Consider the following 124,123-nt stretch of genomic DNA (forward strand, 5'->3'; position numbering starts at 1 on the left):
TTTCTCTCAGACAACAACAATGTGTGACAAGAGGTCATACATATTGAAACATTTTTAGTACATGACAGGCAGCCATAGTTATAAACATGTTATATATTTGTTGATTTTCCGAAAACATACATTGTAAGCAGCTCAAACATTTTAATATCTAGGACAATCAATGCTAACAATTAACGCAGTCGCATTATAAAATGTATGACAATCGTTGGATAAACATGCTTACATTCATCAATAACTTTTTATTAAAGACTGTGAACATCCCTTTCATTTTGTATCGGTTAGGATATTTACAGTAGTATCCCGGGATATACTTCAGTCTTAGCTGTTTTACTTCATCATTATTACACAAAAATAAAAAAATGAAACTTATCTCCTATACCATTATTACACATGGGACATATTCGATCTAGATGTTGTATCCCTCTCCATCTACCTAATTCTACCGGTAATTTAACATTTGCTGTTCTGAATTTACAGATAAATTCTGCATCTTTTTTATTCAACCGTAATAAATAGTCTTCAATACCAAATTCATTTTTGAAAATACTATATACTTGTCCTCTGGACGATTTTTCCATTTCGTCAAACCAAGATTGGACAAACTGGTCCTTCAGTCTCTGAGCAACTTCAGATTTAAAAAAATTGATATGTGGTAAACAAGTTTTCTGAAACATCCATACATGACCTAATCCAACACTGTTTAAAATATTTTTGATGCAGTTTATCCATTTGAATTCTATTTGGCCTGTTTCGTTGAGTGAATACTTCAATTTATACATGCAACTTGATAATCTTTTCTCATTCAGGATTAGTGAGTACCAATATTTAACCATTCTTAATTTAATATCTATAGTAATAGGGTATCTTCCGATTTCTCCGTAGACCATAAAATTGGTTGTACTTTTCTTCAACCCCAAAATTCTCTTACAAAATAGAAAATCGTAAGCATAATTAATGTTGTGTCTTTGTAATCTAAGATACAGTATATAATAATTGCTGTCTTTTAATGTCAATAAGTATAAATGTAAACATTCGTGTTACGTAATAAAAACACAACATGCTTTGTATGTTATCAACATTTTATTGTTTCTTTGTTTACATCAATTAACGGGTTGAGCATGGGAAATGTGATCAGATGTACATGGAGTGTCCATTTATTGCACTTATAATTGCGAACTAATTACCATTTAATCAACTTACAATGGATAGCTGTAGCACAGCACTAAATCAACATGATATAATAAAACGTCACTGCACATATAAAATACATACTATCACCTCTTATTGTAAAAAAGAACATTTATCTGCTATATAGCACTATAACCTCTCATTGTAAAAAAAATTATCTTCTATATAACCCCTTATCGAAAAAAGAACATTTATCAGCTATGTAGTACTATAACTTCTAATAGTTCAAAGACAAACATATCTATCTGCTATATAGTGCTAATGTGCGAAATAATATCATAACCTTTGATATATATATATATATTTAAATTTGTTTTCGTTAAATATACGATTCCACCATCAATATAAACAATGTATCTCGACTTTTAACACATTACAAGATGTATATTTCAACACAATGGGCCAAAATGGACTTCTTTGGAACTTGTATGATATTTGTACAGTTCTGTTACGAGTGATGAATGGGTTGGCCTCTAAAAGTATTATTTTCACCTTTGGCGCATTGCTTGAAGACTGAGTCAGATCAATGTTAATTTTTAGTCTGTACCTTGGTATGTGATATTTGATAGTGTTTTGACTTGTTAACACCGAGATCTAATTTGTCATTTGATCAGGAGAATGCTCGGGGCTAAAGTCAGAACATTCAATTTACAGCTGATATCTCTTCATAGAAGCCAATGTAAAACATGACAAAGACGGATCGTGCCCAAAAAAGTTTGTTAAAGTTTGTAATAGTAGTCAGGTGTTATAAACCCATGAAGGAAAAACGCAGCTTGTGAACACGAACGCGTGTTTAGACAACGTTTTGTCATATTGTCATTAATGTGGAAATATTGGTCTAAACATTTCAATTCGTCACATCATATTTACATGTTTAAGAGATAAAGATGGTTTGTTCTTATGTCGCCATTGGGTTATTTTTACCCATATATCAATTAATAGTTAACATAAAAGTAACTTATTTTAAATGATGACTTGCTGATTTTACAACATTACAATCCCATCTTCCCTTCTTGGCGTTTTGCGAGACATTAAGTCGCTTTGCATCTATATTGAAATATTGTTTGATATTGCAATGACATGACGAAGAAACCTTTTCAATGACATTGAGCATTTTTGAAAGAATAACGCATACCTAATGACAAGAATCAAGCATGAATGAGGTTCTTTTCAGATAAATGGAATGATAATTGCTTTGACTAGGGACTTTATGAACGATTTCTTTTCTTGTAAATCATTATCAGTTTTAGAAATACAGATGTACAATTATATATCTTTGTAAACAAACAATGAGCACTAATGGTAAATACGGACAGTGATGATAAAATGATGTGTTTAAAAATCTGAGGATTTGAACATGTCGATCAGTAGACGTTCAATAGGGATGGTTCCAATTGTCTTTCTAAAGAAAAGGTCTGCAATAGTGCTTCCGGATATGGCTTTCAGGGTCGGGAGAAGCAACAACAGCTTGCCAAATCGGAATGGTTGCGTTGGGTAGGTAACCTGTATGTATTTGCTCAGAGTCAATTGAGCCTGATCCTGAAGGGCGGCTACAGTGTGAAAGTCTCTTAATGTCTTCACGTCCGCTGATGACGTAGATGGAAACGCTGCAATAGATAAATTGATAGATAAATAATTGAATAAATAAATTATGTAATTCTAATCTTTAACTTCGCTTAATGTTGATGTTTTAAAAAGAATTAGTAACAATGAGCAAATGTAATAAAAGTAGAGAATATTATACATTCTTATTTTACATAGAGGTTATATCATGTGAACTACATATGTATTTGTGATAAATATATTCATAATATTTTATGAATGCCGTTAGATAATTTTCATGTTTGGGGACTGTTTTAATTCTTTATGTACTTAAATATGGAGCAATTCTTATTTTGAACACCCACTTTATATTGAACACATTTTTTACCTGTTTTGAACAAAACGATTCCCTTCAGACAGGCAAACTCCGTTGGATCGACTTGTAAGGATTTGAATTTTGAAAGGATTTCCTGAAATGCTCTTAACTCTGTCATTATGTTGACAACTTGCTCTGCTGGAGATTCATCTGTGTTAATTCCTGCATTAAAGAAAAGAATTTTTAGTATCTTTTGTTGTTTGACAGTTACCCGTTATTCAATGAATATATTTAGGTCTAGAAAAAAAATCATATAGGCTATGACTGCTGTTTCATTCTTTGAAATTAGGAAATGAAAGTTTAATTCTGTTTAAATATCAGACACTGTTGTTGATTTTTAACGAAATATTGATGTTTCAAATTTTGCTTATGATGTATAATGCAAATATTTCTTTTTGAATATGAGGAAAAAAGTGAATCCTCTACCTGCAGCATTAAGCAATGGTCCCGCTTCGAACGGCATCTGGAACTGTGAAGCCCCGAGGACAAACAACTCTCGCCATCCCTCCTCCAAAAGTAAGATCTGGTCTCTATACGGCAGACCCAAAAATGCGGGAACATTCTTTGTCCATTTTACACTCATAAATAAAAGTCTTGCTGCGACTTCACAAACAGCCTCAGGGTTACTGGAATAGGCCTGCATGATTTCATGTGGGTACTGAAATAAAGCCAAATTTCATGTCAGAAATTGTAACAGCAAAAAAGAGAAGCTCTTTATTCACTTAATTTGCAAAGTACTTGCACACTTCATCCATTATTGAATGAAGTAAAAGTGGTAGTGTTGCATCCATGAAAGGTGAGTTATAATTTCATGACACTATCCATATTAGTGAATTGCAATGTAAAACAATATATCGACCATATGATTAGATATGAGATATATACAGTGAGCTTATTGTACATACTATCTACGTATACATCCATAGCTTAACGAATATACCTTGGCTGTGGGATGACATAGAATTCCGGATGAAGTTGGAGACACAGGAGAGGGTGGACCTGTGGCACTGATGGTCGTGATACCGTCCGCTACTGGCTCTACGTTAAGACAACCCGGTAGATATGAGGGTCGGAAGGTCGAATGGGGAAGATAACCGCCGTATTCGCTTGTCTCTTTTAAGTACATAGCTACCTGGCGGCGTATTGTGGAATTGCGAGGCCCTCTCTCATGCTGTACAGCTGTAAAAATACAAGTATCTATGTTGTCATAGTCTGTTATCTATAATGTTAATGAATCTGATGGAAGACTTTTTAACAATGTTATTTTTAAAAATGATACAAGGATAAAGGATATCTTTGGTTCCTCGGTTATATTTCACATGCTCGACAAATATTTCGGTATTTTTCTGATGTACATTCTAAAAGCAAAATAGCGAAAATATAACATACTGACCATCTTTATTCATTCCAGCATCCATACATTTCCCAAGTCTGCATGCACGACACTGGTTTCTGTGAGTCTTATCGACCGGACAGCGACCTTGACCTCTAGATTTACAGATGTACTGTCTATTGCGTCTAATTGATCTCTGTAACATACCAAAAATAAGAAATGAAAAAAACAAGCAAAACGAAAACGTTTTATGACAATCTATGTTTGTTAAGAAACTACCAACATGTATCATAAATGTTCTTTTATTACACAGAGTAATTTGACAGTAAGATGGATTGGTTCAAAAATATTTACAGTTGCCCAGCTGTACTTGGTACAAAGCTTCGAGAAAGATTTCAACGATCACATGATCACCACTACCATGTCCGAATATTTCCTAACCACTGATCGTACTCAAAGGTCACCGATATGAATGTATTACGAATGTGCACATGAATAGTGTCATACTGAGATGAAGATTATCAGATATATCCGTTGTCAAACACGAATATAACACTTTAAAAAGACGTGACTTTATATAAAGGAACAAAAGTAGAAATGTTGATCTAAGTTAGGAACTTATGTTTACCGGACATCACAAGAACATTTGACATATATTGTCAGAAAAGGTCATACTTGTAAGAAATGAACAGCTAATTAAACAAACAGTTGACAGTTTGTTTAAGAATATTGTTATCCGCTACGCCGGTCAAAAATGAATATTTGTGTGGTCTTTTCCGTTAGTCAAGTGCGGGTCCTTTTTGATGTGACTAGTTTAAACTGTATTAGAGGGTTTCGAAAATCGTAGGGTAAACTGAACGAAGATATGCGGCTTTATGTTCAAAACACACGGCTTAGTCTCTGACACGTGTCGTCCGAATCGATCGGAAGATTTTGAGATGTGTTAAGCGACCTTAGAAATATGTGGTTAGCGAGTCTTTGTAGTCAGTGTGTCGTAAGTCGGAGATTACAGGAGATCAGGATGTAATTGACGACACTTTACAGTTAGAGGTATCTCGGCAAGTTTCATATTGATCGCATAATCATTTATGTAATAATTGCACAATTTCAAAATTCAAATTGATTTTAGACATTGATAGGATTGAGTACCAAATGTCACGGAATCACGTCATCGTTGGAAACAGAACGATCTACTACATCGCTGTTATGTATTAAAAAAAACATCCGCGACCTGCCTGCGAGTACGTTAAGTTGACAAAGAGCATAACCGTTTTTATTTTTTGACTCATATCGCGGTAGTCGAGTGCGTTAGTTACGAGGGAAGGATATGTATGATCTGTCATTGGCTTTAACAGGCATTAGTTATCGTTGATGTTTCATCCGTGTTAAAACTCGGGTATCATTATAATAGTTTAAAGTTAATCGCCATTCCAGGATGTCTGGATATTAAACTATTGGATCATGTTGCATTGATCTCTTATGGCAGATAGCCGTGTTCCGACCATTGGGGAATACAAAACGAATATAATCATATAATTGACGAGTTTTAATCGTACATTGAACAAGCTAACAAATAATATGTATATATTTATACTATTACATTCTAAACATAAAAAGAGCATTATTACTACATCTGTATATATATCAAAGATACATGTATTTGTTGGAATTTCTGAATTGTGCCCAAAATAAAATGGACGCCATAAGAAAGGTAATTAATTTGATGAGTGTGCTGTGTGCGTTTTGTACGCCGAAAAGAAAAAAAAGATTAAATTGTGTCGTCTCTTCCTGCGATGACTGCGGGACTCACCAGGTGGCCACATCCGGGCTAACTGGATGTTACGAGAAAATGTCGTGACGATACCATTTGGGCACTACATGCATACACTAACCTCAATCCGATTTAAAATTTATAGAAACAGTAAAACGAGAAAAGAACAACGGAAAGTAAGATTGGATTTCGAATCCAATGAGTCGTATAATATAACAAAGTCAATTATTACAGATAAATATTTAAGACTTTTCGACCGCTGTAAAGTATCTGGACGGAACAAATAACGACAGTGTTAGTCAGTAAAGCCTGTGTTCATTAGAAGATAGCACACGATCATTTGAAGTATTGTTTTTCCAATAATTAACTGTAGATCATTAGGAAAATCAACACCGGACTGTTTTAGATTGAAATTGTCACGCCTTCAGGCGTCCAATCTGATATTCAATGTTACAATGTGTATATAAGATCTAATGCACTGTTATGTTGTTGAAGATTCAGTCATTATTGTCACGAGTTCTTTCTTTGTTATGGAAAAAAACATACCTTAAAGAATCCGGCACATCTGAAATGACAAAATAGTAGGAGTTAAATGAAGGTAACCAACGCCTTTATGTATACACTACATCTACAACGATCAAAATCATTTATTTATATGTTAACTGATATTACGATTATCGTCAAAGGCAAACAATTTCAAAATTTTAATTTGTTTGAACCATTAACTATTTCAAAAGATTTATGCAATATAGACAAACAAGAGCGCAATACCTACCCATCGCAGGCGTAAATTCCGTAGTGTTTTCCGGAGGAATGGTCCTGACATACTACACATGGGATATCTGTTAATATCCTACCTGGAATTACAAAAAGTATTTATCATTAGTGATAAAATTCTTAAATACATACAATAAGAAATTAAAACATAACACAAGACAGAAATATTATTCTGAAAAATTTCCATTGCAAAGTAAGGGGCTATCCTATCTGTGATATAATTTATAAAATTAATATAATAAACGATTTGTATGTCCAAACTGCTTCAGCCCATCTGGTTGACAATGTTTGCTTCCTTTGAGTCTTTGATGTAACTGCCCCTGTGACACACACACACTAAGGTAAGTACCTGTACGGCAGGTATCCTGGCTTCCCTGGCGCGTAAATCCAGCTCATATACAATCAATACCACAAGATTAACTCCGTCACCTTATTATTGTCTGATGACGACGAATGTAACCTTTTCCTTGTTTTTAGAATTTTGTTTTGATGGGTTTATTTTTCCCTAACCTAATTCATCAAATATGATATCAATTTCTGCTGTTTTAGTTTTTAATCAATATATGTTCTTTTGATAAACATACAAATAAATATTTTATTTATTTAGCTACGAATCATTTTAAAAGTTTGGGTAGTGTTTTCATCAGAATATTTTTAACAATCAAAACCTTCTTTTTTGCAAAGTTCTTTTATCTGTCTGTTTTTCTCACCTATCCCTCTTCATACCTTTGACATACCTGTCATCTACCTGCTCCTAAGTAATTAAGGATAACTTGTTTTCTCAATTAACAGTCTTATTTCCTCCCCTTTCCGGCTTGGATCTTTATAGCAGACCTGACTTACCGGAATGAGGCGACCGCCTAAGAAGTATAGCCGGTTAAATGTCCCCCAGACCTAATCAAGCTAAGCCAGAGCTTTGTAGTGTCCGATCCTGTTTGCATGCAAATCGTGCATTTGCCTATCATGACAAAAGTTACACGAAGCTTACGCAAATAAATCAAGGCAACAACAGGAAGACTGTTAGGAAACACACTGTCCCTAAGGTATTGGTAAGCTGTTCATGGCATTTTAAACGTTTTAGATTCTTAACCTTTCGTTTTAAAATATAACTTCATGTATGTGTCATCGCTGTCATTAGCGGGTCAGATCCAAATGTTTACATTATAACATTCCGTGGTTCTAAATAAATAAAATATTTCAAATAATATTTTAGAAATAGTGAGTAATGCAGATTGATAGAACGGCCTTAAAATCACAGAATATCTAAAATCATATATAAGAAATTAGTTGTGTTTGGTATATTGTATCTTAATTTTGATAAAATTATGATGCTGTGCTAACTGATAAACGCGGTATCATTTTAACAAAATGTCTATTAATTGATATGTTACATATATAATGTGGAGTAAATTACGCCATAAAGGAATATATATTGTAGAATTTTAATGGAACGTTATTCGAACAATGATTACATGAATATCAGTTGGTATGAGATAAACATCGAAATCAACGACAGCAAGTAGAAAAATACGCTTCTACATAAAGTAAACAGAAACAAATATAGAGATTTTCATTACATAGGCATAACCAATAGACAACAGAAATTATATAATGGTAGCACACAATGATAGCATGCTAATTATGATTAATTGTTTAACATAAATTATTTAGTTTTATGATTTATCGAATTAAAGGCACAATAAATCCTAACTTCCCAGTTAAAGAATGAACAAACAATTTACAGTAGTTTGCATTTAAACATATCTCCTAACAGTCACGTATTTGTGATATAACATTTATGAATGAGAATTTAAAAGTTGAATCACAGACCGTATATATCTAAATCACTAAGAACGTCTATCCTCTAAAGTCATTAAGCTTATTATCACTGAATGGTTTTTATAAAACTTAAGAGTTGGATATTTAATTCCTTTAAAGTGAAATAGAAAATTTATAACTGGGATTTCTCTAAATTTTAGACAGATACAAATAGGAAAAGGGGAAAAATGTTGGGTTTTCTTTTCAAATAGCAATATGCTGTCAATTCTAAAATAAAATTAAAGAAATACATTTGAAAATATCAGTATAAGAATAGTTAAACTATGACATGATGTTTATATATTGTGAAATTGTGTCAGAGTAAAGCATTTATACTTACTTGATATTCCAGAGACTTTGCCACTCATCTTAAATCAGTTGATGTATAGTCTTTTAAGTACTAGTATACAATTATACTTCACAAGACAGATTGTCACTATCTAAATATCACAAACTGTATTATGAATTTATGTCCATTTTCACAAGAGCTCTATGATAACATTGTTGATAGGTCACTGGTACAGGTATTTCTTCAAGAACCCAAGTCAAAATTCCCTAACTTTTGACAATTATTACATATAAATAACAATGTATAAAGTTTTCAGCCGTAGAGCACTGTCGAGTGATGTGTCTATGTGACGTTCGCAGTGTTTACACTTTTCACACTGGGTACTCGTATACGACTCCGCCTGTTATACAACCTAATGGAACAGCCAGGGAACCACCCGATTGGCTAATGCGGAACAATGACTTAAACCACGACGTCGATCCAAGGACAGGGTTTCACCTGAGCAGGCGTCATGCAGGTAATATTCGTTTGATGGACTGGCCGATCAATGGGACGGTCAATAATTCTGACTAGCCTGGTCAGAGATGTTCCCACCCCTTTTGCTTTTCTACTCATACTCATTCCTGTTTTGTTAGCTTACTAACAATTTATAAATCACATATGATATTTACAAATATTATCATCGTTTATAATAATTATCAAATAATTTTCAGGTATGTTCTTTCCTTTTTCATTCCTAGTAATTTGCAGCTCGATAGGTAGTAACCAAATGTGTTTTTGGCATAACTGCACTTTAGTGAAATCATCTAACAATGGCATAAATTACAAAATCATGAACGAAATTAAGTTGCCTCTCCCTCGTTCGCTCATTTCAATTCATGCAAAAAAGGTCCTTTAAGTACTGACCATTGGTCGCTGGACTGGAGATTGCCTATATGCCATATCCATCACTCTTGGTCAGCCCTAAATGGACAAACAATCAGTGTTAATACAACAATACGGACGGAAAAACAAATTGAAAAATGTGGAGTTGATGTCACGAAGAAACTGTTAAATGTATAAAAACTGATGCTAAGTGAATATCTATCTCTAAAAGATATCATTCGACGTGATACAGAATGACACAACGGTATATAATGAAGACAAGTAACTGTCTAATTTCATGTTCCAAATTTTCCCCGTTTCACTATACGAATTATAAAATAAAAAACAGCATTCTTCGTGTCCGTTACTCCGAGCACATTAGTTGAGATATATATTCACTCTGCTATATATAACATTCATAATCATAAAATAATCAAGAATACTTTATGCAGTTCAAGTATTTGACACGAGATTGCGAAACATATTTCGTTTTTATTGAAACATAAATGTACGTATGTCTCTTCTTAATACCTTTCCTTTTTAAATACATTTTTTGGAAAGAAAAAAGTTAAGAACCGTTTCCATTCCAAATTGGATTTTTTTATCCTAACAAAATGTGTAAGAATACGTTGATAACCAGATGATTAGATGGTTGGGTAAGTTGACGGGCTAATAAGGAGTAAGTTTACTTCTAGATCACATAACATTTGATTTGGTTTGTATATGTTTTCTTATTTTAAATATATATTTTTGATATGACAAAAACGTTTCAATAATTATGTAAATACGATGCTATTGGTCAAGTAGATATAACTTATGTAACGTTATTACAATTAGTATATAACAACATTAAACGGCCAGGTGTATAACTGTAAACACAAGAAACAGTACGAGAACACATCCAGAAAACTAATACCGAAAGCAACACCTACAAGAGGTTAAAAAAGGGACTGATTTAATCCGGACAATGTGTGTCGTACTTTTGTCTCGGGCCTCCTACAAAACGGTCAAAAATATAAAACACTCCCTATGTCTACTTTTTTATGGAAAACAGCTTTGACCTACTAAACTTTGAATTTTTGGTTATTCACAGACTGCTGCTATTAACTGGAGGAAGTTGGACTGTAATCCCTCTTGTAGCCAGATCCTACCCGATAATACAGTACAAGTGGAAAGTGTTGTCCCTGTTCAGTGAAGCCTGATGATTCCGGCCATCAACACAGCTAAGCTATTTACCGGTAACTAGCCCAAACTCTTCTCCCTTCTCAAACAATACCTTGTTATAATACATTGGTTGATGTCACAGGGACGACACCCTTTTTAAGTTTAAAGGCTTGAAATGAGATCGTAAGCTTTTACATTATGAAATGTAAAACTTAAAGAAATACTGGAATTTATTTTATGGATTGTAATATTGTAAAAGCTTGCTTATAATCATATATTAACAGATATATTAAGCAGATATATATTCTGTGTGAATGTTCCGGTAATTTCTCCTCTGATACGTAATCAGAAAAGCTGGACTTACTTATTCCGTCAGTTGCATTTAGAACATTCAAGCGTGCAAATAACAGAGTATATTCCTACTTCGACGGGGGTCAGCATGGAAAAAAAATTGAAGAGGCATCTGGAGACAAATCGCACCACAAATTGAGCCCTTCCTATTGATATTGTCCAGTCCTTAGGTAATTAGACGTCACTGGGTACCATGGGGATGTGAATGTGACAGCACCAATCAAGTTTAAGAGGCGTGTAAAGGTTGACATGCGTGCGAAGTTCAACGCTATCTTCAATTTGATCTTTTTACCTTATGGGAATGATCATTTGGAAGCGAAGGCTACTAATATCACTGATATTCTGTGTTTGCACATTTCATCTCGGTTCTTCGTCAACAATTCTATCATTTCTATCCTCGTTACATGTAATAATGTTCCTATTTACAATATTATGTATTGGTACTCACTTGTGAAAAGACAAATTCCAGAAATTTTGCAATAGAACATATTCTGAACGTGTACAACATAAAACTATTTCTGTTAAGGAATAAATAAGCGAGTTTCTCACATCAGACTATTAGCTGTGCCAACCAGAGACCAATTATAATATTATATTATGGAGAACGATGTTACAACGTGAATTGAAAATGACACAACAACCGTTTGGTTTTATCCTTCACAATCTGTCAAAATGTAATTCATCTGAGTTATGTGATATAGCTTTGTTGCCTTTGGTTATATGGTTTATTATAACTCTTCTTGAAATTTAGATTTGTTCGCGCCAAGGCTCGTAAAAGATGAAACTTCTAAGACTCGTTCCATAAAAGTTCATATGAAATGAAAACATATTGAAAATATTTATGTATCAACTTCTTTAGGAGTGCTATTGTTTGCTACTTTCGAAGACGAAATACAACAGCGAAACAAGCTACTTTGAATTGTAAATCAATAAAGGCAACAAAAGTCCGTTATCTGACTTCAGTGAAAAATAAATTGTATTTGCTTCAAAGTTTTGACAAACCTCTGTACTTTGAACAGTATAAAAAGCAATCGTTCCTGTAAGTGAGAAGGTTAACATGAAAACAAGCACAGCGAATTGTGTGTATATGACAGTTTAAATGGTAGTCGTATAAATCATATGTTCGTGTCATTTTGTGCTACATGAGATGCAATATTTACAAATGGCTTGGTCAGCCAGTGTTCCATCATGTCACATTAGGGTCTATTGATAAGGTACAGAGTACGGAAAAGGAGATGGACGATGGAGCCTGAAGACGTGGACAGATGATTGATAATACATATTCAAAAATCCAGGGCACAGTTCATATCAGGGGTTTGTGACTATCAGGTTACATAAAGGGTCAAGAAGACCCTTTACGCAGTCAATAATTAGCACACGTGGACGTTATTCCTTGGGGTCCAGCAACAACAGTTGGATGACCTCATATTAAGTTGACGTATTGCACAAACTGCCTAAAGGCAGAGGTGTTCGTTACTTTAGATGGTTCGGGTCATGATTATACTAAACTTACAAAGACTGACAACTGTGTTGGATCAGCCTCTCAACGGGAGAACGTGGACGACGATTCACAGCCCTGTAAAACAAAGCCACGAAGCGGACGTCCAGGTGAAACCTTTAGGCAACTGGCTTTGTCCCTCTATTATTTTGGACTTTCCGCGATAATAACACAGAAAAGTGTCGTCCATTATTATGTTTACTTAAGAAAATTACTTTCTCCACCCTTCGTTGTGACATCTCGTCCGAGAGTAACAATGAATATGTGGAAGACCGCATATTCCCTTCGAGGCTTGGCCAAACCTTATGTCAAGTGGCCGTCTGATTGTTTTATGCAAATTCCCAGACTGGCTGACCGAGTCATCATCATAACAACATGATAAATTCACTCGTCATGTTTATAATCAAAATAGTCGCATATTTGAATAATGAAATAAGAAAATATATGTGGGCTAAAAACTCCAAAATTAGAATTATTCTTCAAAAACTTTGTGCGTTTCAATATAATGTATAACTGCTGTCCCACTTATTGGTTACCAAAAGCTGCTGACAGAATAATTTACCACAAATAAAATGTCGATATGTTATGTTATGGTGTCTAACAGATAATGCATTTTGTCCGTATCTCATTCATGTGATTGATGTCTGTGAAAGGTAAGAGAGTCTTCATCTATAACTTTATCCATCAACATTAATGAACTACATCACCTACTAAGGCATAGTTTAGATTGAAAAAAATTCAAAATGAAAATATTATAAAAATGGAAGGTGCATCAAGCAATGAGCTTGCTTGATTTGTATTCTGATGGCGCGTTGATGTGTCAATGCATACATATGATATATATATATACTATTTATGAATATACAATGATAACGTTACATTTCCTTTGATCATTTACTATAATACAAATAATTTAGTGAACTGTTATTGTCTTAGGTGATTGTCTTTCATATTTTAATCACAAGTGAGTGTCCGTTATTTTGATTCTAATAGTTCCTTGACAAAACATTATACAAGAATATGCAATAACACTTTCTGACATACTAATTCCATTAAAGGGATATAGCGCTCAGTAATCGCTTGACTCATTACAATATACTTGAAGGCGATAGTAAGGTTCCTTTCTGTAGATTCATGACTTGCGACTATATTCTAGCAGTAGTATCTGCATACAATACTGACACTGACCTTGAGACGTTTACAAGTGAAAAGAGCTGGTAACACGTCTTGGATCTTTTATGTCAAATGTTGACCCATAATTCCAACATTAGATTACACCTTTTATGCATATGTAACAAATGTACATCGGCCGTCCTTAAAACAAATAGTCCTCATGTCTCTTTCAATAATACATGAAGTGTTATCTATATTGATTCGATAATGCCTTATATGGTATTGGAATTAAGAAGTGATGATATGAGGCAGGGGCCCCGAACATGGAATCTGATCATTAGCTGTGAATAGACTAGATAAAATACCACAACGTTTAATTCCGTTGATGTAATCAGGTGGGCGATCATGGCCGATAAGAGTCGACGATGGCTACGAGTAATAATTGGCGTTATAACGTTATCAGAGAGTTTCAGATTGGATACATCAAATGTCCAGTACGACATAGGTCAATCAATGTAGAAGTGACAGTGCAGAAGTATTATCTTCTATATGTAGACAGAAAATATAAGCAATCGATTCGCTTTAAAAACTGTTTTGTAACTAGAATATCAAAAATGATACTTTTTCTTTTCTCTCAAGCTGACAAAGACTTGGAATTAAGTTATCAACCTTGATCAAGTGTATTTTTGTGTACTTAAAATCAAATACAGAGAGCTCTTTTACTTTTACATACAGCACGGCTTTAAGAAATGGATTGCTGGGTTACCTTGTGGGCTTGTTAAATTCAATTTCCATTTCATGATGGTAGCTTTCCAGTTCCCTAGTTTTATTTTATAAAGCCATCATCACTTTTTGTAGTGTATTAATTTGGAGTTCGATGCCTGTTAACATGATCGTTGTCCCCGTGCTTCTACGCCAGGATTTGCTTTGATAACAATATTTGTCGCCGATCAAGTAGATAACTCTTAACATTTCAATGTACACATGTCTATTGTCTCTTAATTCTTCGCCATTCTATTAGCAAAAATCCTTAAAGAGGTTGAAAATCAAATGAAAAAAATGAGATAAATAACAGTTCTCATCGTGATACCTATTTAACAGTTGGTCCTATCTATTTTGCTATTAATTTACATGAAGTATCAAATATTGCGCAAGCATCAAAATACAGTGACTGTTTCAATTGCAGTTAATTGAAGCTGTCACATCCATTGCCACTTAAGTTTCGGTAAAAATACAACTTCTTGTCATGTAATTATGTATGGTTTTATATTGAAATATATTAAATATAAAAAAATTCCAGTTGAAAGAATGTTTTAAAACCATTTAATTGGTTACTTTCTCATTTAGAGAAAAACAGCGAAATCTTGTGCGATATAACAAATAATAAACTTCAAGATTTTAGTGGTTAGCACATTATCTGTTTTCTGAAAATGGATCTCTTATAAACCGATAAGGTAAAAAGCAATCAAATTTGGTAGTTGCCATCAACACATTCTGCGATATTATGGGAGAAAAACAGAAGCCATAACTCAACGAAATGATCACCTATCGTGGAGAATTGTGTTTGTGATCGTTAGTGCTATGTTGCGATTTTCCTAACAAATTCGTAAATTAATAGTTGATAGCATCACAGCTATAAACATGTACGTGGAAATCAGGGGATCCTGAAAACGACATCGATAACTGACAGGTAAGATACAGCTAGGTAAGCTTATCGTCCTTAATAACTTAACTACTAAGGCCCTTTTCCATTTTAATATATCAAATTTTATATTGAAAAAAGTTGGTTTTAATGTAAATTAATGTCATATTCCGATCCCGATTAATATTAATAATGTTATTGTCAAAATATTAAGCTATTAAAGATGTGAATCTAACCAGTTGGTGGATGGTGCCACGAAAAATTACTCAAACAGGAATGTATTATTTAATTAGCAATAAAAATAAAAGTTCCACACAAACGGTGGTCTTGTACTTTCCAGCAATTTATAGGACAAATTGTTAATCTGTTACGATTGAGGCGATTATTAATGCAGACGGTCACGACATTAAGGGACGCTTTTGACACTTGTAAATGTCCTGTATTTGATACTCATCTTAGCTCACGTGCATTTGTGCTTGTGCGGTATGTCATCTGTACTATTGTAGAGTCTGGATCACAGATCACACTATCGGTGTCGTCCCTCTCCACATTTTGTTACCAAACCTTTCACCGATAGATAAATCTCACTTTTTAAACTATATTCTGAGATAAAAAGTAAAAATACATTGTACAATTATTTTAACTACGATGTCTCAGTTGGGCCTCAAGATTTTCATATGCGCAAACAAAATTTAGAACAAATATTTTGTTTAGTAAACTTGCTTACGCATTAAATTAGAAATCTTATTTTTTATATTGTATATCTAAACTAGTAACTAAGATATCTAATTCTATTTAATGGTAAATGAAATATCTTATTTAATAAATGATTTATCTCATATACTTTGAATTTTAACTTATAACTATATAACATATCTTATTGAATAGTTGTTTATCTTTGAATTGCTTATCTTATTTAACTGGATTAAGTACAGGGTCAATATTGCTCTATGACAACTTTAATAATGTTATTTCCGTGTCCATCCTTGTTTCTGGAAAATGTTTATTTTCGGACTTTACTGCTTGTAAATGAGAATTACGGGTCTGTTAATATTTCGGGTTTCTCTCGATGACAAGCTGAATGAGTTTTTTTTAAGATATATGCTGACAGATAGTTAGAGGCCATTATGATCTTAAAGACATCTGGATACGCTGAACTGGGGACAAAGTTCAATATCCCCAAAACAATAGCCACGATCTACAAACACTATACCATGAATGTTTAGTTATTTGTTTTTGATTCTATCTAAGCACTGGTCATCACGTATGGATTGTCAATAAACAGGATTATAATTTATCAATCAGATACTAACATTAAATAAACATGCAATATCGTGAACTATCCAATAATCAAAATACTCTTTGCTTTTAGAAAAATATCCAAAGTAGAATTCGGGAGTGTTTAAGATAAGAAGCGGAATTTGTACTTTACTACTACTATAGTAGACAAAAGAGAAATTCTAAATAAAAACATGCGCCCGTCAAAATAACAAACATAATTTATTTTAATCCAAGGCATACTTCTGTATCTTAAGGCAATAAATGCCACAGACAGTTTCTCTTAATAAGTGTCAGAAATTACAATTTGAATTAGAATTGAAAATGGTTTTATGAATGTCAGTCAAAATAACACTTGTTATGTCTTGGATCTAATCCAGTTATTGCGTTTGATGAGACTTGTAAGATAGTGTGAATAACCTGGAGTAAAATGATGTTATCGTTGGATACCGAATGTTTTGGTTGTCATTTTCATTGTTGCCTTTATCTCTAAGGCAACACTTATACCAACATGATGTAAGGTATGATCGGTCACCGGTGAAAACACGGATATTCTAGCTATTCATGTTAAATCATCCGTGTACGTAAGTTCTAATCTGGCACTTCATTAGCTAGATATCGCCTACCTTTTGCTTTTCTATGTCACATTCTTTTATTTTGATTTCATTTATACGAACAGAAAATATTTTGCATTTTATAGAATTAACAATGTAGAACTACGGATTATTCGCTTTGACTCTTAGTTCCTTTTCTTATTATTAATTGTAGCATTTTATCATATTCCTAATTAATGGTGATGTTAAATATATATATATATATATATATGTCATGTAAGTAAGATGGAAGCGTGAATCTACTTGATGACGTTGGCTACAAGTACAAACGAGCATCATCAGTACCTTGATGACTTGAGCGGAGAAAGTTGTTCTTTACTCTGGTTCACCAATTTAGTCCTATAATGGGACAATTCCAGTGCTTGTACTTGTATTTATAACCTCTACACACAAGTATGCCAGAAAAAGTACTACAAATTATCTAAAATCGGTTGAAGAGCTGTCTTAAATACCTTAAAATTGAATGTTATTGTTAATACATATTTTTCAATTAATTAAAATGTAAAAATTAAATTGAAATTTGATGTGTCTTTTTAATCAAATGATTTGTCGAAATATCAAAAGTATTGTAAAAAAGAAATTATTGATATATCAGAACTGTGGACGGGTGTTGACATTTATCGTCTTTGCAATGTAAAAAGAAAATATTGGCGTTAGATTCTACACTTGTGGTGGGTCTGTATCCATTTGCGGTGTTATTATATATGTCAATAACACGATGGGTTGTCTCCTGCTTGGCATATCATTATCTTCTCTAGTAAATATGTTTGTACAAGGGTATGACATTTCACGATTTCTATTACCAGCACAGATTGATTATCATTCATAAGAAAGAAGTTGTTTGTTCTGCCATTGTGAATAAGAGTCTCTAACATGTACTTTCTTTGAAATTCTTTTTAACTATAACTAGAAGTCATGGTATTTAACCAAACTCTGACTCATAGAAAAGCATGTAAAGGTGTATATGGGGTGAGTTTCTTTTCTTTTTGATGAAGTGACCTTCCCTTTGTCTTTTCAATCTACCCATGTTCGAAACGTCACAGCTCCCCTGCAAGGGGGTGGATTATCGATTACAAAAATATTGAAGTAGCAGGTGTCATTGAGTGCAAATGCAAACATCAAAGTAAAAGAGTTTTATCACATTAAAAGAATTGTGCTTATGGTTGAGAATCACTAAGGAAACTATATAGTAAATACAAAGGCATTGTGGATAAATGTAAACTTTCGATGTCAAACAAAAGCGGATTACTTAAATATACATTGTATAACTTTAAAGATCGTTTATTCAGGTAAAGTCTGATAGGCCTAAATTTAAAAGTAAACTAATTGATTTTCTGTCGAAAAGTTGGAGATTTTAATAAAGGAAAATGTGTGATAGCGCAATATCATCTGTTTGTTTAATATTACCTCTGCAAGGAATGAAAATTTCAACAACATAATGCTTTAACTCATGTAAAAAATTAATTAGTTATACAAATATGCAGTCTATAAGTAATACTGATGAAGTATTTTGAATATACAATATACGTAGGCTAATTTTGAAAATGGAAACATACTTTCGGAATCTCAATACTTAATGAATAAATTTGAAACATAAATTCCAAATTTCAAAGTTTAAGCCGTTATGTTAGAAATTTGAACAATAAAATCATTGTATAGTATTTATAGTGTGTACATACATATTATAACTTAAAGTATAGTTATGGTCAATTGTCGATTGTTGTTCTTACAATCCATGACAATAACACCAAATACTGATTTTGTATCAAAAAACGAAGTAGTATGAATAAATATTTTGTTCATTCAGCTGTCAGGTGACTTTTTCGAATTATCAGAGCAATGAGAGACACACCGTGCGTCATTCTATTAATCTTTGGTAAGGTTAAATCGTTTGTGGGCAGTATATCCCACTACGTCGTAAAACTAACCAGATGCCGGTAATGATGAGGTATTTTAATTAAAAGCAACACCTTATATTGCTTTATCGAACGCGATATCGCTACAATTGATATTTCCTCCCAGGAGATGAACGTCAATACGGTAAGGATGTGACGGAACTCTCGGCAGTTCAGATAGGATTGTCCCAGACTTCCTGTCGGCTGCAGATCAGGAATATCTTTTGTTTTAACACCTCGACAGGTGTGAGGTTAATAGCTTGTTCCTTAGCCACGCGTTTTCAATTCTTATCTGTTGTGCCTTCTTTTGTTTTATTCATGATACTTTCATTTCTGTGTTTGCTGTCAAAGGATTGTTTCATTTTCAGATTTATTTATAGGTAGAAACAGTATGTTGTCACCAACAGTTTTCAACCTTTGTACACATAGCCCTGAATTATGTTTAAAGATAAAATGTGCTTGGCGCTTGTCAATCACATTCAAAATGTTCAAAATTTAATAGTAGTACTAATTAATTAGCCATATAATGAATGGAATTATTTTTTTAAAATTATATCAAATACTTTAATGCGTATTCGCCGAACAAAATACTTCACCAATATTAGACCATAATTTAACCCAATAACTAATATCTAATTATTGAAGATTAGGTGCATGCGCTATTTGTCCATCAAGACATAATATGTACCCCATAAGGTGAAGTTTTTCCTGTAACAACTATACAAAATCCGTTCGAAGCAAACGAAATATTCGTTTCATAGCGGTGATTATGTAAACTATTTAAGGTTTTCATCACATATGTAGCTTATGAAAAAGTAGCTGTCACAATAAGATGTGACACACTTACAATTAACACTGAGTAAAGATCGCAATAATAATGCCTGAGGTTTAATAGTACCTGTGGTAGGAATAGAATCTGCTATTACTGACCAACCTGGGTGCCAAATAGTCCATTGTTTTCTAAGGATGATAGTTGATTGCGCTCGCATCATCAACATTATATTCTTCTGGTTGTGTTATAAGAATTTTTATTTTATCGACATCAAAGGTCTTTATTAAATATGATTTGTTCCCAGTATCATTTTCGAAAAGTAGAAACTTGGTATTGGATAAGATATTCAATTCTGATTTTCGTTTTAAGGTTAACAATTGCTTGATTTACTTTCAGTTTAAACATTCTCTAATGATATTTTAAATATCCAAGGGATTTGTAAGTAAGTTGACGTTTTGCCAGTTTACAAGCGACTTCTCCCAAAACACAATGAAAACAATATATATGCAGCAACAGACACATGGTGACATTGACATGTGATCATAAAAACAGTGGGTTGGATGTTCAATCGAGTAGATGATTACTTCTGATATCTTCTGGGCTTATATACCTACAATATAGAAAGTCTCCGTTAAAGATATCTGACTAGCAAAGAGTATAAATTTCTAGCGTTCAGTCAACTAAATACAAAACGTTAATATCTAACTGGCACTCGCTAAAACGAAATGAACATTTAAACAATGATAATGTTGACATACTACCGATTGGTAGTATCCTTTTATTGATAAACGCATCTGCAGCCTCAGTGTTGCTGAAATGAGTCCATAAATATTGATTATCAGTTAATAGCGTTTTAGTCTCAATTGTTCTAATCGTCGCCAGTGAAGAATAAATAAGCGATTTAGCATGCTTTTTGATGGACAAGATCAGGTGTTAGCTCTGATAAGTGCGATGCTTTGATGTGATTTTAAATCTAATACAGATACAAAATGTCCAATTCAGAAGTGTTTAAAAATTAAACGTGGGTCTTTTCATTATGAAACAATCAGCTCTGTGGCTGCTAAGTGTTCAAAGGCAGTGTTAAGGAAATCCGCGGGAAATGAAATCTCCTCTTACGTCACGTAAATCACAATGGCGACCAGAAGCCGATCAAAATTTTTACATTTAGGGCCCAACTTCCGGAAGCATAAAGAAATATCTAACACAGCGATTGAACTAAATAGAGTTTTATCGTTTGGTTGAAATGTGAATGGGTTGGATGTTTAATCGAACTCATGCGACTTGCCTACCTCAAATTGCCCTAGTATTGCATATAATGGCTTATTGCCTGTTCATGAAACGGATCAAAAAGTCAATTCATCTCATACATTGTACTTCACGCTTTACTCAAAAGGTTTAATAGGTTTTAATGTTTATTTTCGTATCTGCTCAATTTCAGTTATACAAATGTAAGTCACATATGTAGGAATCTTACCTATTGTTGTATGTGATCTGCACTAGGTGATACTCGGGCACTATCGTGCAGCTTGTAAAGCCAGTCCGCCACTGAACCTGTCAGATGAATAATCATTTTGTAATTGAGTGAAAATGTAAAACTCCAAGCAGATTCAGTTGAGTAAATATCAGAATAGATTTTGTGAGTTAATTGATTTGTTTCAAGGTCGGTATTTAAACCAGGTATCATAAGGGGTTGCTCATCTGTGTTAAAATTCAAAAGATTTCATTCTTATAAACACTTTCATAATAAAAGTGTTTGATATCGAACAGTATTTTTTCGGACGAATGAAGTTGATTTCCCATCATTTATGAGTTCTTGTGCACTGAAAAAATTCATATGTATCTAAAGTAAATGTTTTGACGACTCTGGGTAGCTTTGTGAGTCATTTAAAAAAAAAGAAAAAGATTTTATCGGTATGAATGAGTGTGAGTTATCGAGCACCTGTTGTATATTAAAGAATCAGTGTGAATTTGAAATAAAAGTATGGTTGCGAAACTTTATCCATAATAACAACTGCTTAAAGAAGACAATGGAATGTATGACAAGAAATGTTTTTCTACATTTCAGAAATATTTCAAAACCGTTTTCGAATGATCCATGAAGTACCAAATAGATAAACAAAAACATTTTTACAGGCGCAATTGCGTAATACAGACCTTCATCAAAGAACATTAAAACAGTCGACACTAAAAATAGATTTTGCCCTCAACAGCTTCATCTTTATAACGATTATTACTTTTAGTAAATCATGGGTACAAACTCTAAGTCGCAGGTTTTATCATGGTACAAACTCAAAGTCGCAGGTTTTATCATGGTACAAACTCAAAGTCGCAGGTTTTATCATGGGTACAAACTCTAAGACGCAATTTTTATCATGGGTATCAACTCTTTGTCGCATGTTTCATCATGGATGCAAACTCATTCAAAATGTGAAGGTTCGTTTTCGCGTTGGAGGAAAGATTTCTTTTAAGGAAATTTGTATCTGACAAGTTTCTATGTTAATGTATGCCGGCATACACAATATCAATAAGAAACAACATGATGACCGTCATCTTTTTAATAGCATCTGTAATAATTATACCATATGTACCTGTCCAAAACAGGTAAAAATATTTCTTATAGTGTACCAAGGTTCGCCTTCATTGCAGCCAAAATTATTGTAAGCCTCTAAAGTCACCTGTGTGTTCTTTATTTCTGTATAATATCATTTGATCGATGCCCGGAGCAGTTACACCTTGCAGTAAATTCCAATGGTTGTAAAAGCTGCTTCATAAACTAAAAAGTCTTGGCGTGAGCAAGAATCGGATTTGAAATTCAAATACATTTCAAAACTTTATAATTCTATTTCAATAAACAGTCTGGCATAATAACTTATGCCTAAATTAAATCGATTAGGTATGGTAATTTTAAATGGCATATATATATTTTAAAGATTTAAAGTTTAATTCCTTAATCTTAATTGTTCGCTTGAAAGAAATGCATGGATTAGGGATCTTAAAGTTGGCAAGAGTCAAAGGCTGGTCGACGCCTCTACTGTTAATTTCTGCCTGACACTAGAATCGTTTATTTACAACGCTCGCGACAGAATTATCAATTATATAGGAACCTGTAAACTCAAAATGACAGCATTTGATAGATGCAATGACAAGAATTCACTGCAATTGAAATCTTCCTGACTTCAAAAATGTTCATCTTTTTATTGAAATGTTTATGTTGCACTCAAGACTTGTATTTGACCACTAACGACATTGGGAATTTGTAATAATTTATCTGCATGAGTTTTTTATTTTGATATCTAAATTATGCTTATAAAAATCTTATTCGTTTTCGGTTTGCTTTCAAATAAAGATAAAATGGTAAAATGAGGTTATTAGTAACTATCCTGGTACAATTCCATAACTATCTCAAAATACGTTATTCATACTCAGAGTAAAAAAAAAGATGCAATCGGGGGATATTAAAAGAATCTTTTCGAAACACTTAACGGAGGTAATTGTTGGAACATGAAAAGGGGTCAATCATCCAGTATAGAAATACAATTTTGAAAGTTCTAAGTTACAATCGCGAATCCTAAACCTAAAGTTGCATAGTTATGATGTTAACTGGAAATAAATAGTATCTCTGAATTCATAATAAAGTACGTTTCATCGTAGCTTATAAAGATCTAATTTGACTGTTTGTATTTTGTCCGCTGTAACAAGGCTGATTTGTTTGTTTTGTAATGGTATTAGGGCCTGGTTCTTTTTAGGTCAGCTCTCAGCACCTGTGGGTAAACTAAATTTAAGGCATTGTAGGTCCAGCGTTACATAAGCTGGGGTCACTTGTACACCGTAAGCATAGGCAGCTTCAATTGAGGTCATAATAAAGTTAAAAATCATTTTGATATTTATTTTTATTTTTCTATAACTAAATACATGTAAAATATTGCACATTTTGAAATAAACATCCTAATCTAAATTGAGTATTTTCTAACAATTTGCATTTCAAACAAATGTAATTTCTTTTTATCTGTTCCGCGACCATTCATAGTAAATACTCTTCCATTTGAATGAAACACGCTAAGATCTTCTTGGGTTCCAACCATAACTTGACCTTATGTAATGACGTTTCGGCTTATGTACTACTGTTCAGTCTTGAAGGTCAAACTGACCAGTGCCTGAAAGTCAAACAATTAACACTGTTTACTTCGTATTCATCTCCAAAGGTCATCCTAGCGCGCGGTCTTCTCAAGGGAGGTTGGTGACTATTTAACGATTACGGTCCGAGGAAATAATAGTCGTTACCGAGTTAGCGGCAGGTATTCAAAAGTCAGACACCTCAACTACTGATGTAATACACTACAAAGCGATGGCAGATAATGACATTGGTAAAGGTAATAGTCAAAGCAAAAGGGACTTAGTTACGGATTCTTTGACGGAATCCCCTCAACTCATAGAAAATGGAGCATTAAATGACCCGAGTTAAATTGGTGTTGACTCCACAATGCAATGTACATTCACACCTGTAGTGAGATACACTCGGAGCGTGATGATTAGGGGATAAACAAGGACAATAATCCAAGGGCACAAAACTATCCAGTAAACTCAGGTCGGGATTCACAAATGCGTAGGACGGGATATTGAGTTTTCACAATATTTCTTATTCTTTATAGCTATAGATGAATGCCGAACCTAAAATGTTCAACATTCCAATCAGGCTGACTCTATTAACCTTCTTTGAATCATAGATTTGGAATTATGTTTCATTTTGTGCTCAGATACATTTTGTAGCTGACCATGTGTTATATTGTAATAAAAATATAATCAATTATCACACAAACTTTCGAGAAACGTTTCACTTGATAAACTAACTTTCAATTCTGTTGTGACAGTTCTTTCAACACATAATCTATAAAAAGTATCACTAAAGCATTCCTACCATATTAACTGTACCTTCCCATCTCATAGATAAATAAAGAATATATATATGAATATACAAAGGTGTGCTTCCTTGAACTAGATACGAGAGTAGTGACTTAAAAACAGCATATTCAAACTTCAACATACATCTGCATAACAAGAAACTATTTAGTTTCAATGTACATCACAATCACGAGGACGCATTAAAACACTTCCATTAATTCGATTCCGTGCACCAATTATAATTGCATTGTTTTAAGAATCAAATAGTGATACATTATTTTACATAACACTAAGAGCGAAATGTATACCCAGAATGTACCATTATTTGATCATATAGATATATAGATCACTCAGAAAAAAGTAAATCTCCCTAAATATGCTTAAGGACTTTGTATTTGGATAGTTTTATCTGTGATAACCAACTGACAGGACACACACCAAATCACACAATTTTGATAAGACCGAGGTAGTTTTCTCGTCGAAATTTGGCCAAGATGTCTACCTTCAGACTCTATGGTCGCGCTACATTAGTTGTAATGAATTGCGGCCGAAGTTTATGATAAACAGGGATATGTTTGCCTTCAATTGAATTGAAAAATTCTACCACATACTAATAAAAACGTATAATCTGATGTTAAATATATTATTGTTTTCAAAATCGAGTTTGGCGCTATTTATTCTAAATTTCCCAAAGTTCTCCATATCAGATAAATGCTTACATAAAAAGAGAACGCGCATAGCGTTTGTCAGAAGGGGGTTTTAGACACAAATTCATTAATGTTCTTTAATTTTGTTTCCTTGAATAAAGAATATTTGGTGAAAGGATGATCGTGAGAATTAAAATATTCTGGAAGTGAAAATACCTTGTACTTTTCCGTTTAATTAGAGTTATAGTTTGCGGTTAATAAAATTATTTCTATTAACCTTCTGAAATATCTCTTCTTTATAAAAATGGGTTCAGAAACGAGATACATCATAATAACGATAATGTCTGAAAAAGGGAAGAAAATAACAGCTTCTCAGAATGAAAAACAGAATCATCAACTTGATATACGTAAAGAGTATGACATTATACATCGCATTATTATATTAAAAAGATTTTCTGTTGATGATTAAAAACTGTCATGTTCTGACAGATGTAACAGTTGAAGTGTATATTAAGATCTAAGATTTAAATGTTCTTTGTCTTTTGGTTTTATTTTTTTTTTTTCAATTTTCCTTTTCCGTGGTCATTTGATGTTGATTACCTCTGGCACCAGCAAACCCTCTCAACCATTCTCCTCACACCCCTTTTCCTTCTCTCTGGCGTCATCGATTACAATACAGTTTAATCCATCTGCACCTTTCGCTACCCTAGCACTTCACAAGTACGAGCAAATACTATATATGCCCTCTACACTTGATATTAACAGCTCGTACAAAACAATATTATGATACACTTTTTAATAATCGCTGACCCTCCAGCAATGGAGAGGGTATCTAAACAAATTTCTCGTTTAAGTATTTTGCACTTGCTACTTAGCCACTTGAAATAGAGAAGTGTTTCTACGTATGCTATTTGCATCGTTTTCACTTTAACAAAGGTTATCGTTTGTATCCATCACAAAATCAATTAAACAATTCAACTGTCATTACAAGACAACCATCTGCTTTTAAAGAAAAACAGGAGAGTACAATGCGGCCATCTTCGATTGTACAGGCCAGCTACAGGTCTGTCAATATCGAGAGTATTCTAAAGGAACATCACACAACATTGGGTAATATCCAATTAAACAATTAATCGAATATAACGGAGGACTGTTTGTAAAAGCACAACTACAATTGGTAGTCGTGACCTCACGGCTTTTGTAGTAGAGACGCTAACTTAGATACTACAATTATATTAAGAGGTAATTTATCCGGAAACATCCGATGTGGCAACGCAAGGCAGGTGCGAAAAAGGTAGTTAAGGCTTTGTTGTATCGGGTAGCCGGTGAAAGGTGTTTGGGACATGGGTGTGTCAGTCAATATCTAATCCCAGTCAGATCCTCCTTTTTGATGCCCCTCAAACCTGGTATAACCGAGCACCATTTACACGACGAAACGATACCATAGGCAAGGCATTGATGATAAGTGTGGTAAGGAGGAAAGGAGGGGCAGAAGAAGAGGGGCGGAGATGGGATGCAACATATGCCATATAAATATTTTATAGAAGACCAAACATCTTGAAAGATGAAATATATTATTGTTATTCACAATAGGATAACAAACGTGAAAAGATGTACGTATGTTTCCAAAGTTTGTTTTGATAAACAGAGGGAATTAGATACAAAATTAACCGTTTAGATAAATTTCCTCAAATTACCAATGTCGTCTTAATACAATTCGTCAATCGTCGTATTTACAGATATTTTAGTTACGATTATTTCTAAAATCATGACTTAAAATTAAAAGTTAAATGTCATTAATTGTGATTTTTTAAAGACTTGACACACGACTTAAGCGAATAAAGAATATAATGAAATGTAGAGACATGGTCTTACCAATTACAGGTATAAACTTTCAAATGTTTTAATCACCTTAAAAGGTGAACGATTTTTCATATTTATATTCAGGTGTTCCGTCTGTTAAACCCATATTTATTGATATAAATGAATGGAATGAAAAGCCTCAAATATTCCCCTCGGGTAAAAATGCAGTTGATCTTTTGAACTTAAATAACAGCTTTAAATTTTAAACGATTTAAAAACCTTCAAAATCTTTTCATGACTTACTGTGGAACCAATCCATTTTTTTTTGTCTACAGTCATTCCCTGTGGCTGTCAGCTCGGACGTAACAGAAGACACCTGGTGAAGTGGCATTACAGGATTTTCTAAGATCGCGCACTAAGCAGATTAGACCGCCTGTTCATTGTTCGTTTGACAATTTGGTTTCGGGGTAAAACGTTGGACCAAATCTTCTTAAGAGGTCGACCAACAGCCGTCTGCCTTGGTATGAAATGTTTTTATATGAATTGTAATAAAGTGGTGTCAAAACGATTATTTTTTGTTTATGAAACTACTTTTACTTAAAGTGAACGTTTTCTATAGTGTCAGTATGTAAAGTCAAGTCCTTATTTCAAGTTAATGTCAGAAAAGTACTTAAGACGGTGTTTTGTACACTAACTCTCTACATCCCAGTCTGGTATAAATATTTAACACTTGTTGATTTCTGATCTGTTACATCAAAGCTGAAATATCCTTTCAGTCAAACCTAGGCGGAGGTATATTGCACTAAGGTGTAATGGTCAGTAGAACGATACATAGAGTGCTGCACCTAGAACCTGACACATTTATACTGTGTTTGGAAAATATTAGTTACATGAATTATCATTACACAAATCACATGTGTTGTGTTGGCAACTTACAACATTAACAATTCTAAAGTTACCAGTAATATACCGAAGACTGATACACAGGCATATGTATATATACACAATGTTCATATACCAACTTATTGATTATCCTTCAATCTTTGTCCTTTTATGTGTTTCATATCAAACTTTGGCATCATTTGACTTTGTATTCCTCCTTCACGTTCATATTTGTTATTTTGTTATATGCTTCATCATTTTGTCTTTCCGTTTTGACATACAGACAAACAATTATTGAAATCAAAATACCATTGCCTCGTTAATAATATCGACAAGTGCATGTCAGAAGGCATGAAAAGGAAATGACGTCGGGTTGATGCTCGTGATACTCAGCATACCTCATTAATATCCATATAAACTGATAAATCAAATATTTTCAGCTTTATCATTCCAATTTTTTAAGGCGAGTTATCACCGTCTTTCGAACGATCTGGCAAAGAACCTTAAACAGAAATAGCATTCTAATTGACAAAGCTGGTTCGGTCAAGTAAGTCCGGGTTTTACTCTTGACCGAGGACTTGTATTTGTGACTACCTACTTGTGGTTCAAGTGTCGCGATCAAGTTTCTCCTATTAAAGGAAGTTCAAATGTCCAGATATTTTTCAGAGTAAATTAAAGGTATGTCCAGTAGGTAGCCAATCCTCTGTCGGACACCTGTGTAAAATGTGTTGTTTAATGAGTTAGACATGTAAGCACTATACAATATGTATTAAATTGGGAGGGTTGTGTCCAGACGGAAATTCTAGAAAATGTTTATATGTTTATTCTGTGTTGAATTGAAAGATTTTTTTTATATGTGTTTGCTATTTGAAAACTTCAAAAAACATAATATTATGATTGTCAAATTAGATAATATACAGAGTTTTTCTCTTGTAAAATCTAAGGTTACCATTTTCCTCACTGGTACCCCTGTAACCTGTCCATCCTCTTCTGCCTCCAGTCTATACAAGTTTCTCCCACTCTAATCGGTGAATCAGTTCTGAACTGATTATATATATACCGGGTCATACAGTGCCAGTCTGACTCTTCTATAAAGGTACAATTATCCCAATTGAAAAGTAAATAAAGATAGATTTATAAACAAATAAATACAGAAAACACGGAGACGAACAACAAGTCATGTATTCAATTAACGTGACGTCGGTGCGAGTTATTCACGGGAATGGTTCCATTTTTCTTCTTTCATTTCTATTCCATTTGAAGATTTTCATTAAACTAATCTTACACTATTGGATAGCTGGAATGACAATGGTAATGCAGCTTCAGAAGCCGGCCGGTTCAGTTCTGTAAAATGTGAAATATGTACAGTGCTTCGTACAGTTAGTGGGCGTGACAACTAAATAGGTTTGTAAAATATTCTAAAAAGGGTAGGGCTACTGGTCAGTGTGTTTTGGGGTGTATCGAGTTATGGAGGTAGGTCAGTTAGAGTGGATGTAAAGGGGTGAGTGGTCAGTAAATGTATTGATGTAAACAGGGTAGGGGCGAGTAGGCAGTATACTTTTATGTATTGGTGTAGATAGAATGGGGGCGAGTGGTCACTGATGTAAGGTTTGCATCGGGTACGGACGACTGGTCGGGGAAATATGAATGAATGCATATAGAATAGCGACGAGGGGTTGGTTTGAGTTTGGGTGTGTTATCGGTGGTAGGGCGCGGGGTGTCAGTTGAAAGTTAGATCACAGACCTTTATTTACATCTCAAGGTCAAAACCATCAAACATAGTTGTGGTTTTGCCGGAATGTACTCTAACAACCCAAGTAAGTCCGATTCACAGGTGTTCTGGACATATATTATGACATGATCCGCGTGTCACTGGAAAGTACAAAAGTGAAACCGCAACATTTTCTCTCCAGATTACACCTGCATGGGTCTAAAAACCAATACTGACCAATTTCTTATGTATCGGTCAGTATTCTCCTAGGCCATTAAAGCTTCCCAGGGGTTGGAAACTAGTATTGAACACCCTTTGATAACCTTTGTCATCCACGTATTCATTTCATTTAATTAAGATTTATCTTTGTGTTTTAAATTTTTTGTAATCCCCCCACTCCCCTTCCATCACCACCACCAGTGGACCAGAAATAAGCAACATGGCTCACAACATTTTTGAAAACTGCATTAACAGTGACAATTATTTTTTATCCTCCTAAGCGCGCGAATAATACTGAAATTTCGTATCCGATCAAATTCAAACAGATTCTTTTTTAAAAGACATCATCAGATTTCTGATAGTTAATAGGTAGTATATTATAGATAGTATATTTTATCACTTCAGAGTAATAGTATACGTTCAGTTATAGTCCGGATTCTGACTCTAGAACTGAATTAATAAAAAAGACTGAAAAATGCAGACTCGAAGAAAACTTAGATGCCGACAGCCAGCCATTTACAATTACATCATACTTACCTGTGAGTATTGTGTCACGCCTTTCATAGGCTTTACTAATTCTCGTAATTCACTTCAATTTAATCGACTTGCCAACAAGTTTTATAAAAGATTAAATTTGTCGCCGTATATTGGGTTATAGAGTTGTTTTTTCTTTGCACCGTGAAGAAAACTTTTTACCACAAATAATAAATTGTTGCACGTGGATGAGATCATGTACCGATAGATAAAGCTTAAGAAATCAAACATTCTGAACGAATAAGATTAAAATGATGTGTTCTCTGGGATTTTATAGCAACACAAACTTATTTCCTATATAACAAAGTATAGTCAGTAAGCTCCGCGAAAGCCTATTACATCTTAAAACGTTCAGTCGGTAAGACGCATTTTTCTGCATTTAAAATTTTCGAAATTCTTCACTTGCATACCGATCGTTTTATCCTAATTACATATATTTGTAATGCTACTGTCCGGGGCTGGAGACGGGGATTCTGTCTGTGCTTTAATCTGTCTGGCAACGGGAGGGGCCATACCGCGATAAACCTCGCGCTGATCACTATCATCCCAATGTTTGTAGACAAATGTCACCTGATCACAATACCTGAGTACAGGTGGTTGGTACCTATCTAAATTAATTAAAGGTAAGCTTATGCTTAAGCTGTAGGAAAAGAATTGATACAGTATAACGGTAAAAAAGCGAAATTTCGTATTTATTTTAATGCAATTATTCTGAAATATGTCCGGTTTTTGTCGACTACTGTTGTCGGGGATTAGCTATATGTATGAATACATACCATATTATCATAAATACACTCAAGAGGGGAACCACGGTTTACGTGAATGGTCATCTAGTCATGCATGATGTCCAGAAGAATTAAATCATTCTTGTAATACAGATAGATATAACAAATATAGGGCACCCTGCTGACAACCCAAGACGTTTCGTTAATGCTTTCTTGTGATTACAGCAATACAGTATCTGAACAGGTGTCCCGTGATTCATAAACAACGATAAGCTCGTGTACGTGTTGGGCAGAACATGAGTGGTCAGTTCATGCCAAATCTATTAGATGAGCTTAATATTTATATATAATCAATGAAGTAATAGCGACAGTATGGACAAGCGAATTGTCAAATTTTCGAGGCAACCTGCCCTTTATCAAGACACAAATATTACACAAATTACATCATATACATAGATCATAAAACACATATAAACATATAAACTAAAAACGAGAACGATTGTGCAAATATACATGTCTCGATAATCCCTTCGGACAGTAGACACCGAAGGCCATTTATAAGGGACAAAAAACATCTTACGGTATTTTAATGGATATTCTTTAAAATTTAAATAAGTCTTTTAGGCACTTGCTATATCAAAATTAATCAGCGAGTTTGATAATTTCACTGTAATATGACATGAAAGTAATTAGCTTCAATTCATAAACAAATAGATAAGTAATTAATTAAATAAATAGATAAATAATTAAATCGTATTTGCCTTTTTGTTTCATTGTCGAGATGTGTGTCTGGTATCATTACAGTATTGCACGTGTTTCATAAGCCAATACATGGTTATTAGATATCAGACTCACTAGTTATATAATTACTGTGTCAGGATGTACTGTGTAATTCTACAGTACTTATCTACATATTAAGAAACTTCGCAGTGCTACTATCATAAAGATTTTTCACCAATTTGCAAAGTAAAGTTGTCATATTTCGAATACGCCCAGCTAAATTTGCCGTAAATATCAATCTCCACCCGTCTGTCGACATCACGAGTCTGTACATTTTTGTTGTATCCCAAGAGGAAATATGACGCCCACAGAAAAAGTCATTACAGGTCAAATGGCCAGGTTTTCTTTTGTATTGACCATTGTCCAAAATGTCATCTTTCTAGCTGCCAAATATAAGACCCTCCAAGTAGAAGAAGGGCTGTTTATTTTACTCTATCTGTCAACAAAGTCACTTATATATTTCTCATATTCTAAGGATAGTCAAATTGTTAGAATAGTAATCACATTCACGGGAAACGATCGCGAGACTTATATAAATACCCCTCGGTCAGTCTCAGTGATGTCTCATTGGTTTATTTCTTCATCACATTTAGCTGACGGCGTTATCAGTATCAGTGCCAACAGATATGATCATGCGCACAAAGGGTGCTGACTATTCTGAAAGACAGCAATACTTTCTCAATTAACTTCATTGCCTGTGACATTTGTGATATGAATCTCAGAATTTTAATCGGACATACCCGTATTGAATGAGCAGTTTGTCTGGTGATTTTGTCTATTTGATATTTCAAGACTGTGCCTTCGTGAAGACAAGCAAGTTATCCCAGAATCATGATGACTGCCTATCTGCATATCAGCTTTAAACGTCTAATATGGATGGGTTATAGCTGACTTTTGTGCCTGCAGACACTGTTACGTATTGTAACAGAAATAGAATGCTAAAGATTATTGAAAACTGTTAAAATTCAAATAAACATAAGCAATTCTTTCCTAAATTTAATTGAACTTTGCTGTGATGAAATGAGTGTCCTATATTTGTACTAAAAGAATATTGAGTTAACAATCACACACACTCTCTCTCTATATATATATATAAGCTAATGGTTCACCCGAACTAAGTCAATGTTCTCCATAAATAAAATAGAATAAATAAATAACATTTAAGCTTTTAAAATCAAAATTCCATATGGTGAAAAATTAAAGTCACGCAACAATAAAAAAAGGTAAAAAAAACATAATGTTCATTTATAGACTGTCCGTAAGCAAACACTAAATACTGAATATGTAATAAAACAAATACACATGACCAGAGATAAAAGCCTTTGGTAACATGTTAAAAGTTTATTACAACAAATGTATCGAGATTTTAAAAGTCTTATGTACACAAAGTCCTTAAAAATCAACCAGATTTACCATAGAATTACGAAGCGATGTAAAAGAGTCAATTTTAAACGTTGTATACATTTTGAGAGGGGTTGTCTAGTGCAACTTAACGTTACTGTTTAAGCACTCCATAACTTTTCAAAGGATTGTAATTACAAAAAAATCCTATTTTTGATACCATTCTCCACTTTGATGAATATAAAATCCGGAAATGCTAAATGTGAGTTTGTTTGGTAACTGATAATTTTTTTCTCACTGTTTAGCTTTCTAAAAGCGAAGGGAATGAGATCAATACATAGCGACATGGACAGGAGTTGAATGATATTAGAAAGGAAAGCCTCTACCCTAGTCACTATATGTTACTTGTATATGATGGGTATCGGCGTGGTACAAGTAATTCTCCCCATTGTTTTGAATGACATTTGACGGGCGTCCCGCATGTTGTTCGGTGAGGTAGTCACCACTTATTACAAGGACACCATGTCTCAAAATGACTTTAACTGTCGACAGGGCGATTAACCTAACATACAAACAATGTGGGTATATTTACATGTTAATGAAAATACCTGCTGTGGGAGGAAACAGGAGTACCCGCGGAAAGCCCTCGTGATCGGGTAGGTGACCTCCGACCTTTTTATGTCTGTTTCATGAATCGAACCCTGAATGTTAGGTGATAGGCGAGTACATTGATACTACGCCCCTCGACCTCTCAATTTTGGTAAAACAACTGAAGACCCTTCCATCGAAGAGGGGCAATTAATGCTACCATTTTTGGATGTTTTGAAGTTTTTTGAAATTTGAGTGAATATTACCGCTTTTGTGTCCGCCCATCAGCCCCTGGGGATCAGCCAGGATCAATTTGTGCTACCAAAAAGGTTCTCTGATTTTGAAATGTTTCCAATAGAAAATATACAAATTACACGTAAGCTGAAAAATGTAATTTTCAAGTATAAACTATAGTAAACTTTGTTCTGTTTCCAAGGGAACATGTTGATCTCTAGGGGTTTGGGGTTCATATATCCACTGTTTTTATTCATGTTTGGCCATGGAGATTTGGTTTTAAAAACATGATAATCGGTTATTACATTTTTTATAGAAAAATTCGAAAATGGAAAAGGTTTAAGGATGCACGACGTACGACAACGGACAAAATGCGATATGTCACCAGCTGACCTACAAACAACATTACCTAAAATTAACTTGTTTCCTTTCAACATTGCTTTAATATATGGAATCAACATCTGGAATGCCAGAAGCTTATTACTCTATGTGCGTAACTTAAAAAGCATAAGACGATAAACAGGTATGATGCCTTCACATTCATCCCTTCATTCACAAACATATCGAGAGTTGCTGTCAATTCAAGGTTTTTAAAATTTATTTTTTCAACATTTCAACATGTATAAAATCGTTTTTGCAACATGTCAGTATCATCAAGGATCATTCATCATCTCATCAATGGCATGATTGACAATCATATTAAATATACAACCATTTCTTATGTTGATACCTTGTTTTGGTATCAGTTACATACACTATATTTAACACTTTATATATCTAATATATCTAACTTCTTATGTGTACAGGAAAATAAGACCTTCAGACTGGTGGATTTCGGTAACGTAGAATCGCTTTAATCCACATGACATACAGGAATAACATCTACATGATACATGTATGGAGAACTTGACCTTGAAATAGACAATTAAATAAGTTAATTCAGACAAGTGTCCCCTTTATACACGGTCGATCCGAGTACATCTGACTGATCGTATCCGAGACGCCAATTGTTAAACAGGTCTGAGGGAAATGTCAATTATGATAACATTAAATGCCATAAAGCTAGACATTTTAACACTTACATTATTTCTTTAAAAATAAATTTGAGCTCTGTCAATGAGTAACTGTATATTAAACCAATTTTTCCAACTCTCCCACCCAGCCTCTCCGCAATTGCTGTAAGGTATTGGCAACTTCATAACGATTCATGGCAATTAATCTTTCATGTGTTTTTTTATTTTCAATTGTGGCAAGACTGGTTAAATATTTTTTACACATTTCCTATAACAAGTCCTAAGTAAGCGAAAAAATTAACATTTGATATTTTATGTGGAGAGCTTTTGATTTTATGTAGTTAAAATCGTACATCAAGTTTACCATGCTTAACAAATCAAAGTCCAGTTGGCCAAGACAAGCAATGGGTCTGAGGTGTTGGCAGGATGTGACAAGGTAATTACATGGTCATTAGCGCGTCAAATTGACCACGTTTGCGGTGTCCAGTCAGTGTCGCGGTCAATTGACCTCCGAAGTAGCCAATGACATTGACAGACAGGAGACAGCTTCATACCATCCCTCATATGTCAACACAAATAATGCTTTTCTTATGAAAGTACATTCCATTACCACCTCCGCCACATTCTGATATGGGAATGACTTCTATTCCCGAAAGTTGTTTTGACGAGAGGCTCAACCGGATCTAGACTTATCATATTTTTTGTAACAAAATTAATTCAAGATTGAACCTCTTCAAAATTCATTTCCGTGGATTACAACTAATCTAGCCATACTTACAATCGTTCACAGAAACAATACTACATCCTACACCAGATTTCATTTCCGTAAATAACACTAGCTGAAACCAAGCTCACAGAACCAACCAAACACAACAAAACCATTCCTGGAAACCGTCCTAGATGATATAACAAATGGCTGTACTCATTTGGTTCTCAGGTCAGTTGGTTGTTCATATGTTTAGTGTTGTGTTTCATTGTTTCTTCGGTATATTTTGTATTCATATGTGTAGAGGTGTGTTTTAACTTAAGGATCTGTTAGGGTTGGTATATATAGAGGTGTGATCGTCTAGATTAGGGATATGTTAGGGTTGGTATATATAGAGGTGTGTTTTATCTTAGGGATCTGTTAGAGTTGGTATGTATAGAGGTGTGATCGTCTAGATTAGGGATCTGTTAGGGTTGGTATATAAAGAGGTATGATCGTCTAGATTAGGGATCTGTTAGGGTTGGTGTGTATAAAGGTGTGGTCGTCTAGATTAGGGATATGTTAGGGTTGGTGTGTATAAAGGTGTGGTCGTCTAGATTAGGGATCTGTTAGGGTTGGTATATAAAGAGGTATGGTCGTCTAGATTAGGGATCTGTTAAGGTTGGTATGTATAGAGGTGTGATCATCTAGATTAGGGATCTGTTAGGGTTGGTATATAAAGAGGTATGATCGTCTAGATTAGGGATCTGTTAGGGTTGGTGTGTATAAAGGTGTGGTCGTCTAGATTAGGGATATGTTAGGGTTGGTGTGTATAAAGGTGTGGTCGTCTAGATTAGGGATGTGTTAGGGTTGGTATGTATAGAGGTGTGGTCGTCTAGATTAGGGATCTGTTAGGGTTGGTATATAAAGAGGTATGATCGTCTAGATTAGGGATCTGTTAGGGTTGGTGTGTATAAAGGTGTGGTCGTCTAGATTAGGGATATGTTAGGGATGGTGTGTATAAAGGTGTGGGTCTAGATTAGGGATCTGTTAGGGTTGGTATATAAAGAGGTATGGTCGTCTAGATTAGGGATCTGTTAAGGTTGGTATGTATAGAGGTGTGATCGTCTAGATTAGGGATCTGTTAGGGTTGGTATATAAAGAGATATGATCGTCTAGATTAGGGATCTGTTAGGGTTGGTGTGTATAGAGGTGTGGTCGTCTAGATTAGGGATATGTTAGGGTTGGTGTGTATAAATCTGTAGGGATATGTTAGGGTTGGTATGTATAGAGGTGTGGTCGTCTAGATTAGGGATCTGTTAAGGTTGGTATGTATAGAGGTGTGATCGTCTAGATTAGGGATCTGTTAGGGTTGGTATGTATAGAGGTGTGGTCGTCTAGATTAGGGATCTGTTAAGGTTGGTATGTATAGAGGTGTGATCGTCTAGATTAGGGATCTGTTAGGGTTGGTATATAAAGAGGTATGATCGTCTAGATTAGGGATCTGTTAGGGTTGGTGTGTATAGAGGTGTGGTCGTCTAGATTAGGGATATGTTAGGGTTGGTATGTATAGAGGTGTGGTCGTCTAGATTAGGGATCTGTTAGGGTTGGTATGTATAGAGGTGTGATCGTCTAGATTAGGGATATGTTAGGATTGGCATATATATAGAGGTGTGGTCCTCTAGCTTAGGGATCTGTTAGGGTTGGTATATATAGAGGTGTGGTCCTCTAGCTTTGGGATCTGTTAGGGATGGTATGTATAGAGGTGTGATCGTCTAGATTAGGGATCTGTTAGGGTTGGTATATATAGAGGTGTGGTCCTCTAGCTTTGGGATCTGTTAGGAATGGTATTTATAGAGGTGTGGTCGTCTAGATTAGGGATATGTTAGAGTTGGTATGTATGGAGGTGTGAACGTCTAGATTAGGGATATGTTAGGGTTGGTGTGTATAAAGGTGTGGTCGTCTAGATTAGGGATCTGTTAGGGTTGGTATATAAAGAGGTATGATCGTCTAGATTAGGGATCTGTTAGGGTTGGTGTGTATAAAGGTGTGGTCGTCTAGATTAGGGATATGTTAGGGTTGGTGTGTATAAAGGTGTGGTCGTCTAGATTAGGGATGTGTTAGGGTTGGTATGTATAGAGGTGTGGTCGTCTAGATTAGGGATCTGTTAAGGTTGGTATGTAAAGAGGTGTGATCGTCTAGATTAGGGATCTGTTAGGGTTGGTGTGTATAAAGGTGTGGTCGTCTAGATTAGGGATATGTTAGGGTTGGTATGTATAGAGGTGTGGTCGTCTAGATTAGGGATCTGTTAAGGTTGGTATGTATAGAGGTGTGATCGTCTAGATTAGGGATCTGTTAGGGTTGGTATATAAAGAGGTATGATCGTCTAGATTAGGGATCTGTTAGGGTTGGTGTGTATAGAGGTGTGGTCGTCTAGATTAGGGATATGTTAGGGTTGGTGTGTATAAAGGTGTGGTCGTCTAGATTAGGGATATGTTAGGGTTGGTATGTATAGAGGTGTGGTCGTCTAGATTAGGGATCTGTTAGGGTTGGTATGTATAGAAGTGTGGTCGTCTAGATTAGGGATCTGTTAAGGTTAGTATGTATAGAGGTGTGGTCGTCTAGATTAGGGATCTGTTAGGGTTGGTATATAAAGAGGTATGGTCGTCTAGATTAGGGATCTGTTAAGGTTGGTATGTATAGAGGTGTGATCATCTAGATTAGGGATCTGTTAGGGTTGGTATATAAAGAGGTATGATCGTCTAGATTAGGGATCTGTTAGGGTTGGTGTGTATAAAGGTGTGGTCGTCTAGATTAGGGATATGTTAGGGTTGGTGTGTATAAAGGTGTGGTCGTCTAGATTAGGGATGTGTTAGGGTTGGTATGTATAGAGGTGTGGTCGTCTAGATTAGGGATCTGTTAGGGTTGGTATATAAAGAGGTATGATCGTCTAGATTAGGGATCTGTTAGGGTTGGTGTGTATAAAGGTGTGGTCGTCTAGATTAGGGATATGTTAGGGTTGGTGTGTATAAAGGTGTGGTCGTCTAGATTCGGGATCTGTTAGGGTTGGTGTGTATAGAGGTGTGATTGTATGTCTCCAGGATCGGTAGGATGTTTGTATGTAAAGAGTTGTACTTGTATGTTTTTGGGGTCGGTAGGATGTCTGTATGTATAGAGATGTGCATGTATGTTTCTGGGGTCTTACTGATGTTTGTATGTATAGAGATGTACTTGTATGTTATGGGGTCGGTAGGATGTTTGTATGTATAGAGTTGTGCATGTATGTTTCTGGGGTCGGTATGATGTTTGTATGTATAGAGGCGTGCATGTATGTTTCTGGGGTCTGCTGGATCTCTCTCTCTCTCTCTCTCTCTCTCTCTCTCTCTCTCTCTCTCTCTCTCTCTCTCTCTCTCTCTCTCTCTCTCTCTCTCTCTCTCTCTCAACACAGATTTTCATAAATAAATCTTTCTCGCTGTCCACCTGTGCTGGGGTGATATCGAGACCCCTACACCTGTGGGAGTATCATGGGCCCTCACACCTTAAATATAAACAAATATTGGCAAAATGGAATATCACCGAAGAGTTTTTCTGAATAAATACAACATGCTTCGGGGACAACTCTTCAATACAGAAAAGGGGGATAATGACTGTTGACAGAGTCGTGAGGCCATGAATGGCGACGCACACAGACAGTAACGTCGTGCAGATGTTCTCGTTTCCGTAGCCGTATTTTCGCATGTTCATGATGATCCGATGGATCACAATAAAGAAGTTTAAACTTTTATGAATACATTAATTGACATAACAATTCAATCTCACACGAAGCTTCAGCCTTGTGAAGACGAAATATTGACTTATTTTAAAATGTAAACCATTCTGAACAAAGCGTTTCGTCAAACGTCAATACATTAAATATTTTCATTTCTTGACTTTTTCTTGCGTTAAAACGTTGAAGTGGTTCCTCTATTCAGTGTAATTTCCACTTTTAGATTCATTAGCAGTTTAATTTAGTATGGGTATGAGTATATTGCTATTCAATTCTCATCGATGTGGTGGTATTGGTACGGAAATCTAAAACTAACCCCGGTATCACGACAAGTAAGTTTGGTTATCTTAACATCGATGTAGATCTACCAACCTACACAGCTCATTTCTCTATTTCCAGTTAGGTGCTTAGTTCTAAAACGACGATTGTTGTGAGCGATAAAGTAAATAAGTTTTATAACAAGTTTTTTTGGCTTCTTAAATGAATTCTGCTGTCTACAAAATGTGTTTTACATTAACAATACAAATTTTACTTTTCTCGTAGTCTCTTCATATCATGCACTTTCACTTGCGTCTTAAGGGTAATGAAAAGCAAACATCGCCGTTAGTCTGTTGAAAAAGGTTAAATATTAACTTAAAATCTGTGCCAAATATTTGCTAGTCGCTAGCTTTTGATGAAATCTCTTAAAAAGGCAATACGATTGTAGGGGTTTCACGGCTCCTGTGTTTGTCCAAACTCCTCGATACTACTTGATTTTCAGAATATGTTGCATTTCAATGCCGTGTGTCCCTCGGACGTGACCCACTAAATAAACACTCCAGGGATTACTTGGTGTTTGCGTAAAGATAAATCAGTGACATTATCAATAGGTATATCTTTTTAGAAACTATTTACCTACTACTTATATCAATGCATTTTCTGTTTTCTCTTTCCTCGCTGTTTCAAGACCACCAAGATATGATTTAAACAAATGTATTGAGAATCCTAAAATGTACAATTTTGTCAAACTCTCAAGTGATGACATGTATGTTGGAGTTGGTGCATAATAGCCATCGAAATTTGTGAAAACCACTTGTGAATGTCCCTTCTCATATTACCAGATGTCAGAACACTAACTGTAACGAGTGCAACATACAGTGACATCCTTGTCGAGGAATATATTAATTCTCACGTAAATGATACGTCAAGGTCACGACTCTGTATCTTTTCGATAGATTCACAGTAAAATAGCCAGCAGTCAGAGGCACACAATCGGAAGGGATCAGGAATATTTACTAACGTGTTAGTCAAGTTAAGGTTCATTCAAACGACACATATATGATATTGTATATGGATAGAAAACTGTCTTTCTTTTTTTTTATTGAACAACAGAAGCAAGAGTTAATATCAATAATGAGCTATGTCTGTATCAAGGATTATAAAAATGATTTAATCGTTATCAAAGACAGGCATTTCCGTTGGATGAAACTTACATTTCTTGATATCATCAATAACACTAATAATGTATGTTATGTAACATCTGACTGGCTAGTAGATCTATCGTAGATTTTCTCAAAGGAGAGTCTTTCAAAGAAGATACAATAACGTTGGCCTGAATGTTCTAATCTAAAATATATTTTCATTTCATCATAAGTTGAGTAATTTAAATGTTTTATCTAGATATAAGAATCAGACATGATTCTCTTCCTATCCCGTTTTGTGACTTACGTAGAGTTCATTTTATTATTTTCCTACAACGTCTTAAACCAACTTCTGGAATCCAACCAACAATCAGACATGATATCATTCCATTGTTTTGTATAATGTATATACTACAGGACCAGGTAGGTAAGAAAGTAGATGTATGTGTAAAGGTCTATACATATTTACTATATTGTAATATGTTATTATACTGTGCTTTTATATTTTGTTCGAACTTTTTCGATTAGTAAATCGTGAAGATGTCAGTTACCATATTCATACATCTGTAAGTAAGTTAAAGAAATTCCACTGTCGACTTATAACTTTTCGTGAATTTTCGTCAAAGATGGCATCATAATAACATTTCAATCTCAAATTCCATCAGCCTAAGGCAAAATATGAACAAATTAAAGATTTACACGGAAACTCCCGAAAAAGTACAAGGAGAGAAAAAGACCAGGTGTTCCGGAAGAGTTAACATGTTCTGCTTCACCGACGACACCCGCCATGTAAACATTGGGCAGTCCAAATAAGTACTGTCACGTTGTCAAATGAAAGCACAGTTTACAATAACGGAACCAAAAGGCCAACTAACGAGCCTCAAATACGTCAAGCTTCATGTCATACAAAGAAACAGAATATCTTTTTTTCAATGAGACCACTATTGCAAGCACACTTATTGTGATCCTTGACATTTCTGGAAATGTCGCATACACTGAATGCCAATCACTGTTCTACATTGGATAGATAATGATCCAGCAGATAGTTGGCCAATTTACAATTATACTGGTGACTTCCAAATTGTAAGACAAAGTTGCATTAGAAGTTTAATTTAAAATGCTTCTGTATTTACGCAGTTTGATTTTCCTACAAAAAGTAGATATGACTAACTGTGTTTCCTTCTGTATCAAGGACGTATGGTACATACTGGTCTTCAGCAAGAGCATGGTACATACTGGTCTTCAGCAAGAAACATTTTCACTGCGAACGACGTAATAAAATCACATCTAGTCTTAATTGTAAATTAAATTCCTTTCGTATTTATCTTGTTGTAATAGGTAAAGACACAAGGAAAGATAGGATTCGGGACTCAAGACGTCATTAGCCCCTATAAGTATAGTGATGATAAAAGTAGGTCTGTAAAGTGACTGAAGAAAGCACACGTTGACACATATAGAATTAATTATTTACATGAACTAGTTTAGACTTGCTATAAACTCTCTAGCAGGTTAAGTAGTATCGATCATAGAAGTTTTCAAACACTTTCATGTGGTTTCATTTATCTTCAGACGACAAACGTAGGAAGACAGCAGTTATCAATGACGCCAGGCTAAAACGACTATAACTGAACTGGACTTCTAGTCGAGGACTCTAAAATACCCTAATATAATATCTAAGAAATCTAATGTAAAGGCGTGACACGCTACAAAACAAACGACTAGTATAAAGCATTTATTGGGTGCAATCTCGTAAACGATAGGCGTCTTTGACAGACTCTTTACTGCTTGGCATGAGGTCAATAAGTGTAGATCGGCATTTGGTTCTTTTCAACAGAAGTAATCAATTAGCTTCAATACTGTACATATAACAAACTGACTGATTGAAAAAATGCTTTCGCATATTTTTGTCATTGCGTGCTAACACCATCGTTGTGCCCCTCCTTATAACCGGGATCCGACTGCACACATATTCATTGGCTTTTTATTTAAGCAATGCCCTTTTTTGTTTTTGTTTGTTTGTTTGTTTGTTTTTTTTTTTTTTGCTTTTTTGTTTACTGGTGTACCCGGAGAACACTACGCAGTTGGTCAGATGATCCGATTTGTCGTTCCGTGAATGGAGGTTCGGACGCCGTTCTTCACCACTACGCAACCTGACCACCCTTAGCGTTCTTGGCAAATCTTAAATAAAAGGAAACAAATCTGTATTCATCGATCATGATCCAAAATTCACGAATTACATAATACAGATAGATATGTTACTGTGCCTGCATATAAGACATCCAACTTGATCCTTGGATGCATTGTTACATTCCCAGCACACAAAAGGAACTAGGTTTGCTCGATAAAGAAGGAAATCCTACCTACAATGTTCCTAAAGAAAAAAAACTACTGGCTAATCATGCCTCATTATTATAATAATTTAGATTGCTTACTAATGATAAGGATATGGACCTCCCCCGTTTATATTGGATGTCATTACTACCATTCTTAGTACTTCCAAATCACTTTTACAGTCTTATCATGATACCGTTACTCAAACAGTGGATTAGTAGTATATAGATTTTAAATACCACCAGTTGTCAACATACTTTTTTTTCAAAATATTTCTTCTATGTTTAATACGATAACATTCCCTATTCTCAACTGAACTAAAACTCTTCATATGAGGTGAACGGTTGTACAAGTACATAATGTTGCATTATAATAAAGCGTATTTCGTATATACGTTCAAATCAAAGAATATGTTCACTTATGACAAAATCATTGAAAACTGTGGAAGTTCTGGTAGCGAGTATCTTTGTCCGTTGAGTTTGGTGGTAATGAGTTCCGACAGACTATTGACTAAGCGATGAAAACTGTGTCCCGCTCATGGCTGATTTCTTTTTCGTTATCAAATGAGACTTAATTTATCGAAGATAAAGACTCGGAGAAGTTCTTCAAATTTCACTTTAATATATATTGATGATGTATTCAAAAAGCATGAGATTCACTGAACACATATCACAGCTCATTAAAAACCACAGAAGTTTAAAGTGTTTGATGCTCATAAGTATGTCGGGTTAATTTGTCGTTGTTTATCTTAATCTCATTTGGAACACGGCATTATTTACTTGCCCAATTAAATATTTAGTGTGCTAATGTCTTTACGAACAACCTTTCACATGTTGAATAACATGAATGCTAGTACTCTCTTTCGAGGTTCGCACCTTATCATAATATTTCAAATGTAAGAGCGCGATTCTTCAATCCAAATTTCTATTAGTAGCATTTCAGTTTCGTGGTTTGTCTATAGCCACAAAAACCAAAGAACGTTTCTACACAAAACAACTTACATGCTTACATTTGATCTGAATTCATGTACCTTGTACATACACAATAATTTGAACAGATTTATGTAAATGAAGATAACTCGGAATCTTAAGATTATTGTTATTATTATATTGCATGCTTACTAATGACAGATGGATTTTCAGACATCTAACCCTTTGGTTTATTGAACCTATCGTTGTTTATGTTGTTAAACTGTTAATATTCAATCTTACGGACGTTTTCGTAAAACATAAGTTTTAGAAACAAAATATGAATTCTTTAACAAGCAATACGACAATTATTTTACCGGCGACAGTTGAATGTCCTGTCTGTACATGTAAACATTGTAATCGTCTTCAAATTTTGACATCATTTGTCTGTATGTTTGGGAAGATCTCTGGGTGTTCATGGCTTTAAACCCTAGTAATGCCTCTTGACCCTTGCTATATCATATGAAAGAAAGTTTTTGTATTTTGTTTAGATTTTATTTCAAGATACACATAAGTGTTGAGAAGTGAGTAAATACTGTTTTAATTAGCTACCTATACTGACTTAGTCCAAATATTTCCACTTCAACTTATATAACGTAGAAAACGACATGAACTTTGACATAACATGCCACAATGGAAATAAATACAAAACTGACAGTGACATGATATAAGCGACGTTCAATCCCATTAATGATATAAGCGACAATATTCAAAAACCATCACCCGGAACCACTCAAACACCTGTGCTCTGATGGCACCGTAGAAATAAGAGGATAACCGGTGGTCTACATAGAATAAATAGATCATTGAAAAACAAATACACAATAGATCAGAGTTTAGCTGCCCTTTTGAATATAAAGCGTTGTCAGCCTGAAAGTGATTATTTGAACGCAAGTTCATGCGGCGAATTATACACTTTGACTGCAGCGAATTCAATGCACGATATCCTTTATTTTCATTGTGAACGTTTTTCCATGATTGGTTCAATTTTAACAAAAAAAATTCCTTATTGAACAGGAATACTTTTTCTGTAAAAGTTGATGATTTAAGAAGAGAAGCCCTCGAATCGTTGATGATTTCAAGCTGTCATCTTGATTTAAGTAAGTTCAGATACGATGTCTTTCAACCACATATTTTATACGTTAAGTAGGAAGTAACAATAGATATTTGTATACAGGACAGAGGATCCGGAACGGTCAATCTGGGAATAAACGGATTATTCCGATGGCGATTTCTTCGTCTAGACTTTTCGGTACCATTTTGGCGTGCGGTATAGAGAAAATGACAAAATATGTTATCAAAAACAGAAACTACCACCGAGTGTTTTTTAAACTAAACAATATTAAGGTATAAGGTAAACAGATATCATGTGCGTAAAAAACAGAACAAAAACCCCACAATAATTTAAAAAACGAAACAGCAGTATCCGGTATGGGTAATGTGTTGATGATGGCATTGTCTTAATATACTCGGGTGTCTACACTGTTTTCAGTACAGAAGTTATTTGTCACCCTTTTCCTTTGACCATTTTATGAAGAAGAAGGACATGGGAAAATACTGTAACGTGCTAGTTTCGGCCTAATTTGTAGCTTTTTACCCATTTGATACACTGAACAGTTTGTAATCATTGAAAATAATAATACTCAAAATTTAATCAGTATTGACAGATGACATATATATTAATTTTTGCTGTTTAAATGAAACACTACAATAATTTGAAATAGTAACAATTATGCTATTTTAAACGATAAGCTATTTAAAAGTCTGGAATCTACGGTTAGTGTTCAGCCTTTCCGTGCGTTAGATAAGACATAAAGATAAGTGTAAACGTCTGACAAAATATACGGAGCTTAAATTTGACGTCGGACTGACAGTCCGCGGAATCTGCCTGTTACATCAGAGAGTCATGCTCTTTCATGTGGAAAAGATAAAAGATCGTGTCACCGTTTTGATCATCTGCATGGGAGATCAGCTATTGATTGGTTTATAATTTTCATAAAGCTAAAAATTCCACATGGCCTTTTGTAAACTTTTGTCGTGGAGTTATAACTTTGATGTCGCGGCGTTCTGTTTGTTACTGATTCACAGTAACTGTCATTTTCTACCAAAACAGTAATTCTTCATGTCTTTGATTTAACATAGATATTCTGATCATATTAGTCATACAGTGTCTTTATTTCTTAAATACTCGTGTTGTGTTTGTGTAACGATAGAGGGGAAGTGTAGCCTCGTTTTGACTACATCGCGTTTCTATTCAGTACAATGAATGTTAGACAATAGGGTGCTATTTTACGATATAACTGTTCAATGAAATCGCGGTTTATGATCGTTTACGGTCGTATTTTAAGGTATGTGGTGAAAGTGATAGAGATATTTGCCGATTCCGATGTCTCTTTTTAGGGTTAAAATAAAAACACATATTTAACTAAATGAAAATCGCTAACTGTTTTATTGGATTCCACACTTTTAATGATAGAGACAGTTGGAAAGAAACCCAGCTCAGCAGTTTCCATAGTGACATCATCATTGTAGGCATACGATAAAAACAGTATGCACACAAGTAGTTCCAAGAAAAAATAACATCGAAATCACGGACTAACGCCAAACCTATATTGGGCCTATCTGAGTCATATAAACGCACTAAAATTTGTGATTATTAGTTCCGTTCAGCTATATAGTTTGTAGCATGTCTAGTTCATCTTTATGAAACAAAGACTGAAATGTTCTCTCAATTTATAAATGTGACAAGTGTTTAATTTAAACATAAATGATATTTTGACGTTTGGATCATTGTGTAGCATGTAGATTATAATACATCTTTTAAAACTGAAAACTGGAATTTAAATCCCACATCAGACATTGTTACTGTTGTTCATTATTTTATGAAAATATTCACATCTCTGCAATAAAGATCAGTAGAACGAGAGCAAAATGTAAACAAAATACTGTAAATCGTACACACGGAGACCACTGAAGAAGTACAAGAACTAGACCAGGTGTTCCGATAGGATAAACGTTTGTTTTACTTGGATCGACGACCTGCCAAAATATTTCTATTAGAAATCGTGATGATGACCATACACTTTCTAATACTCTTCAGCGTTCTGCATCTCCCGATACACTCCGAAAGTCTTCGGTGAGAACCTGTGAAATATTTCGCTTCATTTTTCACACAAGTAAATGAAATAAATTCAAATTAAAGAGAAAAATGATATTGATATTTCTGTTGGCCTATTATGTTAAACCCATTAACCTATAGTTTTATTTACTCATGCATACTTCCTATTAATAAAAAAATAACAGTTGTCTCCCTTGATAATGGTGGTTATATCGTTATACGGGACATTTCCCCTGTAGTACTGTATCACTTTCTTTGTCGATGCTTAATAATACATTATTATGTTACCGCACGCTGTAGTAGACACTGTCTTGACGACCCTGTCATTCTACATACAATAATTTGTATACAATAGTTTGTTTAACTACAAGGGAATATATTTCTTTAGTACATAAACCATTACTCCATCACACACTGCCTATGTATTTCAAACAGAAAACTGTTAAATTTAGTAGTTTTAAAAAGTCATTATGTCGCACGATTGTTTACCACACTGATTTCATATGTGATCTGGTGTATACACAATCGACATAAAAAGAGTTGACAATGTTTATTTATAACGATGTCTTGTGCATGGGCACTAATGGTTTGATACTTCTTGGTTAACAGTTTAACGTACACTACAAACCCGGTCCGATGTTAACTGGTACATATAGCGTAAATCGGGTCTTTATCAATACAACGAGGCGAATTGTTCAGTCGAGTCGTCTGAATCTATAGATTAGTCTCATACATTTTTGTTCCCGTATAAAACAGTTTTTAATTAATCTTTTATTTATTAAAGTTAAATGATTGATTAGACTGAACGTGCTAAAGAACAGCATAAATAAAGCAGAAAAAGTCGAACCATTTGGGACATTGTTGTCACATCTGATTAGGATTATACTGACATTTGAAACCACATGCATCGTGGTTGTCTATTATGAAATATACTTCTATTTATAATTTAACTTTGCGGGTGTTTTTTTTTTATCAAGGATGAAATCAACATTTCGTAGTCTACATTGAATATCCGATTTCCTAATGGCACTTTAAAATCAGTAAGTTGTGTGCATTGGCGTCGGAAAGAAAGGGATTGAACTTGAGATGGCGGATGTTTTGATTCCTGTTATTGTTCTGTAACAGGGGATCTGGCTTTTGTCATTTCATCACTAGGAACATTGTCAGTTACACGCTGTTGCTTAGATTAAAAAGTCAAACACGTTCAAACACGTTTTTTTTTTAAAATCAATGTTCTAAATAGAATTCATTAGAAGCTATCATGCGCGTATAATTGCATTTTCCCGACTCCGTAGTCAGTAATTCTATATAATATCTATATAAATAATTAAGGATAATTGATATTTCATCTCCTATTTGATTTCATTATTATGGTTAATTGGCTATAATTGATTAAATATAAAAAAATATTACACGAATGCTTGTTACAAATTTCAATATTTCAATTGTTTAATTCTTAAATATCATTTAACAGTAACTTATAGGTTGTTTTACGAAAGAATTAATGATAATTTATAGATAAGATTAAAAGTTTTGAGACAGTAAAGTAATGTAAACACATTGGATAAAAATTATAATAAATTATTAGGATGTCGACCTACAGCACAGCATGCCATCGACATAGAGGCTCCTTCTATTGACAGCATTTGACTCTTATTGTGAAAGGTCTTTCAGAGTTGAGGTAGCCGCAAAGGGCAACTATTGTGAGCGTTACGTGGACCCTTTTGGTATGCCTGGTTTCCTACTGGGTTAATAAGGTGTATTAGAAACGAAATTCGCGATTGTAACGTCTTTCGGACAGACCCACCCCTTTAAACATCTTACAAATTGCCATAGTCTGCCGAGGTCCACCACGATGTACATTTGAACAATATGAATAGGGTTTTTCATACACTCTGCTCCGTTTTCGATGGCAGTTTATATGCTTGCAATGTAGAACTGTATACATCATTTTGTTGATGACATGATATTGTTTTATCACTAAATGGATAGAAAAAATGCAACCCGGATGTTTTCTTTCAAACGCTGCTTTTCTGTCTCACTGTACAGACATATTAGATGACTACAAAGCAGAAATATCAAAACGTGTCATGAAAATAGCATTTAAACACATTTGTGTAAACATACTACGTGATCTGTATATAATGAAAACCCCATAAATATTTTTTTTAAATGAAAAAAAAAAAAAAATCTCATACATGGAACACGATGCAATTATTTTTATATTTAACACTTATGTTATATTCTGGGTTGTTTCATCTATTAGCAAACGGTCTAGATATAAAAATACACATACAGATTATACTATTAGCCCTAAATATGACAACATTTCCAATTTATTATCACCTAACGTGTGAAGAGGCTGATATCAAAATGATATGATATGTAACGTAACAGATGAGCACTGCCCATTTATATCATAATCTGTTGTTTGGGTACTCATCTTCAACACGCAAACGACATATTATACATAGATAATTATTTGAATTACATTGTAATCATTTCTTTATACGTTTGTCTGAAACGTCTGAAAAGAAGCTGATGTCTGGATGTAAACAAAACAGGGTTTTATAATTTGAAATAAATCTATAATATGATGTTTGTATTCATTTGTCTAAATTTCACTGATGTATTTTTTTTTTAAATATACCTATATGCGAAATCGCATTCTGAAGCTTACGAGGAATTGTCTTTAGTTGGTGTCATCTCACTAGCGCCGCCCAACTTCACTATGTATACGGCAGCTGTAGTTGAACTGTTACGTTGTGTGTGGTTGATAACCAGGACTTTCAAAGATAATTGAAAACGCCAAGTCAATTGTACATGTCTCATGGACGCTTACGTTTGTTCAGGGACACTTTTTATTCAACGAAGATCGGAATATATATCTATTAACAAGGCAAATACCCCGGGACGTTCTGCACACCTGTACAATGACACACCTGTTTAAGTTAACAACAAATACTGCGGTTAACACTTTTTCGCAAACTCATCCGAATCCACAGGATTGGAGGAACCGGACATCTGAAAAGTTAATGATCTCTGTGATGGGCTTGTTTAGATAGGTGTTGAGGTAAATTGGATCAGATATACTGAACAAAACACGCGACTCCCAGTGCCAACTTCAATTTGCAAAGAAAAATGAAACAATAAAAAGACCACCCGAAAATCGTGTATACCAGCCTTCTTATTAAACTAACACACGAGCCATTTAGCAGGTAGATAGCTTTATAGCATATGCTCCGCACTCTAGAAATACTGTAGCTTTCATGTGGTCAATTTCAAAACAGGAAAATAAGAAAAATTATCTGAAACGTTGTAAGACGATTTTGAGCATTTAAAAGTTTAATCTTACTAGATGAAGTAGATTTCAAGCTAATATTTGGTGTCCAACTTGACAGGGGACAGATAACTCAAGGTTGTCTTTTATTGCAACTGACAATCCTGTTGCGATTGTTTTTGTGCTCAACCAAATATAGGTACAGCACATTAGACAACACAATTTTCATTGTAGATGGTCATCTGTCTAACAATCTAGCTAGTTTCTCCCATCGGTCAAGTTCGAAGCAAGTACGAAAAAAAAAGCAAAAAAAAAAAAAAAAAAAACTACATGTTAGTACGAATTTTAGAAAAAATATAAGACTAGATTACTGAATAGAGTATCTCGAGGATTTTCAGTAAAGCTATTTTAAAAATCAGTTCTAGTGTAAATAACACAAGCGAGGGCCTTGATAGAAATGCAGCACGTGATTCCACTTAAGGAACAGTAAAACCCTACGTTCAGATGCTGCAATGTCTGTTTTGTTAAAATTATCTCCAGCACGCCTACCTGTCAAAGAAACGATAGCGTAATCCTTGTTATTTACATCAGTACCATGAAACACTAGAAATCTTGGGAACAAAATTCTGGTCTTGGATGAATAAGGTTATCAAGTAAACCCAAGTATGGTAATAGGCTAGTAAAATAATTAGTAGTCCCAGACTCAATGTCAACACTCACCCAGTTAAAACATGTATTATCTGGAAATGTTTCCGTGACAATTTGCCCGATACAACACATAATGCTTTTGAATATTGTGATAGAGCCAACGATACAAGAAGAGCAGGGGCGGTTATGTGTTCTAGTCCAACTATTTACATAGTATTTGAATATGGCGATAAATGGCAATTTTCCTTTAATCACTTTTTTCGCTGACATTGACGTGTGTGTTTTGTGTGTAAGCGCACGTGTCTGTAATCACACTATTTTATAAACTTTGTTGCTGGTACTCAGGTTTGGTTATATTTTTCCGCTTCGGTTCTGGGTTTGAATCTGTAAACAATTTGTAGCAATATATTATCTCAACACATGGCCTTATGACATTCTATTGATCTATTGTAACGCATACACTGTATCATTATTTGGTTTCCAGACTGGCTTAATATTGAGGAAATGAAGTATCTACCATGAAACTTTTAATTTCACATCAGTAAATAGTATGAATATATGAACAACGTGGTAATTGTGAATAGTTTTCAAATATGATTGGCGTTAATAGAATATGTTGTGACATTTATGACGGTAACTAAACATATATAGTTCATTATAGATTGTGTTAAATCTATTGATTTCTATGAAGCTGTTGTGTTATTACTGCATGTTTCACGGTTGTTTCAATCTAAAGAGCTCTCAACTACTCTATAAACTCATACATATCGTGGGACTCCAATTTCGTTGTTTTACAAATATACACAGTTTAGTTGGCACTTGCTTTTATGGCTAAGTATTGCTGATCCGTAAAAAAACTTTAATGGTATATTCCCTTTCATCCGTTTATTATTTCGTGGACATATAAAGTCGTGGATTAAGAATGCCAGTTAATTCAAAGAAAATTAGCCCTCCACGAAAAATTAAAAATTACAGTAATTTTGACCCAAAAAATTTGATTACATCTTTGGTGTAACTACTGAGATTTTTTTTCTAAATTCAATTTCACTCGACAAACAATTATGTGAATGAATGTTATAGAGCTATATTCTGTCAATCAAATCCTGAAAAGATCACTGAAACTCAATCTCGGATAATTATAGATGTATAAAGTGATAAGACAAAATTCATAACCAAGAACGTTTGAAAGCCAAATAATCCTTTAGAAGAATAGCGGCCATCAGTGCTACTATTCACCGCTGTTATCCTGCTGGTTTCAAATGGTATCATATAACTGTGCTCACAACACAACCTGAGGAGAACATCCCGCGGAGATCCTTTGAAACCCTGACTCTAGTGATTGAGAGAGTCCAGGTAGATGTTATGTAACACCCCAGGTGTCCTGTTTAAAGCTCGGGGTTGGATTCCAGTCAATAGATAAAATAAAGTAATTTGTAAAAGTGTTAGATTTCTTACCTCTAGGCCAAAATCTCGTATTTTTGTAAGTCAGTAAGTTATTGGAAGGTAAGTTGAACAGCGGGTAGATCTTAGCCACCCGGAGTTTGACAGATGTGTTGGTATATCACACGGAATACCGGCACTTAAGGTAGGATATAGACACAATTGTAACCTATTTGGAATTTCAGTGTCAACATCTTTGTATTTAAAATATAAAGCACAGACAAAGACCTTCACTTATCAATAAGATAATAAAACCATTTGAACAGTGGGTAATGCTATAGGAACATGTAAGACGGATCTGTTTCTTCTCCTGCGTTGGTATTGTAAAGGTAAACCAATAGACAATCTAGTTTAATACATGTGTAAATAAGCGAATTCTGATAAGAATAAAAGGACAAGAGATAATATAATGCTTACCTATGGATAATATATATCATACAAATAGTAAAATTGATAATTAAACATGCAAACATATATGTCATACATTTTATGAGAGGTACATGTGCGACATTGTAAGATACTGCTATTTTATACATTTTATCAATCTGATTCTCGAACACTCTGAACTAAAAGCACACCTTACTCTGATGCGCAAACCATGAAAATATAGACAAGTTGATGTATCAGGTAAATCGTTTGATAGCCTTTTGACATGCTTAATGAGGCTCTACTTGGAGAAAACTAAAACATTCCAACGTTAGACTCCGAAATTGAAAAGAGAAAGTTACCCTTTTGAACTCCATAGATATGAAAAATATTGTCACAAGATATAAAGCTAATAATTCATATCGATGCGTGAACTTTATAATGATCGTCTGTCCATTGACATTTCATGATGCAGGACTGCTTGTAAAAACTTATAAAAAACTTGTCCGTAAAACTCCTGTAGACCTGAATGAGTACAAGGAACAGGTCTTCCTGTATAACAGCTTCCTCTATTTCATCGATTGACAATACTCGTCATTTAAGTTCACTCCATGATTTAAAAATATCAACTTAGAGATTATTATACCTGGTAAAAGCCAGAAACATAGACCATGTAGAAAGATGTTGTTAAAAGAAGAAAAGACAAAAGTCTCCTGCATAACTTTTTATTGGTAATCATAAATAATGATACATAATTACGTATTAAATGTACATTCAGTATAAATGTGATTTAACATGCTTGATTTACACACACTATATTCCATCATACAGAGGTGGCACGGCACCAGTACAGTTCACTAGCACTTTATGTAATAACAATAGATAAAATAACACTACGACTGTTTTCACTTACAACGACAAACAATATTTACATGACATATTTGGCACTTAATTCAAATATTCATATCCATTTGCAATATGGACATCACAGTTGTTTTACTTATGTCCATATCTTGTAATATAATTGACTGAAATGTGTAAAGAGATATTATCTCATGTTTCTTGCTATAAGTGATTTTGAATTAAGACTCATATAATCTATATGAACATTTGGGTGAAGAACTAAATGGGAATTTAGTTCATGCATGATCCATGAAGAATGTAACATTGACAATACACAAAAGTTTGAATGAACACATTGTAATTGTTATTTAATTCAAAATATAAGAAGTTGCAGTCAGATGAATAATTACTTAATGAATAAGCAAGTGTTCTTGGAATCTAACTTATGATTTCTCTAAATTAAAGACATTAACAACGAAAACGATTACAATTAAGGTATTATGTAAGCTTTTCGGTGTCAATATATTATATATAGTAACGAACTACAGAACTCAACTCTGTAAAAGATATTAATTTATTACAATAACAATAGAAATAGTGATAAATGGTTAAGCACTTACTGTGTAACTCGACCCATTTTATTGCACGTAGACTCACAATACGTACTACTTTGAAGGGATTAATCAACAGAGTAAAACAATAACTAATAGATGTAGAAACGATTGCGTAAAAATGCGTAATGAAAAGGAAAAAGGAATCATGAAGACTCAATGTTCTTGAATAATGAACATGTTTCACATGTAGTAAATAAATGCCATTATCGTTTATAGTCAAAGTGATAATAAAAACATGACTGTAAGTGAAACAATAACATTCCCACATAAAGTATTGTGGGTAAGGCTTTTAACTGTCTTTTTATTGTGATCTATAATCTTTTTTCATGATGGTGTCATGTTCTCATCGCTTGTTAAATATATTCATCACGAATGAAACAGATGGACCACATTCATCACTCACTTAAATGTATATATAGAGATAACACTGCACCACAACTTAGAGTTGTTCTTCAAAACGGAACACTCTTGCACGCATGCGCATATACGACACGCTTGTAAACAGTCTTAATCGAACTCCTAAACCAGACTATACATAATAGTTGCTATATATTAATGAAGGATACATCTAAATTTCTCCTGATTTGAACATGTCAATAATAAGTTTTTCAATCGGGATGTGACCTATGGTTTTCTTGAAAAACATGTCCTCAATTGTTTTCCCGGATATGGCGTTAAGAGACGGAAGTAGTAAAAGTAGCTTTCCAAACCGAAATGGCTGTGATGGATATGCAGTTTCTATGTACTTGTTCAAAGTTAATTGAGCCTGGTCTTGTAGAGTGGCAACAGCGTGGAAATCTCGAAGAGTCTTGACGTCATTTGGAGACCTGTGTATTCCTACCAATATAAGAACATTAAAGTTTTAAAAAGCAATCGGTTACGAATTATACAATTCATTTGGTGTTGTAGAATGTAGATTTGGATTTTTCGTTACCATTGCACACAAATAACTCACCTGTTTTGAAAAGAACTATGGCTTTAAGACAAGTGTATTCCGTGGGATCTACATTAAGACATTTAAATTTGGTCATCGTTTCCTGGAGGGATCGAATTTCTGTCATAATGGAGGCGACCTGTTCCGAACTCCCGGCAGCTTCTGGATGCCTCCCTGAAGAAATAAAAACCAATGTTAAAGTGTTATATCTCATTTTCGACAACATGAAAACAATGTCGGTTTCATTTTTTATTGTTTGGTTATTATATTTATTTGTTTGTTTGTTTTTCTGCTTTTTGTAAAATTTAAAACGCTATTGATTACGACAAAATCATCACTCATTATTCATTATTTGACTCGACTGTATCTAATTATTACTTTGTGTTGATATTAATTTGTGTGTCTTCAGTACAATCCTTGCCTTCAAATAGTTGATAACTGTAGTTAAACCCTTGTATATCAAATTGAGTCACACCGTGGTATATCTACGCTCATACATTGTCTGAGATGAATTACGGGAAGACTTTCACTTACTACTGTAACATTTACATTGATTTTCGATTGGCACCATAATATCAAATCCGCAAAACAGGGCCTTGCGGAAAAAACTCTATATAGTAACTTTATTATCAAGACATTTTAAACCAGAAACACTCACCTGCTGCACCAAGTATAGCCTCTGCAGGGAGTTGAAACTGACAAATGTTGAGGACGAGTAATTCTTTCCAGCTTTCCTCCAGAAGGATTGTCTGGTCCCGTTGAGGGAGACTTATGAAGGCAGGTACATTCTTGGTCCATTTTATACTCATGAACAACAGCCGGGCAGCCACCTCACATATTGTTTCGGGATTGTTAATATAAGTCGGCAGCAGTTCCTGTGGGTACTGTCAAACCAGAACAATAACATACAGTATTTGTACATCTAATAGCTTGTCTAGATTATTAAGTATGTCAAAATACGTACTTATGCCATAAAGTATACTTTTATACCGTTGCATCACTTTTATCATATTCTATTTCATTTTACAACTCGTATAAATTGCTCTCTCTTGGATACCTACCCTTGGGGTTGGTTGTAGAATCAGGCCAGGAGGAGACATTACGGGATGATCATGGGAGCTGACCGGGACAGCTATGCTGTCACAAACTGGCTTCATATAGTAACCACCTGGGAAGTACGGAGGTGGAAGAGAATTGCTGGCCATTATGGAACTTATTTCAGACGATTCCCTCAGATACATTGCCACCTGGCGTCGAAGTGTGGAACTACGAGGACCTCTTTCGTGTTGAACAGCTGTTCACAGATATTGAAACTATATTTTATACGGCTGCGAATTATTGCATCAAAATTTAAAGTACTACAAAATCAAGTCATTTAACATATTGTTAGGTATTCTATACATCGTTTATAATTTTGCTCGAATGAATTTAACGAATGGTTTATGAATATAAATATGTACCAAATGTATTGATCTAAAGTAAATAGATAAATCAATAATATAAGATAAAAGTATATTTTCAAGATACTGAAGTCGCGTGATTATACTTTGAATAATAATACTGGGAAAATATGATATAAATTAAGACATGTATAATTTGGTTTGCTAAAAATAGATACAAAGTATTATGTTAAGGACTTAGCTATGTCAGGGATGATTGATATAGTATTTATATAAACTCACCATCTTTGTTCATTCCTACTTTGATACACTTGTTAAGTCGGCACGCCCTACACTGGTTCCTGTGTGTTTTGTCAACCGGGCAGTTATTTTGAGATCTAGATTTACACACATATTGCCTGTTTCGTCGTATGGATCTCTAAAACAGAGTATATACAAATACAATTAGGACGTGAAAAGTTGCATTGAGAATTGCGAAATTTATTTATTTATAAAGTTAAACCATGTCCTCGTCTACATTTTGACATTTATTTCAAGAGTTTCCTACGTTTGAAATTATAATTCCTTAGTATCACTGATGAGTCCTCGAATAACAAAATAGTTGCATGATGCAGGTTGACTCCTTGTTTGGCGCTACTGTATTTAATACTAAATTTGTACTTGTACAAGCTTTGTTCAGGCTTCAGAACAGCTGTATATATCGTTAAGTTCATATACACTATAACCTTAGTCGTTCATCCTTTTTGTCGTAATAACTTTTGAAAACAATGAATGTCATCCATATTTTCAAGTTTTAAATATGAATATCCGCGTTTGGAATTCGGGGAGAGAATACTAGCGTCAATAATAAGAATTTTCAAGAATATAGAAGTTTTGATGATTTTGAATGTGTTGTCTTGTCATGAAAAACTTCAGTAACAAAAATGTGTTATATAAATACTAACCTTAAAAAAGCCAGCACATCTGCAATGAGAAAAATTATCAGTGTTAACTTGTGAAAAATGATACTGCAAAACCATCTGTAATTCGACATGAGACTGGCAACAATTTTAAGCATGAATCAAGGGTAATGATAAAAATTATTACATGAACATTTTTCGATCAGGATAAACTTTTATGAATATATATACGTTTTAACCTGGGACTGATGGACTACTTCGTGTTTGCCAACTATTTCCTTATCAGCAATTATTAACGATGTGCAAAGAGTGGTTTACATTAATAATTCTTAAAGTAAGAGATATAACATAAACCATTAAAAAGGTTGTAGATCACAAGTATCTGATTTTGCTGTTCAGATGCAAATGAGGTTAATATAAAAAAATGCGCGCTTTGTTTTAATACAAACACTGCTATTTTACAAATGAATGTATATTTGAAGCCATTTTGAAAAAAAATGTTATCCGAAATTAACAGAAAATGGTAAACTTATTCTTCAGTAAATCATTTGGATATTTTCGTTTACATTCTGTATACTCGTTCTTAATTGTGCTTCTCAAACTCTTATGAAAACAGAAAAAAATCTTATGCGTTACGTTCGTTTTTAATATTGGCAACCAATTAGGAAGCCTTTTCGTGCCGGGATTAATGTTTTATAAATGACTCAAAAGACTCACCCGTCACAGGCGAATATTCCGTAGTGTTTTCCTGATGAATGATCTTGACAGACTCGACATGGGACATCTGTGAGTATTCGACCTATGAAATAAATAGTTTGATATAATGATACACCCATTACAAAAACAAATAAAATTGGTTTAAAATAATTTACTTGCCAAGCCTAAAATAGCGATCTATGATACGCATTCATCATCTTTTGTGAATATTTTTCTGGTCTTGAACTTTGAGGATCTTTAATAACACTTCCGTGCATTCAAATACCATACCAACGTATGAACAAATATACGCACTTACAGTTGATATATATGTTTATGGCCGAATTATCACATGTTCACATTTCACTGCCAATATATCAAAGAGATGGCAATATATGGTATCATCAGTAGTTGTAGAAATGTGAGGGAACATCAAACGACAAAGTATGGCGGTCATGCAAACATCCAAGTTATGTAAAACCAAAACGCATTGTAATTGATACCTATCTACACGTTCTAGCATAAAGGGAAATTATAACCTTTGATATCTTATAAGATAAAATTATATTATCGGCATCTATATGTGTGCATTGAAAAATAAAATAAACGAAAAATGAAGATTTATGACACATGTTGGTAACATAACGCTGCAGAAACATTCCAAAATTATTTGTTATGATGCAAACGTATTTATAGTTCAGAAATCTAAACAGAAATGAAATGTCAAGAAATGTCATTAAGATGGCAGCTATATACTTTCATATAATTAATATTTCACATTATTAACTAGTATTTGTAGGTAATCTTTCTCATGCAGATGATCAGCTGAAAGAGAAAGATAACAAACATTAAATAATATTACTTATTTGGTTCGGAATGTCTAATTCTTCTCGACGGATTATCATTCTTGGTTTAACCGTTTTCTAAACACATCGCAATTCAAAGGTCTTGTCTAAACCTCAAATTCATGTTTCGTTTTTAAAAATTATATCACTAAGATTAGATAGAAAATTAATCTATATGTAATCAATCAAAAAAATATATATAAATATTAATTATTTTTCGCACTTTCTTGTTTGGAAGTATATTATCTTCCAAAGTAATGAATGGTGTTGACTATGTTAATCCTTACGCTCATTTGAAACCGCAATAAGTCTAGAGCGGATAGCAAGAAGTCGGCAAAAAGCCATACGTCTGTCAAAGATCATTTGTGTAAAGTTGGTGTTAACTGATTAAATATTTAAGTAATTGTATACAACTCAGCAACACGTCTGATAAAGTTGAAGGTGGTATTAAAAATATAAATTTTTGGCATAAAAAGACGAGAGAAATCACTTAAGTAAAGTTCAGTTTTAGCTACTCGAGAAATCTGGTAATAACTGTCAGCAAGTGTGACCAGGTCACAAATACTTAAGTGGTCAATGCTAGTTCCTGCCTGACGAGTTTTGACAAAGTGTCCCACTAACCCCGAATGAACTGTTCGACGCTTTTGTTCGGCTGACAAACGACGTCTGATATATTGTTTATATTTTCTTATAATGCATAAGAGGTTACTTATTATCCGTTAAAGTTGTTTTTATAACTTAATAGTAACGAGTCCATTTAAGAGCTAAATATACCAATACACTTAAGTATGTTTGTTAAGCGAAGAGTTAAACTTTCTTTACACTGATATGCTAAATATAGAAAGTTGACAAACCCTTGGCAACTTAAATTAATTTACAGATTTTTATTTGGTCATTTAACATCTCGCTCACACAATCAGGAGTTTTCATTGCCTTTTGTAGAAGTATAAACACAAATGAACTCGTGGGAAGAAAAAACGAAGGAGGGCTCAAGGCCATACGAAGTCGACTATTGGCTTTATCAAAGGTGACATGAGTGTTGTGTTGTTTCAATTTGTCATGAAATTGAAACATTCAAAGTCTACGATTGTGATTGTTTTGACAGCTTATTATGCGTATTGTATTTGGGAAGAAGTTGAGTTCTATTCATATGTCATGTTGAACGATATTTTGATTGTGTTAATAAAAATTATTACTGTGGATTAACTTACATATGAATATCGTTACAAGGTCATTAGGACCTGTGAAAAGGGTTTAATTCTGAGGTAAAAATCTAGGATTCAATGTAAAAAATAATCTGATTTCATAATAAAAAAAAGTTTACAGCCTATAGTTAATTTACAGATAACAAGATTGATATAAAAAGAATGCCTTTTATTAAAGCCTACAAACTATAGTAATTATTTAAAATATATGAATGCTGTAAACGTCCTTAATTGGGCCAATCAACCTTAAGTGTATTAATAGCTCGATCTGTAAATAAACTCAATAGAGAATTTGCGCATCAACAATTATTGCTGTATAAACGACAAAGAGAAACTGTGTTAAACGTAGTAATATACTAGCGCAATAATTACAGCCCGGAATAATATTGAAGATAAAATAATCAAAAACTCGTTTTATGACTGAAGAAATAACTATAAAAATAGCATAAGTTAGTCAGTTTCAAGTCTGCCTTGTTGATACCTCAACACAGTTTGGAGTAGAAGGAAAACATATTATCATCGTTATCATTATACTTGATAACATGTCTTATCTATTAATTATATACCGCATTTACACACACAAAATAAAATAAATAAAAAAACATTCGAGGTTTATTTATGTAAAAAAATAACTGCTGTTTTTTTAAATTCAATTACATCTTGGGTAAAACTGAAATTAAACGCCTTTTGAAGATGCAAGTACTGTAAAATTTAAAAGATATTTCAGAAATACACGTTGATAATCATATGTATTATTCAGAAATAAAGATCGATATATATTCTAGATTTTTGTTTCATTCAACAATTATTACGATTCTCTCTAAATATTTTATCATGAATAGAAAGAATAATTTTTATAGGAGCCGTTTTCCTACCGAAAGAAAAACGCGTAATGATAACTCTTTTGAGTTGACTTTAGGTGACAGTGGCATTCCTCCTAGATACTCTTATATCAATAATTTATAGCACGATTCCACTTTAATTATTTTGATTAATGATAAAATAACTCCTACGTATGCAATGACTATGGTCACAAGCGTCAGGATAAGTAGGATTTATCATCAAAATGTGCATGTGGTAAGTTTGTATTTCAAAATTTATTAAGACACCAAATACGTTTTTCCACAGTTCACGGTGTGTTATTAAAGAAACGCTACAGTTTACGAGTCGTCTGTCATAGTGAAGTGTGACTTACTATCGTTGATAATACCCATAGTCGGTTTTACATTGACAGCACATCACATTGCCCGCCCATTTGGTGGCAAAACTTAACATTTATCAACTTTAAAACAAACATTGTGAATACCATATTACAACATCAACTGTTCTAGCCAAGTGGTGATTCAATATCATCGTCCCAAACACATTTAGTCTACCTGAAGTCTGTTACATTTAGCACAATATTAAAGAGAGTTTTCAGCCTTCCATACATTACAGTGTAACTGACGTCAAAACAAAGGGACGATAAGATCCCTTACTAAAATTAATGTTATGTTAAACAAAATGCATTTGCATATTTTGTTCCGTTTGAAAAAAAATGTTTTCTTCTTGCACGTTTATGAGCTGTTAAAAGTCATTCTAGTGGATTGAGTGGGATTGAGATTCCAGTCGCGATCAAATAATTATGAAACTATACTTGAGATATCTGAGAATTAAGTACATACTTAATTAAACAAACGATTTATAAATAGTTACCTGAATATTGACAAGATATCAAATAATATTTAAATATTCAAAAAGCAAAAATGAACCTTCGACATAAAAAGCCATTTGGAAATAATTTGGAGTAATTGCACACGAATGCGCCAGCGTGATATCATATACAAAATTCTATATTTTGTATTTTTTTTTATCAATTTGTTGTAAATTGCGAAAAAAACGAAAATGAAACGCAAGTCAGCAAGATATGTAATTTAGGAAAAGCAGAATATTTTCATTAAATATATAAGTTTTAAAAGCATTTGACAGTTTCTAACTTCAACAGATAAAAGTGCTCTTACACACGAGGAAATTAGCACGATATGCAGATAGACAAACAGATTAAGCAAGATTCAGCATACAAACACATGGAATAAAAAAACAAAATTTCCATCATTTTCCTGTACTTTTTATAATTATTCATCAAGCGCAGCACGGACTACTAACGTTTATAGTTATATGTAATTAAAAATATGAATAATAAATGTAATATTTATTTTCTCTGAACAGTGAAAACATGTTGATTTAATTTCCTGTTTGAACTTAGAATTAGCATCATTGAATGAAACATCATGTGTACATTATATTATTATCTCGTTGAGATGAAGTATTGTAATGTTACAATTAACAAATAAATGTTTTTTCACATGTTTTTACTAATATTCACAAATATAAACCAACTTAAAGAAATTCATTAACGCCAAATAAACTTATGGATAAAATTATTACAGGGCAAGTAGTGTTAACTAATGGTTAGACAAACTACAGCAATTAATAATGTAACTTATTGATAAAATATTATAAAATAATATCATTTGAAACGTTTCAAAAATTATAAAAATATCGTTAAAAAAATAAACAAAAAAAGCAAAAAACAAAATAAAAAACCCCAAAACAACAACACCAACAAAAAATAAAAAAAAACAACACACAAAACGCACAAACCGTCCTTCTTAATATTTCAAATCAATTTTTCAACCTTTGAATAAATATAGACAGTATGAAAGTTTATAATGAAGCAAAATTAATTGTAGCTTATAAATTATTATGCAGTAAACTAGCAAGAACATGGAATAGCCATGAACACGAGAAACTGCTTAACTTAAACTCACTTGATACGGGAGGTGTTTTGTTGTTCATGGTCATTTGGTGGTCAGTCCTTCAACCTGAAGTTCACCTCACAATGTCTCGTGATGAGTTGAAGCCTAGGTAAATTACAGGTAAGTATGATATCAAGGTAATGTCGTAATAGACTCATCAACAATGAACACCTGTATATAGTGTACCTGGTGCTATCTTTTACCCCCACACACCTGGGACACCTTTCCCTTACTTAACACGACGCATTATAGTGACAGAGGGTATACACAACTGATGAATATAGACGGTGGCCAATCGCGCCGCAATTCATTCTCACAACTACAATACCCGATTAATTTAAATAAAATTTTGAATGCTATACAGAATTGTACAGGTATTGATTACTTGCCGTGTGTTGTGGACTTATGGTAGCTTTAAAGGATTTAAATAATGACACAATTTCACCGTTGTGTAAAGCATTCAACAGACAAGGTATCAGTCTATCAAATAATATAATCAAAGTGAACTCTCAAACGGCTGTCGTAAAAAGACGTTCATGGACTAAATCTTCGCTAAGGCTATTTGATTAATTCTAGTAACGAACATCATCGAGATCTTTCATATATATGCTTTGCTTTGACTGTGTTGATTGCCCGTTATCCTATCCATACCTTCAATTGTGGGTTTTAAGCATCTTCTTAAAAACCCATCGAAAACCAGTTTTGAAATATTCCCTTTTTCACTATTTCTTTTATTTATAGAGAAATTGATACAATTGATAGAAAATAAATAGTAGTAACGGAGTTGAAATATACTTATTGACATGATGTATATACATTTCAGGTTTGAAATGAGGAATCTGAACGGAATCACAAATTGCATAGTCTTAAAAACTGATAATTTCGTACCTGATTATATCAATGCACTTTAGTATAACAAATAAGGAACTATCATAAGCAGACAATTGTCATGGTTTAGAAAAGGAACAAGTTGCTCGTCCAGCCTACTAGCATGGTGACCCATTGACCGATGTACATTGACCAGCGTGTTCCAATTGCTCCACTAAAGCTTTCCTTGAGGTGGTATTAAAACTGAAACATAGTTTTTTTTTTTTTTTTTTTTTAGCATAATCTTTTCGGGTGAGAGATCTTCTCAATGCAAATCACACTATTCACAAGCAGCAAGTTACAATCCGTCGGTGACATTTCACTTAAGGTGTGTTTACTGCGAGGTCTGTTTAACATTGAGGTTACCACATATCTGTGTCTATGGGACAAAACATCATTAGAAAACAAGTGCATTGTTATCTAATGAAGATATCAGTAGGCCCGAGAAGGGCAGGTGATCGTTAGGTAATCATTCTAATTGACCAATACTCTGACCACTAAACATAGTCTGTTAGAACTGGCATCTCACATTCACGTGATATCCGACATCATCCCTGTTACAAAACATATAATATACTTACCAACATAATATTAACATCACAACATAAGGCTAAACATAAATCCCAACGGGCCCAAAGTGTTACACGCCACTTGAGAATTTCAAAACATAATCATAAACAAATATAATTTAAGCAGCTAATCACAAATACCGTATACGTATGAAAATCCATGTCCTAAAAACATCTTATATTCAGTACAGCTAAATTATTTGTGTACAACTGTAACCTCTCTTATTTTCATTTTTTTATTTTGTTTTTTGTTTTTTTTTTGTTCTGTTTTTCGTATTTTTTCATCTCTATCATTGGTCTACCAATGATAATGGTTGTACATACGGAATCGCAGGAAATGTTAAGCTAATCTTACCTTCCCACTCCTACTGAACGTGATCATTCGAAAACAGAGCAGATGGTGCCTAGCAGAAAAAATCAATTAAACTTTAAATTACATCTTCAACTACGTAAAATACACAACAACGAGTTTGATTTAGTTCGTTACGAAGCACAACACATAACCATCTCCAGCTATTTTATCTGTCGGAATTCGAAATGTCAGATTTAGATAAGAGTAATTTTTCCTGAATAAGTAGGAGCGAGAACGAATTAAAGACATCAAAATTCAAGAGAATAAAGACAACAGATAGGAGAATTATAGTCTGGTGCCGCGCATTATCTTTCTTAACGTTTAATATAACTTGGACACAAGACCTGTAGCTATTACAGCAGAATTAATTATGGATAGAGCATTTCCGATGTGTTGAGAAAGGATTGTCTGATTGGAACACGCACAAGGTACAAATGAATCAATGTTTCCTTCATATATAACCCACTGGACAGGTGTCCACTCCCGTAGAGAGCAGTTCTGTCAATTTGAATTATTTAGAGCTAGTGTATTTAAACGTTTTTTTTTGTGGTTTTTTTGTTTTTGTTTTTTTTTTTCAAGAATACAAGATATGTAATTGTTGAATATATATGGTTAAAGTTAACGGACTTCTTTCATGCTGTACATGTAACGGACTTAACAAGAAGGTGGTCATTTCAGATAGAAAATGACGGCTGAACAGATAAAAGACAAACATCAATGAAGCAGTAACAAAGTTATTCGTCCTTCAAAAAGGAAAGCAGGACTAAAGTGATGAGATAAAGACAAAACAACAATTTTCTTCTGTCTTTAACATAAGATAAAGATAGAAGTCAGTATAAATTAAAGACCATTCCAGAAAGCCCAGGTTCCTTAACATTAACATTCTGTCATTTATTAAAGGTGTGAGAAGAATAAGACCATAGTTACATACAAGTATGGCGTAATCTGTGTTGCCTCAGAAAAAAATTCTCTGTCGTCGACAATATGCAAGTATGATTTTTTTGGTGTTCAAGTCTTGTTTAATTCGAACGACCGCACGTTTCAAGAGTTTATTATTGTGGTAACTGAGAAGAATCATTATCAAAATAATGTTGATACATGTCCGTTTCATATATAAGAATATATATATATATATTAATATATGTTCATGTATACACATAACTTCTTTAATTCTTATTTCTAATTATATTTGGAAAACATTGTATCACTTAATAAAAGTGAAGGTATAGTAGTATTAGTAGTACTATGATATAACTTTCATAAAAGATGATTTCCTATAAAAACACAGGTGGATACAGTAATTTAGAAAGAAAAAAAACAATCATACATTTAAGATGTAAAGAATATTCTCCTATTCCGTCCACCGACAATAATGATTTTAAGTCAATACAGCTTATATTTATTCTGAATAGACAATAAAATATTATTGTTGTGATGAAAAAATCTAGAACTATTGTCTATTCATTTCAAGATAAGAATACTTTTTCAACTAAATAGTAATCTCACTTCTATAGCCATTGCCCAGAATCAACCAACAGACATTGAATATATATAATTGAATTAGTTTCAGATCATCATTCCTGATGATTTCAAGACTCGCAGTAATTAGCAAAATTGTTATGATTGTTTTATAACGGTCTGAATAGTCAAAATACATAGTTTCCTGAGTGTATGATTTTTGTTTATTTTGGTTGGTGATGCGGTTTAGCAGCCGTCCTTTTATATAATGATATCAGCATTTGGAAGACAGGTAGAGTCGATTGGTCAAAACAGAATAATGAATACTATCATATAAATACCTCTATTATCTTATGTATTTTATCTTATCAAAATAAGTGTATAATAAGAACATCTGTTAATTCAGTCATCGAAGGTTAGGCTAGTATATATATTAAGAGTATATTGTGACGTGTTTGCTCGTGAAGTTATAAGATAGTAACTACAGTATATTGGAGAAAAGACATCATGAAAATACCGACATATCCACATAATCGTTCCCAAACTAAATTCCATAAAACATGCAAAACACGAACAAATGAAAGATTTACACGGAGACCACTCAAAAAGACAATAGGAATAAGACCTCGTGTTCTGGAAGAGTAAGCGACTTCTGCACCTTCGAAAATGAGGCATCAGGCAAACTAACGGGCATCAAAGACGTCAAGCTTCATATCCCACATAGAAAAATAGAAAAACAGAAATAGAAAATTACAACAGGGAAATTGAAGTCATCATGCTTGGCGTAAAGATGTCCAAGTTGGGTTCGTTGTAGGAAAAGATTTATTTCCTGGTAAGTTATTAATTTTTTTAAACTCATGATCTTGTTCATATAACAAACGAAACGAATTTGATGGCCATCTTCATTCATTACTCAATAACAACTAGTGTTTTAATAAATTATCATGACGTCGTGGTACAATTATAATTATTAATTATAATATCAACCCGAAAAAATAAAGACAATAAATCTAAAACCTGTTGTGAATCGTTGTCACGCATCATCTATATCTATGTCATTTCTACTCATAGGGTTACGTCTTTGAATTTAATTCTTAGAACCTTATTTTGTTTTCTGTTAGTAGTTCTAAAGTAGCATTATACATATAGGTGATGTGTTATGTTTCTCATGTTCTTAAGGAGTTAATGGCGAATCGCACGTGTAATTAAGTTGTAGTGCACGTATTTTCCATGTCCATTTCCTACGAAATCCCTATCTACAAGATCCATGCTTTCTGTGAACGCTTATATGAAGAATAAAATTGTCGAACAGGTTAAAATGAAACCTATCTGGAGATATTACAATTACTTGATCAATTATAGCTCAACAGGCAAGCACGCTCAATTAAAGGATGTTATTTAATCCGGTGACGACTTGATTCACATTTCACCTCTAACCAACGTTTCATTACACCAGCTTTACAATAGAAGTTGCATTTACCAGGGGCGCATGTCTCAGCGATAAGGATATGTTGATTCACCTGCTGTGACGAAAGTTTAAACTTACCAATAACCTCTGAAATAATCACTTTTGGGTGTTGAATATTACTATACATAGATGGACGAGGGGCGTTTCCTGCAGTCATCGAAAGTTTAAAAGTTCGTGGGTTTCGCTAGTGCCCCGAGTTCCGATTAGCCTTTGAAGAGTTTGTTGACACCATGACCTAAACTACATGTATGATGCGGCGTCACCTTGGATGAGAACAAACGTACCTTACATGCCTTCAGCGAACATCCCTGTTCTGTAATTCTTAACGTAACGCCAACACGTAAATCAGGGTGGTAGTTACATCAATCATATAGCTTTTCGAATGAAAATAAATTGTTTGCTTTTCAAACAGATACCTGAAAATTGTTCAGTTCCTGCTGCAACACCTTCATCCCTGTTTTCACCACCCTTCTGCCAATTTGCAATAATAAGGACATGAAATGACGAAGGTATCCGTGCCTGTTTTTGAATCTTCTTTGTTTATTTTTGCAATTATTTTCTCATTTCTTATTACTGAATAAAGCCAATTTAAACATTTACCGTTATGAATAAAGTTACTGTCGAAAATCACCTCTATACATGACTGTCAGTGTTTTTATCATGTGAAAAACCTATAGGAAAATTTCGGAGCGTTATCTGTGATGACATCCCAAGTGAACAAAACGGAAGGGGCATTACTCCGCAGAATGGATATTTCGTACAACATGAAAGAGCCTTTCCAGATTCGTGAATGTATAGCATAAACCTATTGAAGGAAATGGAGCGACACACAAATAGGCATAACCCTACTAAAAATGGCTTGTTGCAGTAAAGATCCATTTTGCTGTACGCTATGCTTAAATAACGATCTTACTATTACCCTACATGTGAATTATGAAGTTATTTCATCTTATGGAGTGTTTGTGTTTAAATAATGAAATATAAACACGTAGGAATTAGACAAATGAAGAAAGGACTGTTTAAAATTAAAAACACAAACAAACAGATATACTGCCCAATGTAACCACTGTAAGTTTTCTAACTTCCATCTCCCGTTTCCATAAAACACTTAAACCAAAAATAAAAAGTTGTAAAAATGATAAACGTGTTTCTAGTGATTTAGTCGAATGATAAAGTTTAGTTTTGATTTCTTATTGACTAAACTTCAGCCTACGATAAAACCACCAAAAATACACTTTAATCCTTAGATATAATCGTAATGAGTACATCATTAATATTCCAACACACAGTTGCTATGCCCATCCTCTTTCAACACTACATCAATGCGTCCCCATCAAAATGACCTATATTGTTACGGTGTCTGCTGACAGACTCTAGTATTGTTCAGAAAAGGCTTTAATCCAAGGAGTATATAACCTGAAGATTTGTCTGGAAGTTAATTGCAGGTTTAAGTAGTAGTTTTGTTTACTATCGGCATATCAACTTGTATTATGCGTCTACTGAGAAGACAGACTCCCTGCGGAAATCAGTATCACACACAGCAGGAAACGACTAATTATTGTCTGGAGGGAAAACATGTGGAATCGGACACTTATCCGTCCTAATCTACAGGAATGTAGGCAGATAGTTACAGCGCTTCAGTTAATATAATATCCTAAAGTCTAAACTTAGTCAGTTTCCTTCGTATCTTCACAGCCATTTTTACTGTCTTTAGGATCAGTGATATATCTTCTTGACATAAGAGAGTATTGTTTTTCGATGGATTCATTTCTTTTCGCTATATGTACTAAGAAATAAATAAGAAAATCTTTGAATACAAGTCCCTGTTGTAAACTGACTAAGCCTCAGACATGATTCAAGAGACAGACACAAATATATCTCTCTTGATCCCAGGGCTATAGATTGGTTTTACAACGAGTTGTACACGGCACTATCAATGTCAACATCCTTCATGGTAATAAGGTTGACTATGAAATGTAATTAGTGAAAAAGTGAAATTTTCATCTCACCTGGGGCAGACATCGTTATTTCAGGTCTAATCGCTACTACCTGTAGTTTCTACCCACAATTCACTCGACATGTTTCTCGTCAGGGTTACTCTGCCATCAGCAGAATCATAGTTCACGGATTTAGGGCAATTACGCTTACTTATAATACTGCAGTTATATTATCTAGAATTGAAGTGTCTTTTCTATGACAATTGGGTTTTCTGAAGTCAACTAGTTGCATACGTCGTGTCAATTATATAAAGATGTTTATATAATGAAAATGGTACAATCAAAATTCTATTTTGCTGCTCATGGCTGCATGACTTTGTTTGTTTCTTCATTAAAACTAATGATTCGATAATCAAATAAATCAAAGGAAGATTACCCACGTGGCCCTTCTATTTACCATAATAATACAAAAGAGCATTTATAGAAACATAATAATGAACGGAAACAATAAACAAATTCATCTTAACTAAACATTCACGCGGGAAGTATGTGCTGATGCTTAGAATAATAACGAACGTTTTGATTTAAGCAAATAGTGCAAACCATGATATCACTTGTATGAGCAGCTGACCGCATATATTTGATCGTATCAAAGCCTCAGTGTTCTACCTTCCGGTGTACACTGTATTTATATTACTCTGCACTCCAAACGACTTTGTCTCTTTCCAACATATCTGATCGGATTAATTAGTTGTCGCAGGTCGACAAATATTTGAACTCCAAACCGAAGAAAAAAATCTATGTAGATTGCTACAAAATCAGATATGCTCTTTTCACCATGAAGCCAGCTGAAACGGTCACTTTTAACAAGACTAATGACGGACAAATACATGTTTGTCGTTTATAACCCAAGAGTTGTTTGGCTAAATAGAAGACAATGTAATTTGAAAAGCAAGGACTGTTTGGTTAAAGGCAAGACAAAGACTGACACAGTTTAAACAGGGAGTTCAGAAACATTTATTTCCGAAGTGAGGGTTTAACTGGTAGGGCTGTCGCCTAAAGTATTGACTTCCAAGGTAACAGTTGTTCTCTTCCGTTACTGAAGGTAAACATGGCGGATGAAATGCTTGAAGTCAGATTCTATTGTACATGTATGGCACGTTCTGATGTTTCGATCACCTATCTGTTTGCTTGGTCAACATCACAGTTTGGTTTAAATTGGAGTCTCGATGACTGGTTGACCATCGGGAATAGGGTTAAACGTTCCGACAAACTTCTAACAAATCATGTATGGATTTTAACACGAACAAATTGTAGTCGTCTCATTAAATTTGGTTTTAATTGGCTACCCTATTTTCATATTGGAAAATACTTCAGATGTTTTAACTTTTCGTACTCATTTTTAGATATTAACGTTGTTGTTATTAGTACGCATGAACTTATGTATGCATGTTTGAAGTTCAGCAATGGTTATGCTGGAGGTAAACGTCGTTTCATATCCATTCAAGATTAATAAAATTGTTAAAGAGAATAATAGCTAATCGATTTAAAATGGCTGAACATTTAAAACCAAAGGAACATTCCAGTGTATGATGAAAACGACCGATTATAAGCGTGTTCCTGAATATCAGAATATTTACACGTTATTCATTCAGTTTTTTGATATACAGATATCTACTTAAAAAAATGCAATTAATATTTGAGACGTTAAAGCTTAACAGATTGTGTTGAAAATAGAAAGATGGGAAGTTACAAAGAGCTCTAAAATTCATGTCAGCTTCGTTAGTGTCCGTTTAGCTGAATAGTTACATTGGTCTTCAGGTGACTTTATATATCTGTATTTATGGTTGCAAGAAATATTAATGTTCTGTCGACTTCTTATGGTAAATAATGAACAATGATAATAATAAAGAATGTTGAGTTTTGAATTCTAGTTGATAAACGTATAGCATCTTATGTCAAAACCATGTTTACTTACTTCACATGACCGCTTGAATTTGACCCATTGCTCGCACGGACAAGGATATACACTGTTTATGTAAAGGTCATATTTAAACTCATCTGGAATGGGTTTGAATGGTAATGCCTTAATTATGTTTATTTGGAAGATTAAAAGATGATCTAGAAAAAAACATTCAACTCTGTGTGAGTTGTCTGATATATCGACTCAAATCAAGTTGTTCCCAATCAAAACAAACCGACATTTACTTTTCTTAACGACTTTTTATGGTTCTCAGAGATATGAAAGATAAAGGGTTAAAACTGAAATAACAGCTACAGCCACTTTTCGAAAATAAAGTCTAACTGATATCAATAGAACATACAAAATTAAAAGAAAACATTCAACATTTTCATTAAATTGTCCCAAATTAAAATCACGGCCTCACGCATTACTTTTTACATTTCCATTTATACATAAATGAAAAATATATTTACCTGTCTGAATGGATTCACACACACATGCAAATGTATAACTTCCGGTGCACAGCATTTATTTGAGTAATGAAAAATAAATAAAGTCAATGAAAAATAAAGGTTTATGATAAGTTAGCTTTATGACTCGAATTAAATCAACTTACATTACACGGATCTCACCGATCCAAATAACAGACAGGTATTCAGTAAAAAGTTTTATATATATTTAAAAGGTGTAATATACAAATTTACTTATCAAAATTTTAAAAGATTAACCAAACATCAGAAGTAGCGATAAAATGTTGGCATATATCACGATAAACGGTATTATTGACATTGTTTGAATCCCTTTACAGTGTGGTCACCACTTTTAGGAAATAACACGGTGTAAAGTTAACTTTAACGTATAATAAACATTGACATTATGTTGTGGTACCTTTTAAAGTCTTTCAGTGGGTAAACGTGCATCTATTTATAGCATAGATTTGTCTGGAACAATAATGAAGCCCTATGATCGAAAGCATTGCATTAGAATGACTCAGGAGGACATGCTAATTGTAAAAACATGATGCAGATTACAACATTCACTAAAGTTGCTTCAGCAAACCAGACAACTTTTATTCATATTTTCTGAAACTCAGATATGACAATCATTATGTCATGAGCAAAATGTCGCATTAAATGCCATGTAGCGCATTTCATAACTGACTAAGTAACCGCATTTGCCACATACTTCATTTTAAATGACCCAAAAGTTCAAAAGCCATTGAATCTATATTCAATATTGACATGGTAGCTCAAGGAAAGTATGTCATGTTCTGTCTGTTCTTTAAGACTCTTTTAACTTTGAAGAAATTGAGATTTATTAAGTCAATATATGTATTAGAATAGCTTGTAAGTCAGAAGTCTAAATATTATCTATAACATACTGGTGTTGTAAAGAAGTTCAAAGAGTCACAGACTAATACCATATTATTCTGACCTGTAAACTTGTCATTTGATAATTATACCATTTCAAACAGTTATATTGGTATGTTACCAATTTAAGAATATATGGAGTAATCATTTATAAAGTTGGATTGAAATCTCCGAATTAAAAACAATTAAAGCTCGTTTTGAATTCATCAAATGTGTATGTTGATTCTGTTCCCGTCATCGAAGTTGCTTCATTTGATTTGCGATCCTTTAGTGGAATTATTGTCACATATCGAACGTATGTAAACTAAAAAAGTGTAGTGAAATCACTTTTCTTTAATCAATCTTTATTTATGTTTACTTGGCATTATATAAAATTGATTATTAAGGACAATGATGACAATATTGCTGATGATGAACTATACCTAGGCTATACCATTTATTGTGTTGTTTGATGTAACGGCTCAGCCGTTTCAGTGAACAGCGAGCCCGTCGGTGACCTGAACTTATCCCCATATGTTTATGTTTTAGCTTTGGCTTTACGCTCGGATAAAACAGCCACAGGCCTCAACAATCCATACGGAACTCTCTACTCTCAGCGTAATACTTGTATGATTTCGAACTTCTTTATTTTCAGACCGGAAATGATCATCAAGAACGATTGTTGAAGAAAGACTTACATATTGCTCAACGTTAACCTAATCATAACGTAAGAACAAGCCGAATAAGTACGTATGTAAATGGTTCTATAATGAATCTGTGAAAATGTATTTATTTTTTCGTATCTGTACGGTTATAACTACCACCGTCAGTATAGAAATGGTTCATAGGCAAGATGGCAAATTGATCAGTGTAGATAAAGACATCCGCCGAAGGTGGAGAAATACCAAAATTCATAAACTCCCACAGAAAACCATGCGTTCTGAGTAAGCATTTCATGTAATAAATATCCAATTACTCCTATTGCGCATGCCGAACAGGACAACAAAAATAGCACCGCTATCTCATAAAAATTATTATTGAAACTGAACATTGACGGATGTAAGACAAAATATGAAAGACGGAAAGATGGAGTGTTCCCCCTTGCTTTACCTACCAAGAATTGTTACTTAAAATATAGCGATCTAAGAGACAATGATAATATTATAATTTAAAATTAAGATATTATCTTTCAAGCACAATATGAAACTTTAACCATGGTATGTAATCAAGGCAAGGTATCCGTAATGAAAGTCTTGAAAATTTAGTTCTGCAGTCATAGAAATATATAGATCAAAGTTCATAAATCTTCAGCCGACATACAAAATGTGCGAAAAAAAACACTCTTTCACGAATCGAAAACTAAACATCACAAACTGAATTAGCATAAACATTCCCTTAAATGTTGGTCATATCAAGCAATTACAACTTGCATATAGTAGATAATTCCTCCAGTAATGGTCAAGAAATGGTTATTCAATTTTCTCGAGTTCACTTGTAGGTGTCCTCTGATACCTTTTACACAAAAAAAGTAAACCCTCATATTTACTTTTTAAAATCATTGACAAACAGTTTTCGTTTTTATCTATTCCAAAATCTACCGACGCAAAATTAACGAAAACATTCAGTTTGTAGGCCAATCTAACATCATGGAACAGCCTATTGTTTCAGTCTTTCTGAAACCACAGCAAAAAACGAACAATATTTTTTTCTGTGTCTCACATTTATTCATATCATTTTCTAAATACAAAATTTCAACGTTTATTCTATTGACAAAGATCGGCATAATGACTACATTCCCAACGACATTTATTTCATGAGGCATTTACAACTCGCACAAATCCAGCTCAGAGTGAAACACTATGACATTATGAGGTAGCCGTTCGTTTATAACGTCATATCACTGCTGTAGAGACTATCGTTATCAACGTATAATGATAAGGAGAACAAAATATGTGATAGAGTCAATCACAACGGCCACTGTAAATATATTGAAATGAAAGATGAATGTATGGTTACATTTTAAATCAATATTTTATTGGCTTTGTTGACATCGAGTTAAACGATTGATGTAGAAGAGTTAGTCGTGCCCTTTATTCTGATTCTAGAGGGCATATACGATGAATAATGGTCTATTAATTTCATGTGGTAACTAAAGACAAAACAGCATTTTACCCAAGAGTGAAATTGAATGAATTGGCGAGGTCTTTGCAGCCTTAACATATGTTTGATATTTCAATTGTATAGATTACCACCATACGTCAGTGCTACCATTAAAGATTCTATGTGAAGAAATCATTGGGATAGTACATCTCCTCATTTAAATTTCAATATGTCACCAATGTATGCACTCAGCATCACTGACAAGTTCTAGAAGGACAAAACAACTGAATGATGCAGTTTAATTAATTATTTGACTCTACTATATCTACTTCTAAATTTGTATTGAAAGATGCTATTAACTTAGGCGTTTTTTTAAAACAATCTCATCACTAATGAATAAAGGCGTTTTTAATTTAATTTTGTAAACAAAAGGGATCTTAGGGAAGTGATTGATCAAACATAAAACAACACCATGCATTGTTTAAGGAAGCTTCTTTCCAGCTACAACAGAATGGTATTTTAGTTCCTAAGGCTAATATCAGGCCCATCCCATGCTATTTAACACCTTTGCATATTCTCCGAATGATGTTTGTGGCCAATTTTGACTTATTAATTTCAGTTATTTAATTGGCATCAACGATAATCCCAAAATTGCAGTGTAAATCCCAAACGTTGAAATAGGACCAAAGGTCTAAAATTACTTAAATCATTAAAACGTTCACCTTTTCAATTTAAACTGCAAATGCAGTGACGCTGAAAAGTACTATATAAAAACGTCGGACATCATTAAAGTAGCCCGCTACATTTCACACTAGTTAAATGCCATTTGACGCCAGTGAGAATAATTTTAGGCCGGATTCTTTTTTCAAAGCTAGTCATTTGTGTAATCAGACTAATGCCGTCGGACGCCTTCTCACTTACAGACGCAACCAAGCAGAAGTCAATCGACTGCCCAGAAAGCATTGTTAAATATGGGTGGCTCTCATAACAACTGCATATACATGTGCAAATGGTCAACACATTAAACGTTGATTGTAGTTGCGGATTATGGACAATACATCGAGAACTTTGCTATCGGATTTCGTCAGTTTGATATTTCGTCGATTCTAAATCTACATTTAAATACAGATTATTGTAAAAAGAAACTGTCACAGGCAAATGAGCATTTATTTGTGATACAATAGAAAAATAATACATAGCGTATATTTAACCATCCCCAGCCCCAAACCCTTCAAAAAGATAACTTTTACACACTTTGAATTTAAACTTTCGGCAATGATATTGGTAAAAATACCCGCAATATCTGAGAGGGGTTCAATCAAAGGACATCTGGTATAATGAGTCTTAAGCTGGCAAGTTGGCCATATTAGAAATACGGAGGTTGTTCACTATAGAGTCAGCATTCATCTGGCAGTGGGTTATCCCCGTGTCATTGTCCAAACGTCTTATCATTCCTTGCTGGGGTTTTGTTGCCCAAAGTGATCTAGATGATATACTTGTTAGTAGAAGAAAACACAAATAGATTGATTTTAGTATGGTTATGTCTTCATACAAACAATTTCGTACGGTTTTCGTGGATCTTTTGACATGTCAGAGGTTGCATCACTTAGGTTTAGTATGACTCTACAATTCATGTATACTAGTTAAACTCATTAAAAACAATTATGGTAGAAACAATACAACATAGATTGCTCATAATTCCCTTAGTCTACATCGCTTAAATACGCATTAAGTATTGATTGTTATTTTTAAAGAAAATATTTATACTATATTTATGAAAATTCATTTAAATTTACTGATATTATCGTCAATAAGTACATAAAAACATATGTATTGTATAATAATATAAAAATTCCCAATGATCGGAACAGCAACAAGTAACCATAGTTTATGTCTTTTGAAATTTATTATAATCACAATGAAATTTTCATATTCTAATCAAATTCAACATACCTAAGCAAAAAAATCCTAGAAGCTGGAACGAAAAGGAAATACATATTTAGTTCTAATTCAAAGAGAACCAGTACAATGAATGATCACACATAAAAAGCGTCATCGTATCTGAGGGAAAATAAAACATACATAAAAAAAACTGTATTCTGAAACAGGAACAGGTTCCATGTAATACTTTGATTCATCATTGTTATTGCAAGATACATTAAAAAGGTGGGAGAAGACGAAATTCATTTAAGTTTCAAGGTTTTATCTATAACATCAGCCTAACCAGGTGCGACCGTTAAGAGAATTCTAATCCGGATTGGGCTTCATTCATTAGTTTAGACTCTAACTTCAAGAGGCTTAGGCCAACAAATCCCTATCATTTGGGCTGGGCAGACTGGTGACTTCAGTGTATTAGTGGTTTGAAGTGTACATAGTATTCCCAAATCTTATATACAGACACCGTCCGGGGGCTACAGACCAAGAAACAGGTAAATAAGGAAACAATTACAGGACCAAGCTAGCCTAATTTCACAGTTCGGCAGAAAAGAAAGAAAGATAATAACATACAATTGTATGTGTGTATAGTAGTTTAAAAGATTGTTGTAGATATTTGAGGACTTGTGTTTTTGAATAGTGACTTCTAATCTGTTATCTTTCTAGAACTGATCAGAACTTCCACAATTGACACAACAGGTACCGGGACATCGTAAAGGATCGTTTGACAATGTTTTGTATTAATCATCTCTTTGTATAACATATCCATGCTCATGAACATGTCAATTCAATAAAAAGAATATTTGACTTGCATGTTGCGCTCAGTATATAAGTGTTAGTAGCAGTGTTCCTCGAAACAATAGACGAACAATCGTGTAGTCAACCGTTTATCACAGAACGTAAAACCATGTCCCCATTATCATTTCTCCTCTATTAAATCATTATATGAGATAACTATAAGATTGAAGATTTTAGAAAATTGCGTCAGATGTTAGATTTCTGTTTCAATAGATTTTGTTTCACGGTACTATTTCGTTTTTCAAGTGTAATTGAAAATATCTTGATATGCTTATAATTTCTCAAAGGAAAATAAGAAATTGATTAAACTATGCTATCACGTGTACTCAATAAATTATGACATTGGCCTATTTTAAAACCATCACCTTAGAAATACAATACTAGAACAAATTGTACATAGATAGTTATTATGCAGCCATCCAATTGACTTTTTATTTATCATAATGCATTTGAGGTACTATAACATCGTAAAATAATGAGCATGTGTCATGTTGTTTACATGAAAATTGAAGAGCGAGAGAGTTACATAACTTAAACTGCTAAATTCTAAGGCGGTTTGTATGTTTATATGGCATTCTCATGCCCTCCTGAATGTTTGCGGTACTATATTAGTGCTTTCTATTCAAAAGACATTATGATCGCAAAATCCTCAAGATATCAACGATGGCGACCAATTTAGCCTCAATAACATTAACAGACATATGTAATTCAGAGGTGAAAGTTACGAATCCGTGCGATTTCACCGTTATGGTGGCCTTGGATAACTGAGGACTTTGCTCCACTCTTAGTTCCAGTCTACAGAGAAAACATGGTCAGTGTCTTCAAATGTAAGCTGTTCTTTGGCGAGGGTGAAGAAGGAAAAAAGTGGCGTACCTCTGGCGAGCCACTTTTGTCTTTCTGTCCCGAGTCAAAATACAGCTTATGTTTTAAGACACTGACAATGCATTCTATTTATCCTGCAACAGTGATTGATAATCAGAGTATTTAAAATTAAACAGTTTCGTCGCTCAATCTGTGTTTATCTGACGCTGACGTTACGCTGAATTTTTTGCCTGAGTGACGCCAAAGTAATAACACCGCACGGAAAAATAGTTCTAAACTACTTCGGATATAACAGCGATTTTATGAAATTTCACATACTACATATTCCTTACAACATGTAAAATCACTTATTTAAACATCTATTTATATGGCTAAACGTAATTTCAAAGTAAATTCAGAGAAATGTTCTGTAAAATTGCGACACGTGCCAAAATACAGCTGTTTTCCGTCACTGCCGAATACTGCAAAACTATATGTGGCAGGTGTAATCCGACAATGGCAGTGCCAGTTGCAGGATAAATAGAGAATACGTTGTCAGTGTCATAAAGTATAAGTTGTATTTTGACGAGGGTGAAGAAAGTCAAAATAGGCGAGTCACTTTTGCCTTTCTGTCCCGAGCAAAATACGGTTTATATTTTAAAACACTGACCATGTATTTAATTTCAATATTATTTTATAGAAAATCAGACAATCCTAAATTCAGTAGTTTTTTTGTTCAAGCTTTGTTTACCTGTCGTTGACATTGAGCTGAAGTTAGTCTGATAACGTACGCCAAAATAAGAAATGTAATTCCTCAAAGGAAAGGACAGCGATTTTATCATTTTTTTGTAAATAAACTTATTCATTACAACATATTAAATAACTTATTTCAATAGTTATTTTTATTAATAAACGTAAATTTAAAGTAAATTCAGAAATACTGTCGAATTACCGACGTGCTAAAATGCAGCTGTTTACCGTCACTTCCGAATGTGGCATGTGTATTCCGACCAGAGGCACTTCTACCGATAACAGGATTTTCAAGATGACTGCCATTGTAGGAATTTCAATTTGGATATGAGTGTTTAAATATCATTTTCAAAAGTATACATTTATCACACCGCTACAATACAACATTAACATATTCCATTTAACTTTAACTAGAAAATGCAGTTAATATCACAATATCTGTCGACCTTATTAAACATATAGAAATTAAATCATCGTCCATATCCGTATAGTCTGTAGTTTTCACGATTCAACATTTTCGCGATTTCCTATTAAAATGATAAAATGATATTTTGACGAGTTAAAAGTTTGCGATGTGATGCATCGGGATATTCAACATGCTCATGTTTCTTTATTTCACCGATTAAATTCGCGCTACCAATTCAATGAACCTCGAAATAGCGAAAATATCATCTGGCGAAAATCACAGGCTGTACTCTAGTTGCCTTACATGGAAAGTGTTTGGATTAAACATAATACGCGTAGAACAATCTAACAGAGTTCTTTTTCTACATATTAAAACGTTAAAAAGAAACTTTCGCTTGATTTCCAGTTTCAGCTACACATTGACTCGGTAGCTGTATATAAAAATCATTTTAAGCTCCTTCGTTACAGATAATTTTATCATGTATAGCCAAATACAAAATATGTAATATTCAAATATACAATTTCCCTCTAACCTTGGCTATGAATTCCTTTTGTTGTTAGCCTTTAAATGCACAAAACATTATCGAAGCATTCCTGGTCCATTAAGGAATTAACTTGATCAGTTAATTGCATTGCTACGAACTATTAAACTGTAAGGTCACGAGCGTGGTGGGTGTTTGTCTATACATGGAGATTTGATATAGTCAGAATTAAACCTAATACCACACTAAAGGTATTGAAGAAACTGTCTTCATAAAATTGGAGTACTTCACATAAAATGAAAATAAATTGAAAATAAAAGACAAGTCTTATTCTTCGCTCAGACTTTCTCTTTCTGAAAGGCATTACTTTAAAGATTGTTCATAATGCTAAATGGTTTATTAAAAGGCACATTAAATCCATTGTATATGATCTATTGATGGAAGTTCCGTGTCTAAATAGATTATTCTTCCACGGAAAATCAGGATTCTTTTGATAACTTCATTTTTTCCGATTCATATTTCAAAAGTTAGTTACCTTTACTCAAAACATGATAGTAGAAAAATAAACAAAATTAATAAACTTACATATGAAAAAAACACATATTTTAACTTTTAAAAAAAAAAACAATGATTGTTTTTAGATTAATACATTTTGATCTGCTAACAGTGTATAGGAAAATGTTTAAATCTCCGTTGTGATGATTGTTATGTGAATCTTATAGGATGTGAAATATAACATTAAAAAAGACTAATCACCAAATGAACCTAACCATGCTACAAAGTAGACTAGAAGAGTATTTCTCCGTCAAAAAGGTAAATGATTTTCTCGTCAAGTATACTTAACAGCATTTGATTGAGAGTTCCTCACCAGTAACAAGGTCGAATCGTCAGTCTTTTATCAAAATTTAAAGGTAAAATCAACGTTAATTATTTCTTGATATTTCACAAGGTTGATTCTTGTATATCCGAAAAGATCACTGACGCCGATCTATGAAAAGTAAAGTGATGCCTGTATTATCATTTACCTGATACCCGAGAGTTACAAAGCCCCAGTCTCTTATTAGTTAACATGTTCGTGTTCTACGAATGTGTGTTGAGTTTATTTCGAATAGATAGGATTTTTAAAAAGAAGTAGATATCATATTGAACATGTCAATAAAATGTCAATTAACAATGAACTCAGCAGATCGGTATCTTGCAACTGTTGTACGAAATCTGATACACTGACTACTAGTTTATAATGGTTAATCGGCTAATTTCTACATTTTTTGTCAAATGAGTTTTATGGGCATTTGAATATGTCTAAAATAAACGGGATAAAACTTTTTTTTTATATTGGTTGCCACTAAGTACATTCAAGACTATCACTATTATATCTTCATCGTCACTCAGTCAAGTTAATATCGTTAACAAATACTTAACCTGACACATATATGTATCTTGGGATATAGATACACATTGTCAGTTATTTCAAATTGTACATGTGGTTGACAAGTGAACATTTTTTTTTCTCCACTCGCACTTTTTTTTGTTTCCCTCGCAAAGGCCAAGTGGGCTAATGGCATACCACAAAGTCCGTCGTCCGTCCGTCAAGTTTACCTACACATTGCTACTTGTCGTGAATCATCCTTGAAGAAAGGGGCATCAATGTGTATAAACGGTGGGTATGGGGCGACTTGAGCGGGATGTGTGGGACACAAAATGGTAAATAGAACAATTCTTTCAAATCCTTTCTCTTCTGAAGAAATATCAGGATTCTGTCCTTATTTGGTTTGAAGCATCCTAGTGTGAAAGGAAATAAATTTTGTGTAAACAGTGGGTCCCAGCCCCTGGAGTCAAATGGGCGGGGCAAATAGAGCAATTTTTGTAAAATGACAGAATTCTGTCCAAATTTGATTTGAAACATCTTTGGTTTAAAGAGCCAACTTTTTAAAGAAAAAAACGTTTGGCTGACCCAATGAAAGCAGAATGATGGGGTCCAGTGAAGGAACTAGATATAAGCCTTCAGAATTCCTATTCCTGTAGTTTGGATAAAGCAATTTCAGCGAAACAAAGTCGAGTGAGCGCACAGATCTTGTGGTTCGCTTGTTTTTTAAAATTTTATATGGGTGTGAGGAGAAAATGGTTTCAAAATACTGAAGAGGTTTAGTTCAGTCACACGGAAAGGAATCATTGATGCCAAAGAATGCAATCAATCAAACATTCACTTCAATAACGTACTGAGACAATTCCTGCTAAATCACACCAATACTTCAGGGGTAATCATAACGCAATTTTGGTATTTATTAAATAAATTGATATCGATTATTGAAAATAAAGTAATATCAATAAACGGATACAGTAAAATCATTGAATCGTATTTGACTTTTCTATTACCAGAGAGGACACGCCATTACAACACGAAAAGTTTAAAGGAATTCTATAACAATGTCGATGTTGACCATTAGACAGAACGTTTGGTATTCTAACTCAAGCGTACGAAAAACTAACTATTCTGTCTCACAAATACAACTAATATTATACTAATGCTATTTCATAAAGCTAATAAAATCCAATAAAATTCCAACGCTTGTTAGGTAATAAAATCGAAAAAAATGTGTGTGAGTGTGTGTGTGTGTGTGTGTGTGTGTGTAAGGGAGAGAGAGAGAGAGAGAGAGAGAGAGAGAGAGAGAGAGAGAGAGAGAGAGAGGAATGTGCACATTAATTTACTATATGGAAACGAATGTAGGTCCTATTACGCACTTCATATACATGTACATATCTGACATGAATTGCTTAACCTTAATACGTTGATTATCCAACGCATACAAAAATTACACTTAAAGGTCAAATTAATTCAGTGTTTGTTTCTCTAATACTGTTATAAGATAATTATAATCTGGGACTGTTTTCACATTCCAAAAATAAAGGAAAAAGTAACATTTCAGAAATTCATTAAAGTTTTAAGCCAACAGATCAAGTGAACAAACGAACAGGCTAGAATGTTCGTTTAATGTTTCGAATATAAAGTATAACCAATTGATCAAGCGCGGTTCCATCTAAAATGAACATAATTGGTTACTAATCATTACCTTCTTTTCGAGGTAGCTGCATTTAACCAATAAGTAAATACGTCACCTGGTGGCATTATTGATTAAAAAGTCGAAACTCTATAGAGAGTAAAAGTTTAATATTATGTTCAGCATCACATCATTTTGCTAGAAAGCTGGCATCTATTGTGAAATTGTATCGTAATTGGCACGTACAATCCTGACAATCTGATTCTGTTAAATCGAATCTAGCACCTGCCCAGTTTCTGTAAGATGGTCAATATCAGCGCTCGGGGTAAAACTGATCTCATTGTACACGCACATCATCACAAAGTGAATAGAAAGGTGTCACAGAAAATGTTTTTGAAATCATTTGGCATAGCTTAAATATACATGTATAACTCCAGTATCGAAGTTGATTCTGGAAAAAAATATAATATGTATATATATATATATGAACACGATATCACAAAACAGGTTCCCAGCAAAGAAACTGACAGTGCTTTGGTTAGAACATCAAGTCGGAAACCACCAGACTGCTCTCTAACCTTGAAAGGGCTATAGTTATTTCTCAGATCTCGGCAACGCATTTGTCTAGGATTAATTCTATTATTGTGTTACACAATAAAACATTTGGACTTTTACCGCTATAGTTAATAGACATTCGAAACGTAAAATGACAGGGGTGGGTCGTATCTATAAAATCAATTATTGCTTTAACAGTCATTAAAAATCTAAAATCCCACAACAAAATGGCTCTAAACAATTTTCTGGACTACTCGAGGTAAATTGATGTCCACTTTGTTATAACATATCAACCCAAGTTTGATTTTTTTTTCTAAAAGATTATAATTGAAAAAGACATTTATACCGAAATATGGTTAAGAATAAAGGGTTTAGACGTCAATCCATCTTGATGTTTGTACTACAGAAATATTTCATCAACCTTTGCATCCCACAAAATAAATGACACGAACCTAAGGACGATATTGAAAGATATGTCAAGTATTTCATAGAAATTCAATAAATTGAATTAAATGTGTTTATTTTCTAGTGTCGTGTGTGCAAAGGACGTGGTTTGTTCAATTTTGAAATAATAATTGAATCTTTGGTGTTAAACGATAGCCCCAAGCTGAATGGTCATACACCTGAAAGCTTCTCACGAAAATCCAAAACTTCAAAACTCTTCAATTGAATAATTTCGTCACTAAGAGGTATAACACTTTTGAATTTTGAACAATATGCTGTTATTATTGAAATGTGAATGATTTATAAGTTGGCGACAGAGGAAGAGCCAGTTGTACACCTTTAGCGTATACCCCCAATACAAGCACCGGAAAAAAACCAACATATCTACACCTTTTTAAACAAATAATATCAATATGAGAGCTCCTTCCAGGACAGGTTGATAACCTGGTAATTGAATGGCAAAATTCATGTAGACACGTTTTTTGAAAATATACGGTATCAAAATTTATATTCAAGCTGTGTGGAATTTCGTATCAAGGTGTTCAATTTTGTGTGATGACCACACATTTCACTAATTTATCACTTTTTTTTTTATTTATTTCTCTTTGATAGCCATTACTCAATTAATTAATATGATGATTGCATTTCTCACAAGTAGACGTATCTTATCAGAAACATTTTCATGTTAACATATCTAGGCTTGGCTTCCATATGCGATAGTCCATGTATCATTGGGTCATTTTACTGCATTGATCAGCAATGATAGAAAGGACGAAATTAGAGCTCATCCTGTAGTAGGGTACAACATGATACATACAAATTGATACACAAGTCATGTTCCATTTACACCTATATTGCATTGGTTAACAGGTACCCCTCCAGAATGTTCAGGTTATTAAATAAAATAAACATGTTGTACCTTCACGAATGATTCTTAAAGTATATTCATATTCTTTCTTTTTTAGACAACTAAAGGACAGGGCACAGCTACACATACTACATTTACCTAACTATCCTGATAATAAGACATTCGCTATAAAAATCAACACTTTGTAACTATAAACAAAAACAGTATGTTCTTTTGTTCACCCAAATTTCAATGTTTTTCACTCCATTTTTCAATTGCGGTTGCCATTAATCAACCAGTCCAGTGATGTAGAACTTTATTGGCCCTTTATCAGAGAAATCCTACATGTAATAATCTATCAAATCAATGCACCAGTAACATGTTGGTGTTTAATATTCACTGGTGTTAACTTGTAATTAAATTGACATCTAGCATTGAGGTGAATTTATCAAAAAAAAAGTTTATATAATGAGTTTACTCCCTATGCAGTTCAAATGGACTATGAGAGTTACATCACGTGAACATAATCTTCATGTGGTATTATCATGAGTTAGTTTCAATTAATTCTGCAATTAATATTTTACCATTTAACAAAATTACCTAATGAAATTCATGTTTAAAGATACAAAATGGTATATCATATTTAAAGAAAAACAAAACAACCCAGAAACCCACTGCTTTAAGGCATCATTTTCATTTTATTGCAACAAACAAAATAATTCATATGATACAACTGTAAAACAATATTCTGCATTTAAATATTTTTTAATTTCACTGAATGTTGGTGCAGAATGATAAAGTACATTACATTACTTAATATATAAATAAATAAATTCAGTCATGTAGAATAACATGTGAAAATGGAACTTTTAGTATCATTCAGAAGATATCAAGATAATAAAAAATCACAGACAAATAATTCAAAATCCAAAGGTTGGATCAATAATTATCCTATCACAATCACCATTCAGCAGCTCTTGCTGAAGAATATCTACATTGACCTATGGCCGATTAAAGTATAACTTTTTCACATCAAAAGATGTTTCATTTAATATTCACAATGTAATACATTCGATAATTAAAAAACAATATGAAATTCATTACAATTTTTAATCAAATGTGTGTTCATAACCTCATCTTAGACAAGCTTGATCAAATTATCCACAAACTAATTTGATGTTAACACATGTACCTCTTTGGTTGGTACATACTTTATAAGTATTGAAATGAATTTGATAAAATATATTCACCATCGTGATATTTGAATTTTTTTCACTCAACAAAACATTGTAAAATAGTTTGGCAAGGTACAAAAAAAAAAATTGTTTTTCATGAATTTTCTCATTTTGAGGAAACTGTTTTGTTTTCCTTTAATTACACTTAACAATATTTTTGACCTGGAAGACCATCAAACCTTAATTCAAATTATAATGTTGCAACAGAAGCAAGACACACCCTAAATCAAACATACATTTAAATTTCTTATTATAAATCCTTTTCCTTACAGAATTTAGACCAAATGGAAGATCTTTGGCCAAGGAACCATAACTCCTCCAGCAGAAATTGATTAAATTAACATTCACCATTATCACCTACTAGTCCTCTGGACCGAAACCAAATACAGAATCTAAATCAAACCATGAAGTTTCCTCTTTTCCTTTTGTTTTCTTGTTTTTAATTGGTCTGTCCTTCGGGGAATTCTTGAAAAACTTTCCTGGTGGCTTGTTTGGTGTTTTACGCACATTGCATGATTTTTGTGATTGTGTTTTCTTAAACAGAAAAATATAAGAAAGATTTCAGCATGCCATGATACCAATGAATAATACATATCACTATAGCTACTGCAGTTTTTCCCATACTAGAAGTTAGATAGAACTTGTCAAACCTCACTGTAATTTAGTCAGATTTCACTGTAACTGTAAAGTATAAACAAAGTATTTAGAAGCTTAAACTTGTAACATAATTTTCAGTTTTGCTTTAATCTAAAAGATATAAGATACTGAATTTGCAACCAACCGTTTACCATCATAATGCATTCAATACAAAATGAGTATAGCAACCATTTAATAACAAGTATTTTGATTCTTTAATCTCCTTTATTAACCGCATCCCTTTGGGCTACCTCCTGGCATTAAATTACATTCCTTGACATATAAAAGATATGAAACAATAAAACTTGTAACGAAAGATTGCCAATATTTCCCCTTCGAGTGAAACCTATCTGACCAATCCTTCAATGAAGGAATTTTTTAATATTCATCAAAGCTTTCGCTTCACGATCTTTCTTCTTAGATTGAGAGGATAGTTTTTGCTTTTTCATTCAATATTGAGTATGCTTCATCAAATCATTTCAGTTACAATCCCTCTACTATAATGAAACAATCAAATTCAATTATCCACTTTAATGATAGTAGAAGGTCTTGCCATTCAACTATGTTTAGTTCCAAAAAAAAGTGTACATCAAATAGGTTAATGTCCTTTTGAAAGAAGTATTTAGGGATGTGTTAAAAGCAGGAACAGAATTTTCCCCTCATACAATTCTTTTGACATGTAATAGACAGAACAGATGTTCAGAAGTTGCAAATGACTGCATACACTTTTGAAACTACTCAAAATGATAAGGGCAATGCCAAATATTAACAACCCCCCCCCCCCAACACTGTGCCTCAGATTGCAACAAAGTTCTTAACTGGTCACATAGTCTAATTTTTGATACCATTAGAAAGGTGTTGTCACAAGGAACACACATGCAAAATATGAAAGCCCTACCTCTTTCAGTGCAATAGTTATGGCCAAATTTCAAATGTGGCTCAACGGTCAGAATAAATGTCAAATGATTTTTAAAATCTAGTACCACCGGAAAGACCTTGTCAGAAACATCATACATGCAAATATGAAAGCCTTATCATTTATGGTGCAATAGTTTTTGGCAAGGTCAAAAGTTGACAACAGGTCGACAAGATCTTTCAATCAAGGGCATGAAAAGTAAATTTAATAATAGTAAACAATTCTCTGTTTCAGTGTTGTTTTTGACCACTAAGATTCCAGTTGGGTCGATTAAAAATGTTACTGAAACAGTGAAACAGAGATCTTTAAACAAATTTTCAATTTCTCCAGGGATTATGCTTACTTTCTGTAATCTTAGAACATTTCCTCACATAATTAAAGGCACAAGCAAAGTAATTTGATTGGTCTAGACTGTGTTTCACAAGAAAACATTGGCTAACCACAGACCGATATGTTAGTTGGAAGGTTATAAAGGAGCGACATCCAACTTTAAAGCCAATACAACATACCTTTAAGCAACCTAGAGATTTGTTTAATGCACATCAGCTGGTCAAACAAGTCTTCTTGTCTTATGCACAAAGTATTGCACATGGAACCTTCAATTTTGCTATAAAATGTTCCAGGGGTGATGAGAGAGAAAGTGATTGCAACCCCTGGAGTATTGAGGATGCCTTGAACACAGCCAAGAATTTTTGTTTACTACTTAACTGGACATCTACAGACGTTAAGATTAATGAATAAAAGTTATACCTCCTCTAAATCAACCCTTGCAAGTTTGCTAGCTGGATGCTCATTAGGAAACAAATCCTTGAATTTTTTCATCTCTGCATCTTGTAACCTTGAATTAGTCTTCTCATTCTGTAAAAGAAGTACTGGTATGTAAACATAATCATTCATAAAAACAAGAGATCCAGAAAGGATTTGGTGCCCACCATTGCTTGATTTTCACTTGTTCTTTAAAATCTGGATCGTTCCCTTCTTTTCTCTTCATTCATTTGTTTTCGCTTACTTTATGAAATTTGAAAATTCCTATTCGAAATAGCAATCATATAATAATCTTTAAATGCCAAATTCAATATTGGCACATGTGGGTTTATTTAGTTTGACAGATTTGTTCCAAAACCAAAAGTACACAACCAAGACCAAAGGAAACCTACATACAAAATTTGAGAAAGCTGCATGCACAACTTTTCAAGAAAAAGCGATACCAAAATTTTTCATACTCTTAGATGGCTAACTGTAAGGAATTCTCTTGTTCTAATCATTCCAAAGATCAATAGGACATAATAAATTTTTTTAACTGAAACATTTTATACCGTATCAATCCCAATGATCCATGAATATTTTCGTCAAAATTCCTTATATGTCGTGTAGGGGAAAGATTTTGGTATCTCTCTCCGATATAAAAATAGCCTCACTTTTTATTTATTCATGATATCCTATATTTGAGACACTTTAATCAAATAATATAAAAAAAATTGGTGAAATGAACTATTCTTGACTAGTATCATTTTAAGAGAAAATTCATGGACAGACATGCAACAGCTGCTATATACTAGAAGTTCACTGTCCTGCTTATCAAGTCATCTGAAAGTTACTTATCATCAGTAAATATGTTTTCTGGTTCTCTAATAAATCTGTCTCCATGACTTGCTTTGAGTAATCATCTTATTATGTACGGTACCTCTTTTTTGTTTGTCTTTACTGTCCCGCCTCGGGGCACTCGGTTGAGTGGGATAGTTCCTTCATTATGGCCAGGTCTCTCTCTTTCAAAATCATCAATGTCCATACTCCGTACCTTTGGAGATGGCTTCACAAGCAGAGGTGTACTTCCTTTTTTCCCCTTTAAACGATTCTCTAATTCATCAATCTACAAAATTAAAATGTGACATAAAAAGTAACAAAATGAAGGACAGCACCCTTCAATCTACAACATCAAGAAAGAAAATCAGGATAGTATGGAAATCAAACATACAGAGAATCAAGACAAATGGAAACTAGTGAAATTAAAGTATTTATAATTAGGACCTTCCCTTTATAATCTAAATGAACAGATAGGCATACATAAAATCATTCTTAATCACCCGAAATGTTTCGGTTGTCAGTGGTCGTCTAAAGTATGTAACATAAGTTAAAGAATACTTATGGAGCATACACCCCTATGCACTTGTTTGCCTTATCTGAAGTAAGTGAGCAACAAGTGTTAAATAAACAGTCAACCCCTCAGTGTCATTGACCTCAAAAGACTTATCCAGACATCAAAGTAGTTAATTATATTTGACATTTCACCATCTTTCTAATTAACCTTGAAAGTACAAACAAAAGTGTATGTGATGCATCATGTAAACATCATATATATACTCTTATATAAAGTTTCAAGAAGAATACATTCAGCCCTTTTAGAAGTTTGGTATTAGATTGTGATAAATCACACTTGCCAACTTTTTAAAAAATTTCTATGAGGAGATTGTCTGCATTCCTACGTCTCAAAAAAGTACATAATTTGCAAACATCCATTGCCAGACTATCACTTTGATATTTCAAGTTGATCTTTCTGTAGGACTGTCTAATTTTTTGAAAGTATGAACAATAAATATTTGTTGATATTTCATGTCTTAATTAGAGCCAAAAAATGAGCCACCTAATAATGGAGACTTTCAAATATAGATTTATAAACAGACAGGCAAATATCTTGCAATCCATTATGCTATCAAAACAAGAAAATGCCTGCGAGACATAAATGTCCCAAACTCACAAACACAATGGCATCATTGCTTGAGTTTTCTATAAATAGTAAAAGTAATCTTTAAGCAGAAACTAATTCAAGGTTTTCTCATAATATTGTATACAAGAGTACCGCAAAGCAGAACAAAATATGCCCGTGAATATCCAAAACAAAGAAGATAATTCAAGAATTCCAGTCCTCCACCTGGTGTACTTTGATGGAAGTCAAAGGTCGAAGGCAAGGTCACAGTGACCTAATTTTGGTACACGACACACCGTCTCACCATGGTGCACCTACGTTTCAGTATCAAATGGTGTAGGACAAGGCTTTTCTTTGATAGAGGTCAAAGTCAAGGTCACAGTAACCTACGTTTTGCATGGGACATCGGTTAGAGGAAATATTCAGACAAGATTTTTATATTTCATATCATGGTGATTAACCATACAAACTTTCATAAAGATCGGCTGAAAAATGTAGGAGGAGATCTCCAGACAAGATTTCTATAGAAAAATAAACAAATGGGCATAACTCTTATTCAAATCATCTAATCAAAACCCCGTTCAGGAAAACAAAATTTCATATCATGGTGATTAAGCCTACCAAGTTTCATAAAGATCAGCTGAAAAATGTTGGAGATCTCCGGACAAGATTTCTATAGAAAAATAAAGAAAGGGGCATAACTCTTATTCAAATTGTCTAATCAAAAACCCCATTCAGGAAAACACAATTTCATATCATGGTGATTAAGCCTACCAATTTTTATAAAGATCAGCTGAAAAATGTAGGAGGAGATCTCCGGAGAAATAAAAGTTTACGACGGACGCCTGACGCCAAAATTTTCCTTAAATCATGATAAAGTTAAATAAATTTTGCAATAACTACTCAAAATCTTTAACAATTTTAGTGCAAAGAAATGACACCAATCTATGGTTTAAATATAATTTTGAATTGACAAGCCAACATTCCAAAGATATCTTAACCAAATATTAAAATTAGAAAACAATAATTCAACAATTTTTAATCATATGTTGCATTCAGTACCTCTATTTCCATTAGTTGTGAGGAGTCTGTATCTGAACTATCAGAGTTTTCTTTAGGTGAAGCAAACACAACCCTTCTTTTCTTAAAGGCAGAATCAATACTGTCATGTTTCAGTATACTTCTCTGTGGTGTTTTCATGTTACTTGTCCCTTGAGGGGTTCTGGAGGTAAGTTTTGGGGTTCTGTGGACAGAAACAGGAGTATATGCTGTTTCCATTAGTCGAGGAGTAGTAGTTTTAGGTGTGGTAGCAGTGTAAGCTTGTTGAGGAGTGCTTGATCTATTACTGTTTACAATTTCATGTCTGCAATGTTGTGGAGTCTGAAATGATAAAGGATAATAAATAATTTCTGTAAACATGTGCACATGTAAAAACACATTTTACTAAATTAACTTTAATTGTAATCTTGTGTATCATTGAAACAAATTTCAAAATGAGGCAAATATGTTTTGGTAACAAAACATGCAAACTTTATGTATAATGCAAACACAATCCAGAAAGCTTTTAGTCAATGCTTACCTTAACTCCTTTAATAATGCAAGATAAGACTAGTTTGCAGTTGTATTGTATTGGTAGACATGAAATAAAATTCCTGGTTGAACTGGGCTGCTGAATTTCAACGAAACCTAACTTCTTACATTTTGTACTTGTTTGAAATGCAATATACACTAATTAAAACTACCTGCATTGTTCTCTCAATGCTGATGCTGACAATAATGTAATGACATCAGAAAGATCACAAAGCTTCCTACCTATCATTTAATTTCTGACTCAGCTATTATTTCCATTAAATCCTTGACTGAATCTTTTTTTTTAGTACTAACAGTGTTTCTAGTACCATTAAGTCTGATGTCAAGTTACACTGTTATACTATTGATACTCGTAACATCAGATTACTGAGCCCTAATATATGTTCTTTTACTAACACATTTGAATGGGTATTTAAGGATAATTCCAAAATATACAATATATATAAATTTTACATGGCAGTTGTTGTTCATGGAATAGGAGTTTATTTTCTCTTTTTTTATTTCATAGATTTCCATGTAAAACTCTCTTTTGTAAATGTTTCCTCTCTTCATTGATGCCGATAGCTCAAATTGAGACTCAGGTTTCATATATGCATTCATCCCAAAAGTGTAAGCAAGATACGACAAATATAGTTCAATGCAGTGTTTCATATCAAAGAAATATCATACAAAAATCAATATAATGTTTAATCAACATCAATTCTCTTTTTGGAAAGGCAATGCATTCAAACCTGTGGGACTTGAGGGGTTTGTTCCTTTTTTGACTTAGGATTTGGTGTTGTCTTTTCTTCTACTGCATCAGTTTGCGTTGCTGAGGTTGTTAGATTTTTTTTTTGACTAGTGATTACATCTGCCAGCTCTGAAATCTTCTCGTCCTTCCAATAATACATGTATAAATAAATCAAAATATAAGTAGTGAATATGTATAAATAAATAAATAAAAAAAAAATGGCTCTACCATAGTGAAAGGAACATGCTTTTTATGCAAACAAATGAAACATATTTCTATCACTTCAAACATCTAAAGCTGGATACTAACAGTACCATAAACACGCCATTTTATTGCTTATTTTACATTTTCAAATGGGAAATGGAACCTATTTGTTACTAACTGTTATATCAAACCATTGTTCTGTTAGCTCACAGGTGATTGCAATGCATTTAATACATTTTGAAAATATCGACTGTATATCCAGATTGCAAACCTTTGTTAATATGGTTTCTTCAAGATCTGTCAGCTTTTCGAAATAATCCTTACATCTTTCTTCAAGTGATTTCTGTAAATAAAATAACTCTTTGCCTATATATGTTATATATATCTGTTATATATATATATATATATATATATATATATATATATATAGATAGATATGTTGCCTATATATCATTTCATTTAATATCATTTTAGTTTATCATACAATCCTCTCTTTTCCTATTAATGTGTGAAGAGACTTGCAGATCGTTGTTTAATATCAAATGTTCACTTTCGTATTTCATACAGGTCATATTCTTTATAAAATGAAAATACAAAAAAAAAAAAAAAAAACATTACTACAAAACCTTTTCTTCCTCAGAAATGTCCACTAATTGTTTTTGTTGTTCAATTTCATCTTGCAACTCTTGCAATTTTTGCTCAACCTGAAACAACACCAACGAAAAAAACTTACATTGTGTGCATCAGTTTTAGACTAAAAGTAATGACAAATGAAAGCAACAGGCTCCTTCATATACCCATTATTCAAATTCTTAGGATATTAACTCTGTTATCAACTAACCATGTTAATGAAGAACATTTCCTTACTTCAAGCCTTATTACAAGACAATCAAAAGGAAATCAGAATACTACAACATGTTACTTGTAATTTTGAGGTTTTTTCAAGTAAAATCAATTTTCATGAAGTAAAACATACTTATTACTTTCAGTAATAATTACCATAACTTTACTATGCGAATTTGTCTTATCATAGTGGAGACTTTGATGCCAGACAGCCCATCAGAGCACAGTGCAACCCCAAAAAAGTGCCAGATAAAAATGGCAAGTACCTCCCTATGAAACAGGTCATCCATCAGAGAGCACCATAAAGGAAGGAGGAAGGGAGATCACTCTATGTCGCTGTCTTAACAAGAGGACAAGATTTTTTAATCTTCTGTTTTTGGGCAACAAAGATGGGTGGAGGTACTGTATTTGCATACTAAAGTTGTGGTACTTATATCAGAAATGAAAATAAGTAACATCAGAAACCCTCTGTTTAGTAATCATGTCAATTTCATATTTTAGTGTGTAATATACTCATATCAATCTGTACCTCTGCGCGGGAATTATTTCCATCCTGCTCTACACTTTGAACCTTTGCTTTAAGTGTTTTTATTTCTTTGTCTTTCTGTGCCACAAGTTTATGATTTTCCTGTTGATATTTCTCCAAAGTGCTGGTCATATTGGTTATCTCTGCCTCACATTTTTTAACAATTTTCTCCTTTTCCTTTTGCATATTCTCACTGAACATCTCCATATCTTTCGCCTAGAAAATTGATACAAGGAAAGCATATTATATTAAATTCAAGCTGACAACATTTCTATGATTTACTTTTACAGTACATAAAAAATGTTACCAGTATGATTTGAAATGTGCTACTAACTTTAAAAAAGGGGGTGACAAATGAAAAGAGGTAAAAGAATAAAAGTCAACTTTCAGAAATAATTGTATGACATTTATTTAAGATGTGCAAAACTGAATTGTCACCTATACATTATATACAGACTAGTTCCAGACTTGACAAACCTGCGTTTTAGCTGCTGCAACATTCTGTTTCTCGGTACATGCTTCCAACTTCAGGCAATCTATTTGTTGTTGAAATTCAGACTTCTCTTTGTCTGCTTCCTCGAGAGCTGACTTCAGTTTTAGAATCTCCTTTTCCTTGTTATCTGTAAGCTTACTCTGTGATGTTAACTTACTTTTCAGATTCTTCATCTAAAATTAGATAAGTTTTACATTACTGAATTTTATATCTTCATGTCAATGACTAGATGACTAGTATCTAGATCATAAAACAGTGTTTGAATAAATTTAGTCAAAATTCCAAATAGCATTGGAATTTTCTTTTATGAATTTGGCTAGCAAGTTCATATTTGAAATATTCATAAGTTTATGCAAAGATTGAAAATTATATTTCAATTAAAAAACAAATTCAAATGAATTTCCAATAAATTTGTATTCTTTTATCCAGGGGCAAAGCCAACCAATTGTTCTTAAATTAATTGTAACAAGAATTGCAAGTCATAAGTCATATAAAGGCTATTGATATTCCAGCTCTACTATAAAATTCTGATAATGGCAATTTAGATGCGGCAGAGCAATGCTTCAGAAAATCATGAAAATGAAAAATAATCATATTTCTATAAGTATGTGAAATCACAAGACTTCAATTTCCTTTCAGCCACTGTCTCTTACGGTTGCCCATTTGACTGTATTGGCAATACATGGTGTTGCCTATTCAGGAAAGGCTAATAAAAGCAAGCATTGCCAAAATAAACTCTATTTGACATCATCAGATAACCCTTGCCACCAAGGTTGTCAATCAAATCTATAATAACAATTGTTAATCCCATACCCGAGTACGCTTCCAACCTAATATTACAGGTTATCATAGTTAAGAATCAAATCATACCTTCTATTACAACTTATCAACCTTCATTTTCACAGTTTTGAATCCCAAAATCAGAGATACTTGAGTCACATTTAGTGAAATCCTGCTTTAAAGCAATGATGAAGAAGTCATTTGATAATTCTACAGCAGTTTGAATCGATGAATGGTACTTGGTGTAGTAATAACCTTACCTTTGTCATGAAGAATTGTATAAACTAGTAAGCTGATATAATGCAACATACAGTAAAAGGGAAGATCAGGAGTAACAGTAAACCCGATTTATAGTTTAAATACCTCCTTTTCCACTTCTTTTATTTGTTTTGTTTTAGAAGACACTGTTTCCTTCAGTGTTTTGATTTTTTCCCCAAATGCAGATGCCTCCTTTTCTCTTGATTCCATTTCTCCATGCATACTTTTATCCTGAAAATAATTTGAACTATTACATAAATCCCATTAAGCTACATTGTAATTATGATAAATGTTTCTATACTTTATCTTTCCTAAACTCAAGCAAAACCTTAAAATATCACAACATGTCCAATACTAATTTACCTGCTCATCCCTTTCTCCTCGTAATCTGTCATTCTCCTTGATTTTATTTTCCATTTCTTCAGTTAAATCAGCTATCTTTTCCCTGCAATCATTTTGAAAGGATATAGGAATTTATTTGACCTTAAATTTTGAATACAAGCTTATTTGAAACAGAACATTTTCTATTATTGTTCGGTGCAATGACCTAATTAATGAATAGATAATTAATAAGTAACAAAACAATGCATTCAGCACTTGCTTATTTTTGATAAGATTAACAGCAAATATTATGCTGTGTTTTGAAAATGCAAGTATCAATGATCATTCTTACAAACTGCATCATATCAACAAGAAACCAAGACAGTCTTTACTATCAAATGATTATTTACATGCATGGTATCAAACTTTTGGTAAAGCCTTTTTTGGTATTTTCTTTTCCAAATTGTCATTCAAGCTTTTTAAGTTTATAACTTATGACAATGGATTAGCAGCAAATGGAATAAAAACTGAAAATAAGAAAACATTGAAAATGACTACCAGATACTTCAATGATTCTATGTTAATGGAATACTTTTAAAAGGTATCAAATAGTATATCTTTTCTTTGATATTTTTTTTTGGCAAAATATTACATGCATTTTAGTTCATCGTTTTCCAAAGTTTTGTATCAAATGATCACCAAAGATAACAAACAAAGGAGCAAGTGCCAAAGAGTGTACATGTATGAGTATATTAGCAGATATACAAATGGCTCTGGTGTTGCTACCAACTAGTATATAGAGTAATTGCAAAACCAAAATAATGAAGACAAAAGGTGCTCCATAAGTTTTCTGGTTTTGCCCTTTACAGAACTTCCTCATCTAGTTGATTTTATCTTCTCAAAATGAAATTGTCTGAATGGAAAACATTTTACAACACAATCAATGATTCAAAAACAAACAACAAAGTCCACTGTTAGGACGAGAAAACGGAAGTTGTAGTATTAAGTAAATCAATAGAAAATATCTTTAAAAACATGATTGCCCTTCTCCCATGCATATATTATTGTTTGATGAATTTACAAAAGTTGTGAAATTTGAGCTTTTACATTTTATCCCGATGACCACCTTAATATGGTGAAGTACACAATCTGATGTTTGACACATGCTGAATGGGATGCGACATGATGGCACAAATGGATGAACTTATGTTGACAGCAGTTACCCCCACCCACATCACCCATAAAAAGGTGAGGGCATTAAAACTGAATTATAGAAACAGGAAATGATCAGTTTCATGCTTCAGGTAGTCACACACTTAAAGCTTTTCATCACATGATTATTTATGCTTTGTTTTGCAAGATAATAAAATTACGTAACATTTAAAGATCATATATGAAGCCAAAATAACTTCAAGAATAAGAAGAAAATTAATTTTCTTTTCTTTTTTTTTCTAACCAGAAAAGATTATCATGTGATAAAAGGATGCTTATTGCATGGAGTAGCAACACAAAACATACAAAAAATAGTTAATTCAGTTCTTACTCAAGTCTATCTTTGGTATGATTGGCAGACTCTAATGAATCTTGCAGCTTTTCTTCATTCTTGTTAAGTTGCTGTTCAATTGCAATATTTTGCAAAATTTGATAAAAGAAAATATCACAAATCAGTTATCAACCAAAGCCACGTTGATTCACTTATGTAATTAATTATGTACTGTTTAATGCCATCATGGATATCAATCATTTCAGCTTATATCTAGGAACAAAAGCATTTTATAAACACTCTTCTCTTTTTTATTTATTCCATAAGCATGTCAATATGCTTCATATAACTTCCATGTCACTTGAAAAGGCTTTGATTCAAGCACAGATTAAGACACATGTACCTACATGTATACTCATATTCAGATTAATGCTGATGAAAAAGAATCCCAAAAGCTGTTAAAGATCAGGTATGTATTGCAATTATGTAGTTCCAAGTAACATATACACAGCTGATGTCATAAGAGGATGCTAATCATGTATGGCCTGAATTATATCAATATGCACTTGTGGTGTCATGTTACATGTAATGAGTACATTTATCCTGTAACTAAAATTCTGACAGGTAAGCAGCGGCCCCATTGCTTCAGTCAGGCAATATATCCCCATATAAGTATCCAGCAGAAGTGACTATCTAGAAATTATAGGCATATAAAAAATATGGCCTTATTCATGTACACATGCCATCCTGAGCAAAATTAGGCAATGGAACAACAATATTTCACCTTCATATATAGTGTGCCACTAGTGATTTCAAAGTTTTGAAACCTGAAATGCAGTTGTATTAGTTTGGCCTTCAGTAAGGGCTTTAAATTACAGTATATGATATTTTCGACAATATATTCTCTGTTTCTACTTTTTAGGAACAGTGACCTTAAATGCTAGACTTCAGTGACATTTAAACGTGGCTATTGTCCATTCAAATATTATTGTCAAATGAAAGTTTAAAAATGTTGACAGCTGTTAGGGCTTTTACAAGGTATGTAATGCATATATTGCATGCATAGTAAATTACGATATTACAAACCTGGATTTCTGATTGCAAACTTTGAGCATCAGCTTTGATTAATGCTAATTCCTTCTTAGTGTCTACCATCTGATCTTGCATCCTACTCAGTTTTGTAGATGTTTCCTCATGATTTGTTCTACAAGTCATAAATACGACATATTTAATATATCTACTTCTCTGCCAGGGACCTAACAATTTCATTGAAGTGCAATACATATTGGATGCACTGTCAGCTGCTGATGCTAAATATCAACATCAAAATGACTTATGCACCTTTAGAAATGTTTGTAGCTTCATTTCATTTGCCATCACTAGTCACCTAAACAGGAAGAATTTAAAGTTTACTTTCATGATATAGTTCAATACATTGTTTTATTGAAATCAGACACAATTTTATAGATTTAAAATACTTTTCAAATAGATACATCTTAGACACACATGTTTTCAGCCTTTTTATCTCAAAATTACAATATACAATTTTCTAAAGTCATAGTTGGTGTTATTCCAAAACAGCAAAACATCCGAATAATAACAATAATCTTAATGGAAGCATTTTTTTTCTGAGAAAGTTTCTTTCATGCAAGGTCACTTCACATTTGATATGATGTACAGAGGATACATATATACATATAGTTTGGCACATGAACTAATCTCATTGTACCTTTCTTCTGCCAGTAAATCTGTCAATGCCTGCAAATCTTTGGATAAAGATTGTTTAGCTTCACATTTAGCTTGCAGCAGCTTTTGTGACTCTTCAAATCTTTTCTATAGATAAAGAAAACTGAATCAGTAAAAATTATTATAATGGTAAAGACACATTAATAAAACTCTGCATTCTAGCCTCAATATTCTAATTAATCCCCAAATGTCTAATAAATTCATTTTTCAATCTTTAATGCCTAAATTTAAAATGAGTAAAGCCCATCACCAAAGATTTTCCCCAAACAACAAACCATGCAGTTTTTAAGCTCTAGCTGTGCTGACATCAAACTTTCTTCTGTAGCATTTTTTTCTGTAGTGAGGTTGTTTATTTCACAGTTCAGCTTGTTGATGGTCATCTAGAAAATAAATGCACATCAAAAATGTGTAAGTGTGTGTAAGTTTCAATTATCATCGATACCATCAACATCTTTTGAAAGATCTCAACTGAAATGTCCTCTGCAAAAGAGGAGTTAAAGGTTAATAATTGGATGTTTGTCACATGATTCTTCTCTTAGTAAAACATGAAGAAAAGTACAGAATATTTTGATCAAATCACAATAACAAAACTCAATCTGATACCTGACAGATATTCAATACTGAATTCTGAATGTCAAAATATAAACCTCCTCCATCAGTGAAATCAATGTACTGAAAAGCTACTTTAGAATTTGACAATGAAATCTTTTCAGCAAACTTATATTTGAAATAAATAAAACAAGAAATTTACAAGTCAGCTGCTAAGGTTCTGGCAGTATAGTATCCCTCTACATGTATTCAGTTAAAGAAGAGTGAAGTACATTATCCATAAAGACTTTTGAAAATTTCTTCAATAATTTTTTAATTAAAGATAATTTCATATAACATGTCAATCAGCTGGATCGAAAAAGAAAGGTGTCTGGTAACTAGCAAGATATCTTGCTCCTAAAATTCTACTTCTATTTCTGTAATCAATCTAGATATTCCTATCAGTCTGTTTTTTCCTTTGTATACCTCTTGGGTCATAACTTTATCTTTACTGCCCACTAAATCCATGGTCAGTCTGGATACTGTAACTTCCAATTCTTTTGTCTTATTTTCTTCTGTCTCTATCTTTGCCATCAAGTTCATCTAAAACCATAGAATAACAAGTCCACTATGTGATAATACATATAATAGATACAGCACCAAAAAAGTAATTTAAAAACATCCAGGAAATCTTACATAATGGTGAAGAGTTTAGCAATAAATCATTAAGCCTTGAATTTCTTTTGAACAGTTGTATAATTGGAGAAATTCATTATGAATTCTATTGATTTAATAATTTGTTTTCAATGTAGAATGATATATCTCCACAAATTGTCATGAAATTTAACTAACCTTTTCGTCGTCAAGTGCAGCAATCTTAACTTCAAATTCACTCTTTTCCATTATTAACATATCTGTTATTGAAAAAGCAATCATTTGTTCAAAAACTCACAAAAACAATTTAAATACTTGCATTTGGTCATAATTTGGTAATTTATTTATTCAAACAGCCATGCAGTTTATATTCAATACAGTGTAGGAAGCAGATTTCAGTTTCTAAATTTTTCATTATGACAGTTTTTTTCTAGTTTTATTTAAAATTTTCAACTAAGAACGTGATATTTCAAGTTTCAAAATCTATAGCAACAAAACTAATTCATTATTAATTAATGTCAGTATATAAATTTTATGAACTTGGATTTATTCAGTAATAAAAAAAAACAACTGAGGCTACCTTTGGAACTTTTCAATTCTTCAACAGAACTTTCCATTCTTGCAAGATCTTCTTTGAAAATTTGAATTCTGTAATATTATTTTTTTTTCATGGAAAGTGTTTGATATTTTCAGCAATTTGATTTATAACAATTGTCACAAATTGCAATTCTTTCAACCGAGATCTAGAAATGATGTTCTTTGCTTGGCTTCTGTAAGCTTAATTGGTAATGCCTAACAATAAATAATATATATTAGGAAAAAATTATTCAAGTGGAAACTATTATACAGAGCTAAACTGTGTTAATGTTGTTGTTAGTTTTGAAATTAAGCATATTACAGTATTAAAGGTTTCACTTCCCATAAGCAGATTTTCTACACATGAAATTAGATGGATATTTCCTCTTTGAAATTTTACAATTTTCTTTAATGTCTTTAAAGAAAAGGAATACCTGTCTATCTTTTGTGATAACATCTCTAGTGTCTTTCTGATGTATGATGCCAGAAGATCAATATCAAGACAGTCCATGTTATGTTCTTCCTGGAGTTCTTCTGGTAAATGGATCCTACAAGTCTCATTCAGTTCAGCGATTCTGTTACCAAGTTGTGAACAATGCTCCTGAAATGGAGCATGACAGCTGTAATTCATCCCTTGGGTTCTACAATTTTACAACAGCTGTCAGTTGTAAGGTAAATTATAATGATGATTATATATATTATATATTTATTGGACATTGTCTGTGCACTCATAGTTAAAATGTGGTACATGCACAGCACATATAGCACATATAGCACATATTATTCTCACAACCTGTTAACTTGATAACAAATTACAACAAGTAACTTTAATGTTAATGAAGTGAAAGACAAAGTTTGTATTCTAATCACGGTAAGTAATTAAACTTTTGAAACATAATACAAGCTTTAAAATAATGGTATCCACTGGTTACTGATAATCCATGATTAAGACCGTTTAGTACAGATCATTCTAGCTGGTGACCAAATTTTCAAGACTCTGGGATCCATCCAGTAATAAATTGTTACAGCTAAACAAAGGAGATTCTTTCCAGTAGTTGCAGACCTGAAGTGTTCTCCTAGCAGAAAGACTTCTAACATTTATAGTTTCTTTAACTCAATGTCCCTTTGACTCATACTCATGAGGGAAGGTATGAATAATATAGAAATGCTGATTTTCTATTGATTGGAGTTAAAGTAGCAATAATGCTGTAGTCCGGTTACAAAAGAAATCTATGAAATGTGAATGGAACATTCCCTTCAGAAAGAAGTCTTGATATGTTGTGCAGAAAACATTATATAAAAGGTTTACATGTATGTCTGTACCAGGTATAAGAAACCAACCTTCGTCTTTGTCAGCTCAGATGTTGCTTCCTCAAGTTTATTTCGATGCTCACTAACTGACACCTCTGACGTCCGCAGCTTTTGTTCAAGATCATCTAATATAAAAACATACATGTAATTCTTGCAGACAAAAAAATTCCTCTTACTTGATGAACGTGTGATATGAAGAATTAACTTTTTTAACTTAAAACTAATAACTTAATAGTGTAACTTTTTTAAGGCCACAGCATCTCCTTCCAACAGTTCACCGTTTTCACGATTTAATTTTATAGTAAAATAACAACTGAAATAAGTTTTCGCCTGTCAGCAATACAAAATTAGGTAGTACATCATACAAAGTAAAACAGCATTTTGCAAGAACAGAATTTCTTTCATTAATATAGCTTTTGGTATACATGTACAATTATCTCACTGGGTTGTATCTTTGACTGATGCAAGTTAACTCAATTCCTAGGAACACAATGATCGGAAGCTACTAGGATATTGATCTTCACTGTTAATTGACTCTAGTTTAAAGCTGAATGTTTAGAAAAATGCTTAAGTCTGTTTAGAATTTATCAAAATATACAAAGAACAATGTGTATCCAGGTGGTATTAAATTTCAACTGATTTTCACCTTTGACCCATTACCTTCACAACAGACCTGGACATACAAGTTTTACATGCCAAATATCATGCCTCTAGGCCTATCAGTTCATGAGAAAAGTTGTTTAAAAGTTTTAACAAATTTGATCCTTGTGACTTTAAATATAAGTCAAGGTCATTTCTTTTCGCAAATTTTGTCAAACTTCATCCTAGGAATGTACCGACCAAATATCAGGCCTATAGGCCTATGAGTTCATGACAAGAAGTTGTTTTAAAGGTTTTAACAAATTTGACCCCTGTCACCTTGAATATATGTCAAAGTCATTTCTTTTTGCAAACTTTGTCAGGCTAGTTGATGCCAGACAAAGGACAACATGCTGCGCCACAGCATAAGCTCACTTGGTCCTTCTGCCAAGTGAGCCAAACATTACTGTTAAATTCAGCTGTGGCAACCTTGATCATTAACTTCTAACACTTAATGCCTGACAGAAGGAAAAATTGTGCAAAGATCTATTAGAATTGGTTGATTAGTTTTTTTATATGTACTGCTACAGTTCATACTGCCACTTGCAATATCTTTAAACCCGTCTATACAAATTAATTCCCAACGTAAAACTTACCACACACAGTTTTCATATCATACAGCTTATCTTCACTTTTACAAAGCTGAGATCGGATGTCTCTGATCTCAATATCCTTATCATCACAGCTACTCAAGAGCTCTTTTAACTGAAAAGGAAAATAACTTTTATGAACAAAATTACAAATAAAAGAAAGAAAAGGGACTAATATAGATATAACCTTCGATTACAAAATGTTGTACTGGTAATTACCTCAATCTATTTAAATATAAACATTGGTCAAGTGGAATCTTTACCTTTGACTCTGTAAACTTAAGTGATGTCTACCAAAATCTAATTGGTAGTTTCAAACTTGATGGCATTATCATTAAGTTATGTAATGAACACAAACTGAATCTACTGAGAAGTTTGTGACATTTACTTTGTATACAAGATTTTTACTATGAACAGAGCAACATAATAAGATGGGTATCACTACAGACAGGCAGTATATATTTCTTAAATCATACCTAGTAAATATATATGATTCCATAATATGTAAAGTGTTTCAGTTCTGATTGACTCCTGCTTTTCATCTTAATGCCTTGACATTAAATGGCCTACAGTGTACATGACTTTATTCTGGATATTGATTGAAAATTGCTGAAAATGGCACTTTGTTCTCAACTTTGAAAAGGGGAAATCATATGCATGTATTATAGAAATAATTACTTATATTTGGATTTACCTGACATTCTGCTGTGGTGATCTTTTCTTTCCACTCTGTTTCTTGTGCTTGTTTATGCTCACGTTCTACTGTCACTGAAAGCATTCGAAGAGTAACTCCATAGTTAATCTTTTTTTTACAATGTGCTTCGAAGTCACAAATTTAAAGTTGAAAATTGTGACAATGACTTGACATCCTCTTCCACACGACAACTTGGTTTCAGCGTTTAATTTGCATTTTAAATGACATTTAGAATACAGTCAATCTGAAGATATAATAACCTGGACAGTAAGTAGCATTTACACTCTATCCAGTAATTAATATTGACAATATAACCAGCTCTTTACACTGTATCAATTCAGCTGAAATATCAAGCAGAGAACAACAAGTCCCATTAAGAGAAGTGTGGCCAAGTAAGGTGTTTGGGAAGAACAATAGGCCTAATGGGCTGATATGCAGTTCATATATTTTGAAGAGTTTATTTCTTGTTCATTACAATCATTATACACCTTCTATTAACAATTTATGGTTTTGCGTGTGAAATATTGACACTTAGGATCTCCTGGTTGTCAAAAAGATGTGTTACAAGTGAAACAACTCCAACAAAGAATAGCTAATCCCATTGTGGTTTATTACCTTGAATGATGGACAAAAAAGATTTCCAAGTGAGTGAAGTTTTACCCAAAGCCTTCATGCAATGAAGCTACTCTACAAAGCTGACATGGATTTTCTAATAAGTAGTATTGGTGATTGAGTTACTTCAACCAAGGTACAGTTTGAGGGCTGAAAATTTTACTTTTTATTTTTGTACAAACTCTGTGTGTAAGAGCACATTCTTAAACATCTCTATATCCTCTTCAACTTTAAATCAAGAGGGAATAATATTGAAAATCAGGGTCTCTTGGTTAACGAAAAGAGATTGTTTAATTATCTTGACTCATGAATTTTATCTAGTATATGACCTTGAATACAGATAAAGTTTATTTCTTTGAACAAACTTTTTAGCCCTCATCCAATTCTGCTTCATTCATGACAGATTCTCCTGGTTATTGAGATGAAATTTAAAGATACTTAACAAAGTTAAATATAATAATACTGCATGATATAGGCCTAATATCATATAGACTTGGCCTCTTGGTTATTTAGAAGAAGTGTACAAACTTAATTCTTCAAAAGTGGTCCAATGTGACATTTGAAATTGACAGACGACTACCAAAATATCATCAAGTGTAGAACTTGATATTGTGATACACGATGTTGTAACATACTACAGCATAATAAAGCTTTTTATTTAAAAAGAAGTAAAGTATGAACTTTGACCCTTTCATCCCCACTGATGGCCACCAAAATCTAACCAAATGAAGAACTTGATGTTGTATTATAATGATGTGAATCAATATGAACTACAGATGTGAAGGAATTCATAAGATACCATCTTTCTGCTGCAGACACAAGGGTAGATGCTTAGAAACATACAGATGATGTGTTTACTGAATACCCTTTATTACATGGGGTGGTATATATGTAATTATTACTGAATTCTGTGGATGCTATTAAGAAAGCATACTTCATACGTACACTGGTTTGTTAATTTGTTGTGATCTTCCTCTGCATTCAGCTGAAGCTCTCTGAATGATTTTGATAATTCCTGTAAAACATATGAATATAGACACTTGAGAGTGATACTGAATCAAAACCAATAAGAGAGTACCAGTAAGAATTTACAGAAGATTTCAAATTATGTCCTTGCCCAAGAGAAGACATGAAATAAAAGTGCTTATAATTATCAGGTATTTTAGAAGTAAAAACCTGACTTCAGTAAAATTAGTTTTCTCATATGAAACTAAAACAAAATGCACAATGGTCCTGCATCACTATAACCTGGTATTCAATGCTATTCAGGTTTACATTTTGTATTTAATTGAATAGTAAAATAGGTCTCAATCAAATACAGATGTACAGCTAAAAAAATATCAATATTAAAACACAAGTGTCAAAAACAATCTGGTTTAACATCATTATCTAGTAATCAATATAACAATTTTTAACATTTAAAAAAAATTCTAACTATTTTATCTTTCAATTAATCAGAATTCCTCAGTTTTGCCCCTTGTGACCTTAATAATTGGTTGAGGCAATTTCTTTTTGTAAACATTTCGAGAACTGGATATAAACAACTGTCTTGATTCCAATGCTTTCAATACTTCAGAATAGGTCTTTGGAGGTTTACCTCAAATTGTTTCAAATTTTCCTTTTCCTTATATTTCAATTCAGTTTTTTCAGTTTCACCTGAAATTGAAAACAAATAAGAACAGCTTTATCTCTGTTTTATCCTTAACAATAACTATCTGGTTGAAACTCTAAATTCACTTTACTTTTTTACTTGAAACATTTGAAGGAAAATTTAATACAGATAGAATATCAACAGACCTTCAATCCATTTTACATTTCATTACATTGACAAGTATACTGAAACAATCAAAAACAAAGTTACTATTCATAGTTAGCATGTGCTCCATGACCCAGACCCATGAAAGTTTTCTTGTAGGAAAACGAAATATAATTAAGCAAAAATGAGTAGTCTTCCATACTAGGCTGTAGGTAAAAGGTCTGATTGATAAGTTGTGAGCCTTGTATTGAAGAAATTAAACAGGAATGTCCTTTTTCAGCTCTACTATTCCCTGATTATTTAAGGCTGTGTACTCAAAGACTGGTGTCATTTGATCAGTTTATGTCAAAGAGGTAGCACTTTAAAGTAAACGAGGCAAGTGACTAAAATCGCAAAATGAAAAAAATGCTGAAAAAACAGTGGTCAAGCACATAAAAATATCCATACTGATTCAATAGTTACACCATGGAATGATGCCCCTTCACATGCTACAATGAAAAAGTGATTGGTAGAATGGCAGGCAGAGATGACACCCATACTTGAAGGCCTGTCACTGTTACAACCCCTGAAATCATCAATAAAGTCAATAATATTGTTATGGCTGACAGGCAAGTTACAGAGGGATATATAGCCAGTACAGCTGGGATTTCACAGGAAAGAATACATTCCATTCTTAAAAAGATCTTGCAATAAGAACGCTATCAGCCTATTAGCCCGCTGGGTTCCAAGACTTCTGACAGTTGATCAGAAGCAAACTAGGCAGACTTTGTGGTGTGCTAATTTGAACCTTTTAGAGGCAGATCCTGCAAACTTTCTGCAAAGGTTTGTGACTATGGATGAAACATGGGTCCATCATTTCACCCCAGAAGCCCAACAACACTCTAAAGAATGGCAGCAACTTGGTTCACCCAACCAAAGAAGGCAAAGACTGTTCTATCAGCTGGAAAGGTTATGGCCTCGATTTTCTGGGATGGTACATCATCTACAAAAGGGACAATCAATCAATGGCACATATCATGCATCTTTTCTTAGGTAGTTAAGAAAAATCAGGCAATTGAAGCCCTGCAGAAAACTCAGGTAATGTTTGTTGTTCTGCCAAGACAATGCTCCTGTTCACAAGTCTTTCATTGCCATGGCTGTTATTGATGATAGTGGCTTCGAATTGATTCAGCATCGGCCTTACTGCCTGATGTTGTTCCATCAGACTTTCAAAACTGAAAAAAGGTCATTTATGGTACCCACTTTCCATCAGATGATGTCATACATGCAGTGGAAGATTTTCTGAACAGTCAAGAAAAGGAGTTCTTTAAAAGTGGCATTGAGGCCCTTAAACATAGCTGGCCAAAGTGTATAGATACTGAAAGGGATTATGTTGAAAAATAAAGCAATATGTCTGCAAAAACTAACCCTTGAATATGAGGCTCACAACTTATCAATCTGCCCTTTTATACATTTTAAATAAACCTGAAGATTTTCTTTCTGAAATTTTTCTTGGTCTAATAACCCTGAACCCACATGAAAAAAATATATGCATCCTGTAAACATTTGGGAAACATTAAAAACAGAAGGAATAATACCAAATTATGTGTAAAAAAAAAATATGGAAGAATTTCAGGTGCTCAGCAGAAGCTCGTCAAACTTTTTATAAATATGAAACCTTATATTTATCAAAATGTTTCTCTGGTCTAGTTAATATCTTCAATTATTTGTTAACTTGACAATGCTTTGTGTATCACAAATAAGTTGAACATAATTAAAGTCTATTCACATGTCAGCAATCTGTCTTCAGTCTTGACACTGTGATCTTTGAGCAAATTGCATATATCTCTTGTTGAAGTTATTCTGTAATCATAAACAAAATTCTCAAATCAAACAGCAGATATTGTCATGAATATCTGTTATGTAGAATAACAATTGCAAAAATCTACAAGTTGCTTTAAACTCATGTTTGATGATAATCAGCACATTAACCTATGGATTAATATACATTAAACACTGAAAATGGAAATACAATATAGTTGTATTTACATAACTGTATGGATTAGTAGCGCGGAACTTTACCTCTGTAGAAGTTCCTCTCTATTTTCAATTTCTTCTTGAAGCTTCAAGCTAAGATTTTCATTCTGCAGCTGAAAATAAAGACAAAGCTATCATCTAGGAGACAGGGAAGATTTTACATTTCCCATTTTTTTTTTAACTCATACCTCAGAAAAGTACATTTCTAGATCCTCTTTTTAAAATCTGAAAAATGTTCCTTGAAACAAAATTATTCAAGTTGCTGCTTTTGATGGAAAAATTGGATTTCTGAAGCATGAGCATTGAATTTCATGTATTTTTAAGAATGTAAATGCCTTGAGGGTTTACTGAAAATTTTAATTCCAACATATTTTTGTTATCAAGGTATCATGAGTGAAATGGGAGACACAAACCTGTACTTAATTATTCTAATCCAGTAATTAATAAATGTGAATGATACTGTTATTCTTAATATTCATGTAGGTTTTGCCTAACGCATTCATCAAGAAAGCAGCAGTAGGCAGAAATGAAACATTAACTATACAAATACCTGCAGATCAAGGCTGGATTTCCGCAGCATGTCAATTGTACATGTTGCTTCATGTATATTTTTTTCCTGAAAAATAAGAACACAATACAAATACTATACAACAATAAGATATATTACCATAGTGAATATTCCCTGTTACATTTATAATATAAAGTACCAAATTTCAGTTTAGAGCCTGGAAACCAAAAGAAGTGACTTATTTCTCAAAGACTTTATTTGCTCAAAAGTCACAATAAGTTAAATTATGGGTGGAGGTATCACACTTAGCAGAACAAAAATTTCAAAATGCACACCCAGTGATTTAAAAAAAAGTTGTACAAACAGAAATTAGAGATCCAAAACAGATTATAAGTTCACAGACACAACCAAACTATAGCGGTAATAAAAAATAAAGATTTACCTTCTGTTTTATTTCAATTTCTGTTTGAACTTTCCATTTCATTAAGTTGTACAAACAGAAATTAGAGATCCAAAACAGATTGTAAGTTCACAGACACAACCAAACTATAGAGGTAATAAAAAATAAAGACTTACCTTCTGTTTTATTTCAATTTCTGTTTGAACTTTCCATTTCATTATTTTGTCAGCTTCCTGGTGCAATGCATGTAGAGTATTTGTGTCTTGCTTAACAGCCTCATTTTCTGCAAAGGAACAGTTTTTTAATCAGAACTTATTAAATGAAAAGATTCTGAAAAATTAAAATGCAAAAGTATACATGTTCATGAATGCCAAAAAGTGCTATGAAACTGATCTTACCTTTAGCATTGGAGACTTGAAAAGTTGATACATTTTGGAATGTTTTTTGCCTCATATGGCTTGATGGCTACAGAAAAACATTATAAGAGTAAGAGTGTGAGATACGAAAGTAGTTAAGAAAAGATGCATCTAGCTAATTTTGCTGTATCAGAAGACAATATTGATATTGTGAAAGTGATATCTGATTCATAATTATCATTATTAATGCATTATTAAATTACTTCAGTATAACCTCATATCTTTTAATTCTGATGACATATACCATTGTTGACTAGCAAATGCATGGTTAAAATGGCATTTAATGTTGATAAACTCAACTTTAAGAGAGACATCAATTATTTTTGTCATTTTCAATTTGTATGGAATAATTCATAATATTTCAAATCATCAAATATGTGAGTCAACTCATTACATAAATAACCACATCAAAGTGACTCAAAATCAGTTATGTCATTCAACAATATTACCATCAAATCATAATGAAAATTTATTTCAAGGTGCTTATAAAACATCTGGTACAACATGGATAACACTTTTTTTTCTCTTTCAATTCAACTGATTTCATTTTGTTGACACTAAAATTTTCGTATATATCATAATAGCAAATTACAACTCTACAATATCACTTATATAAGCTCTCAATCAACAGTAACACTTATCATAATGTGTACAATTAGACAATATTACAGTTTAAGTAATATTTTTTGATTTTCAACACATATAAATGTATTAAGTAATATTTTTTTAGATTTTCAACACATATAATTGTATTAAGTATTATTTTTTTTTTATTTTCAATACATATAAATGTTATTCATATTTATTTTACAAACCTCAAACAAGTTATTGCGGTTATTGACACAGTCTGTATTTGTTATCGGTTTGAAGAAGGGTTGTTGCGGTTTTTCTCTTGACAGCATCATGTATGCTAAAATAAAATAATGTATTTGTACAATAATTATACACATTCTTTAAGACAAGAGACCCTGGGATCTTGGTGACCATCTTTTATGATTTGGACTTCAATTCATTACTTCTTTCAGTGATGAGACACCGTTAAATGACCCTTGCTGTTAATTGGATGTAAAGCAACAATATAAATTAATCAAACTTAGATATTTCAATTGCCAATGTATATATATACAGGGTTTTCCATAATTTTGTTAGTAGTAGGCTGTGTAGTGAAAGTAGGAGGCTGGCCTGCCGTGTACATCTAGTCTTGTACGGAACATTATTACGGAACTGGATTGGTGTAGGCCGCCAAATGATCAAAGTAGCCGATCAAATTGGCCGGCGACCGGCTCTTATGGAGCTTCAGAAAGAGACGTCACTTTTAGGCAGTGCCTATTTCATGTTTCATCACGTTAAGCCTATTTCGAAGAATGAGAATGTGAAAGTGAAATGATGATGATATTGAAACCAGAGTCATTTCAGATTCATTTTTTTAGCTGACCTCCCTACCAGAGAAAGCATGATATATGAAACAATTTGCATTATGCTAACTTCAGAAAATTGCTTAACACATGAAAATGGTCACTGACATCGATAAGATATTGGATTAGCTTCAACGAAACTGATCTATTAACTAAAAGCCATCAAACACGTGATAGTAGGTTAGAACTGATCGAATCAGTCAATGACAATGGTTCTTGAACGTATGTGATGAAATTTACCTCTGTCGTCTGCTCTTCCAAAACAAACGCACGTGTTTCAGGTCAAGGTCGATAGTCATTTCCGGAAAGTTTTAGAGTCTATATATAATAGTTTGTGTACACTATTATAGTTTTTCCTTCTACACGTTATAGAAGTAAATTTCTCACCATGAATGTAACATTTGACTCAACTATCTTAAACTGACATTTCAAAAGATATAAAAATCTGTTGCTACATTGATATAAACGGATTACTAGGACGGTTAAGTAATTTGGAACAAACCATAACAGGAAGTGCTGACTTATCTGAAGTTTCCCGCGAGTATTTCACTGAAAAGATGGCTCTTCAACCAAAACAAGAGTTGCAACTTGGTAAATAATCTTGTTTGTGATTAAATATTGCTCTATGAGATAATTTTATCAAACAGTCAAACTAGCATATTAATTCGTTTTTAAAATGTGCTTATATATATAGATACATTGTATCATGTTACACAGTCATTGCGATAATCCTATTTTATGCCTTCGATCTTAAATCGGATATTTATATAAGCGGATATCTGATGTTAACATCGAACTTCATATAACGTTAAACATCACGATTTGATCCTTCGAAGGCATATATCATAGGGACAGTAAAGTTGGACATAATTGTTCATCTACAATATTTAACAAATCTTTCTTACAGTTAACTCCCCAAAGACTGTATGTAACCCATTTGAGGTGGGTGTTGGTTGGTGATTGACGGATTTTACTACGTGCACCTAATTATGATGTTACATGTATGTCAGGGAGAGGGTGGCCGGTCTTTGTCGATTTCATACACTGTACACAGTTCGATGGGGCGGTCAATCTACGATTTGTTTTGTATAGATCTTCATTAATAGAGAAATGTTTTATCTTTCCATCGATCATTTTCTATGTTGACGAATCGTGTCGTTGTAAATTATATAATTCAACTTTACCTCAAGGCTATGATCAATTGCCAACTCATGCATGGTTAGCTAAGTTTTTGTTTATATACTGATACTAAATATGCAGGAATTCTTACTTTTGACAGTGACTAAGACAAGGTATAAAATTGCAGATAGAATTTCTCTTGTTAGATAGTAAGAACCTTTCGGACAAATACAATTATTGGAACATCCTCTTTATCTGGAACACTATCAAAGAATGTCCCGACTTGGAAACAGAGTGACGCACAGCATTTAAGGCAAGGGTTCCCTCTGAATCTGCCCAGGTGGAGTCATTACCATTCCAATCTTTTTGCTCCAGTGACTGACCAATGCTTATAGGGGAATTGAAGAAAATAGGAACATAACTAAAAATAGATACTTTCATGGTCATGCACTTTGTCTATGCTTTCTAAAAATGTTATATAGTATGATTTTGTGATACAAGAAATGCAAGTTGAAGCAAAGTCCGAGGATCTTATTGCTGAAAAACAATTATAAGGTTATATTGTAAACTGCCTAATTAGAATCCATGAAATGCAGTATCGTTGCAAGTTATGTAGATTTTTTTCATATATTGATATTCCATTGGTTGACAACCCATGTTTAGTTTTAATGTGCGTTTTTTTTTATCCCATTTGAACTTTTTGATAAAAACAAAATAACTGATTGTTTTCCAGATGGTATACAAGAGCAGGGATTTCTCTCATTTCACAGATCATTACCAGAGGTAATTTGGTTTTTTTATTTTCATGTTGTACAACATATATTATTGCATTGACACTTCAGTATCGGTCCCCTTAGGTATAGTATCATGTTAGCAAAATAGTACATTGTTGAATTGTAACAAATACATAAATGTTTCAGAATAAATTCACACTGCAACAAGACATTTAAAAAAACTGTTAATCAGTGTACAATTGATATTTCCCCAAATGATGTACACAGATCAACGCTCAAACTTAAATTGCTCTCCTTAAAATGAGTTCGTATAGGTTTCAGAAATGTAACTGAACTTCTGGTTTTTGGTGAATCACAAAGACACTTGAGATAGTATTGTTTAATTTTCTTTAAAATAAGCTACATTAACAATTTTTTCAAAAAGAGTTCTTATACTATCTAGTGTACAAGTTAATTAATTTAAAGCAGAAATGAGTCATAAAGCATGCCAAACTTTGTTTATAGTGATAATTAAATCACATTGGGGACACTTTAGCCTATCTATCATTTACAAACATATTCCAGATTTGACAGTCTAGATCTAGCTACTCTGAACATTAGAGATCCTGATAACCTGAGCTTCTGAAGTTTTGTGTCACACACAGTTTTTCATTAAGTGAAACAGCTGGACAGTTCAACAAGGGAATCGATTACAATCATAGTTAGGGAACCTTAGACTTAACCTTTGTGGATATAGGGAAATCTTATAGCATTAATCATATCCATGAAGAAATTTCTGATCCTTTTGACTGTCCTGTTTCAGTAAAATTTTCATAATTGTTGGCAAGGAAGTGCTTGTGTTGTATTTTGTCACAACTTCACACTTAGTATCAAGTAAAGAATGCCTGGAAAGTATTGTTAAGCCTTATGATTAGCTTAAACACATTTCATGGTATTTTTCTATTTTTCATCTTCAGAAATCAAGTACTACCCTTCGTGTTTTTGACCGAAATGTAAGTATTTTCTATGTGTATATATATAGTTTGATATAATAAATGAATATACATGTGTACATGTTCAGTATCCATGAGTTCATAACAACAATGACTCAACCTTGTTGTTACGATTTTTTTTTACCATTAAAGTAATAACCAATACATGGTAAAATGTGAATTCATTCAATGATATGTTGATTTTAGATTGAAAAAAAATGCTTGGGAAAATTGAAAAAAAAAAGTGGACAAATTATTTTTTAACTGTTGAAGGACTACTACACTGTCCATGGACTGGATGCTGTGTTTGTTGCCAAGGATGTTTACAAAACTGCAGGTGTCATCAAAATGCTTGGAGCAGGTAAATGTGTGAAAATGTCCTTTGACAATGTTACAGAAGTTTTCATTACACCTGCAAAATCTTTGCAATTTGATTTTGAAAGTTGTGTACAAGTTAGTACTGTTATTTCATCTCTGTCATTTTGTATTTGTGAACAGTTTCATTAACTATCGATAGTTAATTAGGTTCAAGTTTTTTCAACTCTGTGATGACTCTCCCTATTACTAGATGTCTCACTGACAAAAGTCAATGTTTTGGTGACATGTTATTTATATGAAGTATTTGACTTTATTTATTATGAAACACATTTCAAGTTTCAAAGATCTGGTAATATAATAAAAAAGACCTAGTGAATTCAGTGTTTCAATGTTGATAAAGGAATTTTGTCTTAAGTTGTGCTTGTTACATATCACTTCATTTCATGTTTTTCAAAAAAAAATATTTTGCTATAACAATATTAAGTCAGATTGTAAATTCTTTCAAACATATTTCAAAGGATAGTATTTCTAATTTTTTCCACAAAAATTTGAGTTCATCATTCTCGTTGAAATCGAATTAAATGAAATTTAATGTTGCTCAAGATAAATCATTTACAAATGATTTTGTATTTTGACTATTAGGTGAAAGAAAACTGGAGTCTGTAGTTCTGAGCAAGATGAATTTTGAGGCATTGGTGCGGGATCTCTTGCTGGTACGACAGTACCGTGTGGAGGTATACAGGAACAAAGGTGGCTCCAAAAACAATGACTGGTCCCTGGCATTCAAGGTAAAGATTTCCACCATTGATGTCAAGTTGTCACATTTTTGTCAAATCTACACAAAAAAAAAAAAAAAAAGGGAAAAAAAATGTACTGATTGATCACACATGATGTAGGAGAAATATTTTCTTCTGGATTCTTTTTGGTTTGAGACTTCTTGATATTGTAGACTGTCTAAGTTGGGCTTACACAGCGTAAAATTGCACAGAACTGTAGCATGGCTTGCAGTAGATATACACCTGTTGTAACTACATATAAGAACAAGTTTCACAGGGTTATTTTGTAATATTGCAAATATGCATTGAATGAAGAAATCATCTTGCATAGTTATGCAGTCCAATTTGCTTTAAAGGTAGATTTGAATGGAAAGTAGTATTGAGTTGCTTTATTAATCAAATTAACAATATTATATGGTTTTGTTGGCAGGCATCACCTGGTAATCTGACACAGTTTGAGGAAATCCTGTTTGGGAACACAGACATGTCTACTTCTGCAGGAGTAATAGCTGTGAAGATTGGCACTGACACAGGCCAAAGGGTATAATATTTTCACCTTGAGAGTCTGAACGGATCTGTTTTATTACTTTGAAAGTAAATATATATCTACATACTTAGTTTCGGTATATCTCTTGCACGGCAAGGCACTAAAACTTCATACTTGGGATATTGGATCACTTTGGTGAAGCAGTGTATTTTTATTATTCTGACCTAAATTTTTACTTTTGACCTGCATCAAAGAAAAAGTTAACTAATTACTAGTTGTCACTAGTACTTCTGACTTTGGTCATGGGTACACTTGCAGTGCAGTTTTGGCATATTTCACATTGAGTGGAGGACTGTAATTTGCTGAAATGTTTTCTGTAAGGATTTTTCTATTTTTTAAGTTTATTTCTCAGCAAATTCTGACAACTTTAACCAAAAGGACCTGTAACACTTATATTAACCTAGAATTCAGGAAAAATAGAGACAAAAATTACTTCAACATGATGTCCCTTCAACATATATAGAGTGTTAGCTGTCAGAACATAAAGTAAAATTAACTTTTAACTTTTTAATTTTGCAGCTTGTTGGAGTAGGATATGCTGACGCAACCCTAAGAAAGTTCATGGTCAGTGAGTTTATGGACAATGACCAATTTTCAAACCTAGAGGTACGCCTTTATATATCACATTCAAACTAGTTCTGAGTAAACATGTCCTGATCTTCCTCAGGATACCTCAGTATTGTGTACTGATATTATCTTTGAGAGAAAATATATAAAACTGTATGGTTAAGATTTACAAGCCTTATTACCATCTTCAAATGGTTATCTTTACTATTTTATTCACTATCCAAGGGTATAGAATACCCATTACCCCACACAACTGGCTTTGGTTAACTATTTTTCTCCCATGTTTTACACAAATATTTGATAACAACAATGCTGATCAAGTGCAGTGCTTAATATAGCACAATTTCTATGTGACAAACATACAAACTACATCCATATATGAAAAGATCGGGGAAAAAAGTATGCTATGCCATAGGTATACTTCATATTTAAAGAACACTGCAATTTCTTTATCAGGAGCTCGTGTAATAATTTATTTTGTTTTTGAGATGGAGTCAATTACTGAGGAAAAGATTGCCATGAACAAACAAGCAATGCTATGACATGCTTTTTATTCTGGCTTCATAATGCAACATTGTCATCTTACTGTGATGTCATAACAGAAAAGGTCACCTAGTGCACTCATGTTGAATAGAGTTATCCACATGGGATATGTGTATCCCATGTAGGCAGAGGTGGGAGAAAGTAAGATAAGCAATGTGTGAACTAGGCTTCATTAATGACCTTTTTTTCCTTCTGACATCAATTGTTAGGTTGAATTCTAAAATGATGAACCATCCTCATGATAGTTCAGAAGTTTGTGATAATGTTTCCGACAAGCCCTTTGGTATTGATAGCACATGTGCAGCTGAAAACTATACTAAAGACATAATTACTCTACTGTTCATGTTCATGCCTCCATCCATTCTGCCATCATGCATTAGACTAAAGAGCTTATTAAGAGCATTTAGTTGAATGTGATCCAGATATAGTGGACCACATTCTTATTTTGATATATTATCTGTACAACATCGGTAGAGCTATCAAATGAAGGTGTGATTTGGACCATGGTACATATTTTTAAACCAGGCTCCACATGAAACCTGACCTATGTCAGATTACTTTGCTGCTTGTAACGGTCCTAATATTTGGATATATTCAATGTATTTATTTAGTCTTTTCATTTCAGTAATAATTACCATAACTTTAGTATGCAAATACAGTACCTACACCCATCTTTGTATCCCAACAACAAAAGATTCAAAAGAAAAACAATCCCGCCCTCCCTACGATCCATGAGCCATCACGACAGGAACGCAGAGTGATCTCCCTTCCTCTTACCTTTATGGCTGCCGACGAGTGCGGAGGTGTCTGAGCTAAGTGCTTTTCTTACTCCTTCTCTTCGTACTGCCATTGTCGTTTGAGTATATTGTTACTCTATTAGTAGTCTATAAACCCATCTCCCAACTTATATTGTGAAATTAAGTATTGTCATTTGTTTATTTTGACCGTATTTCCGGCCGTTTTTTCCTCCACGTATTCGAGTGCGTGACTACTTGTCTCGTTGCTCGGATTTGCGTGAAGTTGGAATTTGTTTTCTTGCTGCTTTGTCGGCCGTGTTGTACGGCCGTTTTATTTATGCAGTGCAATCTTGCTGCGTACGGTAGGCTTTGTGCTCTCGTTCGTAGTTTTTTGATTGTTCGAGAACTTCGTTTCCGGCCGTGTTTTTACTCCGCGTGTTCGAGTGAGTGACTACTTGTCTCGTCACTCGGATTTTCGTGAAGTTGAAATTGTTTTCTTGCTGCTTTGTCGGCCGTTTTGTACGACCGTTTTCTTTTTTTGCAGTACAATCTTGCTGCGTACGGTAGGTTTTATGATCTCGTTCGTAGTTTTTTGATTGTTAGAAAACTTTTTATCCTTGTTTTCATTGTTACAATTTTTTATTGTTTCGATGCTGGATAAAGGTGCCGGGTTTACGTCGGGGGTCAGCGCATGGATGTTCCTATTTCTATAGATAATGGGAACCCCATGATACCTGTCCCATTTGCCGACATTACAGCCAGACCTCACAATGTGAACTTTGTTTGCACATGGAGTCTGCTGCTTAGGCTTCCATGCCTTTCCAGCTAACTTTCCGCCGGAAGAGGGATTCGTCCTCTTCTTCCGGTAAGGGAAGTAAGCTTTTTAAGACCTCCCTCCTGAAGTTCTGAACCAGAGCGTTCCTGCTGGGGGTGCTCTCGTTCCACCGAGCTCCGCCCTTCAGCAGGGGGTGGCTCCCCCTGTCCAGGTGCGTCCTGGAGTAGGGGGGGGGCAGCCCGACCCTGACTCGGCGCAGTCAAGGGTCGAATTGGCCGGTAGCTCTCGATAGGCGGCGGTGTTACCGTCGGAAAGGGACTTCCGGTCGAGGTCTCTGATTCCTTCAGGGACCTCGGCACGCCAGGTGGCGTCGTTGGTGGGGGCCGCTTTGACTCCGGAACTGTGCCTTCGGGTATAGGTTCAGGGGCCACAGACTTTTTGTCAGGATTGTCTGTGGCTACGGGGATTAGTGACACTTGAGTTCACTAATCCTGGTGTCAGCGCGGGGTCTGTTTTCCCACCCTCACAGGCTTCTGGCTCTGGGACTTCCGTCCCAATCCAGATTTCCCAGTGCAGGGTTTCCCAGGGGGTTTTCCTCCAAGGGTTTGGGGCTTCAGGCCAGGAGTCCGGTTTCCGGTCTCCCTTTCCCCCGGGCTCAGGGAGTAGGGGTGCCTGCGGGCACTTATTCCTGGGTCGCCCAGGCCAACCTGCGGATGGTTTTGGGTACCAACAGTTACTCAGCAGTTACGGGCTTAGCCTGTACATGTCTGGGTTTCCACCTGGTGGGAGTGGCGGTTCATCCTGGTCCTTTGGACAGGATGTCCAGCCCCAGACTCAGGCAGGCCATCTTGGCCAGTTCTGGGGTCACTCCCGGCCCGCTGGACCGTTCCCATTCCCTCAGGGGTTTGGGTTTTTACCCCATGGGTCTTCACTCGTGGAACCCATAGGGGTTGGTCTCTCCTCTAGGAGATGTTATAGCAGTGCGGAATCCCCCCAATGTTCTGCTACTTCGGGGGCCTTGTTGGCCGGTCCTATAAAGGTTTGCCAGACCTTAAGGACTTCCGCCTCCAGCGCGGACCCGTCGGTCTCCTGTTCCCAGGGGTCGGCTTCGGGTCTCCGACCCAAGCCTACAGCTACAGCTGTTGGTCGCGCTGCGTCCAAATGCCATAAAGAGGAGTTCCCCTCTGCGGAGATGGCTCCTCTGGCGGCCCCTGTTCCTCCCAAGGTGACTTCGGTCTCTATTGAGGAGGAGATGGACATCGAGGGTGCGGGCTCGGCAGAGGAAGACGATGTCATTCATCTTTCTCCTGGGCCAAGAGGGTTCACAAGGGGAAGATGGCCCTGAGACTGCTGAAGCTGAGGCTCAGCATGTGCTTTCTGGGATGCGGGTCCTCCGGGCCAACATCTCCCGGATTCTCAGGGCGGAGGTTTGCCCACCGCCTCAGCATCGTCGGCGCCTGAATCCACCATCCTTCTGGGTTCCCTGGTGGCTCCTCGGGCTTCCGTTCGCTCAGATCGGTCTCTGCCAGAAGGCAATATCATGTCTTCGGTTCTGGCCACGGCCCGGGCTCCGGTTTTAGAGAAGGACTCCTTCTCTACCCGTGCTCTCGGGTTTGTCGGTCTGCAGCTCAGTGTTGGTGAATTGTCGGAGGCTTCAGCTTCCGACTATGCCACACATGATGGGCAGCTGGCCTCTCAACCAGCACAGCTGGAGTTGAGACAGCTGGCTGCCTGGCCCGGCAAATCAGTGGACCAGGTGGTGCTCGATCCCAAAGAGCACCACAGGATGGAGAGAATGTTGCACCTCTCCATCCAAGTTCTGTCATACATAGACTTCCTGACAGTTTGTCTATACAGGGTATCCGATTTGCCTGAGTGTCGGTTATCCGAGACAGAACAGCCGACATACAGGACACGGCAGCCTTGCAGGTTCTCTGCTCGTCAATGCCGTGTTGGCTAGGCAGTTTTCAGTTCTGAAATTCCGCCCAGTCCAGTAACCCTACCGTTTCCGCTTGTTGAATGCCCCCTTCTAGGGCTCTACCCTGTTCAGGGGAGCTCTTCCTTGGGTTCAGAAGGATATGAAGGAGGACTCGGTCGCCTCAGCACTTCTGGTGAAGAGGTTTCAGGCTGAGAAGGCCAGTGCCTCGCAGGGGTCAGTGCCTCCTAAGAAGAAGGCGAAGTCTTCGGCTGCTCAGTTTTCTGCACAGCCCAAGTCCCAACCTCACTTCAACGGCAACAAGGGGAAGGGTAGGAAGGGTAAGAAACCTCCTGGGGGCAAGAAGAAGGGTTCCTGACTATTTCTGCTTCTTGGCCGCGAAAGGCGAAGGGTATGGCCGGGTGGACGGTGGTTCTCCTTTCCCGGGCTCATGTCCTTCTCCTGCAGGCTCAGGCTCCGGGTGGGCAGACGATTCTCTGGTCTGGCAGGGGCTCGATCTGCCCCATCCGGAACTCCCTGTGGGCGGACGTCTCTCTGCTTTCCTTTCCTAGTGGCAGGATATTACAGAGGACGCTTGGGCTTTTGTCGGTGGTCAGGGAGGGTCTAGGTATTCCCCTTCTTCAGGATTCGTCCCTCACCTCCTGGCCGTTTTTGTTTCTTTCCTCCTCCCGGGGATTCAGAAAGGGCACGGGTGCTCCAGGAGGAAGTAGGGACCATGCTGCCAAGGCAGAGATGCCCTTGGGGCTCACGACAGCTCCTTTGGTGTTCACCAAGTTGCTGCTGGTGTTTCCTTCACTCCTGCAGAATAGACGTCCACATCTATTTCGACGACTCCCTCATGCCTCTTTTGGTGTGGGAATCGTTAGTGAAGGACACTCGTCTGGTCCTGAAACTCTTGCTCAGAGTCGGCTTCATTCCTTCCAGAGAGAAGTCAGAGGTTCCTTCATATTAGGACTTCTTCTTCCTGGGGAACCATTTTGACATGGTTCGGGGCTTAGCCCTTCCACCTCTGGAGAAGTTTGAGAAGGTCAGGGCTCTGGCTCTGACTTTCATCACTTGGTCACTTGTCCAGGTACATTGGTTCCTCAGTTTTCTGGGGTATCTCAACTCCTTGGCATATGTGGTCCCCCTAGGGAGGATTCACATCGGACCTCTCCAGATGTTCCTCCTGTCTGACTGGGTTCCGTCATCCAGGAGGCCTGGATCCCGCTTACCCAGTCGGTCAGGGAGTTCTCTTGCTGGTGGACCATTCAGGAGAACGTTTTCCACGGGGTACCTCTGACCAAGCCTATCCCCTCTATGATCCTGTTCATGGACGCGTTCATGACAGGAATGTGAGCTTACCTCGATGGGGGAGTGGTCTGGCGAATAACTCTCGGAGCACATCAGTGTACTCGAGATGACACTGTTCATTTGGCTCTGCAGTCCTTTAGGGGTATCCTGCAGTCCAAAGTGTGGCTACCGACAACAGTTGTCGCGTATCTGGAGAGACAGGGGCCACCAGGTCTCATGTCCTGTGTGCCCTCTCCATCCACATCCATCTTCTCTGCCAGGACATGCAGTTGACCATAGCGGTCAAGCATCTTTCTGGCAGGCTGAGTGTGTTGGTGGCCACTCTCCAGGCGCCACCAGCCGGTGTTGACGGAATGGCAGCTGTGTCCCTTGATTTTCAAGGGGAATTGTCAGGCGTGGGACAGACCTATTATAGACCTGTTTGCCACTTCCCTGAACAACCAGCTGCTAACCTTCGTCTCCCCGGTCCCAGACCGTAAGGCGTGGGCTGTGGACGCCCTTTCTCTGGAATAGGAAGGGACGTATGCATATGCATTCCCTCCCTTCAACCTGGTGGGCAGGGTTCTACAGAAGTTCTGGGAGCATCACTGCTCCTTCTTCTGAGAGAGAGCCCCTCTGTGGCCGAGGCAAGCTTGGTTTCAGGAGCTCTTGTCGTTTCTGGTGGAGGAGCCCTTGGCTCTCCCCACCAGACCGAATCTCCTTCGCCAGCCTTGGCCCAGAACGACACACTCTTGACCAGAGATCCTCCACCTTCACGCGCTGAGGCTATCTCTGGAAGCCACGCCAAGGCAGGCTTTTCTCAAGAGGTGTCCGATTGCATTGAGCAATCAATCAGGGCTTCCTCTTCTGCCGTCTACCAGTCACGTTGGATGATCTTCTGTGATTGGTGTGTCGGCAAGGAAGCTTATTCATTCGAAGCCTCTGCATTTGATTGCGGAATTCCTAATCTCTCTGTTTAGGTACCGCTATCTGCCACCTGGCACTATTGCTGGCTATCGTACAGCTATTGCCAGAGTTCTTGCTTGTTATGGCAGGAAGGAGATCGGTTAGTCCTCCTCTCTTTCTGCCCTAATCAGAGGCTTTGCTATGAATAGAGTTGTTTTTAGCGAAGAATCAGGTTCCGGGGTTCTCGCACGATCCCATCAGGATCCTGGCTGTGACTAGCTCGGAGGAGCGAGATAGGTTGCTTTGTCCTTGTCGGGCTCTTAGGTTTTATCTTTGATAAAACCAGGGGGGGGCGGGGCTCTCAGA

At 34.2% G+C, this 124,123-nt stretch overlaps 4 protein-coding genes across 4 annotated transcripts; 1 reads left to right on the forward strand and 3 right to left on the reverse strand.

The window, feature by feature from the left end:
- Nucleotides 1-2,523: 2,523 nt before the first annotated feature.
- LOC132547988 (nuclear receptor subfamily 2 group E member 1-like) lies at nucleotides 2,524-9,173 on the reverse strand. Its single transcript, XM_060211804.1, has 8 exons — nucleotides 9,146-9,173; nucleotides 6,986-7,067; nucleotides 6,757-6,775; nucleotides 4,500-4,635; nucleotides 4,047-4,285; nucleotides 3,533-3,764; nucleotides 3,119-3,268; nucleotides 2,524-2,795 (listed from the first exon to the last, which is right to left on the reverse strand). The coding sequence occupies exons 1-8, from the start codon at nucleotides 9,171-9,173 to the stop codon at nucleotides 2,524-2,526; spliced, it is 1,158 nt and encodes a 385-aa protein (XP_060067787.1).
- A 46,515-nt stretch (nucleotides 9,174-55,688) lies between these two features.
- On the reverse strand, nucleotides 55,689-63,943 carry LOC132547987 (nuclear receptor subfamily 2 group E member 1-like). The gene is made up of 8 exons (XM_060211803.1): nucleotides 63,910-63,943; nucleotides 59,071-59,152; nucleotides 58,399-58,417; nucleotides 57,737-57,872; nucleotides 57,116-57,348; nucleotides 56,713-56,938; nucleotides 56,076-56,228; nucleotides 55,689-55,957 (listed from the first exon to the last, which is right to left on the reverse strand). The coding sequence occupies exons 1-8, from the start codon at nucleotides 63,941-63,943 to the stop codon at nucleotides 55,689-55,691; spliced, it is 1,152 nt and encodes a 383-aa protein (XP_060067786.1).
- Nucleotides 63,944-87,571: 23,628 nt separating this feature from the next.
- On the reverse strand, nucleotides 87,572-112,046 carry LOC132548002 (synaptonemal complex protein 1-like). The gene is made up of 30 exons (XM_060211816.1): nucleotides 111,957-112,046; nucleotides 111,124-111,190; nucleotides 110,902-111,008; nucleotides 110,368-110,433; nucleotides 109,863-109,930; nucleotides 109,570-109,643; nucleotides 107,643-107,701; nucleotides 106,991-107,060; nucleotides 105,434-105,507; nucleotides 104,746-104,854; nucleotides 103,541-103,635; nucleotides 102,634-102,800; nucleotides 102,204-102,271; nucleotides 101,822-101,883; nucleotides 101,456-101,572; nucleotides 100,717-100,821; nucleotides 100,425-100,528; nucleotides 99,782-99,899; nucleotides 98,756-98,826; nucleotides 97,255-97,336; nucleotides 96,997-97,122; nucleotides 95,838-96,026; nucleotides 95,364-95,576; nucleotides 94,618-94,695; nucleotides 94,263-94,334; nucleotides 93,789-93,932; nucleotides 92,530-92,847; nucleotides 90,448-90,633; nucleotides 89,514-89,621; nucleotides 87,572-87,745 (listed from the first exon to the last, which is right to left on the reverse strand). The coding sequence occupies exons 1-30, from the start codon at nucleotides 112,044-112,046 to the stop codon at nucleotides 87,572-87,574; spliced, it is 3,381 nt and encodes a 1,126-aa protein (XP_060067799.1).
- Nucleotides 112,047-113,110: 1,064 nt separating this feature from the next.
- On the forward strand, nucleotides 113,111-117,627 carry LOC132548003 (DNA mismatch repair protein Msh2-like; the record flags this gene model as incomplete). Its single annotated transcript, XM_060211817.1, has 7 exons — nucleotides 113,111-113,147; nucleotides 114,409-114,458; nucleotides 115,366-115,401; nucleotides 115,654-115,741; nucleotides 116,341-116,486; nucleotides 116,905-117,015; nucleotides 117,541-117,627. Coding segments are annotated over exons 1-7 (552 nt in total), but the record flags the coding sequence as incomplete, so codon positions are not given.
- Nucleotides 117,628-124,123: the final 6,496 nt, after the last annotated feature.

This window comes from Ylistrum balloti, unplaced genomic scaffold (genome assembly GCF_031769215.1).
Source record: "Ylistrum balloti isolate Yb309-2 unplaced genomic scaffold, AGI_CSIRO_Ybal_v1 Utg369992, whole genome shotgun sequence".
Lineage (NCBI taxonomy): Eukaryota > Metazoa > Mollusca > Bivalvia > Pectinida > Pectinidae > Ylistrum > Ylistrum balloti.

What these genes read in the sequence shown, in the direction of transcription:
- LOC132547988 (XM_060211804.1), bottom strand. Translation starts at nt 9,173, where the DNA reads ATGAGTGGCAAAGTCTCTGGAATATCAA. An exon ending in TGCTGGAATGAATAAAGATG is followed by an intron (nt 4,286 to 4,499) that starts GTCAGTATGTTA and finishes GTATTTTTACAG; the next exon opens with CTGTACAGCATGAGAGAGGG. An exon ending in ACCATTGCTTAATGCTGCAG is followed by an intron (nt 3,269 to 3,532) that starts GTAGAGGATTCA and finishes TCTTTAATGCAG; the next exon opens with GAATTAACACAGATGAATCT.
- LOC132547987 (XM_060211803.1), bottom strand. Translation starts at nt 63,943, where the DNA reads ATGACCATGAACAACAAAACACCTCCCGTATCAA. An exon ending in AGTAGGAATGAACAAAGATG is followed by an intron (nt 57,349 to 57,736) that starts GTGAGTTTATAT and finishes ATCTGTGAACAG; the next exon opens with CTGTTCAACACGAAAGAGGT. An exon ending in GGCTATACTTGGTGCAGCAG is followed by an intron (nt 56,229 to 56,712) that starts GTGAGTGTTTCT and finishes TTATTTCTTCAG; the next exon opens with GGAGGCATCCAGAAGCTGCC.
- LOC132548002 (XM_060211816.1), bottom strand. Translation starts at nt 112,046, where the DNA reads ATGATGCTGTCAAGAGAAAAACCGCAACAACCCTTCTTCAAACCGATA. An exon ending in ATAAAGTTATGACCCAAGAG is followed by an intron (nt 100,822 to 101,455) that starts GTATACAAAGGA and finishes TTTATTTTCTAG; the next exon opens with ATGACCATCAACAAGCTGAA. An exon ending in AAACCCCTCAAGTCCCACAG is followed by an intron (nt 92,848 to 93,788) that starts GTTTGAATGCAT and finishes TTATCATTTCAG; the next exon opens with ACTCCACAACATTGCAGACA.